Raw genomic sequence first — 117,617 nt, forward strand, 5'->3', positions numbered from 1 at the left:
CCATCAGCGATAACCCCAGCTGGAGCCAGGCACCTTCCCCACCCACTGCCTCTATGGGGCTGGGTCCAAGCTGAGCTTCTGGGAATCAGCTATGGGGGGCAAAGTTTCTAGCTGGGCTTCTTTAGGACTAGAAGTGAATCTGAAGATTTTCAGCTAGTGCCTACAGGAGCAAGAGACTCATAAAAGTCAGCAACTGTATGTCCACCATGATGGGCTTGGCCACAGAGATAGTAATAAGGAAAATTTCAAGGGGAAAAGATGATGCTCAAAGTCTCCTGACAGGTCGTTTGGGTCCTGTCTCTCCTTGCATTACAGGGTCTGGTCTCCTCCGAGAACTGCTGACAACACTGTCGAAGCTCATGTTTGGAAAGGAGAGGTGGGGAAAGAAAAGAAGAACCACCTCATCGTCCTTCATTCAGAGCATCACACAGCTACTCTGGGTTGCCCACTACATCCCTCGTCTAGTTGGGTGCGCAGTGGCCAGGGGCAGTGAGGCAGAGAGGGACCGTTGTGTGTCTTTGCTCCTACTGACCAGGCAGCGATCCCCATGGACACGTAACCCTTCCCAGAGGGCTCTGAAATAAGGGGTGACGGGCGTCTGCAGTGCTCTTCGGGGCAGCGGCGCTCACTGAATCTGCCCTGCTTGCCGGGGTGATGCCAGGGCACAGCAGCGTTTCTTCTCAACCTCAAAATCCTGACCCAGGACCCTAAGCAGAGCAAGGCAAAGCACCGGCAAATCCCAAGGGCAAAACTTGATGCCTGCAAGATGCCAAGAGCACCTTGAGGTCGCAGCCTCCACGTCGCCTGCCTGGGGAGCTCTCTCCTGGCGTGGCCTGGGTGTTTGGCTTCTCTCTCTGTCCTCCTTCTAGCTCCCTCTCAGCAAGGAAGGGGAAATTCCCTGCGCCTCCCGCCCCGACCTGCGCTTTTCCCAATGGTTTGTACTTCACAGCAGCATGGGTGTGTGACAAAGGATATCCTTTCTCAGCTTCATCAAGAGCAAAGAAAATATAATATATATTTATATATATTATATATATATGTATATATATATATATATAATTAAGTTTAAATATTTGCAGAGAGATCACAACTACCTCGACCTTGCTAAAAGAAGCCTGTACAGCAGAGGGGGGTGAATAGTGACAAAATCCAGAGCAAAGACAGACACCCAGACGCCGGACCAGGACAAACGTCCATGGCAGCGCCTGGGCTCTCGGTGTGGAGCCCACCCCAGCGTGTGGCCGAGGCAGTGCCGGACCCCTGGCTGAGCCCCTCGAGCGTGCACCGGGCCCCCGTGTCCCGGCTGGGGCCGGGAGGACGCAGCGATGGGGAGGGGACCGCCACGCGCCTGCCTTCCCGCGCCGCAGCCCGCTGGCTGCTCGGTGGCCTCAACCCGTCCCCTCCGTGCGCAGTCGCCATCCCCCTGCCCGGCTCTTCCTTACGCCTCCTGCCCCCTCGCACCCCGCCGTTCCCCAGCGGCCCCCGTTGCTGCCCCTTCGCTCCTCCGGCGCTCGCCTGACCGAGAGAGGCCCTTCGTGGTGCCGCTACTGGTTCTCCTCGGCCGCCGGGTCGCGGCACGTGCATTCGTCCTGGTCACAGTCAGCAGCAAACGGGATCACCTGGGGGGACCGAAGGGAGATGTAAGCTTCTGCTTTGAGATCCCTGGCTCCTGGCACCCCTATGCCCCTGCAAGCCCTCTCCACCCCAGTACAGACAGACGCTTTGGGCTGCATCCCATCCTGACGATGTTGGCATTGTGGAGACGGCCAGGCTCCACGCTCACTGAGAAACGGGCTCTGATACAAGCTGTCCCCGGCTGAGTTTTATTCTTAGTGTTTTCCTTTTTGTTATCTTGTCTGTCAGATTTGGCAACCAAGGGTCTTGTGCCCCAAATGTCAAACCCTGGGGAGAAGTCTCCCCTGGTGGGTGTGAGACATTTGGACTAGGGCTTGCAGTGTTGAGGCACCTCTAGATTTCAGTTTTACTTTGGCCCCTGTTAGAAAGCCCCTCCTTGTCCATGTCTGAGCCCACGGACCTGTCCTCCAAGCTACTCCTGGCTCTTCCAGGTTCAGCAAAGCATGAAGATAGCGTTATCTTCTGCACCTCCTGGAGGAACTCAGCCAAGCTCCCAGCTGCAAAGGCTGGCCTCCACACTACCTGATATAGGAGCCACGGTAGATGCATACAGTTCTTGTGCATTATGGATTAAGAAAACCCAGGCAGGCTGGAGGCTGTGCGAACAGGAACAGCCTTCAGTGGGGCAGACGGTGCTGCTTTGAGACATCCCATGCAGGTAGAGAGACTCATTGCACATTGCTTTCTCTACAACAACTGTAGGTGGCCGAGCAAACTTATGTCACCTTAGCTGGTGGCAGCAGAGCAAGGTGGGAGGGCACCAGCAGAGCATCTGGCTCCTGGTTGACTGTTGCCCAGTCATGGGCCATGGGAGCTGAGAAAAGAGTTCCCTCCAGAGGTTTTATAACTACCAGGCTCAGAGCCAGGAGTTTTTCTTACTGTGGAAGCACGTTAGATTTTTCACAGCCTGGGCCAGTGAGAGGCTGGAGTGGTTTTTTGGTGTTTAAACCCCGTATTCCTGCATGTGCCTTAACAGAGAAGTGCTGGAGGCTTGTGCCGCAGGAGATCTGGGACCTGTGGGGGATGCGAGCTGGGACTGGGTCTCCCGAAAGCCATGGGACTGAATCCCCCCACCTTCCACTGCGAACTCGTCCTTTATTTTGGCCAGAGATCCAGATGTCTCAGACCTCCTGAGAGCCATGCCTCGCTCCGAGATGTCATGATATCGCTGTGGAGGTTTCACTCATCACTTGGGTGTAAAGCCTTTTCTCTCCTATCTCAACTGGATCTTCCCAGGATTTTATTTTTCCTTTTCTCTGTGTGTGTATGCGTGATGAAAGGAAAAATGATTCAAGCTCCACAACAAAGATGAGAAGATCCAAATTCACATATTTTTGCAGTGAGAAATTATCTCATGCCCTATGATTTGTTTTGCTGTTGGATATGCTTAGGAAGGATGGGCTGTGAGTGCTGGATAGCAAGTTAGGTGGGAGGGGAGGTTGTGACGGGAGACAAAGAAGGGTCTGTGCAACCCCAACGCCAAGTTGCTCCCTCTACGCTATTCCTCCCTCCTTCCCTCTCCAGGAGAATTGGGAGGGAAAGACAACCCATAGCGGACACCAATGGACTGTACCAAAAATCCCCTGAGATCGCTCCGTTATACGACAAGGTGACTTCTGACTCACCACGGCTAGCACTACGTCCTATGGAAGTCATTTCTTTGGGACTCGTTTCCCAAAATGAGAGGGAATCCCGTGAACCTCAGTGGGAGCTGGGCTGAGCTTTCCATCCCGCTGGCCCGAGTCCAAACCCCGCTGTTAACCAGTGGGATGATGTCTATCAGCTTCAGCTGGCTTTGGTTTAAAAACATGGGTTTGTTCTCCGTTCGTGGGAGAATTGCATTGCAGGCTCGGTTCCACAGCCAGCAAAGCCAAAGAACATGGCTAGCAGTCACCACTTAATCCTAAATCCTGGCCAGCACCACAGAAGATGCTCACTTACCTTCCTGGAGGACAGTGTGGAGGAGCAGCAGTCACCCCCGTCATACTGGCAGTACGCCCGGTTGTTGATGGTGTCGCACCAGCCGTCTGCTTGGAAGGGCTAGGCAGAGAAATGAGTCATTGCTGAAAGGGTTATTCAAAAGCATAAGGTTGCCCCCAAAAGCAGAGATACCAGGTCCTCAGCAAGGCACCTCTGATAAGGGCCGAGGCCCAGTTCCACCATACACCACCCCCTCTCCAAAGCCAAAGGGCACCAGAAGGCTGGTATCCTGGCTGGTGTGTATGGGGTAGTGGGCGCTCGGAGGGCAGCAGCTGTAGCTTGAGGATCAGGGAATTGTGTCAGGAAGCAAGAAAGCAAATCCACATCGCTAGAGAGGGCCCCAACCTGAATGGCACGAGTCCCCAGTCCCATCTCGCTCAGTGCTTCTCCACGGAGTCCATTGCCACCCAACTAGGAGTGAGTTCACCACCTCATCTGCTCGTCCACCTCCTCACACCACTCTCACGTGTCTCCGCTGTAATCCAGCTCTCTGCATGTTCGCAGCTGGGGCAGGGCTCTGTAAGAAGCTGACCCGACTCTTCTCTCTAACACCCCTCCTCCCAAAGAGCGTGGCTCTGAAGTTGAGCTTGGTGATCTAGCTTGGGCAGCTAAGTACAGAGAGGCTGTCAGGAGGATCGATAGAGCATCCTGCTAGAGGATCAATCTCAGGAAGGCAGGTGCTTTATCTCCCTTGGACTGCGAGAAAGGTTCAGCAAGGTCAGGAGTCTCCCAGAAGTACTTGCACTCAAGCCAAGCCAAGCATTGGCAAGAGCTGATTGCAAGGACTATGCCTTTTCCAGAATGCTTTTGCTCTGGCTCTGACCCCAAGGAGCACGTCCCCAAATTCCTCTAGACTCTCCACTGGAGGCTCTAGCATGCACAGCACATGGCTCCACCAAACCTTGCCAGGTTGGACTACAAGGCTACTTATCTGGTGGCCAGCTGGAACAAACAGAAGGCATTCTGCTTCATTAAGCACTACCTCCCTGCAGGCAAAATCCAACTTTGGATTGAGCAGAGAGGGCACCAGCCTACTGATGACCAGAAATATTGGCAACGTGGCCACCTTCTAGCTTCAGTCCTGGCCATCTTCTTCCTCATTTCTCCGTGGCCCAAATCTCACCCTCTGTAAGGAAATCATATGGTTGAGGGTGGGGGATTTTGCATTGCCAAAATAATGGTGGCTCCTCTTTGCATGGCACAGCCCGGTGCCCTTTGCTGCACTGTCGGGTCTTCCTGGACAACTGGGGATTTGCAGAGCCCAACTTGCCTTGGTGCAGCTCAGATAAATGCTCTGTCATTAACAAACCGCCTTTACTTTCAGCTCTAACGTGGAAACAGAAAGCTATGGCAGCAGAATAGCTTTCTGTCCAGAAATGTTAAATGGCACAAGCGGCCATTCAGAAATCCATTTTATTGTTGTTTAGTTACATGAGTCATCTGATCAGCGAAGAGAAACAAGCAACTGGGGCTGAGAAGCAGCCAACTAGGGCTGAGAAACAATGCTTGTGCGACTGGTGCAACCCAACAACCTACATGTGAAGCACTTGCAATGAACTGTCAGGAACGATCTGCAGCCGAGGTTTATTTATCACAGATACACTTCAGCACTGCCAAGCAACAACTGAATGTGCTAACAGAACGGAGAGGCCATTCATTAACCGAGTGATTAGTAATGAAATGCTTCTCCCGCTCCAGGCTCTGTGATGGTTGCTACTGGCCCAAGCAACATGGCCAACCTCCAGGAGGACTGCTGTCATCAGAAAGGGCTTTTGGTGGAAACCTGGCCACCCCCTTGCTCATGGAAGCGGCCGACCCTTTTCACTGGATCTGGTGGCCCCAAATGACAAGGGGGCTTCAGAAAATACGCGGACCCAGCCTTTGATAGACACTCGCCCATAGCACCCCTAAACCAAATGAAAGCCAGCTGAAAAATATCACCGCACCGCGATAGCCCTGCATCCACTGCGCCGAAGACAACATGCGGGGCTGGCGATAATGCCAATAATTCACACGAAAAAGCCATGCCAAAAGCAAGGAACCGATGTGGCTTTTTGTCATCATGACTCACAAGGAACAGAAACGGGCTCAACGCAGGCTAATGTCACTTTAGGAAGTAGCAGCAGGGATTATGGCAAACCACCGAGTCTGTGCTATCAGTACCACAGTCCCCAGGCCAAATCCAAGGAGCCACAGAGAGATTGCATTTGCCTGGAAGATCTCGCGAGAAAAGAAGAAGCAGCGCACCTTCCTGCAGCTGGGAAATTGAGGCACAGCCGGGTTAGGTAGCTCATTCAAAAACAAGAAGGGATTTGGCTGTCGCAAACCACGTCCAGAGGAGACCAGGGTGCAATTTCAGTAAGGCAATAGGGTTAACACTCATTTTCCACTGAAAAGCACGAGTGGGTCTTAAATGATGGTGATCAGAGAAGGTCTCTGAGCCACGAAGCAGCTTTGAGCACCCGGAGGGCCAGGGCAGGGATGCTGGGGCTGGCTGGTGCAGGGATGCAGGCAGGGGACCGGCCAGGGCCGCTGGCAGGGAAGGAGCTCTTCTGGGTGTGATTTGCTTTTGCAGCCTTCCACGCGGTGGAGTTTTTCCTTGAGCTTTGCTCCATATGTCATGACTCACTGGCAAAACAACGCTTCGGTAGTTTCCATGCAATTATGGGGGGGTTTGCCCATCCCGGCTGCACAGGTCTGAAATGGTTTCCAGATCTTCTGTGCAAGGTGGGGGGAGGACAGAGGCAGGGACAGGACAAGGAAGGAGAGGCTCTCAGTTTCTCCCTACACCTATTAGGGCTAATTGCCCCCTCCCCTCAAGCCGCCAGAGCCCATACCCCACCCTAAACAAATACAGGCTCCTATGGCAACACTTGTTGGGGAAACTTAACAACTCATGCTCCAAATTACATTGGAAAAACGTATGAGGGGAAAATAAAAAATGACTAATTGGACTCGAGGCTCAAGAGAGCCAGGCGCAGGGTTCGGGGACTGCTGTCCCTGCTCCTCGCCCAGCACCTGGAGAACACAGTGAATCCCGTTGCTTTGCCTTGTCAAGGATTTCCAGCTGGTTTCACCTTTGCAAGCAGAAAGAGCAAAGTAAAGGTGCTGGCGGGTCACCCTTGAGGGCACAGGTGCCCTCCTACTTGCATCGGTCTCATTTTGGTCTTGCAAGAGCCATGGCAAGGGAGGACACGGGCCATGCAATGTACTAAGAGCAGGTGATGAGAGAGAGGAAAACCCGTGCAGACTCTGTTCAGCCTGTGCTTGAGCCGTGTGGCTCTACAGAAAGCGATGCCAGCAGTGGGAGAAGGGAGGTTTGCCCATGTTGGTGACTTGCAGAAAAAATGTTTTAAGATGCTGGCAGGAAAAAAACCCACACCAATGGCCAACCGTGCCATACGAAGGCAATGGATGTGATCTGGGGAAATGGCCACCTGGGTTTCGCCAGAATATGCATCCTCCAGCACAGGGGGAAAAAGGGCTGGTTCAAATGGCTCAGATAAACTGGGAAAAAATGAATAAAGTAATTGCTGCAACCGCTCCGTGCCGTGTTAAGTGATAGGGAGCTGCTCGGCTAGGCAGCGTGCCACCGAGGCAGCTAGCGAGCCGGGCTGTGTCAGCGAATCTCCCCGCTCGCGCCATCCGTCTTCCTTGTTTATTCAGACAGGAGCTTCAGCGGGGCATGTGTTAGCACGTGGAGGTGCAGCATCTGGCACCGCCGGGCCAGAGCCCTGCGCTGCCGGCACAAAAATAGTAACTGCGAATCAAGTGCTTTGGCAATTTAAATAGGCTAAAAAAACCACACGCTCTCAAAGCTGGGAATAGGCACGAATGAAAAGAGAAAAAAGCAACTTTAAAAAAAAAAATAAAGAGGGAAAAATATTGCAGGCAAAGGAGGGATGTGGAGAAAGGACTGGTTAGATCCTGCTGCATCCCGGGCAGAAGCATCTCAGAGGGCTGGGCGGTGCCGTTTCTCTCGAGGCTGCCGGGAGATGCCGTGCAGGGAGCAGCATCTGCACATGGCATTTTTTCACCGTCCCTGCAGAGCCCCTGGGGCCGGGGCCGAGCTGGCTGGCTCCCTTCTCGGAGCTGGCGTCCTGCCCGGCGCAGAGCCCCCAGTGCCATCGGGGAGGCGGGCAGGGTCCAGACACTTTTCTTCAAATCCACCTTATAGGTAGGTTGATTCACGGTGAAAGATCGTGAAAGGGTGCGACAGGGTGAGGGAAAGACGGAGCATGAAGCATAAATCACAGATGCCATCAGTATTGTACATATTTTGCTGCTGCGTCATGGGCACTTGATGAACATTATTTCCCAGGAATGCAGGTTTTGCTCTGGTCGAGCAGACCTGAAGGCCTGGTACCTTGCTTTTGGCAATGACCCGTTCCAGATGCTTCAGAAGAAGGTGGAAAAAAGAAAAAAAAAAATTCAGCGTGCACCTGGCCAACTGTGTAACTGAAGAGCTGAAAGGTTCTTCTGCACTGCTGCTGGGATGGAAAGTGCTGGCGATTTCAATCTGCCTATAGCTAGAGAAAGCCCAGATCCCAGTTTCAGGGGATCAAGTCCAGCCTTAATAAGCAAAATGTTTCCCCCCAGCCTTCCGGAGGCTATGCAGGTCCTGGGCTTTGCAACTGTGCTGATCCCATCCAGGGAGGGTGCATAGTTTGCTTTCATGCTGCTTCTCAGTCAGCATGGATTTTGCTGTCCTTTCATCCTTCTCTTTGGGCATCGACCTTGGACCCTTTGCATGCTGAGTCGACCATGTGCAAACCCGCAGCTGAGGAAGTGCAGCTATCTTTGTCCTTCTCAGCTGTTGCTCTCAAAGCAGCCCCAGAGGAACAGGGGAACCATCGTTTCAGTAGGGGAGACAGGCAGGGACCAGCCCTGGAAGAGCTGTCGTGCTGTCAGACCCATGCCTCGTGCATCAGCTTCACCGCTGTTAACTCTGCTCTTGCGATGGATGAGTCATTAGTGATGGAAAGATCAGTTGGAGGAGGCAGGAGGGAGACGGTGTGGCAGGGAGACGGGGACAAGACTGGGTGATAAACCTCTGCTGGAGAAATGTCTCCCCTCGCTGTGCACATGGTCTTCCAGGAACCACCACCTTGTAGGGTCTTCAAGAGCAAGCCCCCAAAGGCATCAGTGTGTGCTCAGCACCAGAAACGAGAAAGCAGCAGTAGCCAGGGCCAGGCTCTCACCTAGCACAGCTGGAAACCCCTGCCCATTTGGCGGCGGAGGGATGTCAGCCCAAACCAGGACTCACAGAATTGGAGGACGTGTACCTTGAGCTGCCCCAAGGGCTGGAGACCGCTGCAGCTTCAGGGGTCTAAGACATGCAAGAGAAGCCGTGTCCCAGGCAAAAGCCGCTGCATGTGGCAGGGAGGAGCAGGCAGGGGTGCGTGGGGAAAGGAAAGCACGAAGTGGCTGCAGCAGCCCGTGGCCAGGGGTAGGCAGAGGGCAGCTTCTCCCCGCCAGATGCCTTTCCTTCCTTCCTTCCTTCCCACCTCAGCCACTAGCCAAGATATTTCAGAAAGCTCTAGGAGGTCCCTGGGAAGTACCCAAAAGCACTTGGTTCACTTAAAGCTCCTATGCATCCACCACCCCAGCTTGGGTCCCTGGAAATTTCCCTTCCCATCCTTGTCTGCATCCCTCCAAACCACTGTTTCCCTACAGAAAACGGGGGCTGGTGTCAGTCCCTTCAGCCGCAGAAGCGGCAGGAGGTAGTTAAAGCGATGCTGTAGCACAGCGTCCTCGGGACACGTCCCTCTCCTTGCACACACACACGCACGCTCACGCTGGTGAGGCAGAGTGCCCAGCCGTTCTTGGCTCCCCCTGCTTGCCCAGGGAAGTTGACTGGGAATGCAGACTGTGGGAAGAAACGACAATGTTCATTGTTTGGATTAAATATTTTTCTTGGCCCTCTCTCTGTTGCAGTGTGTCTTTTATTTTATTATTTTTTTTCTTCCCCCCCCCCCCGACACCCCAAGCACATTCACTTTCCCTCTCTCCTTCCTGAGGCTCTCCGGCACGCAAGGAGGAAATCAGCTCTAAAAAACACAGAGAGGGACAGAGAGGGAACAGGGCTGGCTTCTGCTCAAAAAGCTTTTTGGGATGCCTCGCTGCCCTGAGCCATTCCGAGCAGCAAGCGAGCGGTACCTGGCCCATCGCAAGGAGGGAGGCAGGGCGAGCACCGCTCAGAGGGAGAGAGCTCTAGAAATTTGGCAAGAGGCACCTGGGACCAAATGGCCTGAAGAAAAGAGAAACAAATTTCTACAAACACAACGCTTCATCCACTATTTTAACATCTAGTTTGTGTCCCCTGAGCTGTACCTGTGCTCCTTTTGAATCATGGCAGCTGGCCCCTGGAGCCACGTCCCTGCAGGATGGCCTGCTAGGAGACATCGTGGACCTGCCCCATCGCCTCAGACACGGCTAGAAAGCAAAATGGAGAAATGCCGGTTGTTTCCCGAGCTTGCTGGTGTCCCTGAGCCGCTCACTCGTCAGCTCAGCGTGCAGCCGGCTTTCATCACATCTCAGGTCTTCAGGAACATCTGCTCCAGCTTCACCATCCTTCTCCCCAGGCCTCACTAAGAAAACAGAGGCTTGTTGCTTGAGAAAGTACTCCACATACTCCAAGGAATGTTTCAGGGAAGGGGTGACAGGCTGGAAGGCGGCATCCTGCTGTCTGGTTTCAGCCTATGTGCCATCACTTGTACTGCCATGCCCAAGGCAAGCAACAGCCCAGCTCCAGCAGTCTTGGTATGCAGCTCTCGGTGTTCTTCAGAACAAAGGGGGTCCCAAACATCTGGGTCCTGTTTGAATCAGTCTGGATTGGGTTTGGACAGGATCAGTGTCTGAAGGGGGATGAAGAGCGCAGAGGTTAGATTCCAGCCTGAATGCTGCTGTAGATGGCCATACTGGGAGAGCAGGTCCTTGCCTTCATGGTGTCTAAAAGTGCTTCTGTGTCCCAGGCCAGGATTTGGTTTGGACACACTTCTGCTGCAGAAGTGAGTCTGTGGCACTTTGGGCTACTGAATGGGGATGTGTTTCTTCTCCCCTGTCCTGCTCTGTGCCCTGTTCCTCAGGGACCCCATGTCTCAGCAGACAGCGATCTGGAAAGGGCTTTGCACAGTCCACGGGGACAAGGTAAAGAAAGGGATGGAAAGCTGGTGTAGATAAACACCACATTACAACAAGTCTTTGCTTCCATAAAAACATCTCTGTCCATGATCTATTCACGGTAGGGTCCTTAGCTTCATCCTTTTTACGCCCTGATCTCAGTGCTAACGGGAGAAGAAAACCAGTAACAGGAAAAAACAAGCAAAGGGGAGCACAGGAAGATATCATGTGTCGATAGTGCTCCTGGCAAGCACGGTGGATCCCGAAGATGGGTCCCCAGCGATGACCATCCCCAGGGCTGCTGCTGTGCAGAGAAGCCAGGACTTCCCATGCCATGAGCACCAGCCTGTGATCCTGCCCTCAGCAGCTCGCCTGCTGCCATGGATTAGATCTCCTGCCAAGCCGTTTGTGCAAAATATGTTGCAGGATAGAACGGGTTATGGAAAACAAGCCCTGAAAACCACAAGGGCCTCCTGACCCACTTGTATCTGGTTTCTGCCAAGTTCTTGTTACAGATCTTAAACAGAAAGAAAAACAATGTACGAGGGATGAAGGAGCTGAAGGGGAATGAATATGCGTGTTGGAAGAGCAGTTGGCTGGGCTACGCTTGGGGATGTTTGTTTATTATCAGAAGCAACTCATTGATTTTTATTTCAGCGGGTGCTTTCAGTGGCTTTCCACTCCCTCTGTCTCTGTCACCAGCTGCACGTCTGTGACCGCGGGGAGAGGGGAAAGTGGGACGCGGACAGGGATGGAGGGATGGGGCCTGAACTGGAGAGGGCAGAGAAGTAGCCGCAGGTTGGGGCATCCCAAGTGCAGGCCAGCCTGCACAGCCATGGGTTGGGGGACCTGAAGCTGATTCCACCTCTCTGGGTCTCCACCACCACCGGTGTGGTGCCTGGGTGCTGTGGTCCTGCCTGTGCCAAAAGACTCCTGTCTTTTGGGGCTCTGTAAGCCTGTCCCTGCAGGCAGGAGAGCTGAGCCATGCTGGTGTGCGATCATTTTGTTTCCTTCTGTTTGCTTTGTCTCTTAAGAAAATGAGGTTTCTACAATCACACTCCCTGTGTGTGCAGGGGACAGAGATCTTCTCACAGTTTAGGAAAAGTATGCCTCAACTGAGATTTTTGGAAGAGGAATACATTTCTTTGGGCTCATCCCCTGAAAGGCTATAACCCACGCTAAGCAGCCCCTGCTGCTCATGCCAAGAGCAGCATGAAAATGTACTCAGCAGGTATGTAGAGAGCTTGCCTTCCACCTCCCCAGCATGAAGGACTTTGCCCTCCCGGGTCAGGGCCCAGCTCTGATCCAGAAGTGACCACTACCTGCAGTCCATGCTCCTTGTACTCCCCCACTATTGACTCTCGCTGCCTTAGGCATGGTGGAAGGTATAGCCCTGCCTGGTCCTTTCAGTATCTGTTTGTGGACCTGATGTCCACTGATTTGTTTAATCCCTTTTTGAACTTAGACCTACTACTCACCCCTGCAGCCTCACTTGGCAGCCAGTTTCAGAGTTCAGTGCTTACTGTGTCCAAAGTACTTTCCTTCACCCGTTTGAAACAACCCCCTTGTTAGTCTCAGTGAGCGCTCCCCAGTTCTGCATTCATCTTATCCAGCACCTTGCCACTTGGCAAACCTCCAGCAGTCTTCTGCTCTCCAAACTGGAGTCCCAGCTCTTTTAGGCTCTCCTTGAAGGGCAGCTGTGGCATCCCCTCAGTCATTTTGATTGCTTTTTCCAGTTCCGCTGCGTCCTCTTGAGATGTGGAGGCCAACATGTCCTGTACTATCCAAAATTTGAATGTACCAGAATTTAGGGCAACTCATCGAGTCCTCTTGGTCACCTGGATCACATGGGCTCGTAGGCTTTGGCAAGACTCCTGAAGGAAGAGCAGTCACACGGTCTGCCTCTTGCCTGCTTACAAGCAGGTCACATCCAGTAGGATCCTCTCCACATTTTCAAAGCCAGACGGCAGACAGAGGAAGAGTGCAGACTGGATAAAGGTGTTGTGAAACGCTCCCATGGGGACAGGAGATGAGGTAATGACGATGTGACCATCACAAGAGGGTGACATTAAATTCTGGCCATGCTGAGATACCTAGTTGCTCTAGACAGTCTCCTTGGAGAAGCTGGAGTGCCTGTAGTCCTCATTGCCTTAAGCCCCAGGAGAGCAGAAGAGGATCTCTTTCCCGGAGCGGAGCATCCCACCAGCATCGTGTTTCTGCCCTCTTTCCTGTGCTGAGCTTTGCCATGGTACAAAATCAGAGCTCCGGGGTCTGGGAGGAGGGACAATCAAGGGGCCCCAGCCCCATCGATGGTGAGGAGCAGAGGCAGCTGCCTGCAGCTGGACCCCGGCTGCAGCGCTTTGCCCAGGGAGCGAGTGGCACCCTGTCCCCTGTCACATTAAAGCACAGCGGGACCCTGATTTTAGATGAGACTTCCCACCGTCCCTATTGCATATGCCTTCAAAGGGGTTAATTGCGGCTGACAAACGCTGGACACAAGCCACAGACGTGCCGAGCGAGGGTTTTGTGCATGCTGGTAGGAAGAGCCAAGGATCCATCGGGGTCCTTGACTACCTGTTGGATCGAGAGACTGGAGAACAATTTGCAACCACAAACACACTTCAATCCCTATCTCATCATTTCCATTGTAATACCTCAGGAAAACCATAAAACAGAGAACGGATTAGTGTTTTACGATCGTGATAACATGCCCAGCAGCACGCGCAAGGGCAGCGAGACCTTGTCCTTATGCGGGGAAGACCCGTGAAATTCCTAGCAGCTCATGCTCACGACAGCTTTCTAGTATGGCCCATCTTCACCCAGGGCATGAAACAGAGACCTCAAGCCAAAGTCTCTGCATGTTCCCACAGCGTGCAGGCAGGGCTGCTCAGAGCAAAGCACAGCAAAGCCAGCCTCAACCAGAGAAGGCACCAAGTCACATCAGGAAGGAATTGCCACCCTACAAGGCAAACCACAGCTGTAGTTGCTCTTGTCCAACTCCTACCATACCAGTATGAAGCTCTGCCTACTGGTGGTCTGTCCAAAGCATGCTGCCTTAAATCCCTTGCAATTAACCCTTTGCTACCTGCACGTAATGATGAAGCAGAGCAAGGTGGGGTTGCACAATGTTGGGAGATAGAGGGGTGCAGAGCTGGTGAGTTGCACGGACTAGGAGATGGTCTATAGCAGCCAATGTCGGCCACACTTATGCACGGACTGTTTTGGACTACAGCAGGAATAGTCCAAGGGAGCAGCCTAGATCATTGTACGTGCTGTCTCCTCCTCTGAAGTCAACAGCCTCACTTGCTCTTGGGCACAGGAGCAGGATAGCTGAGAGCTGGTCACCTCGGGATGGCTGGGGAGAACCTGCCCCAGATGCTGCAAACACCTCCCTCGCAGCAGCCGAGCACACCACCAGGACCACGACCGCTTCCTCCCAGACCACAGCGGGGAAGAGGGGTTTCTCTCCTCCTGCATTCCCCTCTCCACCCAGCCCCAAGCCCCCTCCTCTCCCCACCGGTGCTGCCATCTGTTTTTCTACTGATGGCAGGGGATTAGATGTTCCTCTGGCCCTCGAGAGGCGAAGCACTCTCGGCGCTAACTCTTATTCCTGACGGGCTCCTGGAAGGGTTTGCATCCCTCCCTCCCTCCCTCGCCCGCTGAACTACGTGCCTCCGCGCTCCGGGGATGGGGAACTTGGCAAGGCACAGCGAGAGACCGGGAGGCAGATGGACGACCAGATTAATGGGAAGAGAAGGGAGGTGGGGAGAGGAGTGAGAGGGATGAGCAGGCAGGCTGATCCGCTGCCAGTGTACAATAAAGATGAGCGAGAATCGCTTTAACACCACTGCGTGGTGACATGAACTTTCAAATGTGAGGCAGGGCTCCAGTTGAGGCGGGGGAGGTTGAGGCTTGGCTACTGCTGCTATGCCCCAGCCTGAAGTGACCCCACCAGGGAGAGATGGTACGAGCAGCCAGGTAGCCTGGATTTCTCTTACGTAGGGTTGTTCCCCTCACTGAGGTATCCAGATGAGGAAAGCTTCGTCATTCAACATGCGCTCGGCAGTCAATGGAGAGACAACGGCATCTCCGAGGGATGACTCAGTCCACTGGAACAGCATTTCACTGCCCAGTGGAGAGCAGAGGCTGGGCTCCTAAAGGAGGTGCCTCCAGTGAGGGATTACTGTGAAATGAGGAGAAACCTGGGACTAAGATGTCCCATGGACATGGCAAGTCAAGCTGAACCATGTCAGACCCAGCAGGGACTATGTTCTGCAGGGGCAGAACATTTCTCGTGCAAGTAAATGAAGGGGAGAACAAGAAAAGGACATTGGGGGGGGGGGGCACCATGCAGAAAGGACAGATTACAGGTTATGTTCCATCTCTACCCAACTCTCACTGTCTGATGTCTCCACATCCCGCAAGAGATTGGGTCCCAAGCGAAATGGCCTCCAAGAACTGCAGTGCTTCTGGTCACAAGGATAGAGGCAGGAGAGGAATAGGAATGAGGGCAGAAGCCAGCTCAGATGAGGTGGAAACAACATTCAGGGCATTTTCTGTGGTCAAAGGAGAGGACTGTTAGCACCTCCCTTCTTCCCAGTGCCAAGCAGCAGCTTCCAGAGCAATACTTTGAATGTTATTCTTTATGGCAAGACAATGACTACTATAAAACACGTGTGAAAAAATGTTATCTAGGAAGACTTGGCTTATCAATCCAACCTTAACAACCTGCAGCATCGTAGAAGAAAACCCAATGAAAAGAATAATCAAAGACACCTATGTGAGAAGTGAGGAGGAGGAGAACAGGGAGGAGGTGGCTGTGAGCTGTATCAAAAAGGAGAGCTTCAGGGTAAAAGAAACTATCTGAGGATGAATCTTCATTAGTATTACAGTGAGTGACTGTGACCTTAAAGATAGGCCTGCACTGACGGAATTTCTAAGGAGGAAGAAGGCATTGTTCCACAGAGGAGGATCAGGTTATCTGACAAATAGTTAGATGACCTGAAAGACTAGAAAGAGAAACAGGATGACATTCACTTGTATAAAATTGAAGGGCAAGCTCTTGCACTGATGGTAAAACATCTGCTGTTAGCTTGGAGCTCATCAGTTGGAAACAAAGGAGGTAGAGAAAGATCTGGGTGTACTTGCTGACCCAGGATGTCTCTGAGCTGCCAGACAGATATAACTGCAGAAATAACAGATATAGTCCTGGGTCCTATTAAAAGAGACATTTCCAGCACAAGGAAGCCTTGTGCAGGGCTTTGGTGAGACCTCAGCTGGAAGATATGTACTGCTTGGTCATTCCTGATGAAAGATTAATTGAAAGCAGAAAAGGCATTAAAAACTCTACAAGGGTGATGAAGAGCATAGACTCTCCATCTTCTGGTAGGGCACTGCAAGATTTTGGCTTGCTTAACCTCCTGTATGCTAGGACTGCTGTCTAGGATTGCTTTCTAGGAGTAAAAGGGGATGACAAGCATCCAGGAACAGAAGGAGGTCATGCTGGCCATGAGCAACATGTCTGGGTGGCCAATGAGAAGACAGTAACTTATTGTGAGATGCTGAGACTTCAGGTAGTTGGTCACTATCTCTCCTTCTCACACACACATGAAAATAAGCTGGTATTTTTCATCATCCCCTACAGGACCTCTTGCTGAAGACCCAGACCCAAGGTGAGGTGCAGGAACCATAGAGAAGGAAAGGCTGGGGTTGGTCTTGTGTACCTGAGCCTAAGGGAGCATCCTCACGCCTGTGTCAAGCTTTCTCTCACCTGAGCTGCGCAGAAAGGGAAGAAGGAGCACCTCATGCCCCATCTATTTCTTTTTTGGAAGCACCAACTCCCAGAGAGCACAAGGAGCGGTTCTCCCTTGCTAGCAGGAGAACCACAGATAGCATCACCGCAACCATCTGGACTGCTCTTCCACATAAGCCCATCCTACTTCAAATACATTGCCCCAGAGCTGAGCTAAAATATGTGGTTTAGAAAGACCTGGAGCTCCCAAAATGCCAGAGGATCCATCGCTAAGGTCTGGTACTCAACCATCAAATGCTTCTCTAGCACACAGCACCTCATTCCCCCACGCTTGCAGCCCATGCTTTGCAGTGGAGGCTCACAACACAGCCATCGAGTTTGGGAAATAACTGCTGCACCTTCTGTTGACCATAACATTTCCTTCCCGGGGACATGCCCCCTGCAACATCGCCCTTTCTCCTACGCTTCAGTTGACAAAGAGCTGAGCTAGGCAGAATTGGTGAGCAAAAGCGATCATTTGCATTGAAATGAGCACATAAAAAAAATAATCAGCAAAACCCAAAGCTATTTTTGGTGTGCAAACTTCATTTACATTTTCCTTTTTGGTAAAAATCCCAAGTTTTCAGCATACAACATTCCAAAATATCCCCCCTTTTTCCTTTTATCCTCAATCATAATAACAACTACTGCTTGACAAAGACTGCCTATTTTTAATTTCCTTTACGAACTGACTCCAGGCTGCCTATGATTTTCTCCTGCCTGGTCATTATTCAAAGCAAAATGAGCAGCTAACCAATTTCTGCAAGGAATTCTTTGTCTGCAGATTCTTCAGGAGCGGTTTGTTTTGCATGTACGAGGCTGGAAATCCTCGTTGTTTTGGTTGGATGTGTGAATCACACAGGGCTTTTCTGGATCCGCGTTACTCTAGAACTGCGGTTCTGGTTAAGGAAATATTCAGGCTTGGAGTCAGCACAGGCTTTTTGGGGATACCCCTTGCCAGTGAAATCCTTTTGCTAGAACATTCTTCCCAGGCTGGCCAAGAAGAAGCAGGCAAGGAAGGAAATGGGTTTTTCTGCAGTTCTCATTCCCCAGCATCTCCCTGGCTGCGGGGGACCATACCCAAGGATGCTTGCTCTGGTTTCTCTGCTCAGCCAGCAAGCCCTGGTCCAGCTTGCAGCAAACGTGAAGTCAAAGCCATCCGGCTTTGTGCTGGAGTAAGTCTTCGTTGCCAGGAGCTCTCCTGCAAGGAGCAGGTGGCTCGTGCTGGGGGCAAGGGGGGCTTACCTCGCACGACTGGATGCAGTGAATGACGGAGGGGTCTGGATACCACCGCAGCCTGCCCGTGCACACAATATGCTGAGGGGGGAAGGAGAAAAGAGCTGTTAGGCAAGGCGGCAGAGGGAGGGCGACAGCCACCGATGCTCTCTAGAGGTAGAGGGTCTCCCACAACACTGCATTGCTCATCGTGGTGCAGAACAGCAGTGGGACCCCCAGGACCTTCCCTGCACCTCTGCCCAGTGGGAAACCCTTTGAAGCCCATCAAACCCAAGGCAGCTGCACCCGGTTCACCCACAAACCAGGGTACATCGTTCAGGGCAGAGGACAGACAGACACACGTCTACGTAGTCCATGTATATAGATACACAACAGAGAGGACAAAGGGAGATGGCAGGGACCACCAGAGAAGTGGGTTTGGCTGGCAGTGCCACCTCATGGTGGCTGACTCGGCCACAAGCTGCTGCTGGGAGGAAGCCACCCGGGGCCATGATAGGCTGAGTCTGCCATCACCTCTCTGCACGATGCTGGATTCACCAGCTTCTCACTCGTACGGGATGGGGGGCTCAGCCGGTCATCACTCGGTGCCTGCATCAACTTGCTCATTGACCCTTGCTCAGGCTCCAAGAACCGGGTCCCGGGAGGACTCACCTCCCCAGACCTCGCCTGAAGCAGATAAACCAGACTCACATTCACTCGCGGGGCTGAGGTTATCGCTGGTATTTACGAGGCACGAGGCAGCTGTTGCAGCCAACTGGACACAAGAGCGAGATGTGAAGGGCTGGGTTTCATTGTGCTGGAACGCATTGTCCCTCTCATTCAGCGGGGGTTTGTGGGGAGCACTCATGATTATACAGGGGGAAGAAAAGCCCCACCGCACAGGCAATTTCCTCCTTGTAAAGCTCAGGCAGACTTTGAAATCTGAGGCCCCATAAAACGACGGCTGGCCTGTGAAAGTGTCCTAGGATGCCCTTCACAGCGTGGGAGTCGCACAGAGGGGCACGCATGTTTTCTCCTAGCCTCCCATTTGAAGCGTGCAGCAGCTCCAGCATTCCCAGGAGCAGGGGATGGGGCAGACCTGCTGCAGGTCCTTCTGTCGCATGTTCGGCTGAGACCGTGATGGGGCTGGGGCAGGGTGACGTCCTGGCCATCCTCAGCCAGTGCAGGGAAGGCAGATCTGGAGCGAGCCGCTGTCGGATGGGGCAGAGGCTGGCGATGCTGGCTGAGCTAGCTGATTCCTGCTCAGCCCGGAGGATATTTGCATCCTAACCCTACTGGGGTGTTTCATATGGGGTTGTTGTGCAACTGGAATAGCGTTTTAGCATACTCATATTAGTATATTCATATTCCAGGATGGGAAATAAGGGCAGAGGGACAAACCTGCTCGGCTGCGGGATGCAATGAATCAGAGCTGAAAGCAAAAGAGGACCGTGCCCTCCCCGAGTGGCCTCTGCAGCTCCCTGCGTGGTTCACCCCATCTCATTCCCTCGGGAGCACAGCAGCTCCCGGGAATGGCAAACTCTTGGAGGCTTGGAGGAGCAAAGAGGGGAGCAGAGGCAGGAGCCGGGGCAGAGAGCTCCTGGCAAGGAGGAGCACCACTTCTTAAAATAATGCCTCCCCTCCCTCCTCCTCTCTGCAAAATGCCTCCCTTGCATGAAAGCCCACAGCAGTGGCAAAAGGGAAGCCGAACGCCACCGCCTCGACGGGCCAAGCCATCCGATCCCTCAAAGGCGAGGACTCCTTCCAAGGCTCGTGCTTAACCACCCCACACGCCCCGGGCGTCCTCACCCCCCCGGCAGCAATCCGTCGTGGGTCTGATTCAAGGCGACGTACAGTAGTATCCACAGGCACGATGCTGGGCCTCCTGCGGGTTCCCAGGAGGAGGGGAAAGCATTTGGATGGGAGCACTGGCTCCTGGGAAGATTGTTTGCTTTTCTTTGTTCCACCTCCTTCCTTATGCATCTCGTTTTTATTTTAAGAAATATTACCCCAGCGGAGCTGCTTTTTGGGAAAAGTTGTGCCGTGAGGATCCAAAACTATTTGAGCTATTTGAGCTGTTTTGCCTACAAAATGAGTAAGAGATGGGGAGGGAAAGGCTCCCCCGTTCCAGCAGCAGAGGCAACCGGCCGAACAGCGGGTCCTGGCAGCCAGAGACACCTTTCAGCTGACAGTGCCCTGCCTCCTCCTTGGCAGGGAGATGCCTGCCTGGGGTTGCATCTCTGCTGCCAGGTAATCGGGGACCCAGGCTCACACCGTGCCAGCTTTTGCTCTCCCAGCACACTGGCTGACAATAACAGCAGCTTAACGGGTTTAGGCATGCGGCATGTCCCGAAAAATCAGCGGGATTCCTGCATTTAACTTTATTCGTTGTGGTATCCTGCAAGTCCTTGAAAACTGGCTTGGGAGCTGATAACTTATGCTGAACTTTGGTACGGGAGAGCAGGAGGCTGTGCAGTAGCATCTGCAGGGGAGGGAAGTGGAGGAAGAAGTGGTGGGAGGGAGGAGGACCTCAGCACTGGAACCTGGTTATGGGGAGCAGCAGGTACCTCCAGAGCATGCAGCCTGGGCAGCTCCTTGGAGAGGACCAGCCAGCCCCGAGCTCAGTTATGCTGCTTGTCTTTCCAAGTCTTACCCTTCTTCGCCCAAGGCAAAGAGAATTTTGGTTAAAAAGCACCAGATAGAGAGGAAGGGGGCTTCCCCCTATGCTGCCAACAAACCCCCTACTAGAGGAATCCACCTCCCCGTTTACCTGGACTCTGGTGGGCTGCAGACGGTGATCCATAGTCTCAGCAGTTACGTTTTCGGGCAGTATGACGGGGTCGCTGGGAGGTATGATACACGAAGGTATGCACACAGCACCTGCGGGAGGAGAGAGAGCCTTGAGGACTTCATCAGGAACCAGGCAATGATGTTTTACAGGACGGCACCAGACCCAAATGTGTAGGCTCTTCACGGAGGGTAGAGGCGGACATAGAGGAGAACCCTTTTCCTCCCAACCTGGGATGACAATTCCTTCCCCAAATCCTGAATTATGCAAGAGCCTACAAGACTTGTGGCCAATTCCCTTCTCCCAGATGAGAGGAAATTCGAACATGCCCTAAGAGAGAGATTCAAGCCTTGATGGCAGGACATGGGATCCAGCATGAAAATAAGTCTGGCCTGGATGCTATAGGATGTTTGTTGACATGTTAGGAAGCACCTTTCATAGTTTTTCTACCACACTGAATTCCCACTGCCTTCCTACGACCCGGGAAGAAAAAAAGCTGCAAGAACCACCTTGGAAAACCAGGTGGATCCCAGCCCTCACATCAGGTCTGTCCAAAGCTTAACCTTAGCAGGCCCTGCCCTTAGACTCGCATCAGCCTGCTTTGATCTGACCCGGATGACTGGTGTGTTTGCTTCGGAGTGATATGGGCTTTGCTCAAGCGTCCTGTCCAGCGGGATGCCGGATGAGATGCAACGACTGTGACTAAGCGTTGCAGCTTCTCCTGAAAGCACAAAGCGACCAAGTCCGGAAGAAAGAAACGGATGATGTGGTCCCTCATCTGGTGAAAGTGCCCTGTTACACACAATTGTCACTGCGGCTTTTATCTAGGACCTGCCACATGAACCCTGCAAATGTCAGCACTAGTAACAAGTGGAGAGACCTCGGGGGGGGGGAACGGTACGCTAGAGATTAGGAATATTACTGCAAAGGGCTGGGTTTGCCCTAGAGACGAGTCCCTGCTCCTCTGAAAAGAGAGATGCTTACACAGGAGCCAGCTTTAACTTTGGGCCTTGCCAATGAGTACAACCAGGGCAGGCACAAGGCCAAAGCCACCCTGGCTCTGTGTTTAGAAAGAGGATGGAAGAGAAAATAGGATTTTTTTCATAGATTTAGTGGGGATTGGTACATGAAAAGTTGTCATCGTGGCCTTCAGCTCTCTGGGAGGGCTGACTCAACATAAGATTTGGTTTTCTGTTTAGCTTTCGTCTGCCCTCACCTATGCCGTGCCCCTGCTCGCACTTGTACTCCACAAAATTCAGCTCCGGGGGCGGCGGGCAGGTGCCCCGTAAGCTCTCGCACAGTTTGAACTCCTCTGTCCATAAGCCCTCCTTGGTGCAGACGATGGGAACCTGCAAAGCAGAGGGAGAACAACCAGCATTACTAACGGCAGCGGCTGGGCTCACCCTGCCTGGTCACTGCCCAGCTCCGAGGGGAGCAAAATGCAAGGCCCCCCCCTCCTGCCAGTGAAGTCCAGAGGGAAGTTCTCCGGGACAGCTGGGTTGCAGCCATCTGGTCCAGCCTACACGTGCTTTGCACTACTGACCAGAAAGCAAATTGTTTTCCAACTGCTGCTGGATCCCACCAGAGGGAATCGACCGCATTTCTTTTAACAAGACCCTTCCAGCAGGTTGGATGTGAAACCCGGGTGGAAGAGCCTGGCAGGCAGCAGCATCCATCGCCAGGCAAGCCCTTTGGTTAGCAAGCCTGCCACGGCAAGGTTGCCCATCATCCCAGGCAAATGCATTCGCAGCAGCTCCCAAAACCCACTGGAAACCCTCTACTTTTGCTTTCTGACCCTTTTCACTCAAGACAAGCAGGCTTGCTTAGGACCACTGCTTTTTGGAAGGGTCACCAGGGAGCAGGAGAGCATCCCCAGGCAGTGGTGCATCCTGTGCCATGGCTGGTATCCAGCAAGAAAAGCTTTAGGTTTGCAGGGCAACTCCTGTTCGGTGGTACAAGGGCATTTGGCCCTGGGGATGGCCAAGCTGCTGCGGGGCCCCTCTGCACAGCGGGGCACAGGGAGCCCTGCAGTTTTCAGGTGCTCTGAAGCACAACGCTTGGCCGATCTCTGCCTCCCCCCCCAAGTCACTCACCTGTTGTCCTTGGGGCTCGCAGTTGAGGACGCACTGGCTGTCCAGCTCGAAGCCCTGGGTGCAGTTGTACATGCCCTCGAAGACGGGAGGGGGTGGCTCGCACACCACGGGGACGCAGCGCCCATCTTCCCACTGCCCGCTCTCCAGGCACTGGACCTTCAGGAACTTCCTGAGGAAACACAGACACCAGACTGGGCTGCAGCACCCCAAACAAACCCCACCTTAGCTGTACCAAGCATCCCACAGAGGCAGGAGCAGCCTAGAGACATCTCTTCTGGAGGACAACCAAGCCCCTTACGTGGGGTTTTCCCATGCCATCCCACCCCTCACCACGGGCAGGTCCTTCTGATGGGACAAGCCCACGCTCAACCAAGACTTTTTCTTCCCCTCGCTGGGGGGATCACACTGATTTAGGAGCACTGGATGCTTTTTCCTTGCACTCACCACCCTATTGCTCCCCACCTCTCGTGGTGCCCCTAAACCATTCCTCTCTGCCCCGCAACCCCTGCGGGTCCTGGGCTGCTTTGTCCCACCGCCAGTAGCTACATACTTTGCTGGGTGGAGTGAGACTCCACCAGTAAATCCTGCTGGCTTGCGCCCAGCTACTCCTGAGGCTCCTCTTTGTACTCCAGCCAGATCTGTCAATCCCGCTCTCGCCGAGGGGCTGTCGTACCGCAGCAGACCAATACCATCCCGCTCTGCTAAAACAGCCCAGGCGCCAACTACTTGCCAAAAAAACGATGAAAAAGAAAGGAAGAAAAAGTCCAGGAGCGGAGCCCACCCGCTTTTCAGTCTCCTGTCCTTGGCAGCGATAGAGACACCGCATCTTTTACATAGAGGCATCAAAACCCCACGAGGCATTGGGCTGGCTGGGGACCACTCTCCCAGAAGAGGACACGTCACCATGACCCCAGACTTCGACATACGGGTTTTGACAGCGCTGACAGGCTTTACCTAAGCCAGTGCTGATTGCTCCGTCCTTAATGAGACTTTCCCCCCCACCTCCTGTCCTTCTTTACTGGACAGCCTGCTCCAGCTGCTTGCCCCTGCCCTCTCCCACCACCAGTGCCAGCAGGCAGGGCTCCAGGCGCCGCGTTATGGAGCTTATAGCATGCCGCAGGTACGCGGAGCGGGGTTTAACTGGCTTAGAGAAACCCCTGGGGGGAGGCACTAAATCGCCCCTTGTGCTGAGCGGCAGCAGACGTTGCGTGGGGTCACCCGGCTGCCCCCCAACGCACGGTGCAGGCTCACGAACCCGGAGTGGTGAAGGGACCCCATCTGCACCCCATCGCCAGACCTGGGGCGAGAGCTGGAGGTCATCCCCATCACGTTTCTGCTGGGAACTTCTGGATGGGAAATTTGAGAGCTTCTTGAAACACACTCATCTTTTTAAATATTCGCAGCTCTTAGCGATTCCCCTTCTCCCTTCAGAAATCAGGGATCTGTTTTTTCTAAAGGGGGGACAGGGGATTCCTGCTGGGGTGAATTCAGGCTCCAGCAGGTAACATGGAGGCAGGCAGGGGAGGGGATGGGATGTGGCAGGTCCCCCGGCATAGAGTTCTGCACAAACCTTCCCACCAGACCACGCCGGGAGCGTGGGTGGCCGCGGTGTGAGCACCTGAGCAGCAAGTGGTGCTGAAAAGTCACCCCGAGAGCAGTGGTCTTGAATTGACTGAAGGGAACTGCAGCTACGTACTATTTTGGAAGGGTGGTGAGAAGGAGCAACTCTGGATCCCATTGTGGGCATCTGTGGTTTCAGCCCACCCCTAATTTAACTTTCTTGGATGCTCACCCTTTCCACTGCGATGACGGTCACTGCCTTTCGAAGATGTCCCCATCAGACCTTGCCTCCTCCCATGTCTGTTTGAACGCTTTGCTTTGCCCACCTTTAAAAGCGAGCGAAGGCGCATGCCGAGAGGTACTGATCCATGTTGGATGTCCAGGTCCTCAAGCAGCATTTTCCCCTTCTTGAATCGCCTGGCACGCAGGGTGTGATCCAGCTGTACGACTTGCAAGGGGTAAATCGCCAGGGGTTAAGCTGATGGCATTACGGCGTTAGGAGCAAACCGGTGATGCAAAGCTTCACTGCAACAGCGATGCTTCAGGCACCGAGCAAACTCCTTTACAAACCAGGAGCATCCCAGCCACATGCTACTTCTCACTCCCCCACTGCCCACCGGGGTATAACCGATGCAGCTACTGCACCTCCCTGTTGCTCCTCCGAATCGCGGCAGAGGCCCTTTGCCTGGGAAGACCTGGGGAGAGGGGCCGAGCGTGGGCAGGACACGCTGCGGGAGCTGCCGTTTGCACAGGTGCACGCTGTGGTTCAGAGCCCCATCATCTTCACCGGGGCTCCTCCTTTTGATGTGGTGCTGGAGTGACCCCAGCGGGCACCGGCACCATGCAAGGCCTCTCGCACCTCTCCCTGGACCTGCACCCCCCTAGACCTGGGGGGAGAAACCGCCTTGCTCTGGAAGCTCACCCCACCACCAGCATCCGTGCTGGGGAACTTCAAACAGGGCTAGCCTGGGCTGACCCCAGGTAGAAGGTGGCGTGTGGACCACTGCTGCACATATGAAGTGAGCAGTTTATATTAAGACACAGAGAAGGGAAGGGAGAGGTTTTTTAAAAAAAAAAAAAAAAAAGATAGATAGATATATAAAAAAAACCACAGCCTCATAGCAGCTTGAAATTTCCAGACCCCCCGACTTCTTCTGATCTGGGTTAGCAGCATTTCTCAAGGATTAACAAGGAAGCCAGGAAAATTGGAGTCAAAGCTTCCCCCTCCAACCGGGCAAGCGGATGCCTAACGGGTAGGGGAGGCAGGGGAGACGTCTGAGGCCAGCGAGGGCTGCGTCTGACGTGAAGGCATGAGCGCTCACCCGGCTCTGGGAGCTGAGCACGCAGGAGCCTGGCCGGGATCCAGCCACGTACTGGGGTGGCCAGCTTGGGGGAACTGGGTCTGCTGTACAGGAATGGTAATAAATGATCCTAAAGCCTCATCTCCCATAGCTGGAGACTGACAGCTTCAAAAAGAATAGGGGAGAAGCAGGGAGATTTGCCGGTAAATTGAAAGAAAGCAACATCAGCTTTGTAGGACCTCCGCTGCTGTGCTCCAAACAGCCTGGGCAACCTGGGCTGTAAATCTTCATCAGAGACCTGAGAGGTGGAAGTGACACAGGAGTCCAGTTGACAGCCTATGTTTTCTTTACCGGGCTGCTTGGCTCCCTCAGCTGCGCGGGTGTTTGCCTTTTATCTGGAAGGGACCAGATGTGGGCAGAAGCAGCGAGCACCCCACGCCTTCGCACCCACCACAAATGTCCAGTGGCCCCGTGCCCTGCTAAACTCCGATGCTCCTGGGTTAGGCTGTCCTGCTTTGCCTGCTGCGATCTTTCCGATACGTTTCCAGCCTCCTGTCTGCTCACTCCTTTCAGTCCATTTTCTCTTCCATGTTCTCCCGCCTCCTCTCCCTCTTTCACGGTCTCCATAGTCTTTGAATGGGGAAGAGGAAGCGGAGGGGCTGACATTTCCATGGAAGCTCATCAGGGGGCTGGGCTGTCTCGTGGCTGCCTTGATCTCTGGTCAAAATGCAGGCTGAGACTTTCAAAGCTGCCTGAAAAGACCTGGGTGCCCTGTTCTTCTTTGCTTCATTCCCTCAAGCTAGCAGAAGGGGCCCAACCTCTCACAAAAGTAGCTTTGAGATCCCCAAAATCTCTTCTCTCCAAGGAATCCACCCGCATTGGGTAAGTGAAACAACCATTCCGCAGGGTCTGACCTTTTTTGTCCCCAAACTGAGAGCATCCCCCCAGCATTAGAGTGCTCCTCTAAAGGATGTCCTAGATATTGCTACTGGAGAGATGCTTCAGATGGCACTTTGTGGTGGAAGCAACAGCAGGGACCACTGCGGGGGTGATGCCCATTTTCGCCGAAGTATCTGACCTCTGACTTTCAGGCTGGCTCTTTTCAATGCTGCTGCCCTGGATGATGCCAAACATTGCTCCTTGGCAGTTCATTGCTCTGTGCGATTCAGGCGGGTGGGTTGGTGCTGCTGTTGGACAAATGCTGCCCAAAACCAGAGAATTCCCATCACAAAGCACAAATACACGTGTTAAGTTCCCCTTGTTACCGTCATTTTGGGGTTAGATGCGAAATAGCTTGGCAGCTGGAAACCAGGCTGTTATGTGGGCTCTCCATGCTGAAAACAGATTTCCTTTAGGAAGAGTCAAAGAAGATTTACCCTTCACGTCAGCATCGTCAGTCAGATGATCCTGCCAGCAGAAAGGCAGCAAATCTCTGGCAGGATCTTGATTACAGAACCAACATTTCCTCGAGGATCCCGTGTTGACAAGCAGTGATTTCTGAAGGGCCTTTCCTCACACAGGTTAATAGATAAAAGCGTCTTCTCCAAGACAACAGAATTCTTTATCCCCTTTCTCTTCCACTTATGCTACGGGAAATGAATTTCAACTAAGATTGCAGGAGCCTTCTAAGTAACCTTATGCCCCTGCAGCAAAATTCAACTAAGGAAACAGAAGTGAGGGAATCATACGAGCATCTGTGTCCAAGAGCATCTCATCCTGGACACAAGCAGCTGGATCCCAGCCACGGCTCCGGCCTGCATAAGGTGGGCACCGTAGCCCTATCACGTGAGGAGCAAAGCCCAGGGGCTGGGTACCCAGTCCAGCTGTAGCAGCCACGGTGTTTTACGCGGTGCACAAGAGAGGAATGCACTGCAGAAGGCTGATGAAAAAAGCAGCTAGTCAGGAGGTGACACCCAGCCCTGGCTGGGTTGGGTTCCTGCTTGCTCACATTACAGCTTAACCGTCCCTGTCCATGGGGGATCCAGAGCCATCCCTGAAGGAAGGTGCCTACAAGTAGCCCTTGAAGGAAATGACCAAGCTTCTTACAACAGTGCTGTGAGAAGATGAGCATGTCTTTCACATAGTAGCAGAGTGGGCTGATCCCTTGGGAACCCACAGACACCAAAAGATACCACTACACCGTCCCTGGAGAACAGTCTGAACGCCATAGCTGTTGGTGAGGCCAGCTGGGGGTTACGCTCCTTCCATCGTTCCCCTCTAAAAAGGCACGATTGCTAGAGCTAGGAGAATAATTCGAAGGGAGCCTGGCTATATTTCCAAGGTTGGGCTGGTTAGCTGGCATGGGGAGTCTTCAGTGTCAGCTGTGGATCATGCCTGACTTTTGTCCAATATCTAGCACACATAAAGAGTCTTGCTTTCTTGTGCCCATCAACACCCGTACAACACTAAATCCTTTAGCAAGGCTGGTGTTTGCTGGGTTGATGGGCAACAAGGAGACAATAGATCAAGAACTCAGTTTGCTGAACCCAGAAAGAACCCAGAAAGACTTCAGAAGACCCCAAAACCTGATGTCCAAGTCATCACCTGAGACCCTGCTCCCTCACCAGCGCATCAACAACCCGTACCCCACCAGTCCTGGCCCCTTCCAGAGCTCTCCATCACCTTCTCCAACAACTCACTTTCTCCAAAACTGGCCTGAACAAAGAAAGCAACCTCTCACCCTGGCAGCTCCCACCCTCTGCCTGCCAGGGCTGAAACACCAGAAGGATTTCCAGCAATCCAGCAGTTGACTGGCCCGCTTACTGGCTGGTAGCTGCTACCCGCTACACGTGCCAAGGGGTTTGTACTCATGCTGAGTATACACCCAGAGCTCCAGATGAGACGGTACACCGGCATTTACACTTCCAAGGAAAGGCTTTTGCTTTGCATCAGGCCGCTCACACAGCAGTTCATCTGCATGGTAAGAAAACATTGACGTTTCTGCTTCTGTTAATGTTTTTTTTGCCTACCTAACAGGATCTTACTCTACCATCAAAGGTGTTAGGCGAATTAGTCGTAATGATAATAGCAAATGTGAAAACGCTATGTCAACATGCACGGCTATGAAAACGTAAACCACTTTGCATGATTTTCCTTGACTTGTCTCACAGGCTGTTCAGACCCGTAGGGATGTTACACACACGTCAAGGAGCCTCGGGAACTCCCAGAGGGCATCCTTCTTACCAGCAGTTGCTGCAGCATGACTGAGATGGCCTAACTTTGCAAGCTGCGTTGATCTGATTGCACATCCACTGCCTGAAATGCCACAGGCATGCAAGCCGCTCTGCAGTTTGCAAAGCGGTCCATGTGATTGTAGCCATAATCATAATTTGCTTAGCTCCCCTTGGCCCAAGAAATGCTCCTAACACTGCGAAAAGCTGTTTACAGAAACCACTTCCTTCATTACGAGGCAAGAAATTTGGCAACTGCTTCCCAGTGCACAACAACCCTACCCCAGAGCAAAGCAGAGATGAAGTCTGCATCCAATTAAAACTGGAAGGGGGCATTAAACAATTAGCACATAATTACCCGATTTGGGCTAGCATCAAGACTCTGGGGAGGACCCGGCTAGTGCCAGGGAATCTTTAGTGACCATACCCAACGGGGACTTCAGCTGGAGGCATCACAGACAAAATGCTGCTTTACCCCCCAGCGTCACGACATTGGCTGAGCGCAGGGCTAGTGAGTCACTGGGAATTTTTCCCCTGAAGCATCGGGGAAAAACCTTCTCCAGTTGAAATGCCAATGCTTGAGATTAAATTTAGCCAAGAGGCGCAGGGGGTAAAATGTTAACCCTGACAAAAGGCAGTCATTCATTCTTACAGCCCCAAAGCCTTGATCTAGGTTTTATCGCTTTTAGGAAAGACAGCAGCTCCAAGAATCTTCCAGCATCTTATTACATCTGATTACCTGAGAGTCCACAAACACTTTTGTACATGCTTAATTTTCAGCAACTGGCAAGTACGTTGAGGTGCACAGGAAAATTTGCATGCTTTAGGTTAAGGCACTTAACGTATACACGCATACAAGAGCAGCTTGCATCTTCTTCCCACCTGCCCTCACCTAAACCAGGGGAATGCCTCTCATATCTCAAGAAGTCTGCATGACCAGAGCAAGCTGCTCTGCTTTGTACCTATCAAATCAGCTCTTCCAGACTGCCAGCATGCCATCACCTCTCCTCCTTGCTCACGTTGGGAGAAGAGGAGGAAGGAAATGGTGATAACAGATCCACCACAGACTTACTTCTTAGGCTTGCCCGCTGTGTTCTCGGCCACGTGGTATCCAGGCTTGCACTTGTAGCGACAGATTGAGCCCACGTCGTGGTTCCCCTGCAGGCACCGCGGGACCAGGAGCTTGGCGTTGGCCACCGCGGGAGGCGCGTCACACTCCAGCTTGCAGTAGGCTTCGGGGAGCGACCAGAGACCGTCCTCCAGGCAGGTCAGCCACTGGTTTGTTCCTGACCCCAAAAAAGAAGCAGTGTGTTGGGGTTACAGTTGACTGGGGGATGGAGTCCTGCTGAGGGAAGCTCAGAGCAACCAGCAAAACCCCTCGCGTTAGAGCGGATACCGATGCCAAGGGAGGCAACAAATATGAAGACCATGGACTCCATTGCATGGTTGGTCAGGCTGGGGCAGAAACCAAATTCCTTGAATGCAGACAGAAGCGGGGAAGGGACAACTTCTAGGGAACGGAGAAAGGATCTTGGTTCTGCAAATCTCCCCAAAACTTTCCCTTAAACTTTCCCTCTCTGGTGATGCCTCAGGAGAGCCTTGAGTGGGCTGGGGCCTTTTGTGTATGACAGCTATCTGTCATATTTAGCTCAGCCCATCTCCATTCTCCCCAGGTGCTTTTTGCAGCTTGTCCTTACCTTCCCTTACAAGCTCTCATACCCTGTGCTACACGTGCACCGCAAGTTGCCAGCAGGACGGATGTTGGAGCCTTAACTGGTGTGACTGGGAATTCAAACCACCTATTACTAAAAGCTTGGGTTGAGTATTACAGCCCGACTCTCTGTTGTCCCTCTAGAGAAAAGGGGGTTTGGTAGACCCAGCTAACGGGTGGCCGAAACTGCACAGCTCTGGGTGCTTGCGGTAAGTGTCCAGGACTGCATCACCCACATGGTGTGGGATGGATGGTTCACTGGGAACTGCTGAGCGAGAAGAAAAAGCTGGACTGGAGTGAATGGGACTCTTCCTACTGAGGGGTTTGGATCAGCAGGTTCCTGGTGCAGCAAGACTGCTCCACGCTCCTTCGAGCATCACTTTCTTTTTGTGGGATCGCTGCTCTGCCTACCAGAGCCTACCTACTGCTCTTGGACCAGGGACAAGACCATGCCTCCGCATAGTGCCTGCGTTCCCGGCAGGCCGGCACTGCCGAGGTTCGCCACCCGCCTCTGAGCGCCGTGCAGCCGTGTCATCCTTTCCTTGCCTATTCTTAGCATTTATTAGCCTTGAGAGCCTGCCCGTAAGGATGCGAGCCTTCGGGGAGAACAAGCATCAGGCACGTCCCTGCATCGACAGCTCAGCCGAGTCGGCTGGACCTCTGCGAATTTAGCCGCATGGCTCGGCAGCCTTGGCTGAGCACCACCAGCCGTCGTGTCAGCCGCTGGAAGTCACCCAGGGCGCTCCATCAAGGGGACGCCTTCCCACCAAGGGAGCCCATGGCAAACCTCCAGTTGACTTCAGCGGGAACAAGAGGTGGCTGTGAGTGAAAGATCAGATTAAAACTTTGCCCTCAGCTGACCCACCCAAGGCAATGAGCATCGGTTCGTGCAGAATTTGGGCTGTCGAGTCGTCGTTCGCACGCTACCCTTTGATCAGCTCAACGCTGGGGATCTGCCGGCATGCCCCCTGTCATGAAATGAGACCTTAATTCCCTGCAGTTTTTGCTCCTTAGATTTAACTTTTTTTTTTTTTTTTTAAAAAAAAGTAAATTATTTTCATACGTTTCAGCTATAAATGTCTCCATAAAATAGGGCACCCATTAAAATGATTTGTTGTATGTGATTGTTCAGAGCAAAGGCGTTGGTGGAAACTCGCATAAAGTCCCAATGCTTGAAGCTGTCAAGGCAATTACCCCTGAAATCCCATCCAGCTCAGCCTTGTAGAGACAGGAACAGTAGCGCTCTTTCTCCGACTTGGCTTAAAAACATTCCTGCGGCTATTGATGGAGTCGGCAGAATGAAAGCCAGGCCATGGCATGTCTGGGGGACTGCTGTGTGTTTGGGTGGTGAACATCTCCCAGACTACTCTGCAGCTGTGGGCATCAGTCTCTACGGCTTTATACAGCCCCAGGACTCCTGAACCACACACTTCTCCACAGCCACCAGGCACCGAGCCACTTTTAGCTCTCTGAAGTCCTCTCTGTCTGTCCGCGCTGCCTGCCTGCACGCTTCTTGCCTCCCTCGTCCCTGTAATGCTGGAGGCTGCCAGACCTCATCAGCTATCAGAAGACATCCCTATGCCCTGAGGTGGATGGATAAGGGCTGCCAGTCAGGCGATGGGAGTCAGAGGGAATTATCCCCACACCATGGTGTTCCTGCTCAAGGGGGATGGATGCCCACCATTCAGGAGATCCCACCTGGCTGGGAGACGCCAGAATAACTGGGAAATCTGAAATCGCAATGCTCTGTTTGAACAGCTTGGGACAGGCATGAAAAGGTGGCACCAAACAAGGAGAGTTAAATCCCTCAGCGCTCCAGACCGTACCTTGAAGCTTGGCTGGGTGGATGCAGGAGAAGGAGCATCTCTGCAGGTAGCTGGTCCCCTTGGAGCAGGAGAACTCTGCGTAGTACACGTGGGACTGGTCAGGGACACCACAGTCGACAGGGTCACAAGTCACAGATCTGTCCCACCGCCCCGAGCTGCACGTCAGCACCACCTCCTGCTGCGGAGAAAGCAAGGCTCCATCAGACCCCTGCGAGTGAGCATTAATCTACCGGTTTGCCACCACAGCAGAAAGGGCTGACCTAGGTTTCAAGACAAGGAGAGCTTTTCCCCGTTCTTCCTCCCCCGACGTGCCCTTCCTCCTCACTCTGGACACTGAGTCACGAAGCCCCTACCTGTTCGTGGGGTGATGTTTGGGGTGTGAAAGCAGTGAATGGCCCTTGGGGTAACATGCAAGCCACCTGCACAAGAGACCTTCTAACGCTTCGTCTGTAACTGCTTGCCTCCAGAAAACGCTAGCTGCACGCACACTGAGCGGTGCCAGAGCACATGAAGGGAAAAAAGGAAAATCTCTTTGAGATATCCTACAACTTCCTGAGCTACAAGTTATTCCCAGCTCTGTGCACTGCAATTTTCTCCCCTGCAAAGATCAAGTCTGACTTCAGCCGCTGACGGGCCGCTCTCCTGTTGATTGTTTTTCCCTAAATGCATTCTCTAAATGATTCTCTAAATGATTCTCTCGTGCCTCAGCCCACAGACCCCACTGAAATCAGAGGTTCGTATAATCTCATTCACAAATCCTAATTACACAGCCCCTCTTACGCAGCTGGGGGACTGCATGAGAACCTAACCCCCAGTGGTCCCACCACTAAACATGATCAACGTGTGCCACGGACTTCATCAAAACAGAGTGGTGGATGACAGTGTGCCATGTGCAACCTCGTCTAGTGAAAGATGCCTCTAGCCATGGCAGGGGGGGTTGGACTAGATGATCTTTTAAAGGTCCCTTCCAACCCAAGCTGTTCTATGATTTCCACTCCCAGACCGCTAACCCCAGCCCAGCAGTCCTCAGGCAGGGGCTCCAGACCAAAGAGGTGTCTTTCAAGTGTTCCCAATGTCCCTTCACTGGCTGAGTACAACCACGCTGCCCATATGGTCAAATGCGTGACCTGTCCTCCCAACCAACACATTTTGATTGAACCTGGATGTGGTGGCTCTGAAGGACATCACTAAATTTGTGTCTGGTACTCTTGGGTGCGCAGCAGGATCATGGTGTAGCTGAACCAGGTGGAGAGGATGCTCAGGGAAGAGCTGTACGCATTTTCCCAAAAGACCTCAAGCTGCGTAGGGTCACACAGCCAAACCAGTAACATCACTTGGGGGCTCAGGGCAAGGCACCTGCAAGCTGCCATCAGCTGTGACAGCCGCATGGCGAAGCTCTGTCCAGAAGCTTCCCCATCTTGCTGCCAAATATATGAGAACTGTCACCTGAGGCAGATTTATTTTGTGCGCTTTTGTTCCAGAGGAGAATGGGAACATCTTGTTTTCCCTGGGCATGCCTTGGCCCATGTGGCCATATAATTAATAACCTCCCCGGTGACGAGGGGCCAAAAGGTGCATCCCCAGCTGCCCCATTGCACTGTCCAGTGCTCACCTCTCCTTCGGCTAACACCGACGGCTGCGGCATGGGAAAATTGCCTGCCAGGCATCACGAGCACTTGCAACTCTCCAAGGGGACGAGAGGTCCATCCTGCTGACATGGCCTGGCTCACCTCCATCTGTCTCCACCCCCTGAGAGTTCATGCTCTCGCTCAGGCTGGCACAGGAACCAGCTCAGCCCCAAAGACTCCTCTTTCCCCTCCAGGAACAGCCTAAAGATGGGACACACTGCCCACAACCCTGCCAAGGTGACTGCCCAGACCCAAGACAGCTCAGCTCCCAAGGACACATCAGTTCCAGGTCTCCTCGGCCAACGGCCAAGAGCCATGCTGGCTTATGGCTTTTACGAGGCATCCCCCAGCCCTCTGGAAAGCAGGACAAACTCTTTCATGGTGACCTCTGCGCTGCCCCGCTGGTGCGGGCAGCGTTATTGCAACGCAACACAAAGGAAGAAAAGCTCTCGGCGCTGTTGGTTGCCTCTAAATATAATCGCTCTGCAATGACTTCATCTTTTCCTGAGCCACTAACTTCAGCTTTAAGAGAGAAAATGTCCCAAGGATGTTTAACCCTCCCACCAACACCCATCTGGAGAACAGAAATGGCTACCTCTCCCTCTGGGGGAGCGCGTCACCCTGGCTTGGGACATCCCCTGCAGCGGCTTTTTGCCCGGCAGAGCCGTAGTCTGCAGGCAGCACCGTGGTCTGAAGGCAGCTAGGAGGACTGCAGTGAGGGAAGGAGAGAGGTCCCCAAAGCTGGACCACCAGCACGGAGATCCAGCACCAGAGCCTCTACTGGGCTGAGGTTCATTGGAAGAGCACTGAGGAGGTCAGGGCTGGAGGAAAAAGGTGTCCTGAGGTCCTCCAGCCACCTCAGGGTGGTTAAACCTTTCTTAACTAGCACTCGGTCCAATGGGCTGTGAGATCACCCCCACCCTGAGGTCCACTCACCTGCATGGAACCCAGGCTCTTCCCATTGCCAGAGCGGAGGACGAAGCCCTTTTCACAGGTGACGGTGCACGCCATGTGCCTTGGGCTGTTGGAGGTGCAGTTGAGGATGGCAACGTGAGCAAGAAGTGGCCGCGTGCAGCTTCCTGATCCTGCACAGGCACCGTGGACACAGCTATGGAGGAGAAGAGGGAAGGATCAGCAAGTGGGTCCCAGGGCTTCTGCAGCAAGGAGGGGCTCTCTCTGGATGGTAACTGCGTGGGATGCTTAGCAGGTCACAGATGCCTACAGAGATGCACACTTATCCCTCAGTCATAGAATCATAGAATTATTAAGGTTGGAAAAGACCTCTAAGATCATTGAGTCCAACCATCAACTCAACACCACCATGCCCACTAAACCATGTCCCTAAGCGCCTCATCTACACGTCTTTTAAATACCTCCATTGGAGGTATTTTGAATACCTCCAGGGATGATGGCTCAACCACTTCCCTGGGCAGCCTGAAAAAAAAGAAATTTTTCCTAAAAAATTTCCAGTCCCAGCTTCTTCCAGGCTTGAAGTCTCCTGACGATGATGCCAGGAGGGTACTTTTTCCCAGCTCTGCCTTGGCTGGATCTCAGCCCAACCTCAGCCCACACCTTCCCACAGACCACCACGTCCTTCTAAGCTGATGAAAGGAGGCACGGCCTAACAATGCTCCTTCCAAAATCCGCGCTCTCTGGTGGGGCTACTCCAGCTCGTCTGCCCCAGGGTGCGCAGGCTGCATTGCTCAGAGCCTGCACACCAAAGGGGCTGGTGGTGCTCCACGTAGGTGGACCAAGGGAGCAAGAGGAAGGAGATCGTGGGGAGAGGGCAGGCAGGTGACACATCCAGCATGGCCACAACTCCCGTGGCCAAAGTTTATATCAGATGGTCCTGATATAAAGCAGCACTCCTGAATGCACAAGGAATAAACACTAGTCATTGCAGCACCTTCCTGAGAGTGCTGCAGCTTCTCCGGCAGCAAGGTGGTCTCTACCACATAACAATTTCTCATCTCCAACATGCTCAAGTCATACTGGACACCAGAGAACTTGTGGCAAGAGACCTCCTGAAACTGCTCTGTGGTGCCATAGCGAGTACACCATTAGACTCACACGTGATTGCAGCCACTCGCATGTGTCCTCCCGTACATACTCTGCTCACACATCTCAGACACGAGTGTGTGGGGACAGACAGTGGACAGCAAGAGATCTGCACCTTCCAAAAGCAACAAAGCCCAGACAGTAACATTGGGTGTTTCTCCTTCCTGGTAACTTTTGAATCCACACCTCAATTTCAGCCTTAGCGCAGAATAAGACGAGATTTTCAGCAACAGATGGTCAGGAAAAAAAGCTGAAGAGGCCTTTTTAAAGCCTGTGCTGATAGAAAGGTGACAGGTATGTCAAACCCTGTATTAGACATCAGAGAATCCACAGATGATTCTCCAACTGCAAGGAAAGGTTTAGCTGGAGAAAGAACCTCTGCAGAGGTTCTCATCCATGAGATGTTTTCAAATTACATACAGTCCCCCCCCAGACCTGGCAGCAGAGTTGCCCAAGCTTCGTGTCCACACAGCCTGTGGTGGAAGGGAGAAGCTGAACATGCTGCAGCTGTCTCCTCCACCCCACTCTGGTCACCTTCCCACTCTGCTTTGTTGGTCTTCAGCAGCTCTGCTCTTCCCACAGGCTCACGCAGCATTTCAAGCCTGTGCACGTTGACATCAGGCTCTTTGGGATCAAGATCATCCCAACAGGCACCTGTCCAGCTCTAGAGACTCAGCTGTGGCCACCAAGGTGAGATGCATTAAAAGGAGGAATTACCCTCCCCTTGCACCTCAAGTTACAAGAGGTCCCGGTAAAGCTTGTGTCACCCATCCCTGGGAAATAAACTGCCCCCTCCTCACCGCAGCAGCTTCCCACCAAGGACCAGCCGTTTGGTACTGATTAATTAAGGATCAGAAATAGTCCCACAGTGAAGAGGAGTGTCGGCCAGGGAGCTGCGGTCTCCATCAGTGAAATGCAGCCAGTAGATTAATTACCTGGGATGGAATGGGGCCAGGACACAGGGTTGACACAACACCTCCCGCAAGAAAATGCCCTGGTTATCTGACGGTCAGGCTTTAGCTTTTACTAAGGGGTACCAGTGCAAAAAAAAAACCCCGACAGCAGCCTTCCTAAAGCAGGAGCAGGGGTGCTGCAGCTTCAGGTGACGGCTGCGGACGGAAGGGAGGGAGGTGTACCCAAATGCCTCCCCTCCGCTCCCGGCTTTGCACGGGGCTGCCGACGGTTTTTGTGCACTGCCGAGGCAGAGGCAGCCTTTGCCCGTTGCGTTCGCTCAACCTCTCCAGCAAAGGATGCATGGCTAGAAATCCCAACAAAAGACACACACACACAAAAAAATCAAAAATACAAAAACACCCACACGGTGCCGACATGGACGTTAAGGGAACGCAATGTGCTGTTGACTCTGGACAAGTCCACCGAGCCAAAGACACGGTGGAAACCTGCAGGCCACAGCCCTGAAAGAGCCGGTGGGCACAGGAGGGGACCACAAAGGAGAACAAGAAGAAAGGGGCTGTTTTTTCAATGCAGACCTGTTTATGAAGTGAGAAATGGTTTCAGGGCAGCTGCTGCAAATTCTTTCACTAGCTTATATTTCCATTTGCTTCCTTTTTAAAGAATTTGTTTTATGAGCACAGCGTTTGTCAGGTCATTAGCTTCTGAGGGCATCTGGTACCAATTGTAGCCCTCTCCCCTCCCCTCCTGCAGTCACCTTCTCCGGGCGGTTGCTTTGCTCCCTGCCTGTGCCCCCGGCGCACGCACGCACGCACACACGCTCCCATCCCCGACTCCACCTCCCCACGATGGAGCTGCTGTCCTAAACCTCCTGCACCTATCTGCACACGCATGTGCGAAAGGGGATGAGCTTCTCCTCCTTCCAGCCTTGCTCTTGCCTCCCATCCCCTTCCTCACCAGGCAGGGACACGCGGGGAGCTGCAGCTGGTGCACAGCATCCCTCCTACCACGGTGCTTGGTGCTACATCAACACACCGCAGCAAGAAAGTCCTTACTTTGGGCACATAGAATCATAGAATCATTAAGGTTGGAAAAGATCTCTAAGATCAAGATCATCAAGTCCAACCGTCAACCCAACACTACCATGCCCACTAAACCATGTCCCTAACATTGGGATTATCCAGCCAAGTCACAGCCCACATTTTGGGAAGCAGGGCTTGGAGATGAGTGGTGGGTTCACCAAGTGGTTGTAGGCTACAGGGCAGCTGGGTGGCCCCTCCAGGACCCCAAGACACCCAACTTCATCTGCTCTTGAAGCTGTGTTGAGTTACGGAGCGTGCGCTCATCGCAGCGCTGGTTTGGAGAGGGTGGTGGCACCTCCGGACACATCCAGCCAGGCCAAGTGCTTGGCTGGAGCAGCTCTGCTGGTGCTGGTGGAGCGATGGCACGTTGTCTGGGGCAGCCTCGGCAGGCGGGACAACGCTGTTATTTAATAACAAGTAACAAAGCACTGATCCTTTTCAGCATTTCTGGACACATTTTGGTCTTCCACCAGTTCAGAAACATAACCGGCAATGCTGGTGTAAAGTAGATCAAGAGATCATCAAGTTTCTTACTGTATTATTATGTATGCAAAATGTCCTATAGATTAGTTACACATAAGGGATTGATAATTATAGTTCATAATATCAAAATCTTTCTTTTTATATACACCACACATATACACTCATGCACACATTCTATATGCGCATACAGATATATTTTAGAAGTAATTAGCTTTCTCTTTGCCCCAAAAGATGACTAACTTATCACTGTTTTCTCTGTGACTAACACCACCCCTATCCCACAAATACCCACTAGATTTTATTCTGGAAATGAGCCGAGATCTATAGGCTCAAGTTCTGAGCAGCTGTTCTCATCCTGCATGTAGCTTTGAAGCCTGGTGCTGCTATTCCAGACCCGAAGAGGGGCTCGTGTCACTGGAAGCCATCTGATTTATCAAATATATAAGGAAGCTTAAAAAAATATATATCATCTCTACGTGCAAACTTTGCCTTGATCATTTCCTTTATCATTATCAGCATCATCGTGACTACCACTGCAATACTCTGGGCCAGGACACCCTTGGGCCTGATGCTGTACAAGTGCAGGACAAAAAAAAAAAAAAAAAAGAAAGAAAAAAAAAAAAGAAAAATCCATGTGGCCTGGCCCCATCATGGTCCTTACCAGGGTTTGGGTAACGTGATGGAATAAATCATTGCTCCCAGCCGCTGGAACACCCTAACGAAGGCTGGACAAGGAAATGGTGTAGTTAGCCCAGTTCTGATCTCAGCATGAAGGAGCTCTTTCTCTTTTTGATGATAAATGAAATTCCTGTATCGCAGCTGCAAAGTCCTGACATTTGCCCATTTCTGATTCAGGCCATATAAGATGTAGGACGAGCCAATATTTTTTTTTTTTCCCCCTTCATGAAACATCCAAAAAATTTCCATTTTTATCCCAGCATCTTTTGAAGCTCAAACTAATGATTTGTCAACAACATTTTCACAAAATACCAAGGTTTTTCTCCTAACTTATTCCACATCAGCACCAGCCTGCGTGATTTTCTGGGCTCACCAACTCCCATAACTCATACATCAAAGAAAGTTTCAGATCTGGAAATTTGTGAAATTCTGCCTAGCAATGGCCTTAACTGCTCTGGAAAGATAAGAGCTTTGTTCTGAAATGGGACCAATTCTATAAACCAGAGCAAAACTTTTCCTTTGGGATCCTTTATCTTTCTATAATAAAAGCAGGAGGCAACTGCCAGCAATGGAACCCATTGAGCCAGTGGTGACAATGCTGGTAGGGAGACATCGTTTTGTTGCGACAAAACCCAAATTCCGAAAAGCTGAAATTTCCCATTTTACAGCAATTATTTCACAGAACCCAGAAAATACTGATGGATTTACCCAAGTCAAGCTAAGCCAAGCCAAATACAGTGCAGCTGCCTAAAGTATAATAAATCATCCATAAATTGCTGTAGTATCTACCCAAGCTTTCAACCCAAAGATCGCTGCTAAAACAGCCCTTATCATCAAGCTCCAACTCCAACAGAGGAAAATTATTATAAGAAGTTCATCTCATGGTGCAAATTTTTTGGGGAGAAGGGGTTATAGGGGATGTTGATGGAAAGGTAAAGGCTTCAGCCAAATCTCCCGAAGTTAAAAGTAGTCACTGCATGTACTCTGGTGGAATCTGGATTGTAGCACTGAACATCAGTGAGATAAAAGATGTTTACCCCAATGTGGTCTAGCAAAAGAAAATAGCTAGGAAATGAGAAAAGGTGTTTTGGAAATACTTGGGAATTTCTCCCTTCAGGCATGTTTCTTGTGAAGGGGAAAGGTCTCACTTTTCCAGTAAATCTGATGGCAACCATCCTTGTGGGAGCAGACTACATGTACAGACCCAACGGTGGTGATGCTTCTTGATTACGATCTTCATTGAGGTTGCCACCTCAAGAAAAGATATTTGCTTCTGTACGTGACTCCCAAAGAAACTTGGCAAAAAAATAACATCCCTGTGAGTCATCCACATCCACTGTCATCTACCTCACAGATAGAGAAAAGGGACCAGTAAGATGTCAAATGACCTGTTGGCCCCTCCGTAGCCACAGTGGCAGAAACAGAAGCAAGAGCAGATCGATCTTAACGTATTTCCAGACAGTTCCTTTCCGTGGTTTTTTGTTCCTTGCTACACCAAACCAGATTTATAGAAGCACAGACAGTGAGGCTGAAGGGGATGTCAACTTTGGTCTAGTCAGCTTCCCAACCTGAGGCAGGACAGACCATGCCTTCATCACTCCTGAGAAGAGTTGGCCTGACTCCTTCCTGAAGGCAGATGGCCCACCTGCCCATCGTGAGCAGCACGCAGGTAGGATTTATCTGCCAGTATTCCTCAAGGGTCCATATTCAGTTATCCCAGAGACCACCTTTATCCACATCCGATCCCCACGGCAACATGCTGCACCTTACTTCTGCCACCTCCTCTCTTGTCCAGAGGAATTCACTTCTGATCCACACCCCCCACCAAGAAGGATGTAGAAATAGTGGATGGATTTCAAAAGGGAGCTGCAAGCAGAAGCCACAGCCACTGCAAGACTTAGGCTATGAGATTTAAGAAGGAAAAAAATACATATCGTGACAGAGAGGAGATAGCGAGAGGATCTGATCACTCTACAGACACACACAGGCAGAAGAGAAGTCTGCTGGCAGGAGGCATTTAGACCTTTCTGACAAGGATGGAGCGAAAGCAACAACTTTCATCTTGAGCTCAGAGGCAACTTCTCAGCAGAGAGGGTTACTGCATGTACGAATAGCTCAGCGGGGGAGATGGTGGACTCCTCACCTCCTGCAGCCCGGAATGTGAGATAAGAGAGCCTGCTGAAGGACACGTTTAATCCGGTCCCTGTGAAGAATGCTCGTACCTGTATGTGACATTAGGGAAGGCAGGGCAGAACGGGGACAGGCTGGCTGCAGCAGTACAGCGAGGGCTCTGCAGGCAAACCTCAGGGTCTCCCAGCGCTTGTTCCTTCTTCGCTGGACACAGGAAGGACACGTAATGTCCATACTGGTAAGAGAATAAAGGAGTTGAGATCAAGCTTCAAGGTTTCACCGGGAGCTGTGCCGGGGTCAGGAAGGAAACATGCCTTGCAGCACACAACTGCTCTGTGTTGTAATTCACCTTCCCTCGATGTATCAGGGGTTGGCCATGCTTGCAGCAAGACTGGGTGGCCCTTTCCATGAGGTAACACCAAGCACCCTGTGCGTAAGCTGTTCATCTGCTGTGTTTGACCCAAAATCAAATTGGTGCTGGGAGATTTTTTTTTCTAGGTGAGACTGGCTAGTCTCAGGGATAGGCAGAAGATGCCTTGAGCATCCTAAGAAAAGCCCATATAAAGCAATAAATTGAAGAAGCTGACCAGGCTGCAGAGAGCAAATGGAAGCGGGCAGCCCATGAAAATGGTCCTTGCACCTCCAAGGGTTTCCCTTGCCACCTTGCAGCTGGAGAGTGAAGCCACTGGTTGAAGTGAATGATCAAGTCCTACAGTAGATCCTTGGCCACCGCTGCCCATTAGCCAGTCAGGGACCCACAAGAGAAATGCCACAGGTCAACAGGCTTATGCTGCCAGAGGAGAGGCACCTTGAGAGGTCTCAAGGCCAAAGGCTGAGGTGAGTCCATGCCACAGGAAAGGTGGTGATCAGGATCCTGGGCTTGGTTCTTGAGAAGTTTATTCCTCCAGGCCAAGGAGAGAGGATGTGCATGGTGCAGTATAGACACAACCTGCTCTGATGGGCCTCATGCTGCACCCGGGAGGCTGCGTTTGCCTGGGAGAAGCAGGGAACAGACGTCCAGGCAATACGTACTGTCCTCATGGCAGGCAACTCAATGCCGGCTGTGCTGTACATGCAAGAAGAGCCTGAGCAGACGCTAGCTGGAAGGACAGAGTGGGGATGGAGGTACATCTTGACCTGAGCATGTCTCAGCCCATCAGGGGTGACCTTGGGATCCCAACATAAGTGTCCATCCACTTTGTCCATGGTCCCTGACCATGGGGCACCCTAGGCCAGAGGAAAGGAAAGGAAACACCAGCATCTCTACCCAGGGTCCCCACAAATTTTCACACCAGCACAGACACAGTTCATAAATTGACCCTGTATAAATTTGGCACCTGGAAGAAAGAAAACAAACCAAATAAAACCTGCTTGGGAAATGGCCCTCTTCTCTTCGCTGAATAAAGTTTAGCAATTGAAAATATGTAAACAACCCCCGCCTCCATTTGATTTTCTCTCCCTCACACCTACTTGCCATATAAAAGGAATCCAAACCAGACTGCCCTTGATGCATTTAACCCACTTTTGGGGGAGCAGAGGCGGGCACTCGCACAGGAAATAAAAACACAAGGCAGATTGCATTTGGTAGCACCTTTCCTGTTCACTCGCCAAGGCATTTCCCAGCATATGCTAACATAAAATAAAACACACTAAAAATAAAACCAAGCTAAAAATAAACATAATGGAGGAAATGAACAATGTTCCCCTGGTTCAGTATATAGCCTGTACCAAGGAAAACAGGAGGGACTGTGGCTCAGTTTTAAAATACAAAGAAAACGATGAAAGCTGGAGAGTTTGAGTTTCCTGGGTGGAAACTCGCTAAAAGTCCGACTTCTGCTTGACCTCATAAGGTTGTGATTGGGTGCAGAAAGCAAAGAAGAGCCCTCAGCTGCTGGCAGAGACAGCATCGAGGGGTTCCTGGTGCCGGTAGCAAGGTGCGAGGGAGGGACACCACGCTGCTTTGGTCTGCAAGTGCTCTTCCAACCTTCAGTGCCTCAAGTGGGTCCGAAAGCAGAAGGCAACTCTTTTTTCAAAACAAGGATGTACTTTTCTAGCGACAAACGCCTGCCGCATCCTGACCTGGAGATGGCTGCATTTCATCAGCAAAAACATGATCTCTTTGTTTTCCCCAGCCTGCAAAGCACTCCAAGATCCTTCAAGATGAAAGATGCTACAGAAATACCAAGCTGTCGTATATTTATTATTTTGGCAATGAGCATTTCTAGACTGAAGTCGGGAAACCTCGTTTCTTTGTTGCTTTTGTAACTGTCCCTTTCTTGGGTTATTTTAGGAAAGCGCTCACATGCACGTACTGTGTATATGAAGCTGGGTGTGTGCGAACGGTCAATTTAGTTCTTTACAGGAATAACACAGATCTTCTGTGATCTGTTACAGTTGAATGTCTCTAAACTTCTTAAGATTTTATATTCCTGGATTTTTATAGGGGATTTTTTTCCCCCCAGAGTCCACCTGCCTTATGTGAAATGGATTATTAGCCCTTAAAAATAAAAATATTGCTGTTTTGGAGATGAAATAGATTTTTAAATTATAATAAGGGGGGATTACTTGCACGTTTCCTGACTTAACAGAGGCAGATCCTTTACTATTAACGAGACTACTGGAGACTGTAAGCCTAACCCGCCTCTAAATATTCAAACCTTTTGTCCAGAAAAGCAATACTATAAATAGCATTTCCTACACCGAAAAATCTGGGGATCTGATTTACTCTGAGCGTTTGCTAAGGGCACGTGTGTAACCTGCAATTCAGCAGCTAAGCCGAGGCCACGGGGAGCCCGCAGGACGACAGCGAGAGGAGGACGAGAAGATGTGAGGATCCTGCTGGCTCCTGCCCTGCCTACGCGAAGGGGACAGCATGCAGCTCTGAGCTGGCTTGTGCTTCAGCTATAATGAGACTTTTAAGAGAAAAACATCTACTTTCCTCCTTATTCGTCCCTATGTGAGCTTCTCCCCATCCATGGGCGATGCTCAGCTGCATCCGGTCAGTCTATTCCTCCTTGCAGTCACTTCTGAGGCGGAGGGGGAAGCTCTCAAGCAATGAGAGCGCAAAATTATTTTAAAGGATGAGAAAATGTAATTGAAAAACCACATCAGTTGGCTGGGGTCTTAGAAGTATGTGTGTACATAGCTGTAACGGCTACCAGGAGGAAGCAGACTGCATTTCAGGTGGACGTTGATCCTTTAATGTAAGGCTGAGAATAATATTTATATGCTGACTCACTAAGATTTATGTTTCTGTATAAATCACACATGCACTTAAAAAAAAAAAAAGAAAGTAGAAAGCAACTGCAGAATATTCATGGCTTCCAGAACTCTACATAAATCAATTGTACCATGATCCCACAAGCTTTTAGACAAACACACGCACACCCATTCATTATCGGGGATGTTCTTCCATCCAGGGCCATCAACAGAAGAAAAATGACAGTAGCAGCGACACGATGACCCGAGCCAAAAGCCCTTCACTCTTAACGCCCCCACAGCTCCAGCAAAGCTTGGACCCAAAAATCCGTATTCCCAGTGGTGCAGTTTGAGTAACTGGCTGAACCAGAGCCCTGGATCGGCACACTTGCCACTTCAGGGAGCCTGGGATCCGAAAGCAAAGCCAGACTTGGCACTATCCCTCTCGGACAGAGCTGAGCACCATCCTTTCGTTACTCTGCGGGCCCACGCCTCTCCTCGACACGTTCTTTCTGCCTTGTTTATTTAGCCTGTCTTGGACGACGGTCCTTCCCCGTCCCTTTGCCAGCACGACCCTCTCGGAGAGCAGCGCCCGTTCTGCAAACGCCGCCTCTTGTTTGCTGCGTTACAAAGACAGGCAGACGCCTGCGAGCGCCAGACATCAATAAATTAAAGTGCTGTTGCTACTATTATTGTTATCGCTTCGTTACGACAGGGACGGCGTGAGACTTGGTGAGGAGCCTGGGATGGACAGGGAGCCAGCACGGGGAGGAGATGGAGAGCTGCAACCGGAGAAGATTCATCCCCACCTCCTGCAGTGTAGGGAAGACTGGGATGGATGGAGACTGAGCTTATAAAGCACATGTGGAAAAAGCCTACATTTCAGCTTCAGCAGCAACCCTCAGCAATAACTCCTTAGCAGAGGGAGCTTGGTTTTCCCACCAGGGAACGGTCCTTTAGTACAGTTTTGTGCAGATGCACAGGCCACGCACAAAATCTATTTTCCTGCTTTCCCCTCCCATAGAGAGATAAGCAAATAGAGCCTCATTACACTGGATTTTCCAGCAGCACCTCAAAAGCCACCTGAGAATAGTCACGAAACACTCAGTGAGTAGGCAAAAACTCCAGAACTGAAGCACAAAGCCCCAGGGGAGCAAGGTACTCTGGGTGCCCGTTGGGAAGTGCCCCGAGGAGACCATACCTGTAGCGCTGGTGGCCATGTCCCTCCTCGTGTTGGAGGAGGCAGGTGGTGGGGTCAGAGCCAGGCTGAGCTGATGTCCGCAAGGCCACGGCTGCGATGCCCACGAATGGGGAGGAGAAGTTGAGCAGCACCGAAGCAGTCCAGTGGGATGGGTTCTCCTGGCCATGGGTCATGTTGATGACAAGTGGGTTGCGCTGGCATGACAGCTCGTACATCCCTGCAAGATGGGGCACAGAAAGAAGCCACTAGCTCAGCTCCAAGGATATTTTCTCTGCTTTTGATTTACTACTTCTGCTCCCCTACACATCTCAACAGACCAGCTTGGGAAGCAGAAGATGCTGCAAGGGGGGACAAGGGACACCACCACCCAACTCAGTGAGAGATCGCAGCAATGGTAGGGGCTCCTGGACAGCATGGACCGGTGCCACAGCCCATAGGATGCTCACCCAAAGAGTGGTTCAGCCCATCTACGTCGCTCAGCTGAATGGTCACCCTTGGCTTGCGCTGGTTGCTTGGGACGGTGCCGTCAGAGGCCAGGAAGAGCAGGAGGGAAGTGGGCACGGCGGGTCTCTCAAAGCACACCTGGGCAGGAGGGCAAGAGAGACCCTGAGAGGGCGCATCCCAAATACAGTCTTTCTGATCCCATATATGCAAGAGGAGGAGAAAAAGAGGGAGCACGAGGAGAGAGCGGGAGCAGGGTTAGGGGGTCAGAGGCTGCAGGTATGCATGGCAGCAAACGGGTGGGAAGAGAGAGAGGAGGGAAGGAAGGGTGCGGGAACACAGTCCCTTCCCTTCCCTCCTAATTCCCCTTCTGCATTTTACTAGTCTTCCCCACGTGTATCAGTCCTGCCTTGCCATAAATTTATGGCATCTTCCCAGCTTCCACATTTGCTGCTCTTAAAATTGAGCAACGCCTGACCGAGACCTGGATAACCCCTTTTCTGCCCTCCCTTCCCCAGGCTCCGACTCCCACCCCGCACGGTACCAGTCAGGCACCCAGAGAGCACAGCTACCAGCCCTGCCACCGAAATATTTCCATTAAAAAGAAAAAAAACGCCAAAGAACAGCCCCAGTACCCGGAGTGACTGCAAACTGTCCCTCAGCCAACACGTGGAAAGATTTGTGGGAAGAAGTCCTGCCTGCTAGGAGACCCGACAGCTCCCCACTTGTCTACAGCCCCAAAGGCTACAGGAGGCAGCCGGGAAACTCACGGCATCAATCATGGCAGGGCAGATGTTCTTTGGAAGTAAGAGGATAGAAATGTTTTTCTCCCCCACCCTGGTGCCCCCCACCCAGTGCCGAGATGTGTTTTGATCAAGACCCACCCTATGGAGTGTTTTTATTGAATGCCGGCGTGGAGGGAGCCCAGAAACGCAAGGCGAAGGTGTATTTCGGAGGAGGACAAGTCCTGGCTGGCCAGGCACAGCCTAAGGAGCAGACTGCGGGAGCCGAGGGGACAACCACCCGATGCATGACGGCAGCCCAGCCTCGGGGTGGTTTGTGCCACGCCAGGCATTGCTCACGCACGGGAGCGGGAAGAAACCTTGGGCTTCGTCCCAGGGCTCCCACCCTGCAGGGAGGTGCTCAGCAGCAAACATCCCGTGAGCAAGTCCCCAACGCTGCCTACACGCTCCCTTGGCCAGGGCTTGCTCTCGCGCAGGGCTGGCCCTGCTGCCAGGAGTGGACCAGGAGGCTGAAGCTGCCCTCCTTTTTTTTTTTTGTTTGGTATATCCTCACTGTCTCCCCACCTGAGCTCAGAAGCTGGTGAGAAGAGAAAGCAAGAAGGGAGGAAAGACAAAGGAGAGCCAGCAGTGCTCAGACCCCGCTCCAAGGAGCCCCCCAGGACAGAGCTGCAGCCGGGAACCCCAAGGAGCCAGCCGATTTTAACCCAGCCGCCTGCTGCTCACTCCTTCAAAGTGGTTCCTCAGAGGAGGAGAGATGGTTGGAGAAGTCAGGTGAGGCTTTCCCTGGACTACACAGCTTAAGGTAGAGGGTTTAATCTTCCCCTTCCAAAACCGTATCTACTTGGAGGTGAAGGACACTGGCCCCAAGTAAGACCAACAGCAGCTGGCTTGACTAACATCCCAATTCTTTTTTTTTTTTTTTTATTTAAATACATATTATGTGCCTGGCCACAGCAGGCTATCTTCTTAATTTTTCTCCCTCCCTCTCCCCCTTTCTGTTTAATTTCCTGCATATCCTGCATCCTGACTTGCTTACAAGTGATTTTGATTTCTCTCCTCGTCGGATATGTTAGAAACTAAGAACAAAGCATGGCCGGAGATCTGCAAATCATAACTATTTCCATCTGCAGACAGACCCAAGGTGCGTGGTAGATGCTTTGTTAGGTGGCCCACTCTTGCCGCCAGCCCCAGCCCCCTTACAGCATGACCCAACCTTTCCCTTGCTCATTGGTGCCACCTCTTGAGAAACACCATAGGAAGCAATTCCTACCACCCGATGAGTTTTGTGGTGTGGCTCTAACCCGGGTGACACAGGTGCAACAGCTTTAAAATGGTCATGGGAGTTGGTGGCCACAAAACACCATGCACACGTGGATACGCATGTGCACGAACAGCACCGTTCCTGTCCGGGCAGGCGGGTGTGCTAGGCAAATTGTCAACAAGAAGCTGTCTTTCCTAACCCAATATGTTACCAATCAGGCAAACTCTATTAAAAAAAGAAAAAAAAAAAAAAAAGGAAAAAAAAAAAGAAAAAGGGCATATTTATTACTAGTCCATAAATAATTTTATGGGCGGAAAATAATAGCACTCCTAGAGAGAGCATGGAGAACCAGTAATGAAAGTCTTTAATATAAACTTCCATAGAGGAAGAGAACTGACCACAAGCTCCAATAAAACTGGAACATGCTTTAACCCCTGGTGAGAAGTGGAAAGCAAGCTTTCATCTAGGTAGGGCAGAGGGGGAGACTGCTGCTTTCTCGCTAGCAAAGGAAGAAAGGAGGCACATTTGTCATGGCCAGAGACTGAAGCTGGAAAGTAGGTTGTGAGCACAGAGACAAGGAAGAAAGAAAAAACCACCCAGTTAAAGGAAGTTCTTTGGAGAGACAAAGGTCCTCAGAGGCAATAGCCACGTTTATTGACTCAGGTTTGACGATTCATCAAGTCGCCTGAGCGTCTCGGGAAGACGTCCTCTCTAGACAACCTCGAGCAAAGCAGGGCAAGGTGCCCCTCAAACTGCAGAGGAAGCAGCACGCCAGAACCCAGCTTTCCAGTAACATCAGGCAACAGCCACGAAACCTCTAAACTGCGTCTGTGGTCAGAAAAATCAACGCTGTAAAAATCACATTGGCCTAACCCTCAGCTCTCCTCTGTCCTGCTCCTCTGCCTGCTGGGACAGAGAGGTTTGACTCTCCAGGTGCTCTCCCAAAGGCAGCCCCCGAGCCCCCATTGGGCAGCAGGACCAGCATCTTGGGCACAGAAGTGCCTCCTTTGGTCCAGAGTCACTGGGGCGGGGGAGGGCAGGAGGACCTGCATGCCACAGCTCATTGCTGTGGGCTCAGGGTGCTCAGCAGCAACCTGGAGTGCTCAGGACCCCTCAGGATGGCAGAGTATATCCAGCTACCCTCTGTTGCTCTTCACAGCCGTGGGGAACAAAGGCAACTAGGACTTGAAACGCAGCCTGTGCCCACCCTTTGCGGGTGTAACGGCACAGCTTGACTGCAGCGAATAGTCAGAAGCAAGTTGTTTCTCAGCCTCAACTCATTTCTGTGGGCTTCTGGTTTCAGGCACAGCCCTTCTCCTGGCAATCTGCCCCAGGATGGGTTTGCTGTTCACAGTGGGGACGGGGCAACCACATAAGACCCAGCCACAGGCATTTGGGGTTTGCGAAGAGTTCAGTAGGATATGAAGTCCTATCTGAGAAGTTTTTAAGACTGCTTTAGCTCCTACAGGACAGAAAAGGATGGGTCTTTGTCACCAAAGTGCTGGGGCAAAGACAAGCAAATCCTTCTGTGCCTGACCAAACATCCTCACTTACCTTGAGCCAAACTCCCTCATCGCCCAAGGGCATCCTCTCCTCATCTGGATGCTGAGCATTGTCTTGGCTGGGAGTGCAGGGGAACCAAGCAGCCAGGGAAAGGTCTTTTGGCACATCATGAAGGTGAGATTTACATACCTGAAAGGAGAGATTTATTTTATTCAGAAAGAAGCAAGGAAAGTGAGAGAAAGAAACAGCACCTACAAAAACCTTAAGGAAGACTCAACAAACGTTGAGATGGATCCCAAGTTCCTAGCATGAAGACAATTAGGATGCAGGTTCCTAAGCAGGAGTCACATCTCACCACCCACACACGTGCACAGGAGGCCTTTGCCATTTTGAGGTGCTGTAAATATGCTGTTTGAGCACCCCATGGTGTCTGTGGGGCTGAGTAAGAAATAATTTAAGGCTTTTTCAGCCTCCTGATTTTTGGCTGATGAGATCCGAAGGTGTGATTCGTTTGCCTGAATACCAGTCTTCTGTGCCATTCAATGCTCTGTGGTATCCCAGACATCCCCACAGGCCTGGCAGACAAAACCCGGGACATACATGTGTCGTTCTAGAGAAACAGGCACCTGAGCCCAAGGCATCTCGTTAGACATGCACATCTGGGCAATTTAATCACGCTGTAGGTCTCAAGATTGTTCCTTATATCAGGTCAATAGAAACACATGCATAAAGGGCTAAATATGACCCCTCTACATATTCCTTGCCCTTCTTCAGCTTGCTAGGAAAGAACATACACACACCACGTTAACACCGATCAGGCAAAATCCTGTCCTAGACCTCCAGGCCCTGCTCCAAAGCCCGTATGAAAGATGGGAATTCTCCCATCGATTTTTCCTTGGCTTCAGATCAGAGAGTTTGAGAGCAGCACAGATGCTGATGTATGCGTGATTTTATCCTTTCGGGCCCTGACCTTATAAGGTATTAGACTTACGGGATTTTTTTTTAAACTGACAGTGGGACTACTCATATGCTCAAAGTTGTGCGTTTATCTGGTGGGATGGGGGTGGTCACTGTTTAGCAAATTGCGTGGCTGGGAGAGGGGCTCCCTGCCTTGATGAAACACCCCTCCATGTACTGCAGTTCCTGGGCTTAAGGATACTGAAAGAGGGGTGTGAGAAATGCCCAGGGTCTTCTACTGCCTCCCTGCATAGGAATATAGTAATCAATAAACACTTCCAGAGCTGCTCTGAAGATTTTGGTTTTGCCTCCGTACGCTCTTGCAGCAGTGACTTCCCCAGCTTCACTGCGTGGGCTTTGCTAGAAAAGTCTTTTTTTTCTTTTTTTGGCCATGCCTTCGCTCACCTTCACAACAGGCTCTCCAGTGACCAAGGAAGCAGGGCAGGACTTTGCGTCCTGATGGGAGGCGTAGGCTTTCGCTGCCCACAGATCCACGTATCCATCGGGCGTGTAGGGACCACAGTCCAGGACGCTGCTTGTCTTCTCGAACGGCTCACACACACCATCCCCATCGTGCACGTAGCACAGGCTTGGTTCCCCTGCAAGGAGACCAGGGGTGACCTGTTTACAAACCAGGCTCCAGGCACATACATCTCCTCCTGTTCCAGGAGGCATGCTGGCCATTTAGCCCTGGGATTTCCCACCACAAAGGCCTGACAAGCTCCATGGATCACTCCAACTGCAGATCCATGTTTTGTTGCAATGAGGTGCATCACCCCCGCTCTGAGAAGCGGTGCGAATAACGTACAGTTTTGACTCCTGCCTCAAAAGGATGTCTCAATCCATTTGGACTCACCGACACAGTTGAAGCCTTTTTCCTTTTTACACTTCCTGGAACAGCCATCTCCATCCAGCAAGTCCCCATCATCACATTCCTCCTCCAGGCTCCTAAAAGGACAACAGCCAGATGTGTTAACACCACCCTTGACTCAACACTCCTGTGGTTCTGCCCAATCATGAGTGAGGACCCCATATCTTGGTTCCATTTCCACAGAAGCAGGGAGAAGAGCAAGAACCACATGTGGAGTAAGGTAGAGGAGAGAAAACACCATATCTTGCCAGGGGATAAAAAGAGGTGGAAAACACAGCATATGGGAGAAGGCATGACTGTACTGTGACTTTCTTATAAGACCTGAGGCAAGAACTATGGGAGAAAATGAAGCTATATACAACAGAGGAAGCAGGGAACCAAGCATCAGGAAGACTGGCTGCTGGAGAAAGCAAGTGTTGGAGAGGGCAGGAGGTTCTGAGATGCGGCTGATGTTTCAGTGGGAGTTGAAGAAGGGGAGGCAGGAGAAGGGAGAGAGAGAAGGTTAGCCCAAGAGGAGACAAGAATCAGCCCCCAGCTGACATTCATGGCGTCTCACAAGGAAAAGAAGCCCATGCAGTTTCCTTGAAAAGGTTCTGTCCCCATACTGCAGAAAATAGAGCTGATGTGAAAAGCTGGCAGAAATGCCTTGATTTGTACCTATTCCTTTGTGCACAGTTATGTATCCCAAAACACAAGGAGCAAAAAAACCCTCAGACATACGTCTCGTGATGCTCAGCCAGCTCCACCCTCATCTGACATGAAAGATCCACTGTGTCCCATCTTCCCACCTTTGGCTCACTGTTCCACTTATGGTACAAAGGAAAAAACTTTCACAGACAAAGCTTCCTGCATGGCCTTCCCCACAACAGCTCAAGAACAGGAAAGCCTGCCAAAAATCTCAGCAGCTATCTGCCCATTTCTGCTCTTCTCACTTTTCTATCAAGTTTGACAACAGAGCTAATGTGGTCATTTGCTCTGTCAGGACCAAGTCTTGAGCTAGTATGAATTCATGCTAAAACCACACCAGACTACACCACTTTAGCAGCTAGCCCTGCTATAAGGCTCTTCGCCTTGCTGGGTCTTGTATGATAGCACCATCCCTCCTGCACTTGCTTCAGTTGTCCACTTTCCTCACGCTGTTGAGAGCGCTGTTTTCAAAAGGAAAGTGATTCTGAGTAACCTGGATGTTGAAGTCTGAAAAAGCTGAAATATGGAAATTTGGCATAATTATCCCCAGACAGAGCAGGTGAACCACTGGAGCCTCCCAATGTAGAGGTGGTGCATCCCTCATCATGTGGGGTCTCTAAGCAGAGACCAGACAGCTCTCTAAAGACACTACACCATGCGGGACTGTGCTTGCTGTGGAACCTACTCCTGCAGGGCCACAACCATGTGCCCTGTGCAAAAGGTTATATTGGCCAGTCCCAAAAGGTGGATCCCTTTGGGAGTCAGATGGCATGACAGTTCGCTGAGATGGGCCAGAACCCAACCACTGCAGTCAAACACGGAGGATGTTCAGGTTTGACCCCTCACCCAGATCCTGCTTCTCAAAAAGACTGTCTCCATCTCCTACGCACATGGCATTTTACAAAACACAAGCTCTATAGTCAAGTCTGCTGGAGGGATTCAGTGCAGCATCTTCAGTCAAGTACCCATGGGTGGAGGACCAACCTGGTGCTTCCCTTTGGGGCAGGATGACCCGACAGCTTAAAGAACCTCAGCTGAGAGCTTGAGTTTTTGACTTACGTGGTCACCTTCCCATCCCCACAGTAGGGTGCTCCGTGGACATGGACGAGCAGTGGGGAGGCTTCTCCTGAGGTTGTCCCAGAGACTGCCTGCACCTGGTAGCGGTACACCTGCCCAGGCGTGACTTCCCTGCAGGAACAGAGAGGACTTGAAGAGCAGGAGAGAACAGCCCATACATCTGCAACAGATTTGCTCACCACAGCTATAGAAATCACGTGTGTGTGCGCCCATGGAGTATCACAGTTTGACATACGTCTTCGTACTCTAAACTGCCAGAGGCAGAGACTGCGGGAAGAGGGTCTCTGCCAGGTCGTGCAGAGGGGCCTCCTGCTTATTTTCCTTATTTCCCTAGGGTCTGAGCTGGGGAGAAGTGGCATTAACTCGAACAATCATTTCACTGATTGTGTTGATGAGGAAAGTGTTTCCAGGTTTATTAAGCTTCTTCTAGTTAGCCTGGGCTCATGGGGAAGGGTCATGCTAGCATGGTGGGTCTGCAACAAGCTTCCTCAATGCTGAATAGGGAATCTGCTCGTGGCATTGAACGTGGTAATTCCCGGCGTGGGGGGAAAAACAAAACACAAGCAAAACCATCCAGGGATTCAAATGCAGGACCTGAGGAGGTCATCAAAACTGTCCCAGCCACCCACTCAGCCTGCGACAGCGCAGCCTCGTCACTCACGTGTCGATGAACTGGCGGTGCGCCTGTGCCGGGGCGGCGGGGGATCCGTTTGCAAACGGGGGGTCGCGGAGGACTCGGTACTGGATCAGCTTGCAGGTGGAGCAGAGAGAGCTGTGGGGCATGGAGGTCAGCAGGGCCGTGTCTATCTCCATCCTCTCATCAAAGGTGTAGATTTTGACTCCGAACACCTTTTTAGGGATGTTGAGCTTCACGGTAAAGGGGACATCACAGAAGGTGTCCAGGGGGCCCAGATGGATGGACTCCCCCTGCTCTGTCAGGACTTCAATGTCAGACAGCGCCTTGGGAGAGCCCGTGGAGAGATAGGTGGTCCAGAGGGTGAGGGAATCGGGGTAGACGGGGTGCAGGAAGCGCAGCTCCAGGATGCAGCCGTCCGGCTGGGGGCACGGCACCGTCATGTTCATGTGGTACAGGTGGAGCTCCGGACTCCAGGCTTGCAGGCTGGGCTCACAGGGCTGATCCACGTCCGGAGGCCCTGGGCAGGAGGGAAGAGGAGGTGGCTGATGAGAACCAGGGGACAGCTGACCTTACAGGGGACCCAGAGGGGTGATCGTCCCTGCAGTACCCCATAGGTGCTTATGCATCTCCGTGCTATAGCTGCACACCCATGCGGGTAGTGGTTTTGCACCCACTACAGGCATGTTCCAGAGCTGGTGGCATCTGCCCTAACATCCTAGAAAGTAATAAGCACCACTATTCTCCCAGCTCCTGGGTATGCATACAAGCACGAGGCTTGGCAGATCTGGTGTCTCACAGCCCTCTATAACAGGGACAATGGTATCCACACGGCAGCTGGTCACCAGTGCCAAGCTCTAGAGACAGCCTGGACACAGCTGGGGGACATGAAGCTTGCTCTGTAGTCTCATGGGCACAGAAGGCTTGCCAAGGGCACCTGAACGCCCAGTCCCTGTGGCTCCATGGGTTTGGACACAGGCTAAGTAGAGCAGAGACCAAAGCTTTCCACAGGCACGTGCTGGAACAAGTCACAGGCAGAAAGGGACCAGGTCCAAAGCAAGCCAGGGAAGCAGCTCTGGAAGGCTGTTCTTCCACCAGGACCTCCAGGACGGTGCCCAGGCTGACCTCCCCAGCCTGGTGGTGGATTAGCGCTCAGCAAGAGAGTGGGCTTTCAGTCTCAGAAAGCATCACTGGAATTCATCATCCTGTAGTAGAAATACCCTTGACTTCATCAACATTTCTTAGGGCCCAATACCAATTCAAAGCCTGCATCCATTTAATATCAGTCTTCTAAACACCATAAAACCTGTCTCTTTTTCACCAGAGCAAACATGCACTTGTGATAACTGCAGGTCATGCATAGGAGAAAACAACATCCAATAATTCTAGAAGCAGTTTTAATTTGCCAATGAATCAGACAGGCAGGGGAAACAGGAACCACTGACAATATACATGAGCTAAGCTTTGATTTGTTTGGTATCACTCAATAAGCACAAATTTGATTATTTCTTTAAGTTGATTTTCCCCCCTCCCTCAACTTGCAGTGCTAGCAAGAGATACTTAAAGGGTTTTCAGACACAGAATCTCAGCTACATCCTGACACTCCTGTTCTCAAACCATGGGCCACATCCCAAAGGTGTAATCCTGTCCCAACTGCACTTTCTCTGCAACCACCCTGGCACATTTTCAGTCGACCTCAGTGGCTCAAACGTGCAGATGCACAGAACCAACAGATCCTCTGGCTCCACGTGGTTCAAGAGCAGCATCTGCACTACATACAGCTCACAGGATCATTTCACCCAGCCTCCTGCCTCCTCTGCTTTGCCTTTGGAGAAGTCGAGGCAGTGTGAAAAGCTCCTATAGCAGCTGCATGACCCTGAAAGCCACCACCATGCCCACAAGGTGGGTCTCTAAACCAAGAGAAGTCCCAGCACAAGAGAAGTTGTGACACCCTGCTGTTCACCTTGCCAGTGAGGAATTACATCCAACCCAGATTGCCCAGGATTTGGTACAAGACTCAGTGGGACTGAGCAAGGAGCTCCTCTTGCTCCTTTTGGACAAGGCTGCATCAAAGCCTGTCAATGCCTCTGACATTGGATGAGGTCCCAAGATCTACGTTGTAAGACTTTTATTTCAATGAACTGCCCCTCCCTTTCGACCAGTATCTCTCGTTAACACCTTCCTGGGCAATGATTTGGGTTAATATCGGGATGTCAGTTTGTTTGTCCAAAGCCAGCTGGAAGTTACCAGGTATCTCCTGGGCACCTAGAATTCCTTCCTGCAATAAAGAGCCTCCCCAAAGAGGAGACATCTCACTCTCTAAAAGAAAAACACCTTCTTTTTCTTTCCCAACAAGATCTCATCTCTGTCCGGGAGATTCACAGCCAGGGGAAGAGAGGACATGTTTACCTTCTGCTTCTTCTGGGGTCCAGTAGCCGGAGGAATCGCAGACCCGAGGGGAAGAGGCCTCGTGCACATACTGACGGAAGGTGCCGTCCTCCGCACAGTCATCGCAGAGCGTGTCCTCCTCCCTGCAGACAGAAGACAAAGGCATTGGCATGTCTAATCATGACCGCTTAATTTTCCATCCATGTTTGTCCAGGCAGGATCAGATGGGAAGTTGGAAAAGCAAAGCTAAGCTCTCAGGAAGCCCCTAGGCATATCATTCTGCTTGGAATAAGCTTTGTCAAAGACAGGAGAATAAGAGTGACCGTGGGACAAACGGGGTTTAATCTCTCCTCTTCTACAGGCTCTCTGGGTTATCTCGGATGAGCCATTGAATCCCCTGCTCCCCACCCACAAAGCAGAGCTAACAGACTTCATGCTTCCCGAGGCAATGCCTCTGCAGTTGGGTGGGCGCACTTGGGTCTATCTTCGCTAAGCCCCAGAGTCAGGTTTTTGGCTTTTGTCACTAGTGCAATGCAAGACAGTCACAATAATGTCAATTAAAGAGGGTACCGCTGTGCTCTCCAGGAAAAAAAAAAAGACTTTTCTGTGATAAAGACCACCCTCAGGCCCTTTCCTTGGCAAGTTTGTCACAGGGGATGCAGAATCCCCACCGTGAACCAGCTCCTGAGCGAGAGCAGGGGATGGATCTGAAGACCCAGCACCTACCTCCTAGACCTGTGTTTAACATATGCTTATGGTCCCATAATAAAAGCATAGACCTAAAACCTGGTGGAAGCTGAAATGTTTTGGTAATAGGGGCTGCTGAATAGAGGCATTGGTGGCATATCCAGGTCCTGGTGACTCCCCAGCATTGGGGAGAAGGAAGACAGCCACCCGGCGCTCAGGGCCACGCACTGCTTGCCAGCCAAACAACTCTGGTTCCTCAGTACCGTTTCTCTGGCTTGAAAAGTTTCCTGACTTACCCCCAGTTAGTTACACCACGAGTCCGTGACAGTGCTGGGAACGAAACCCAGCTCTTGCGGTTCGAGCTCCCTGCCTTAACCACAAGGCTGCATTTCCTCCTGGTAAATGGCTATTTTATACAATAAGTGCTAAATGAAGCTCATTTTTCATTCCGTGATTGCACTCCGGGGTTTAAGAATTGGCATTGCCTCCCGACGCTCTTTGGCTTCCCCTCCCGGCACCCTGACAGCAGAAGGCTTGCAGGAGAGCCCACGTGCCAGCGGGGCCATCGCAGCGGCCCTCCTCTTGTGTCTGAGGGCTCTGCTGGAGATGACCAAGGGGGAAAGGGGATGGGCGGGGTCTGCACCAGAGGGTCTCTTGTCCCTTCTAGCAGGCTCCTGTGCAAGCCCAAGACCCTTGCAACAGCAGATCTCTTACCTCTCGTGGATGACACCGCTGATGGGAGGCAGCCAGTAGATGCTGAGGGAGTCCTGTGTCTGCCCCGTGACCATGGGAGGAATCGGGATGGGTGCGGGCTTCTTGCTCTGGCCCCAGCGCTGGTACACCAGGTCCAGGTAGCAATGCATCCGGGCCACTTGGTTGGGGGTGAAGGTGTTGGTGCAGTCATCATCTGGGCAAAGAGAGGCCAGGCTGAGGGTGGCAGGGATCAGCCAGTGGGGCATGGTAATGTGCACCCTTCCTGATCTCCAAACTCTGTTTTGGAGACCTCTAGGGAGACCTGGGAGACACCAGCGTGTGGTGGCTCTCCTGCCAGGACTCTCTGGTGTCGTGTGTCCCCAAAGCCACAAGATGGCACTGCCTCAGCAGCTCCACATCCCCGCACTTGCTCAACACCAGCTCACACCAGGTCTAACGTCTGGGCAGTGCCACCATCCTCATGGGACTCGCGGTGGGTCAGCAAGGGGTGACAGGATTGCTCTTCAGGCTTTGGTCCTCCTGGGCTGACAGGAGGAACACCAGCCCTCCGTGGCATGCCTTTGGAAACCAAGCCAAAAGGGCTCAACTCAAAGGTCCAAAATTATAACAGTAGTAGTAATAATAATAATAAGTAGTAATAGTAAAGTTGCTTCAGGACTGGAGAACAAAGGCACACCACCATACAGAGAAGAACGGCCTTGATGCATGTCCAATGACAAACTGGCAGGGAGGGAGGGATGGAAACAGCCTGCAGCAAGAAAGGGGCTAAGAAGCCACTGCAAGCACAGGCTGCAGCCTGCCACATCCCAACGCACCAGGAGGGACCACATCAGTCAGGGAAGGAGGGAAGGGACTATCGATGGAGGCGGAAGGGAGAGAAACGCAAGCTTCTAGGGAAGGTGACCCCTTACAATTTCTAATGACGAGTACTCGTTACCTGTGTAACTCATGTAGTTGTTGAAGGGCGTCCCTGTGAAATGTGTCTGGCCGCAGGTGTCATTGGTAGGGTCTGGATCCCGACAGAGTTTACTCTTTGGGGTGGGGGCAGTGTCGGCACAGAGGTCTCCCGTCTCCATAGACGGAGTTGTCTCCCTGCAGGGATCGTCACAAGATTCCCGCTCGCTCACTCCCTTAAAGACATGGTACAGCCCCAGGACATGTCCCACTTCATGGATCATGGTGTTCGTGTGGCCGTGCATACCATAATAAGCAGGGTTGAGGACAACTCCACCTAGAATTGCAAGTACAGAGAACATCATCCAGAGAAAGAGACAGCGGGCAGCCGCCGTTACTCACCTGTGCTAGGGAAAACTCCTCCCATTGTGCTTCCAGGTCACAAACGAGGTGCCAGATGGAGATCTGAAGATGGACATATTCACCCTCTTGTAGCAGTTTGCCCTCTTGGAGTGGAATGGGGTGGGTGGTTTTTCTTCCCCTTCTGATCACACCACTCCCCCCAACATCTTCAACCATTTCCCTCTGTGTCTTTTTGCATGTTTATAACTCAGTGACTGCTTTGGTTCACACTTACAACTCCAAACGCGGTTTGGAGGCAGGGCACCAAACCAAGACATGCTGTGAGTTTACAGGGATAATCTTTTGAACCAGGGGACAGAAGACCTTCCCTAGCCCAGACACGTGGCTAAAGCATGACAGCTCCCACGGCAGGGGAGAACAACAAGGTGCCTAGCAAAGTCCTGACGCACTTGGCTGTGCCAACTAGAAGTCACCTTCAGCACAAGTCCATGTGAAGATTCAAATACACTGCCTCTGGCCCCTACTGAGAAAACATCAACGATCTATTGCTTCAATCTCCAAACCAGACCCTAAGGAGTAAACTAAAACTCTCATGAGGTGCTGTTGCAATCCACTAAGCTTCTACTACAAACCTGACCTGAATTCACTGTGTATTTTAGAGTGGGATTTTCCAAAATGCAGCTTCTGAAGATCCCTTCCTCCCCTTCAGAGGGATTTGCATGTGGGCAAGGTGCACCAAGTAAACCAGGCGAGAACCCCCCACCCATCACAGTCCTACTCCTCTTCACTGAGGCACCCCAGCCCCTTGACTCAAGGGGGCACAAAGGGGCAGTTCATCTCCAATCCAGTTTGGTGCAGGTTCAACTCTCAAAGATGCTGGAGCATGGGTACAGACTAAGTCCCCCAGAAACTGCCCAGAGCTTCCACCTCATACTGAGAGCAACAGCATGGAGCTGGAGAGGGACCCATGCTGATCCTTCCCTAAGCTGCCCCTTGGCTGCAGGACAAGGTGCTTGTCCTCTCCTGCCCACCCGCCTGCGATGGGAAGAGCAAGGATCAATGATGCTGAGGAAAGCCAGGTGGAGCAGTGCCTTCCCTTTGCTCACTGCCAGCATCTCCAACCCCTGACCTGGGATGCACACCCTGTACTGACAACTCTGTACCACATCTGTTGAGAAACTGTCCACAGAGGATGCTCAAGAACAAAACATCTCTCTCCTCTCTGGCCTCCTTTTATTTCTTTATTTTGCCCAAATGAAAATCTCTTTGGAAACTCTACTTTTTTTCTCCCTGCTTTGAGGCTTTTCATTGGCCATTTCCTCCCCTTTCCTCTTCTCGTTTCCTTGCTCCAGCCACTATTCCATGCTGCCTTACAATGGAGGAACAAGGGCTGGGGAATATCAGCAAGACGAGGGGGCAAAAAGCAGACCCCCAGCACGTGCCCAGGCTGACTCCAGGCAATGGGAGGCTGTTTTTACCCAACCACTTTTAATCCAGACAGCTTGGATGGCAGTGCAGCGAATAGTTGGCTCCTTCGTAGCTTGCTCCCTCCTTTGCAGGGCCCGGGAGAATTTACTGTGCCAGCTACCTCACAGCAGAGCCTCTGCTACTGCATCTCTGCTGATGATTGCTGCACCTGCCAGCAAAGTTAAAATTGGCAGAGGGCCACCGTGTGATCCTGTCTCCAGCCACAGCATAGACTGCTTGAAATCTGCTCCTGGATCAGCTCCATGTGCTACTGGACTACCTCATGTCCTCAAGAACAGGGTATTCCTTCCAAGAGAGGGCTTTCTTCAGATCACAGTGTCCCTGGCAGGACACCAGCAGGTCTGTGACTCCTATGGTGGAGCCATGCTGGATGAACACTGGGTTGGGGCTGGAAAGGGGCCTTCGGAGATGCTTTGAGCAATTCTCTCGAGCCCAACAGGGTTGCAAGAGGGTGAAGAAATAAGGTGGCATCTTCTATGGAGCATCCTGGGTGCGTGGCTCATGGAATGGGTGAGAGATGCCACTACCCTGTCAAGTGGCACCGTTTCTTAGCTAAAAATTCATGTTTGTTGTTCTTCCGCCCCACAGTGTGGATCTTATGCCCAGGGCAGCTTGGCTTTAGGCAAAGATGGGTCACGAAGTAGCAGCATTCCCTTTCTGCCTAGCTGTAAAACACCAGAGCAGAGGACCTTGCATCCCATCAGTCAGCTCTTGACCCTTTAGTTGACTGGAGATGGGCCACAGGAAGGTAGAGAGGTTGAAGAATCCTTTCGGGACCTTCATGTTGTGTCCTGTCAATCATTAGGTTTTTGCAAGCCATCCCTCTCTCGATTACCAGGCTGGTAAATGCTACAGATAGCAAAGAGCATCCCCCTGATGGAGAACCCAGTGGGCACATAAAAAAAAAAAAAAGCTGCTTCTCATTTTAATCAAAACAGGACACGAGAGAAGAAAGAACAGAAAGAAAAGGCATCTCTGCAGCCAAACCCAAGCCTGAGCAAGGCAGGGGGCTGCCTGCCCAAAGGTCTAAAAGGAGGAATGCACACGCAGAAAGAAAATAGCGTTCATAAACAAATCAGTGAGATGTGAAAGCCCTGCATGCATCCTGCGGCACCAACCACAAGGAACGGCTCTGAGCACCAGGGGCACGGGAGGCCCTGTGACCAAGCAGCCTTCCTCCCAGCAGAAACCCAACACTCTTCCCATGCGGGGGAATAAATGGGATTCCAGTACAGGGAGGGAGAAAACTGTCACAGGGGAGGGATGCCAAGGCTGGGATACCCTGTCCCTCCCCCTCCTCTCTGCTGGATTCCCCTATCCCTTTCCTCCCCCACACTCCACAAGGACGATCATATTTTTAGTACTTTTTTTTTTTTTTTATAGCTAATTAGATGGCAGGATTAGAAACAGCATGAGAACTCTGCCTTCCTTCCAGAACGTCCCTGTCCCTCCATTCCCTGTCCCCACAGCTCCCTGATGAGCTGGGAGAGCTCCCAGCTTCGGACCGGGAAGTTGTATTTCCCCTCCGCAGGGTCCTGGCAGTGAAGGCAAGATGTGGAAATGTTCGTAACATCCCAACAAGACCAGCTTCCCCTCTCCCTCCTCTGCAGATCAGGCTTTCCTTCTCCCCTCTGCCTCCTCCTGCCCTGGAAGATGGGCTAAATTGGACTTTGAGTGAACTCTCCCTCTCATGCCTGAAAACCAGCCCAAGGAGACCCCCAAGGTCAGCATTTACACAGCCAAGCTAAAAACTTCAATGTCATGTCCCTGCGACATCAAGGGGCTCCAGCACTCCAAGGCAGGTGAACCAGAGTTTTCTTTGGACTTGCTCACCCAACGGAGACCAGGGAGCTGGAAAGCTCCAGGTCTGGCCTCACAACATCGTCTCCCTCCAGACCAGACCTACCAGCTACAGAGCTGGTAATATCCCTGTCCTGGTTCCGGCTGGGACAGGGTTAGCTTTCTTCCCAGTAGCTTGGGGGGTGTGCTGTGTTTTGGGTTTGGCGTGAAAGGAGCGTTGATGGCCCATTGATGCTTTGGCTGTTGCTGGGTGATGCTTGCACTGGGAGGGGGGAGCACAGCCGGGGTGGGGGACCCAGCTGGCCAATGGGGTATTCTATACCATGTGACATCATGCTCAGTATAAAAACCAGGTGTGGGGGGGGGGGGCTCGCCCCCGTACATGACACGCGGTCGGCGAGCGGTTGTGTTGCGCATTGCCTGCTTTGTGTGTTCTGTTATTGTTGTTGTTCTCATTGTTATTATTACTGTTCTACTTAGTTTTATTTCAATTATTAAACTGTTTTTATCTCAACCCGGGAGCTTTCCTACTTGTGCCCTCCCGATTCTCTCCCCCGTCCCACCGGGGGGGGGGTGGGGGGAGGTGATCGAGCGGCTGCGTGGAGTTTATTTTTGCTGGCTGGGGTTAAACCACGACAGTCCCCAAGGTCAAGCCTCAACTCTGCTCAAGCAACAAAAGGTGCCCAGTCCATCAGTACGGTGAATGATTAGCACTGGTGTGGACCCGCCACTTCATCTTCACTCACACTTCCCTTGGAAGCTCCCAGTCCCAGGACATTGCCCTGCTTCTAGCCATGATCAACGGCAATACTGAAGGACTCCGATTCAAGCCAGCCCCCAGGAAGCCAACATGTTCCTGGGTCAGGGCTGTCGTAGAGAACGCATGCTCAAGCAAGCACGGGATCTTTAAACAGCAAACCACAAAGCTGAACCTGTATCACAGGGCCAGTCTTCCCCAAACACTGAGTCACGGCAATTAATGGAACAAACGCATGACGGTTAGTCAGACAGGAAGATGGCCATTGCTTAAGGTACCTTTGATGGAACGGCTGGCCCTCCTTCAGGATCCACTGACCTCAGCCAGATATATGAGCTGGCCTCAGCTTATATAACTGCAGAAAGTATTTATAAACATCAAATATTCACAATTCCCTTGCCTTTCGACCATGTTTATGCAAATACAGTTCACATGCAGCTACACATGAAGTTTAAAGCGTCTGCGTTATTACATTGCTAGGGTTTTTGAGGCAAGGCTTTCCACTGCGGAAAGCTAGATTTTTTATAGGACAGGCGTTCTTCGACTCCTTGTGTTTTGTAGTTAAAAAGATTTACTTTTAAGTTCTCAGAAAATTCATTCCAGACTCCAAGCAAGAACTCTGAATTTGAGAGGAACTCACTGTGATTAAGGTGGAAAGACCGAGACAGACAGTATGGTTAGAGGGAGCGGTGCAAACAGACCTGAGATTTTCTACCTCTGCTGCTAGCTGGCTGCAAGTTCTCTCTGCCCAGGAGCTCCACAGCAGCTGAAATACTGCCTACAGAAGTGTCATAGACCAGTTCACCCTCTCCAAGTCAGTAATTATCTCTTATGCTTCAATGAATGTAGTTGCTGTTGGTTGGTATTACTACTGGTCTAAAATGGTAAACCGTCCCTAAACCTTCAGAAAGGCTGCTTGAAATTCAAATTTACTCAGGAAAATAATCTGGATGAGAGCAATAGATCTGTAAATCATCAGCATAGGAATGGTCACTTCATCTCTAGTCGCCCAAGCATAGGTGAAGAGAAGGGGATGAAAAACAAAGCTCACTGAAGACTTCCAGAAGGTGAAGATGGCAACAGGAAGGTGAGGAGGACCCTCTTGAAAGACACAGTCAAAGGTCATGAAAGAATGGTTTCCAGGGAGTTCAAAGTCCAGCTGGCAGATTAAAAAACATCTAGAGAAGAACTGATGGAAAACAGTTTGGAAACAGTATGTTTAGTAAGCTTTAGGATGAGAGGAAGTGTTAAAATAGAAGAAGGGAAGGCAGTTGGAGAGAAAAAGTCTCATGGTACTTCTCTTGAAAACATCTAAGAAAGTCCAGTTCAGAGAGACAAACAGAGCAAAATCTGACCAAGAGTTTCTGGAGCCAAGAGACGGGTTAGCTTCTTGGAGAAGTCAAGCCAAACTCTAGGAACCAATTTGATTCAGGAGGAGAACCAAAGCATGAGGGGGTCTGTACGTGTGTAGGGAAAAAAATCAGCGTGGGATTTTTGCTCCATGGGAGCAGACAGTGGCATGGGGGGAGCAGAGCCTGTGTGCTGATCTTAATATTTTAAGGTCAAGATAGACAGGAGATTGGCAAGATTCAGTGCGAGGAAAGGAGTCTGTCTTCTTGGAGACAGACCCCTCTCTTGTGTAAAGAGACCCGTCTCCACCCCTGGTCATTGTTAGGTCCTTAAAGCTCAGGAATTTTTCTCAAACTACTATTCACTCCTCCCAAGGTTGTCCTTGCTCTTTCCTCACTGCTTTACCTTCACTCAGATTCTCAGTAGCCTGTCATGAGAGGTTTTGTCAAAAGCCATGACCTGCTCAGTCCTAAGTTTCTTCTGTGCTGGACAATAATATACACGGTGCGTGGTACAAAACACTTGATGATGTGGTGGAGCCTACTGTTTACAGAGAACAGAGTCTGCCACCCGTCCTCCCGAGCTCATTAAATCTAAAACCAAGGACAGCCTTGAACCAAAGTCTTCAGTCTGTGCCAGAGCCTCAAAGAAGTTCAGATCCAGCTTCATACTTCACAGCTCTGGCACCGGAGCCAAGACAACACCCCTTTTCCCCTGAACTGCCGCGGTAAAACCCTGATCCAACATTTCCAGATGGTGCCACCTCTTGTGTCCCTGGCTGGACACAAACACCGAGACCGCAGCTAAATGCGAGCTTTTGATGAAACCAGTAACCCTGATTACCCCTCCGTCCAACTCCTTGCAAGCCATTGGGAGGGGTCTGAGGAGAACATGTGCGGCTGAAGCACTTGCTGTAGTAAGATGATTGTCAAGCTGAGCCTTGGAAGTGATTTCTGGAAGCCGAAGGAATAAATTTCATGGAGATTTGCCTTCCTCAACAAGCAACTGTAGCAATACGCTATTGAAAAAACAGTCCTGAAACTCATTGAGGGAGGGAAACTGGCAAAAAAGAACTTTAAAACAGGTCTTTAACAGCAGTGTAAAACTTTTAAGGATTGAACATCACGCACTTGTAAAAGCAGAAGGTCTAGGTCTGCTGTGCAGGTGTCAGGAGTAATTATTTCCAGTTACTTATTGAGAAACACTTTAGATGTTTTGACTGTAAAGTGTAAAGACCTTTGCCAGAAAACTCCGACATTGAAGAGGTGGAGGGAGAGGCAGGAAAGAGACAGCAGAAATAGGAGAAAACACACAATACATTTACATTCTGGTGAAGCAGTTGCCGTTTTGACTCTTTTGTAGCCTGCCAGGGCTGATGACCTTAAAGGCCTGCCTTGAATTCACTGAAGCCAAGGAGAACCTTGCCTCCAGCAGGTAGTAAGCCAAGTTATAAAAATATGGTTTAATTTGATAGTCATCCTCACATTTGGAGCTGGATTCGGAAGTGGCCAGTGCTCACTGCCTGCTCAGCTCTGGAGTTGCTCAGATCTGAAATCACTGTCACTAAGTTCACCGTTTCCTGAATCCTGGAAGGTAGACCTGGAAGTTCCCAGAGAAGCCAAATATGAGTCTAAATCCCTCTTCAGAGGGTGAACCTGCAGCTCTCCCCGAGCTCTTTGTCCTACTGTCTCACTGCCTTGACCATTAAAAATTTCTCATAACAACCTGGAAGTGCCTCGTCAGGGTGTAACCCCACCACCTTATCCACATGGACACGGGGAACAGGCAGCTCCTTTCCTTACAGCAGCAGCTATTGGTACACCCAAAGCCTGTTATCATGACCTTCTTATTAAACAACCTCAATGTTGAGCTGCCTCTGTTTGCCAAGTCAACCAAGACAGAGGAAAACCAACAACCCTGAGACCCCGTGAGTGGGGTAGCTTACTTACCCAGGTGACTAAGAGCCTCTTTATCCCATGGCCAAGTGGCAGCACCAGCCAACTCTTCCCTCACCGAACTGGCAAAGTAAACGTTGAGGAAGTGGGTGCTGTTCAACTGCAGTGCCTCCTTCAGCTCCTTCACGCTCATGTATGCCCTGCGAGGACAAGGGAGAGGAAATAGTCAGCATAGACTTCAACGGAGCAAAGAAGAAAAGCAGGAGCCACCCATAGATATCCTGGAAAGGGGGCAGCAGACCTGGAGGCCCCATCCTCAACTCTCTGAAACCAACAGCGTTTGGTAAAGCGTGGCAAAATTCAGCAAGTTTCAACAGATGTCCCAGGACACTACTAATTCTGCTCTGTAAGGTGCAAGTTCTCGCTAAGTGAAGGGTTTGGGTGGGAGGCAGTCATGCAAATCTGAAGAAGTTTGGCTAATTACAGTAGCTTTGTTGATGAGTTCCACTCTTAGAGAAGGTTTTCCAACAACGGGGACAGAAGAGAGCTCAGAGAATAGGGTAAAAGGAGACAAAATGGGAGGAGAAACAATGAGAGAAGAAAGGAAATGCACAGGTCAGTCCTGCTAGGGAAAAGAGAAGGGGTTTGGCATCAGAAAAGTGGGATTTGAGGGGGGTGAAAAAGTCAGTTTTCCTCAAGGTGTAAGGAGAGAGAAAAGAATCCAGAACTCCAGCTGGTTCCAACAAGGGTTTTCAGGGGTCATCCCTGATGCAGGTCAGGGCAGGAATGGACATCAAACCTTATTCTTGGGAGCAGAGAGGGTTTGCCAGCTGGGGCCAAGAATTCTCTTCTCCTGCTTCCCTAGTCTGTCTGGAGAAGCTCACGACCATGGTCCTCCACTCTATCCTTTTCCCCAGGACAACCAGTATGCCAGAAGTGGCAGTGCATGGTAAGAACAAGGGGTCCCTGCAAGAGCACAGGCACATCAAGAAACATGCTACCTCACCCCCATCCCTGTGTATTGTATAAGAAAGAGCATGAGCAAAAGGTATCTTGGAATTTGCTCCAAGAAATCTCTCTTCCAGCTCTGCTCAAAACGGACCTTGGAGAAGAGGGCTGCCTGGGTCCCCCCAGCACTGAGCCAACAGCAGGGCCCTCTCCACATGAATCCGTCTCATCTGTCTCTCGGCACATGATCTGAATCCTCCCTGAGAGGAGGTCTGGGATATCTGCAGGAGCCAGGGCAGGGAAGCACAGGAGCTCCCAAAATAAGCTTAACGGGGAGAGAAGGACATCTCTGGAGACAGATCCATCGAAGGGCATGTTTAGTGGGGAAAGCCTCCTGACAACACTGCTGGCTGTCTCTCCTCCCATCTCCAGAGCTGGGAATAAAGAGTTGCAGGAGCAGAAAAAATACTGGAATGAGGATATCCAAGTCATCCATTTCTAAAGGGCAGGGAAGGTAATGGGCTGGGAGAGGTGGGTAGGTAATAGGCATTGCAGCAGAGTAGTAACACCCATGGATATGTCTAGGTGTCCACAAAATGATCCTAACCTGTGTCTCTCAGCACTTGGAGAGAAAAAAAAAAAAACAAACACAAAACAAAAAACCCAAAACAAACAAACCCAAAAAAACCCCCACCACAGCAGTAAAGAAATTTAGGTTTCACTCTCCCCTCTGCATGATCGTTTCTGCATAGGTCAGAGGTCTATATTGCATTCACCAATACACCAGGAGTCCAGCATTGATGTTTAAGGAGTTCATGTCCTCAACTGTGTAAAACAATCAGGATCTAACTTAATAATAACAATAATAATTCTAATAATAGCAGCAGTGGGATTGTAGGGCCTTGGACTGTGCTGCAAATACTCTTAAATCAAGCACTACCGTTTCCACCATCAGTGCCACTAACCTCCTGGGCTAAGACAGCATTAGGACAGGTAGCCATAGAAAACAGTGTCTCCAAGTCTCTAAGACTTGTCTCTAAGTCTTCAAAATCTGAGGACCCTGACCCGTAGTTTGTGAAGCCATTAATTTAAGAGATTCTAAGCAGGGAAAAAACTCATGGAAAGGCTTCAAATACATCACTGTGGAATGATGATGGAAATGCACCATTGTGGAAATATGTCATAAGAATGACTAAACCTGCAGCATAAGGCCAACAGCAACATTAAGGTGGTGGAAAGCATTTCACTTATTCCCATGCTTCCAGGAGCAATTGGCATCTTTGAGCTACACGGAGAGATTATGAAGGGAACGCGATCATTTCTTTACACTGGACTAGCCATGAAGGCACACCAGCTATGTTTGAACGAGCAGCTTCTGTAAAAGCGGTGTCCATTAGCGCATTCCTCGCCGCATTCAACTATGGAAGGAAGGACAAAAAGCTGAGCATGGGCTACGGGGAAAAAGGCATGTTCTCATCTGAGACGTGAAGTGAGACGGGAAAACGACGGGAGATGTGCAAATACACTGTTTGAGATGGCAAGATCCCTAGTCAAGTTATTATACCAACAGACTTGTTTAGAAAGAGAGAGGTTGCTACAGCAAATGGAAGAGAAGGAGGAAAAAGTGAAAAAATAGAGGAACAGGATTCCAGAAGTAGACTAGAGCAGGATGGCATGTGGAGCAGAGCTCGGTAAACCCAAGGGTGGCCACTTCCCTGGAGCTGAAATAGCAGAGTTGGGTCAGCCGTTGCTGACTTTGGAGGTGTCAGATAATCAGGATCTCCTGACTACCTCTCCCCTACCAGTCAGCCCTGGGCTGGAGACATCTCGCCCACCTTCCCAGCGACAAAGCAGCTCCAAAAGTTCAGTCACTTTAGAAAATCTTGGCTGGACTATATGGCAGCATTTAATGGTGAGATGAGATGACCAGCTTGTCTTCACCAGGCTCCGAGATCTCCCACCACAAAGCAGCATTCCCAGAACACTTTCCCCAGCCACATCAGCTTGCGGAGAGAAAACTCTCCCAACCGGAAACGGCAAATTAGGAGAACATGATCTCTTCTCTGTGATGTCTCGCCTGAGCATCCCAGACACGCGCCACGCTGACGCCATCCCTTCAACTCAACCAAGACAGGAGCAGGCCGGGAGGAATAGATAGGGAGAAGAATAAATAAACCTGAAGGACATATTTGTGGCATGACTCGGAAGGAAGAGAAGCAAAAATTTCATAGAAATAGAGGGTAAAGGAGGGGGAAGGGGGAGAGAAAGTCTCCTTCATGCACCAGAGCTGCATGGGGGACACAGACTTAAAAATAACGTTGATTCCTGACCTATGATATCTTGGAAAAATAGCCCCAAACCCTTCCAGGCTGTCCAAATTCCGAGAGCTGACGTCAGCCCTATTCAGAGGGATATTCCCGCCGCCCCTCTTCTGGAGACATGATGTTTTTCTGGCTGTCGCCTGCCGTTCCCTTGACACTAGCAACATTTTTTGTGAACCCTTAATTATAAATAACTGTAATTTCCTCCATTGAGAGATTTGGACTGTTCAGGGCTGTGTCAGGGGTAGGGGGAGCCGTTCCAGCACTGAGAGATGATCAGATGGATGGAGAAGGAAAGGAAAGGACCCCAATTTCACCCACTATGGCATGGAAAGCACAAATATCCTCCTGCTGGCGTCCCCAAAGACATGACCAAGACCAAAACAACTCTAGAATGGGCAACCCAGATTCCCCTCAATCCACATTTCCCACTGGCATCCTTAGCTTAGACAAGGAGCATGTAACTGGCGTCTTCGCCTGTCGCTTACTGCCAAGGTCATGCTCTCCCTCTTCTTCAGCGCTTCTGTGATTTTCCCAGGGGGAAGGCAGAGCAGCTTTTGGTCTCCACAAACAGCCTAAATGACAGCCCTCTCCTCTGCTCCCCAAATAACTTCTCAACGCCTACAAGACCAGAGTATTCCAAACTAGATGGTATTTACAGCGGGGTGGGCACTGCAAGCCAACACAAAAACACAAGGAAGGCCAGAAGGACACACGAAGGCACAACTGTCAGCTAAGCAGCACAAAAAACAACCCCAAAGAATAGGGCAGAGGATAGAAAAGAGACAGAGAAGGGCCATCCAGATTCAAAGCAGATTTTTTCCAGGAGCATCCAAAACTCATTGGTGAGCAGCTAGCTGCATGGTAATACCACCTTGACCTGGGAAGTATTCGCAACCCTGGGAGAGTGGAGCTTGCAAGAAGAGTATAGGCAACAGTAGGGATGGACGGGCTCTGGACTGCCATTATGAGACATGAGCGCGGGCATGAACACCATCTGAAATGATGGCATTTGAGGGAACGAGTCCAGATATGAGGGCCTTCCTCATGACGGTGCTGACCCATGATACTGTTGACTTAAAGTTCTGCTGAATGACACTAGCTGACCATCTGACTCTAAGGCAGGCTTAGGTACCACACTGCGTACGGTTTTACTTGTGGGACTCATGGTTGGCAGAAAGCAAGATGGGAAACCTGGACCTTGTATTGTTCTACAGCACTGATGCTTGTGTGGTCCTGGTGCTGGGTCAGGAGCACATGGCTCTGTATGGGACTTAATGATGTGCTGTCATTGTGTGACATTTCAGGCTATCGAAAAAAGGAAAAGAAGATGAAGTGCAGCAGCTTCAGTGACTGTGTCAGCATAGAACAGTGGAGTCAGACTCATAACTGCGGATGGAGAGGACCTCTATGGGTCATTTAGTCCGACTCACTTGTTCAAAACAGGTCTAACTAAATCAGGTTGCTCAAGGCCATGTCTAGCTGAGACCTGAACAGCTCTGAAGACAGAGGTTTCACAATTTCTCTTGGTAACCTATTCCAGTATTTAACCACCCTCATGGTAAAAAAAATTCCTAATGTCTAATCCAAATTTCTCACGTTTTAACTTGTCTCCATTGCTTGCTGTCCTATCGTCACACGTCTCCTCTCAGGGTTCTGCTCCATCTTCTCTGTCACCCCAACACATCAAATGGGAAAGCCATCAAATGACTACAGCTTTGCATGGAAAACTGTTACTGCACTAGACCTTACCACACTAAGGTCTAAAGACCCAAAGCTTCCTTTCTGATCAGTTGAAAAAAAAATCACACTCCACCCATGATCCCAGGCCTCCCTGGAGAACCCTCACATCCCTTTCTCATGCTTTTCCTTGGACAATTTTGTCCTAGGCCATGGGGCAGACAGCATCTTTGTACTCGTGGATATAAGTCAAGCTCTGGGCTGGCTTGGTCAAAGGAGAAGATTTTACATACTCTGGAGAGACAGAGCTGTCGCTGCTTTTCCAGCAGCAATTTCTGGCAGCAACAACAGGACCACTGCTGGTGCGCAGGTGGGAGAGAGGGAAGGATCTGCTCATCTATGGGGCAGTGGAATGGACAATCAAGCTGTAACACAAGCCTGATGTAGTTTAAGGTGGGAGAAGAGGAGCAAGAGTGGCACTTTCTGGTGACAGCCATATCGTAACAGGAAGTCTTGGGGCCACAAAAGTGGCCATTACCACTGAAAGGCAAGAGATGGCACTTCCGAATGAAAAGCAAGGCCAGCACGTACCCCATGCAGTTCCATAAATCAAACTGAATTCTCTGGGTACTGCAAAGGATGCAGTGTGTAATGCCACAGGAATTCCATTGCAATTCAAAAATAGGAGTCTTTTCCCTGTAGACTTTTCAGAGGGGATGTGGGAGTGGGGTTGGGTGGAAGTTTTCCAAGTGCCCTCCATGGACAGCTGGAAAATACTTGAGACCCGGCCAGCTCCAGCTAACCATACAGCCTAATGAAGTCACAGGGGATTCCTGTCTCTGCTTTCATGTCCTTCACCCACCACAAGGAAATTCCTCTTCCTACTCCCCCTGGGCAGGGAGGCTCCCTTTTTCCCCAAACCTCTGCTTGACAAACGAGGAATCCCTCAGACTTCCCAGGAACAAGCACCAGCCTGCCACTAACATTTTTGGTGTGCTGACAACACATTCCTCCAAGGCTGCAAAGGGTTAACGCAACACACAGCAACCTTGCTTCCGAGGCACCAGCCAAAAGCCCAAGAGCCACAACTCAATCCACGAAGACAAGGTGATGAATCAAGTGGCGTGAATATTTTCAGAGAGCAGACACTCCAAACTTTCCATATGATCAGTGAAGAGAGATGCTCCTCCAGACGGTGAGCCAAAGTGAACATCTTCTGATTCACCCCTGCCAAAGGACTCCTCTCCATGGTGACTCTTCAGGGGATCTCTGCTTGCATACATGATCCTCCTTGTCAGAATTTGTGAACCCTCATCCCTGTTCCCAGCACGTGAATTCCCAGCTGATGCTCAGCCTTGCCTCCCTTCTGCCCTGCCACAGGCAGACAAAGGCCACTACCACGACGTAAACAGGACATGGTACCATCTTGGCACAGCACACAAGCTAAGATGGGTTACTCCAGACTAGACTGATGGTGGTTCTCGTAACTGCAGCTGCCACACACTCTGTTTACCTGTCCTGGAATTTCTGGTGTTAATGCAGCTGGGGGGATGCTGTATTTTTAGGCAAAAGCTTAAGTCCTTCCGTACTTGTTAAGACTACTTGCATGCCCATGACCATGGCCTAGGAGCTCTGACTCCAGTCCAGCACTACACCGGTATGCCATAAACATCATTGCCAGCATCATGACAACTTGACAAGGCAGCAACATCCAAATGACTCTCATCTGGACAGGCTTTGGTAACGCAACCAGATACAAACCACATGCAAGAGGTGAAGGGAAGGCTGAGGAGCAGCCAGACATTCCCCTGAGATCACAGCAGGCACAACACTGCTGGAATAATAGTCTTTGTAGTCCTCAGGAGTCTGTCACCAGCTTCACTGGGTGTTGGCCTCCAGCCAAGGATCATTTGGGTACACAAGGGATGAGGGCATCACACACCTCTTGGATGTGCCTGGAAAAACCCACCTCTGAGGCACTGACAGCCTCGGAAGCAGCCACCACTGGCAGCATCGCTTAAGAGGCAGCTTAAAATTTGCATGAGCGGCTGAGTATCAAGATGACAAAGAGGGTGACAGGGCAAAACACTCCTACATGAGGGCCTTGAGGATCAAGTGTTTCCCTTATGCATGAGCAACTCCTGTTGGATTCAGAGGTAACCCTCATGTGGGAGGTGGATTTGGCTTTGGGACTGATAGCGGTAGCAGATGCTGCAGGGTCAGAGTTGCACTGGCAAAGCTGCAGGCAGGATCAAAAAAGACAAGTTGTGGTTCGAGGCTGTGACCCTTCCATATAGATTTACTGGGGAAAGGGACCAAGAAGGCTGCAGATCACTAGCACACAGCCGGCAAGCTCCCAGTTACATCAGATGGTAGTACGCAACTTCCTGAGGTCAGATTTGGGCAAGAAAGACAATAACATTAGTGTTAGACCAGAAAGCCCTGCAGGGCATTTTGCCCTGAGATAGGCTGAAGAATAAGTGCTGCTAACAATGGCATGGCCTAGCTATTCCTGGAAGTGTTTGCTAAAAAGTTATTCACTAAATCATCACTGCACCAGCCAAAGGCAATGCTATTTTAGCCCTAGTTTTGGTAAGCAGTGTAGAAATTATGGAAGAGCTGATGAGAGAAAGAAAACTTGGCCTGAACTAATAATGAGCTGATGCAGATTAACTTAAACGGAGGGATAAAGGCAGGTCTTGAACTAAGAATGGAAAAACAGGACTGACCAGCAGACACCTCTGCATCCGAGATGCCGGGGAGAGTGGGGCACAATGGGAATTCCCTGAAATCAAACCGACTCCACTGAAAACAAAAAATAAAAGGCCCTTCTAGAAATAAGAGGAGCAGCAGAAGGAAGGAACAGATCTGCTAAGCAGGGGAGGTGGAGCTGAAGCTCAGCATAATTGAGATGCATCCCCGGACAAAATGAATGTATGGTCTCCACCTTTATTCGGGATTGTGAGGCAGAATTAGGCTTCCCTTCCAGTGGGGTACAGCAAGATTAAGGGCATGGTTCTGGAGCAGAGCTCAAGATAGAGGGGGAAAAAAAGGTGGCAGCAGTGGATGGGGGCTGAAGTGCCATTCGGGCAGGGTGGGAAGGAAGATGAAACGCTGGGGAGGTGGCAGCGAGTCCCAACTCTGAAAGGGGCAGGATGTAGGGATACAGAACGAGGGGCAAAAAAACAGGAGGGGAAGCGCAGAAATAGAAATATTCATAGATAAACAAAAAAAATCAGTGGATGTAATACATTTGTAGCAGGACCTGGGGAAATGCCACCCAGAATCCAGAAGGACTGACCACAGGGCATATGACTGGAGAACAACTAATATGATACTTGCAGTGATGTCTATGGGCGTAAACAAAGATCATAACGAGACAGGCTGATCTGGTTGTCCTCTCTCTGACAGATCGTAAATCCACCTGCAAATTTCAGCAGATTTTCAGGTATAAAGGTCGCCGTGTTATTACTTTCACCCTCTTTCTCTTGGAGGATGCTAAAGCATCTGCATCATCAGCCCCCAGCCCCTGGGGTTCCTGACCGGCGCTGCAGGAGCAGGGAGTTCCCACCGCTGCTCCTCTGAAGGGACAGATGTTCAGTGGCTCTTCCTTCAGCACAGATGAATCACATGTGCATCAGATGCTTGGATGATTGAAAAACACTGGTTTCATGATGTTTGCACCCTCAGGCCAAGGCTGGCTTACCACCTCACTCAGCTGCTAGATGCCACACACATGATGGGCACCACGGCCTGTCTGAAGGCCTCTTGGGATGGCTCTGCTGGGAATTCCAGCATATCTCCATGTGCCTGTGTGGGTTTCCTGGCTATAACTGAGGTACCACCAGCCCTAGGACATCTTGGGAGGAGGTGAGGTTTTGGAGAAGCACTCATTTGGACCAGCATTTTGTCCAATTTGCATTTCAGTTTCCCCAAAAATCCAGTGGTTGTGGCTACTTGATAGACCAATAGTCTCTCCTAAGCTCCCAGAGGAGCCAATCCTGCAATGCAGAAAGCACCAGGACCAGCCATCAACAATCCCAAAGGGTCAAAGGGTCCCGGTGCCTGACACAGAAGCCATTCCATTATGAACCCAGGAGAAAGTCCCACATTTGCTCTAGGGATAGAGGTCTACACTCTCCCCCAGGGACAGGAACCCACATGTTCCCCTTTGCCTGCCTCAAATTAAATTCCTTTAAGAAGGAGGAGACCAATTCATCACATTGCCTCCTCCATTCCCAGTCCAAATATCATCCAACATCACCACGTTGCTGAATGAGAAGGGGCATCATTCTGCAGTGGCCTCATGGAGGAGGCATCTAGGCCCCCTAGCATCATCCCCCAGCAAGAAAGGGCTCGGAGAGGTGACAAGGCAGCGGGAAGAGGATCAGGCACGCACAGTGGAGAAATCCAGGGCTGCGGTGAAGCTGATTGAAGGAGGCATGAAGGGAGACAAACAAGGGAAGCGTGGCCTCTGGCTCGGCAGGGACTACCTGACCTCTCCTCCAAGAGGGCACGGCAGCCTTCGGCTGACGCCGGCAGCCAGCCTGAGAGTTGTTGCTGTCTGGCAAGGACAGTAAGCACAAAGCCCTAATCGGAAAGGACAGCTGGATCGCAAAGCTCCCTCCTGTGCTTCTCTGCTGAGCCAAGGTGGGGGAGTCAGGGCTGGGACCCCTTTCTTCTGTGCTGCTGTTCCCCCATCCTCAGTGCCTCTCCTGAAAACTGGAGGCTGCCCTCAGAGGGGACAACAGCCACACCGATAGGTCCCAACCCTTTGGGTCACCTCCTGAGATGGACCTTCCAGAGCTATAACCCTCCATCACCAGCGCTCAGCAGGGACATGCAGGGTCTCTCTGCTCCGCAGTATGTTTTAGGACTGGCAGAGCTCTCACCTCCCACCAGCAACGTTGTGGTGGGGACACCCACTTTTCCCACCCCTTCTCCCCCACATTGTGAAGCCCCTGGTCGCCAGCCTTCCATCTCTCAAGCTTCTTCTCACCCAGAGGCAACCTGCAGGGATCCCCTGTGGTCCCACCACATTCACACCCCTTTAGGGTCCACCACAACACCAGCCTGCTTTAGGGATCACCACAACACCAGCAGCTCCAAAGGGCCTCCTTCCCAGGACAGAGAGACAAGGACCTCACCTTTGCAAGGTCATCTTCCCAACAGCTTTCCTCATACCACCTCAGAAGCGCGACACCTCTGTATAATTCAACGTGGAAAACCCTGTGCCGCCAAGAACAGACCCACAAATTCAGCATTTCTTACAGCACTTCAGCCCTAAAGCACCATTTGGTTCTGCCAAACAACCAAAGCCTGCACAGACTTGAAAGATAATACAAAATATGTCGAATGTTTCCCAAAAAGCTCCCACAGGAGGCTGGCTTTGAGCTTGTGTTAGCGCTACCGATTCACCCCATGAACCTTCCTTTTTATCCCCTCAGGGAAGACAAATCCATGCAAGTCCCATAAACTTCCTGGCTTATGTGACAATTCTTGTGTTGCTTAAGCATAATGGGCCATCAACTTTCCCCTGGGATAAATTTGTCCTGGCAATCTGCGTTTTAGTGCTCTACATCTTGGGGGAGTTGATAGCATTTGGGGTTTATTTTAATGGGCGTCAGTAGCCGTGATCAATTGTAGAAGCTCTATTTCCACGGAAATGGGTATTTAATAGATTTTTGAAAATGGTGGTTATTGACCCAATGGGCCTTAATGGCTTAAAAACCATCTGATTGTAATACGTAAGAGTAAATGCGTATGATTTTCAAATGCATACTGGAATAGGTAGTAAAAACCTTTTTAAATTGCAGGGACCTGGTCAATAGGGAGTTTCCATTTGCTTGTTTGGCCTTTCTATTTCTATCCGAGTGAATCATGGCCATCTCTTCCTCAGAGAGGCTTACCATTTCCTCACGGGTGAGATCATCTTAAAACACGCGACCCATCTGAGACCCATCAAGGTACGGGGATGTCTTTCATTAGACCGGGCAGTGATGCAGAGTCAGGCTTTCAGACCGGCTGGGCTCCCAGCTGCCTTTGTGGTGGGAGCAGAGGACACATGGACCATCTCTCATCCTCCGTGGACCACATACCCCCGTTGCTCCCAGGGGAGCCGAAAAGCCACATGTGCCTCAGACTCCTGGGTTTAAAGTCAACCTACAGGCTCCCAGTGGACGATCCTACAGTGAAATTCTTGATTTATCTGGGGTTAACACATACCAAAACATCGATATGAGTGAACGCCAAAGGAATCTACTAATTACTAAGAAGTAATCCTGGAAGCAACGAACAGACTAAACCCTGATATTTATTTCATGGCGTCTGCGAGCACTGACTGAAGCCCCCCTCCCCACAACTAAGGCATGTATTTAGGGTTATCATCCCCACCAGCTCTCCAAGGTCTAGAAAGGCTCAGCACAGGTTGCAGTTTCTCCCCACCTTTGCCCATGACAGGGGCAGCTCCCCTCCCCTGGCTGCCTTTTTTGTGAGCCTGCAGGAAACACAGATGCCCAAGATTTTTTAGCTGTTTAAAACCAGCCTGTGGGTTCAGCCATTGCAAAGGGGAGATCCCAAGCCATGCATGTGCAGGACAGCAAGGCTGGGTACGTGTCATCACCATAGAATAAGCCAGACAAAAACCAAGGACCTGAAAACTCCCAAAGTTCAAAGAGACATCCGTCCTCCTGCTCCCTCTTACCTTCCCCTTCAAAAACCCAACGAAGCTGGAATTGGAGTGTTCAGAGCCACAGCCTGTTGCTTCTCCTCCTCATCAGTGGAATAAGCAAAGGAGACAAATATTGCAGGTCACTGTGGGCTTCCACCCCAGCAAGGTGTCTCCCACTGCCATCCCCAAGTAGGTCCATAACGCAGCGTCCCACCTGCTTGCAGCAACACCTCCACCCCCCGAGCCCCAAGAGCATGCAGGGAAGGAGCAACGCTGCTGGCCAAGTGCAGACTCTGGGTGCAAACCCCAAGGTTTGTGCATGCCTGGGTGATAGGACCCTGCTGGGTTGGGCTTTCCATCTGCACCCGGCGCTGACCCCTCACTCTCGGCAGCCCTGAAGGAGGCTCAGACCATCACGGTGGCCTCTGAGAACACATCATCATCCCCCCAGAGCATGTGCCTGGCCACCTGCGAGAGCACGGACCTAACAGCGTGCCTAGCAAGTCAAGAAGCTACTGCGCATCTACGGGGGCTGTAAGAAGGAGAGGGGAGCTGTCACCGTGAGGCATCATCCCCGAAAACAGGGAAACAGCAGCGGCTGGGGGGAGCCGATTGGAAGAATTCCAAAGAGAGTTAAAGATCCAGTTTTGAACTCTTTAGGGGAAGGAAGGGAACCCTGCCAGGGATAAAAGGCAGCGAAGCAGCAGCTTGGGGAAGGAGGGGAGCCCACATTGCCCGGGGTGGCCGGGCTCCAGCACAGGCAGCATCCCGGCTCCAGCACACACCAACATGCTTTGGAAAGGCTCGTTCTCCACCGCGCCGGGTAAGCGCTCGCCTTCTTTTTGACAATGTTGATGCTGGCTGGCGAGACGCTGGCGTTATACAGAACATGTGTGAGAGAGGGCGAGCGAGAAGAGCCGGGGGAAATGGAGAAATATGTTTGCAGCCCCTTGCGGTTTCACGAGGCAGAACTCAACAGTGGCAAGTTATTCTAGAGCAGGCTCCAAGCTAAACAAAGCCAGGTATGGTTTACTTTCTGCCTGGGTTGTTTGTTTCAAAGCAAAATAAAAAACATCCCAGGCCAGGACCAAGCCTTACAGCACTTTTTGCCTGTCTAAGGTTGCACAGATAAGCCCTGTCCCACCTAACCCACAAGAGCAGATCTGTAAATCAGCTTTCTCTTACTTTTTGCCTGCAGCAAAAATACGAAGCAACATTCCAGGTTTAGGGAGGTCTTAAGGTCTCTGCAAACAAGTCAATGTTCGCAGGAGCCTGACTTTCACTGCTAATTTTTATAGCGCCGTTCATGATCTGCTGAGGAAAGGCAGAGGGGTGGGTGCAACGTTGCTGGTCTCCCCCAACATTGCGTGGGCTTCATGTGGCTGATCAGAGTCTCAGGGCCAGGGAGCTCAGCAAAGCACTCCAGACAAAGGGGGACTGCATAAATGAGAGCATCATTTTTTGTCTTGCATTTAGCCAGGACCGAGCAGCTACATCTCCTTTCATCAAATGGCTCTCTGCCCCATCCAGGGACTAGGAGGCAGGAGGTCAGAGCCTCAGCATCAGTGGCAGCACCTCATTGCTGCATGACTGGAGGGCAAGATGTCTAAGACTTCTGTGCCTCGGTTTCCCCAGCTGAAGAGCTGGGATTACCCTTGCCCACACCACAGGCAGGTGTTTGCAGACATCTTAGAAGACATGATCTTTGCTGTACAGGGTTTTCAAAGGAGCTTAGAGAAGTTAGACACCCCCAACCCACTGCTGTTCGATGGAAAACAAATGTCCAGCTTTTTACCAGGTGCCTCCTCCTTTCCCACCCATCTCCCACAGCATCCTAGATCTCAGAGAGCTGGTGGGAAAGAGGGAGAGCTGTGGACTGGATGAACATGGTGAAGATGACCCTACAGCACGTGTGCCAGCAAGGATGTGCCACACTACTGCCTAAAGCCTGTCTCCAGCCAAAAAGCTGGGACTGATGCACATCACCACCAGCACCATCTTCAGGTCTCAGGAGACAGAGTGCGCGTGGAGATCTGTGCTAGGACCAGTCAAAGCTGGAGAGAAAAATGGACTAACACATAGCAGGAGGCAGCTCGGTCCTCTCCTGAAAGAAGGCACAGCCAGACCACAAACTGGTTTCTGCATAGATGGGGGAGGCAGAGCCCCTAGCTTGAGGTCATCTCCAAAAACTGTTCTGGTGACCACCAGATGACAAGCAAAAGTCAGTCTCTCTTCTTCATCCAGCCTCCCTGACTAGTAGGGCAGCAGCAAAGGAAACACAGACACTGTAAGGCTGGGGAAGGATTTTTGATGATGCTCAGATGAGCCCACAGCAGGCTGCAGTGTACATGCCCACCCATCAGTGGGGCAGTATGAAGTCAATGAAAGGGTGGCAGAAAACCAGGGTGCCACCCTTGCAGCCTCTGGCCTGCCTCATCTGTTCAGACTGAAAGCTCCTGGGCATTGGTAGAAGAAGGACCCTTTAACAGGGCTGACAATAGCAGACAAATTTGCTGAGCAGGGATGAGGCTCCCAGAGGCATTAAGCGAACAGCTCCTAGTTCCTTCGCAAGGGGAACCACACAGCCCTGTGGTCAGTAAAACCCCTCAGGCAACTCTTCACCAGGGTGGTAACGTCCAGTCCTGCTAAAAGAGCCCAAACTTTGCTACATTCACCCTAAACTTCTCACCGAAGGGCAAAGACTTGCAGCCTTGATACTGGTCAGGAAAGGGATCAAGACAGAGAAAAAGAGGAAAAGAAATCTATTCAAGCCAAACATCTCCCTCCTGCTTTTTATATATTTTTTATTATTATTATTTTAAAAAAGGGAAAAACCAAGTCCCAAGCCTCCAACTTATTTTTAGGTCCAGGCGATTGGGTGTCCCAGCCGGAGCACGGCGCGCGCAAGCCAGCATTCTAAAAATGCTTTCCTCGCGGATATAAAAAGGACACGAGATAATTTATTGGGGAAGTTTTGTAATGTAACGATCGTACGTTAACCACAAACAAAAAAAAAAAAAAAATCCGAGGCTACCTCTGGTCCCCAGCACAGCCCTTGGCAGGCGACAGTCGCAAAGGCTCAGCATCCTCGCCCTCCCCAAAGCCTCCCAGCAAAGTCCTCTGCCTCGTGCCATCTCGGTGGGTTTGGGCTTGGCTGGACCCGTTCCCTCTCGCCCCATCACCCTCTGCAAAGGGGCAATTTGATTTCCTAAATAACGGTGGCGGCTGGGCCAAGGAAAACTAAAAGCAGTATGTTCACTTAATGACTCCAATGGCCGCGGCTCAGCCTGCCAACCCAAACGCGGATTAAATCATCCCAGAGACCCCGTCAACACCGAGCTGACCGTGTCCTACCGGACAGCTGCCGAGCTCCTCGCCGCCCTGCCGATTCGGTTCCTGGGGTCTCGCTAGCCTGGCCAAGGTCTTGGCTGGCATCCTCCGCCCGTGGGCAAGGGTACAGTTGGACGAGGAGGAGCCCTGGGGAGGGCTGAACATCAGGACAAAGAGTGACCCCCTCCCAGCCATCAGACACATGCTGTTCCTTCACAATTGCCATCCCGATACAATCGGCCCCCCTTAAGTGAGCCCCTGGGACAGTGGTGTTCGCGAGAACAATAGCTCACATCTGGGACAGCTGTTTTCCCCGAAAGCACCCAGGCTGCCTACAGCCGCTGGGCAGGGGTACTCTCCCCTCGCTCACACGCGGATCGTGTTCTCCCTCTCCCGCGGAGACGCGGTCACCCCTGGGGGGACCTGGCAGGTTCCTTGAGGAACACGCTGCCTGGCAGCTCCGCACCCGCAGGAAGGCTTGTGGGAGTGAGCGAGACTTGTCCTCCAGCAGAGGCTTATTGGAAATTAACCCCGAGCCTTCTACCTTGGGAAGAAAAAGAGTGCATTACTGTAGATTTTATTTCCTGCTTTTAGCACCCCAAAACACAGGGAAGAAGATTTGGGCGCATCAGCAGAGTGCTGCAGCTTGCTATACAGAACAAGCTGCTTTCGCTAGCGCCAAAGCCAGGGGCTGGGAACCAGCCCTTGGACCTGGACACCTCTACACCCTCAGGCTCCTCTTCCAGCCCCACTCCTCTGCTCCTTGGGGTAACACAACAAAGGTCCCACCAGGAGCCACTGTGATATGCAGCCCTCTGCTCTTGACCAGTGTCACCAAGACCTTCCACGGTCCCTTGGACAGCTGCAGCTTGGTGCCACCTCCCTCCTGGAAAGAAGTCACCCCCACAGTCCCACTAGCCATGTTGGAGGTGCCAAGTCAGACTCTGGTCTTGCCACATGTGCCTTAGAGAGCGTGCCTCCATGCTGGAGTCCCCATCACTACCTCCTCTGCCACTCCTGACCTTCTCCTCATGGACCTCTGATCATTTGAGGTTACAGCCCACAGCTACCCTTTCCTTTTATCGATCAGCCCATGCTGGAGAGGTTATTATCGCCCTCTCTCACATCTCTGTGAGAGCAAAAGCCCCGAAAAGGCCTTTGGGGTGCCCAACTCATAGCCTCATTTATGATAAAGTTTGGGAGATACAAAAGACACAAGGACAGACAAGTACATCACATGGAAGGAAAGGAGCAGCCTTCACAGCAAACAAGGAACCGAAAAGAAGAAATAGGAAGATTAAGCAAACAAAATATATCTCACAGGGACAGCAAAGGCAGCAGCCAGAGGCTGAGGTGTGCAGTTTCCCACTGGCATAAATGTAAACGCACTGCAGAGCCCACTAAGTCACACCAACCAAGCCCACGGCGCGTGCATTATCTCACCACCCTGAGTCCTCCCTCTTGGGAGCAAAATCCCACTATGGGGTTCACCTTTGGCACAACGCACCAGACACTTATTAAGGGGTTTTAACATGCCAAATACTCTCCAATGTACTTCGAGAAGGTCAAAAGCAAATCTGGGGTCTTGACTCCCAAGCTAGGGCTCTGGGTGAGCTGAGTCACCCAGAGGCACGTTCACATGGTTATAGCTTCCAAGTCCCATCACGAGCAAGCAGCTTGATAAACATCCTGCCTACCTGATGTAATGGGCTCTACCAAGGACAAGCCCTTCTATCTTTGCCAAGTTTTGAAATCAGCAGTCAATGGGAAAGCTCAGAGGGAGCGGGCTTTCCTACAAGGAAAGAGTAAGTTTTTCGATGAGCTCAAATCCCACCACTCTCATGAAACTTTAAAGCATCCACCAAGAACCCACCAGGCTCCAGCAAAAAACCCTGTTTATTACTGCACCTCCCCAGTCCCAGCAGGTCTACTAGAGAGGAGAAGCAACAAGCTCAGAAGCCAGTGAACCCATCGCTGCTACTTTTGGTGTCCCCAAAGCACCCATCTCCTCACCACCACACTTACAAGCCCTGAAACCTGAGTCCAGCACTTGAGGCTTGGTCCTTTGGGAACACCAGGCCAATATTTGGGTACGGGCCAGTGGGTCTCCAAGAGGTGCCAGAGGGAACTAAAAAGCAGCCAGAGCTCAGGTCCTGAGCAGGAGTACCTCCTAACCATGCTTTCCTCATGGGAGCATCAGGCAAGCAAATAGTCTCTTCCACTCCACAATTACAGGCAGCGAGTTCAAGAGTTTACAGATAATACACCCTCTCCATCCATCCTTCAAGTGACCGACCACCACAAGCAGCAAACGAAGGTGTCTGCAGACACCTACCATCTCCAGTTGCATCTATACTCTGCAACAGTGTTGGTGACCTCAGGTTGTTCCCAAGGCTTATAATTTTGAAATACATTGCACATACCTGCCCTCTTTCACTGTGAGAAAGATCTGCTAAGGTTTCCTGTAGCAAAGGAAGGTGGAGGGGAAGTGAGCAGCTAATTTGAATGTTTGTCTTACCATCTGGTTGGAATTAAGGTCTGGGCAGGTCAGCTGTTGCCCCAAGATGCCATCCTTGCCTCACCTGCTCTCAATTTTATACCTTTTATGCTATCAGTTCAACTACATTCAGCTGAACATCTCCTGACAATGGGCTGCTCAAGTGCCAGCGAATAGCTCAGAGTGACTCGTTCATCCTCGGGGGTTGTCCACAAGAGACATTCAGTGAGGTTAATCTGGATCAGCTTTTGAAGACACTGCTTAAACAGCGGGAGGCTCCCAAGCAGCCTTAACCCAATTAAGCATCCTTCCCTTAGGACGGGAGGCCAGCTAAGCTTGCATTAAAGCCCATCAAGCGTCCTGTTAATCAGGTAGACTTTAATATCACAGCTGTGGTCATCCCAGTGGAGGCCACCAAGGGGCTGGAGACACCTCGTCATTTTTTACCTCTTTTTGCCACTTCGGTTATTTCTGCCGTTGCTTTGGGTAGCGAGATGAAAGGCCCAGCAGCTCTGCCTTTATCCACTTTGCTCTCCGGACTCCCCTCCAGTTTTTCTTTTCACATTAACTGTGTCACACACCAGACTCTCATTGACTAACTGCCCGAGGGGGACCCTCGCTGAGTGTTAATTGCTGTTAATGAGCTGTTGCTGCTTTCCTTCCAAGAGCACCAATTACAACAGCATTCAGGCACTGCAAGAAGATGTGCGTCTGCAGCGAATCAAGGCAAATTTTACTCCAGACCCTGACATTGCACTGCCAGCAACTCCTGGAAAATGCTTTAAATCAGGATGAGACTGGGTGAAGGATGACAGCAGGCAGCTCTCCCGCCACTGCCTGTCCCCTTGTTCTTCATATGGTGGGTCAGAGTGAATGAGAAGTCCCTGACTTGCTCCCTATGGCTCCTGTTTGGTGCCTTGCAGGGATGTCTACACTCAGCTGTTCACTTGAGCTCTTACTCAAGTCTCCCTCCAGCCATAACCACACAGTCTGACCGGTGGGTTTAACACACGGGTGGTGGCCCAGCTGGCTCAGAGCACAACGGGACTTGTCTTGTCCCACATGATACTAGAGGAGGTGCAGGAAGGAGTCGGCAAGACGGCTTGATGGCCTGTGGCGTTGTGCACAGCAACACTGCCATCATTTCAGCATCATCCCCTACCCCAGAGCTGGGGGCAGCTCCTACCTCGGCTACAGAAGGGTCCATCCCCACCAGAGCTTTATGATCCTTCTTTCCAAACCTCATTTCCCTCCCCTGCTAAGCATGGGTGAGGGTATATGCTAGCACCAAGTGTGGCCCTGGAAGTATACTGAGATGTCCACCAGCTAAGAAGCACTAGAGCTACTGCTGTTCCTAAGGCTTCTCCCTCTGATTTGCCTTTCTCAAAGCTGCAGCCCAAGGAAAGGAGATTTGAAATGAGGGATATGTTAAGATGGTAAAAGCTTTTGCATGAGTGCTTAAGGTCATGCAAGTCAAAACAAAGTATTGAGACCCTTCACCAAAATAGACTGAATCTGTCTACAATGCTAGTAAGAAATTGCTGTGTCTCACTGACTTTCTCATCTGGATTATTTTTGGCTGTACTAAGAAACATTCACATCCAAACCACTCTTTTTGAGAGCCTTGAAATGAAATACAGCAGAGCTGATTTACTCCATGAAAAAAGATCCCAACATTTTTGTCTTGCCACCTTGATCTGAAAGGAGATTTAGAGAGCAGCGCCTGCAGCAGGGTTTCCCTCTGCCCCAGCTCTCCCGAAGCCGCAGCTCCCTCCTGGGCTCTGGCACGTGGTTCTCCAGCAGGTATGAAAAAGCACAGGCGTCTCAGCGGAGCAGCAGCCAGCTCGCTTGCTCTCCTCCAGTTACAGACCGAGAGCTGTTGTCCACATCGAAGCACCTGGTTCCTACTGGGCCGCCTTTCCGCAGTTTGTTAAATTTTATTTTTCGTTATTTCTTCCGTTTATGGCTTCCAACCTAAAAATCCTTCTCTAAGTTCCCTAGCTGCCCCGCTCCTCATAAATGTTCATTTAGGTATAATACCTTACGAGCCAACCCAGAGGTACTCGCTCAGCGGGAGCTCTGCCTGAGCAAAACCCCTCGGGCTAAGGTCGCCTGCTCGTGTACCTTGGGATTCATCCACCAACTTTGGGGGAAAAACACCGACCTGGCCGTGCCCTCGGGTGAGCTCAAGCTCACCTTGGTTTTTCCCAAACCCGTGCTACCAATTTCCCAGTGGTTTTCCCACAAACATATATATTCTTCCCCAGGAGCCAGGGTACCCTCAGCAGGGATGAGCCCAGGGAGGGTGGGTGTCCACCAGCATCTCCGAAGAAGTCGGCAAAAGGCAGCTGAGAAGAGCTCAGCAGCAGCAGGATTCAACTCATGCCCCCACATTTCCCAAATGCCGGGCACACCGGATTTCGTTTTTCAGAGCTTAGCCTACAAAGAATCAATCTTGTCTTCTGCGCAGGCCAATGAGGTCTGCGGAAAGAAAATTGCAAAAGATTTGTTATTTCCCTAGTGTTCCCATTTTCCCATTCCTTTCCCACAGAAGCAAGGTTTTTGTTTTGTTTTGTTTTGTGTTTTTTTCTTTCCCAACTTTCAGGGGAAAATCCTGACAAATGGAAGCCCTGATTCATACCAGCAAAAATTTGGCCTTTTTTAATTTAAGGTGGAGCCCTTCTTGTCTGAGGATGAAAACATTTCTCTAACTGCACACAGAGGGCAAGGACCGAGCCTTTGCCCTGCTGAAGCAAAGGCGTTGGATGCTCATGGCCACCACGCGCGGAGAGCCGTCGTGCAGGCAGGAGAGGCATCACGCAGGCAGGAGAGCCGTTGTGCGGGCAGGAGAGCCGTTGTGCGGGCAGGAGAGCCGCTCACCTCCCCCACGCTCAGGAGAGCACTGCCCGTGTGCTCGCTCACAGGGATGGGAAACGAGGGGACAGGCAGGCACAGGGTGGCGATGGTGGCCATCACCAAAGAGACTTCCAGGGGTGGGAAAACATCTTCTGGGGGGGGGGTGCTCAGGCAGAGGCCAGGGTGTGCGGCTCCGCGGCCGGAGGGATGCATTGGAAGAAAGGCTCCCCATCCTCCTCCCGTGTTTTCTCAGACGACTGAAGGACGTGTGGGAAGGCTCAGGAAGGGAGGAAGGGAAGCGCTGCTCCTCTCCCATCGCCACCGCCCAAGCAGAGGCGCCTGCTTCCCTCCTCCCTCCGTATCCCACCTGGGAAGCAGCAGAGAGAAGAAGCAGGCTTGGGAAAAAAGGATTTATGGCCACAGCCTACCTGCTCCCACAGCCCAGGGGAAAAAAAAAATGAAGGAGAAAGAAGATCAAAGGAGCAACGTGTCCCTAAAACCCTCCCTTGCAGCTTTTCTCCCCAGATGCTGCCATCTGCACTGCTCCGCTCCCGCTCCGGTGGGCACCTCTGCCCATCGCCGGGAGCTGGCAGCAGGGAATGAGCAATTTTCTCTGACACCGAGACAGAAACAGCTTAAAAAAAAAAACAAAAAAAAAAAACCAAAAAGGAAAAGCCATGACTTTTTTTTCCCTTCCCTGTCTCCAGCCAGAAAGCACATTTGGCAGAGCCCCGAGCGCTGGAAGCCATCAGCGGGGCTGCCGGCACTTCAGAGGCTCCGGGGAGGAGGGCAGGCGTGCGCAAGCCACCGACCGCGCCAAGGACACTGTCCCCGCCACCCTGGGGTCCCCCCATCACGCCGGGGGGGTCCCCCTCTCCATCCCGTCCCAGCTGCTGCCTCCAAAGGGCCACAGGGAGAGCAGGGGTCCCCTAACGCCGCGCATTGATGCTCCACAGAGCAACGTGGGTTTTGCAGGGCATTTTGCACCTGCGGCACACGTCCTCCTCCGGCACCGAGCAGCCACCCTGTGCCTTTGCCTGAAGACGGGGATTTGCTCCCCGACCACCATTTGGCTTTGAGGTGCAGGGTTTGATCAGCCCCTGCCCGTGCCCAGCATCCCGGTGGGCATCGCTCCCCGGGGTGAGATTCCGGGAGGCTCACACATGCCAACCCACACCTTTCCAAATCCTGCCGCTCACACCTAGCAGCGTTGCCTCCTTCTCCCCACCCCAGCGCTCAGGCAAAGGCATTTTGAATACAAAATAAGAAATCAGGCTTTTAGACATTTCCAGGGAAGGTGGGGAAAGGGCAGCAATCCCCCCACTGCATCCCATGCCAGGGGGTCAGGGGATGCCACACCCTTTGCACGGGGCTGCTCTGCCCACCCCGGGGTGCCCGCGGTCCCGCTGGCGTGTCACCGGAGACCGGCAGCTCTGCACTGGGAATACCCCTGGAGGGGGAGTTCTCCAACCTCCCACTCATTTTGGGGGGGAAAACCACTTAATGGCAGGGCATCACAGACGGTGCCATCCTGCGCCGTGGGATTTATTTGCTCTCAATGGCACAGCGCACCCGTTTCCGCGGGAAAACACCCCTCCGCCTTCCCACGCTGGAAAACAGCCGGTCAGAAGCAACACCCAGGTGCACCCCATTCCTTGACATGCCCCCCTCCCCAAAAGTCCCACACCTACCGCTGGGGTGAGTCGGGGTCAAAGCAGGTCCTGGCCACGTCGGTGGCCCGTGGGTCGCAGCAGTCACCGTCATCGAAGTCATCCAACATGTTGTTGCACTCCATGTGGCAGATACCATCGCGGCGCTTCCAGGAGAAGCAGCGGCCGGGCCGGCGGCAGTCCCCGCCGTCGTAGCCGGTCAGGGGATGCTCGCACTCGGGGTCGCAGCGCTCGTTGCCCACCTTGCTGGGCTCACAGCCCAGGAGGACGGCGCGGCGGCGCAGCGAGGAGTTGCGTACCTCCAGCAAGCTGAGCTGCCAGGAGATGTTGTAGGGTCGGAAAGCTTCGCTCAGCGCCCGGTGTTGCCGCCAAACCTGTTCCCAGCTGACCGTCGGCCGCCCGCCGCCGTCCTCTGCCAGGTTCACCACCCGGTACCGCACCACCTTCCCGCTCCGCAGCGGCCAGTGCCGGTTGTAGTGGGAGACCAGCTCCACGTTATCGCAGGCGGTCTGCCCACAGGCAGGGGGGCCCAGCGGCCGCAGGACAGGGGACGGCGGGGACGGCAGCACCCGCTGCTGGGGGAAGGCGCCCTCCCGAAAAGGCGCCCAGTGCTTCTCTGGAGCGGTGAAGCCAGCGGCCAGAGCCAGCCCTGTCACCCCCCCGGCCACACCCTCTAGGAAGGGACGCTGGAGATGGGGTTGGGACAGGGTGACCCGCCACAGGGCCAGCCCAGCCAAGTGTCCCCGGAAAGCGTGCGCGGTCCCCCAGGCGTCCCCCCCCAACAGCAGCGTGCGGCAGGAGGCCATGAAGGCGCTGTGCAGGGGTCCCCCCTGCCCGCCGGCGCGGCCCACCCGCACCCCGTCCACGTAGAGGGCCATCCACCGCCCGTCGTAGCTGGCGGCCAGGTGGGTCCACGCCTCGGGGCGGTAGCGGTGGTAGGCGGTCACCTCGGTGGCAGTGGCCGCCCGGTCCGTGCGGAGGGAGAAGAAGAAGCGGGCGTCTTTCTTGCCGCCGAGCTGCAGGGCGCGGATGCCCAGCGCCCAGCCCTTATCGCTGGCCGTGTGCGAGCAGTTGTCGAAGACGCCTGCAGCGGGGACGGGGACGGGGATGGAGAGAGAGGAGAGCTGGTGAGGACCGGAGAGCATCACCGCTCCTCCCCAGAGCACGAGCCGGGTCCTCGGCGGCGGGACAGCTCTCGGCAGGGCTGCGGGGGGGCTCCCGCTGCCACGGGTGAATGAAGGTGGCCAGAGGCTGGGCAATGGGTGCTGCACGAGGAGGAACACCCCAGCCCCCATCCAAAATCATTTGGATGAGCAGGTGGAGTAGCCAGGCAGAGCTGGAAAGGCGGGATGGAGAGGGGAGGAAGAGCATGGATGGGAGGAGAGGCCGAAGAGCGAGGTGTTTCTGAGCTGCTCTCCGTTAGGAGCGCTCCTGCGAGACGGGATCAGAGGCTAAGCTTTTTATCTGCGGGCCAAAGCTTTTAAGAATTAGAGCACAGCAACGCAAAGCAAAACAGCCTCCTCCGGGGACTGCTTCCCCAACAGCTTCCAGGCAGATTTACAGCTCGCCTTTACGCTCCAGTTTTCCTCCCAGTCATGCATCCAGCGCGGGCGGGTGAGGGAAACAGAGGGACGCGGTGCCTCCAGCCCGGCGGGTGCACACCTCAGCCCTCAAGGCTCTCCCAAGCAGAAATCCATCCCCAGGAATAGCTTTGGGCTCAGCTTCTCTCCCTGTGCGCCCAAGCGTGTTGCAAACCTGTGTTTTAGGCTGGGCAAGACCTGGAGCTTTGCTGACTTTCCCCGAAACTCAGGCTGCTGAGCACCCACGGTCGAGAACCAGAGGCTTGCAGGCACTGAATGCCCTTGGGAATCAATGGCCATAAGGCACTTAAATACTGGCAAGGGAAAATGGACCCGCTGTTTGAAATAAATGCTTCTGGGCTCCTAAATCACCACGCAGGTCATTGGCAGGGGCGAGGGAGCTCGAAGGTATGCTTTGAGCCCGACCAGTGGCATCTTCTGGGAGCTCTCTGCTCTCCCGTTCACCGCCCCAACAAATCGCTTCCAGATGCAACGGTGCCCCGATGCTGCCGAAACCTGCTGCCGTGCCCAGAGTCCCTTTTTATATTCCTGCTGTGGTATTTCTTAGGCTCCAGCCCGCTTTTCCCTGCTGCATGGGTTCTCCTGCCCCTCGCCATGCCATTCCCATGGCATGCACTGCCTGCCCATCTCCGTGGCGTCAGGGCATCATGGGCCAAAACAAGGCATTCCTGCCCTGTCCCACTGCCTCGCCTGTCCTTGGGGATGCTCAGCGTGACACTCTGGGGACACTGTACCTACTGCCGGGATTGCAAAAAGGCCAGTGGAGAGAGGCAGAGGTGCAGAGGAGTAGGAGCTCCAGGAGGAGCAGGACCTCCTGGCTTTCATCCAGGGGATGTGACTGAAGCCAGGTTACCATGACCCCACATCTCCCTCGCCAGCCCTCGTAAACACGCTGTCTGCGCGGCCGGCAAAGGTCACGGTCAAGCCCCGCTGCACCCCAGGAAGATGCACCCCTCCCTCCATCCATCCCTTTCACCGAGGGCGAGATGGGTGGTGGCCTCTTGGCCGTCCTACGGTCGTCACCACCCCGGGCACGGATCCCTCTCACCGCTCACTACAAAGGCAGCCACGCACAAAGGCTCCATGGGCGGATGGGCTTTGGCCAACTCTTGTTTTCTGGTGGATTGTGAAAGGGAAGCAGAAAGACCAGGGAAAGCTGAGACGGGGAGAAGCCAAAAAGCAGGAGGCAGGCAAAGGAGACTTGCAGGCATGAGAAGGCAAAGCTGGAGAGTACTTTCGGGCTGGGTGCTGGCTGAAAGGTGCTTAGACCTGCACACTTCAAAGGCACCTCTAGTATTTGGTCCTCACTGGGGTCAAGGAGACAGGGTTTGGTACCTCCTCTCTTAGGAAAACTCAGGCATTTCACCTTGTAATGATTTAGAGCACCCCAAATTCAATTAAACACTAAGGCAAAACTGGGGCAAACAGCATGAGGGGTGGACCAACTTTTTGGGGTGAGTGTGAGCCAGCGTCCTCGCAAATCCACGCTGGAGCCAAGCCTGGAAGTGCCTGACAAATTCAAAACTGGCCAAAAGAACCTTAAGAGAACCTAAAACTAGGTCTGGAGACTTCATCAAAGGGATGCAAGTAAGGCCAAGGTCAGGTCTACAAGGCGGGCTGGATACCCACTAAGGCAGCAGCTGGTGCCTCCTAGACATGGCCAGGGATCCATCTCCGGTGCAGCCACAGAGGACTCAGGCAGAGCAGCACATCCCGCAGCCGGGAGCTGCAGCACAGCAAAGCAGAGCCATCCAGCACCAGCTCCCGACATCTCCAGAGGGCTTCCACAAGAAATCATCAAGGGACCAGTTTCTGGACCCTTGGAATTTGCCAAGGAACTTGGTATTTTGTCCTGGAGTGACCCACCAGAAAGGGAAAGAGCTGTTTGCAGAGGAGGTACAAGCCGATCGCCTCGGCACCCGTAAGCGCAACTCTGCCTCTAATCCATCAGGTGGGAAAGGGCAGCTCTTCACCCGGTTTGTGGTGTTCATCAGTGCTTAGGGTGATAGCTTTGGAGTTTAAAACAAGAGTTGTTGGCAATAGTGCAAAAAAAATGAAGAGAAAGGTGTCTGCCAGGAGAAAAAGCCTCCGAAGAGATGAAGTGTGCCACTGTGTAAGGACCACACTCAAAGCAGCATCTTCTCCTGCTGGGGCCAGGAGCTTTGCAGCACAAGGAATAGTTCAGTCACGCTTTGAGATTCAGGTATGGGGGGGAAATGAGCTGCTAAAGCTCTGGAGGGTCTGACACAGGCCAGGAGCCCCTAGCAATGCCGTGAAAGCAGCCGGTCCGAGAGGGTGGTCATCCCTCGGGGCATGCAGCGGGGAGGAGCTCAGGGACCCGAGGAGGACACCCAGGCTTAGACACAGCAGAAGTTTGGGACTGCCTCTGATGAGGGATCTTCTGACCCAACAAAACCATCTTTGATCTGAGTAAAAACAAACCTCAGCCCGGCACAAGGGGAAATCCCCTTGGGGTTTACCAGAAGCAGAGCAGGCGTGGATGGAGGGGAGACAAAAAAGGCAGAAAAAGAAATTACATCACATGGAAGGACTCTCATCTGCTGCCCAAAGTGAGAAGGACCACTCTCCTTCCCCAGCAGCGGCCGTAGCAGGGCACTAGTATTATACCCCAGAAGAAATCCCCCCACGCAAGAGGGGCTAAGAGGGATGAACAGCCCCATCCAGGGTGGCCCTAGGGCAAAATGTGACATCTACAGGAACAAAGCCCCAACTCCTGAGCCTTCAATCCAGTCAGCAGGACACTCGCTTTGCCCAGACAGAACTGCTCAGCCTGGCCTTATTGCCCAGGCAATGACGCTGGGAGATGCTCAACTCTGCCCTGCTTTCCTCCCCGCCTTCCCTCGCACACGGACACCTGGAGCATCTCCAGCTCCTCCACAGCTTTGGGCCACCCCAGGGCTCGGTCCCCTCTCTACCGACAGGGCAGGAGTGGCAGGTCGGAAGCAGACTCGGCACCTGCCGAAGGGCTGGCAGCTGCCTGCGTCACCTGCTCGCACGAAACGCCAGCGGCGCTGCCCTGTCCCCCTTTGCCACCCGCACCCGGGCCCCGCGGTCCCAGCTGCAGGGAGAGGGTGGGAAGCGGACAGTGACTCAGACAGCCGGAGGTGCCTGGGACTGACTCAAATCCTGGAGCAGGGAGGCCGGGGGATATTACCCGAGTGAATGCCAGCGCTCACGGGCGGCGTTTTCAGCGCTAGCAACCGTCCCACCCTCCGCAAGGAAATTAAAAAAGAAAGAAAAATAAAAAACAAAACAAAAAACCCCGCTGGCTAGCTGGGAAAAGTAAAACCCAACACCTGCAGGCCAGACCTCCAGATGCAAACAGCTGTGCCGCCGATGCGCTGGCTGAGAAGTGTGCTCCGTGCATCCCGAGCCGTTGCCTGCCGGAGGGGAGGCAGCAGGGACCCCGGTGGGAAGGCGGACAGCGAGGTGAACGCGAGGTAGTTTCCTTGTACACGGCTGCTTTTTCCCTCTGCCACCCAGTCTCTAGCCCGTCCCTCCTACCTCTTCTGCAGCAAAGATGCGGCTATCGCCCCGATCAGCCAGGGAAATAAATTAATGAAAGGGGCCAGGCAGTGAGCGAAGCGGAAGGGGGTTTAGTGGAGCGATGGCAAGTGGAAGGAGAGTTAGGATAGAGAGAGGGTTTCCCCAAGCAGTCAGCTTGGCTGGGGCAGCACAGAAACACAGCAGCCCCCGCGCTCTCCCGAGAGGGACCCCAGACATCCCATGGGAGCGGTACATCTTGGCGCTGCCACCCGTTCCCAGCCCTGCTCGGCATCACCGCGCTGCCTTGCCATGCTTGAACCCTGCCACAAAACCCCGTCCTGGCATTGCCGCGTGAAGCACCGCTGCTGGAGGTGACATGTGCCCCGCTCGGTGCCCGCGTGCCAGTCCCCTCTCTCTGCCCAGGCTCTCCATCACCTGCCTGTTTCTGAGCTTGGTGGGGCGAAGGGGTAATTCCCAGTAGCAGAATCACCTGGGGCCGCCCTCTGCAGAGCCCTCGGGGCCGGGACCCCGGCGGGGCGGGCGCGGGGGGGATGCCGGGGCCGGGGCCGTGCGTGCGGCGCGGCTGCCACCGTGCGGCCGCCCGCCCCGGGGACCCGCCGGGAGCCCGGCGGGGAGCCCCGAAAAGCCCCCGGCGTGCCCGCGGCCCCGGGGAAGGAGGAATGGGGGGAGTTAAGTCGGGCGGAGCGTGTCCCCCAAAGGGACCTGCCAGCTCCCGGCGGGGAGGAGTGGGAGAAACTAGCTAGGAGCTGGGGGGCCGGGCTGGAAGGACGGGGCGGGGGGGCAAAGAGAGGGGAGGGGATGTTTTAGGGTTTGGTCTCGAGGGAAGGAGGAATATTTCACGCCTGGGGTGCTGAGGACACGGGTGGGGGCTCGGGGTGTCACCTGCCACAGCGGAGAAGGCAGGAGAGCCCCCCCCCACCCAGGGGTTTTGGGGGGGGGGGGTGTCGGGTCCCCATCCCTCCCTGCCTGCCCGCCCGCCGGCGGGACGGGGTTTACCTGCGATGATGGCCGGGTTGCTCTGTCCTCCCTCCGCTTTCACCCACACCTCCAGGGTGAACTCCTCCCGCGGGATGTCGGGCAGCGCCTCCGGCCGCGCCGCCAGCTGCTCCCGGCCGCCGGAGAAGTACAGGGCGGGCAGCGGCCGCTCCCGGGGGGGGCTCGGCACCTGCGGCTCCCGGCCCCGCAGCCTCTCCCTTCGGACCTGACCGTCCGTCTCGTCCCCAGGTTCCTCTCCGCCTCCCCCGGCTCCCCGCGGTCTCCGGCCCCGCGGTTTCCCAGAGCCCGGCGGCGCTGCAGCGCCGAGCACCCCGTGCGCGCCGGGACCTTGCGGGTACAGCCCGTAGGGGTGATGCGGGGGGGCTGAACGGCGGCTCGGTGCTTCCATCCCGCAACCGGAGACCGGCGGGGGGTCGGGGGGCCGGGGGTCCCCGCGGGCCAGGCTGAGCGCTGCCAGCAGCAGCGCGGCCAGGGGGACCCCGCCGCGCAGCATCCTCCTTGGGGACGAAGGAGGGAGGGGGGGGCGGCCCCGGGGGAGGGGGGAGCTCAGGGGGGCGGCGGGCGGCAGCGCCGGGGCATCCTCCCCCGGCCCCCGCCGCAGCCGCTGCCCCCAACTTTTCCCCGGCACCGTTCTCCTCCCCTCTGCTCCTGCGGGAGGAGGAGGAAGAGGAGGAGGAGGAGAAGAAGGGCGAGAGCACCGCGGCGGGGACCCCCCCCCCCTTTTCTGCCTGCAGCCGGGGGTTCCCTGTTCGGCTCCCTGCGCTGCCCGGCTCTGCCTGCGGGAGCCGGGGATGCGTTAGACGCCCTTATCTAGAAAGCCCCGAGGCGCTCAGCTCCCCCCACCCCCCCCCCAAGGAGGGGTGTGGAGGGGGGGGCTGCCTTATTTAAAGATGATTATGTCCAATCTAATAAATCCCGAGCGGAGCATCGCCCTCCCTTCCCTCCTCCCTCCGCCCAGGATGCTGGCGGGGAGGGGATGCGGAGGGGACCCAACGCCCGGAGGGCTTTTGGGACAGCACCGGCAGCACCTGCCCTGTCCTGGGCTGCTCTTGGCTTGGCCCATCAGCCTTCCCCACAGCCCCTCTCACTGCCTCTCTCATTCCTCCGCTTGGCAATCCGGCACTTGGTTTCTTTTCCTTTCTTTCTTTCTTTTTTTTTTTAATTGTTTTTTTTTATTTATTGTTGTTGTTGTTTTTTCTTTCAAAAAAACGTGCCTGTGGTTTTTTTCTTGTTGTAGCTCAGGGTGTGATATCTGCCTCCCCACCTCACCTCCATCCTCTGTCTCCATCACCTAGGAGGGAGGAAAGGAAGGCGAAAGGAGGGGACATCCCCCCTCAGTCCTTCCCCAGTCAGGGGAGAGGTGGTCTTAGGCTCAACATGTGCAGAGAGACCCAGGGTCCCCCCTCAGCCAGAGATTTTGCTGCTTTTTCTCTCTTTTTTCTTTTTCCCTTCTCCGAACAACAATCCCATCTGTTTGACACGTGCAGAAAGGTGGGCTGAAGGCACCTTATCTGGGCGAGAGAGAAAGAGCCACATCCAAAAGCCAAAAAATCTCCCATCGATGCACCAAGGGAGCAGGCAGTGGTAGGAGACACACCTTCACCCACCACCCTGCCAGAGGGTACGGCACCAGCGCTGCCAGGGGAGAGCTGCTCAAAGCATACGGGTGAGAAAACAAGCCCCCAAAGTTTCCTCTTGGTTCCTGAGATGCCGTTGCACCAGCACGCGGCGCGGGAGACTAGGAAAACTTCAGCCCGGAGAGATTTTTTTTTCTTTTTTTCTTCTTTTCATTATTATTATATTATATATAATTTTTTTTTTTCACTCCCGAACACTATCTGTGGCGGTCAGTCTGAAGCAGGGTTGCCAGCGAAAGCTGGGAGGCCCCTTCCAGGGTACAGGCTTTCAAACCAACGAGGCAGGAGGGAAGGGATTTAAGAACAAACAGCAGGAGCTGGCTGCGTGGGGTTGAGGTTTTTTTGTCTTGTGAAGGTGGGAGGGCGTTGGGGGGGTGGGGGGGCTGGTGCTCTAGTGGCGGGAGATAGGAAAAAATAATGCTGGAAAAACTTGAGGGTTAGGAGGGGTGAGCACAGTGCTTCGCCGACCCCCCGGGAAGGAGGAAGGTAGATATAAGCACACCGAGGTAAGGGCATGGCGAGGCTGGGCTGGAGGTGCCTGGAGAGGCAGGGAGGACACGCAGAGGGTGAGCAAGGCCAGGCAGAGCGTGGATGGCTCATGCAAGGGAGCTTGAGCAGCTCCCGAGGACCTTTGGGGCGTGAACCACATCCAAGCACAACACGAACACCCATCGCTCACGGGGAGGTGGGAAGAAGAAGTCTGCAGCTCTCCTGCCTGCACTAACCTGCCTGCGCTAACTGACCGGTGCCCGTCCGCCGGCGGTGGGGATATGGAGATAACCCAGCTCGGCGCTTGGCACTGGTGAGGTGGCCCAGCAAGAGTGTTGTCCTGGGGCCAACGCCAGCAAGCGTTGCTTATAGTGCGTATTCATTCAGGAATGAACCGAGCTCCTGATAGCCCTGTCTACCAGGGCCCGATAAGAGAGGATCCCACGGGACGGCTTATTTTGAATGGTGGTGACTTTATTAAGCGGTTATTAATCATCTCGCCACACAACACCCTGCCCTACCCGGTATTCCAAAGAAGCAAGACCACGAGACCCTCAGCAGCGCGTGCTGCCATCCGAGAGGTTCGGCAGCTCTGTCTCCTTGGGGACAGCCTGGTTGGGATGAATCCAGCATCGGAGCAATAAAACCCTCCAAAAATGCACCCAAGCAAGGCCTCTATATATAGGCTCTGGCCCGGGCTAAGCCGCTCGCTTGACAAAATGACACCCGCAAACAAATAGTTCTGCTGTCTGTTGGGCTGGTGTGGAGCAGGAGCTGCAAAGGAGGAGTGAAAACCCACCAAGGAGCCCCCTTTTTTGGAGGAGAGATGGGTGAGAGCAGAGGAAGGTTCCCCCCTGCCTTGCCTGCCCGTGCCCGAGCCTGGCTGGATTTAAGGAACCGCCGGAGCAGGCAGCCGAGCGTATGAATCATTACCCGGCGCTGGCTCCAGCACGCTCTGCATCCACACGCAGGCAGGTTCCCCTCGCAGCCGCTGCCAAGGTGGGGCCCGCAGGAGGCTGGTGAGGATGAGGAGGGCAGGACCATCGGGGCTGGGTCAGTGTCTGGGGAGCAGAGATGCTGGGATGTTGTTCCCATCCCAGCGCCGCTGCCAGCTACCGAGTAAATCCCTGTATTTTGGGTAGTTTTTCTTTGTTTTCCCAAAAAAGGGGTAATTAGCTTGTCCAATGGGATGATTTCACTGCATGTAAGGCAAAGACTGGCCCCGGGGGTAAGGCAAGGGACTCGAAGATGTCAGAGTGGTGGCAATGCGCCCTTGGCACATTTTCTGTCTTTCTGGAAAACGGGGCGGGCATCTGTTCGAGGTGCCAGCTCAGAGCCAGGCTGCCTTGGCCGAGGAATGCAACGGCCCTGCATCTCCCAGGGATCCCTGCATGCAGCATCTGGATGGAGATGCTCGTCCCAGGCAGGGTCCAGCTGCAGTTCAAGTCTGCTAGTGCTCAGGAGTAAGAGAGAGAGAGGATGCTGGATGGGAGGCAGGAGGAGGACCAAGAGGTGGCAGAGGGTAGGTTTGGCTGGATAGTCCTTGTCCCTTCCCCGCGGGTTGTCCTTCCTGGCATGTCCCCGCTCTTTGGACCCTCTGGGCTGCAGGTCTCTGCAGTCAGGGTTATTTTGGGGGGGTGACTGAATCAGGCAGCTGCCGGCCCTGGGCAGGAGAAGGGGGACCACGTCGAGCCCCCTGGCCAGGAGCCTCTGGAAGGAGGCAGGGGGAAGGGGGGAGCCCCATCAAAGTGAGATGCTGAGTCGGGGCCATGGGGTGACCCCAACACAGGATCGGAGTTCCCAGTGCAGGCTTAGCCCGCGCCGGGGGAAGGTGGAGAGTAGCATTTTAGTTGGAGCAGAGGCCGAGCCGTGCTTTTCCCCATGCCTGTCAAAAGTCATCAACAAAAGCCTTCCTCTCCTCCTACTCCTCCTCGGGAAACCACCAGCGATCTCGACGTGGGAATAAAGGCTCCGGGAGAATCCAGCTTTTTTGTTTGTGGCCAGGCAGCCAAATCCCAGGAGCCCGAGACAGCAAGCCTCAGCAATCAAAGCCGTGAGCGACAGCGACCCCGCACAGGGCACAGCCCCAGCCCTCCCTCCTCTCCCTCCCGAGTTCGCCTGCTTTTCCCAAGCAGATTAGGAGCCTGTTCAAACGCGCAGGACCCCCGGAGGTCAGCGACGCTGGCCTCCCGCACTAGAGGTTTGCTTGGGAACTCGCTGAGTTTCCTGCTTCTGGTAGGTCTGGAGATAAGCCCTGGTGTGCGGCCGCCGCCGGTGCCAGCGCCGGCAGGAGTCCACAGTCACACACCGAAAATCCAGCAGCGAAACCTCCGGAGCCCCGTCTCTCGTGTGTTTGTGCCCTGCAGTTGGGCACATCTCATCAGGGACAACGGGGGAGCCCTCCCACGGGATCTCTCACCTGGATTCTCCAAGGTCTGATAGGAAGGCTGGGCTCCCCCCCTTCCCCGTGATGGCTAGCAGGGTTTCCCTACGCTGTTCGGTCCCCTCAGTTTGGCAACAACAGCTTCTCCAAGCCCCTCTGCTGAATTCAGCTATACCCGCCTCAAAAATTCAACGAGCCATGTACACAACCTCGACTCCTCTGGCAACGGAGCCAAGGAATGAACTTTACATAACAGCGAAGAACAACCAGCCAAGGATGTGTCTGCTCCATCACCCTCACACCTCACATCTGCCTCCCCACCTTTGCTCTGAACCACGCAGCCTGCAGACAGCGGGTGGCACCCGACGGCGGCAGCGATGGTAGGAGCCCGTGGAGGAAGCCAACTAGCCAGGCGCGCATCCCTGCGTTAACTAAGGCGCTTTGAAGCTGGTTTGGTGTACCACCATCAGGTGCAGCTATTTCAGAGCAGCTTTGGATGTCACGCCGGAACCCCGAGCTGCAGCAGAGCTGGGCTCCGGAGGGTTCTTGCAAGCTTCCAGTAAAAACCATTTAGTTCCAGTTGGGAGGCGAGCAGGATGCAGATAGTTATAGGGAAGATGTTCCCTACACAATAGCCTTCAGGGGTCTTTCTGCACCCTGGAGTTTTGCACTTCCCCAAGAACTTGCAGGTGCTAAATTAAGACCATCCAGAGAACAGAGCATGACCTTGGCCAGATGGGGTGTCTCAGATATTGAAAATTATTCCAACTGCTCACAAAAGGCAGGAACTTATCTGCCTTTACATAATGTAGCTCTTCCAGCAGCCACGGAGGAAAAGCACACATGAAAAAGCAGGGGGAAAAAGGGAATCAGCCTTTCCGTTCCATTCTACCACTGTCGTTGGGGAGTTTCAGCCCCATTAGGTCAGGATTGTTCAAGTGCATCTCCGTACCCCAGCTGGGTGGGGAGCGTCTGCCAGAGAGAAGAGAGTCACGATGCCGCACGGCTCCCGTGCCAGCGGCAGAGGCAGGATCCCGGAGGAGGACGTGAGCTCCGCAGGCACCCACGGGAGGAGCGTATTGGTACAAACACAGCAGGGCTCAAGCTTCCAAAATCCCACCCCAGCAGAGCCAAGGTCTGCTGGCAGGAGCTCCAGGAGAGCACCACACTCGCGGCGGTAAATCCAGGTGGAATAATTACATGACCTTGCTGCGTTTTCACCATCCCCGTGCCCACGCCAACATCTGCTTGTTAGTCCCCTTCGGATGTGCCGCTCACACGATAGCATCTCTTCCCTGGTTGAGCACGACTTTCCTTGCAGGAGTGTCAGAGCAATTACTTGTACAAACAAGCCTCGCCATCTCCAGATAGCCTTCGCTCTGCCTCTTGCATTTATATACGCTTTCCACGTGTTGACCAGGCAGAAAAGCCCTTTGCTAGAGCCGGTCGATAAGACACAGAGTGAATATTTAATCTGGCACAGGTATCTGAAGGACGAGGGGAGGGGGAAAGCACGGTGGCTTTGCAGATGCAAAGCTCAGCAGCTCCTCAAACTCTCGTTTTAACGTCTCTCCATCTGAGCCGAGCCAGGGAACAGCTGCTGCAAGAAGAAATGGAGCAGGAGCAAATGAGCCCGTTGGCTGGGGTGGAGGCAAAGGGGCTGTATTTAACTTTGCTGCCTCTGTCCTCAAAGTAAAGCAGGATTTTTGGCACTGGTCGGCACTGTGAATTAGAGGTGCCTCCTGTTTGCTGGTCCAAAGCACAGTCATTGTGACATCCTCTACCCTGCTCCCGAGCCAGCGGGGAGAACCTGCTTCGTAATTTGGCAGCGAGCAATAAAAAGAAGCGTGAAAGAGTCAGACTCAGCTCTTAAAAGCTGGCTAAGCAGGGTTTTAAGTATTTGGGGTTTGGACAAGTTCATCACAACAAGGAAACACCTCTGCCCTCCCCGCTCATTTTTAGAAGAGACAAATAAAAATAGACTTGCCAGGAGAGCCACAGGCAGGGGAGCGAGGGGGGGGAAGCCACGTGCCAGCTGCCGAGGCAGCTCGCGGCCTCCAGCTCGCGTCTGTGCCGCGGACCTGCACCACCCGGTTGGTTTGTGTCCCACCTCGGGGCAGGTTGGAGCCCTGGTGAAAAGGTGGAAGAAAGGATGAGCGCATACACATGCTCTTCTCAAGCAAGAGGGACAAGCGGTTATCCCAAGCTGGGCAAAAGACACCTCCTGGTTTTCACTGGGCCAGGAAGGAGACCCAGAGACGAACTCTGGGAAGTGCTGTCTCGCACCACCCATTATCCAGCAAGTTTCCAGTTGCTTCTCAGTTTGGTTGCTGGACTGGTTGCGTGACTCTGTGACCAGTTTGGGTTTGCCCCTGCGTTGTTGGGGGTGACGGCAGCCCCGGGTGTGCACCCCCGGGTGTACGGATGCTCATGCCAGTGGCATCCTGGTACCTGTGAGTCTACACAAGTAGTGGGAGCTGGGGGCACCAAGGGCATCGGTTCCCCCAGCCTTTGCAACCAGAGCGGGTACCTCCTTTTCCTGGAGGACTGGCACTGGGACATACCCTGCCATATTGTGCTTTCTCTGTCAGTTAGTTGAAGCTCACATAAGCCCTTGAATCTTTGGTTTCATGCTCCTGAGCCCTCAGCCTTCGTGGTGCAATGGTGCTGTGGTCATGGCCCACCTCTCTGGCTCACCTCAAAGCACAGAGACATCTTCTGAGGATGTTTGGCACCTTTGCTCCTGAGACGTTTGTGGCATTTTCCACCTTATCCCAACCCTGGTGCCACCTCAAGACCATTTCAATCCAGAGTCCTCACGCTCACCACAGCTGTTGAGCAGAGGAGAGCAAGGCATGGGCATGAAAGCCTTGGTCAGGACCCCTTCCAAATCATTGCCTTCCTGGGTGCTAAAACCCATCACGTCTTTGTAGGCTCCTCTTATAGCCTTTATCTCAGCTCAGCTAGACCTAATTAGCTCTTCTAAGCTTCATCCCTAGGTCAGGTTTTCCCCTCAACCATTTCTGTGGCTTCTTTCAGAGCGGCAGATGCACGGGTGATCCCTGGTGGGCCAGGAGTTACTCAGAGCCATCTCTGAGCTCACTCCTGCGCTGCCATCAGAGCCGGCCAGCAGCACTTCCAGCTTCTGCCAGCCTTGCTGTGCTGGCAAGAGGCACAGGAGAAGGGTGGGAGTCCCAGTCCAGGGTGAGCCAGCAAAATCAGTAAGATCACTTTGGATGGGTACGGACCCACCAGGCAAGGTCATTCTGGTTAAGCATGGGGATGAGAGGGTGTCTGCTGGCAAGTCCTTCCCATGCAAGCCTCCAGCTCTTGAACCCGCTGCTCGAAAGTCCCTTGCAGCTCGACATGCCCACCCAGCAGAGACCCCCTTGTCATCTCCTTCCTGCAGCCCACATCCGCAGCTCCACCGGTGTCACCCAGAGTGGTCCTTTCCCTCCTTGCCTTCACACCAGCCCTGGAGACCCTGGAAACACACCATGTCCCACACTGCTCCCCACCATAGGACTGGGGGCACTGGGCCAAGCTGGAGGAGCTCCAAGGATGCAGCAGTCCCTTGAGCATCACCCATTGCCCAGCAGACTCACCGGAGGGGTCGGTGGTTGGGTGCTGCCCCTAGCCGGAGCATGGCTCTCCAGCATCACTGCAGGGGTCTGCGGAGGAATGTGCTGCTCCGCAGACTAAAGGCAGCTGGGATGAAGGAGGATAAAGCTAAAGCTTCATCTTGCTGGGGTATCGGCGTGCTGGCACTCATGTGACCCTCTTAGTTCAAGCTGGTTAACGGTGCAGAAAACCTCAGGCCAGACACATCCAGCAAAATCCCTTAGTGTAGATAGAGTTGTCCCCGTAAGGGGCCATTTGGCAGCATCGCTGTCCCATGCCAGTTTGAGGGATTAAAACAAAAAGACCCTTTTGCTGGTACAGAAGGTCCCCTGCGTCGGCTGCCTCCTTCCTGGGGAAGGGGGTTAAACCGTGCTGGGGAAAATGTGTTTTTCCACCTGCTGCTGCCCAGGGGCTGAGACGGGGTCCTGGCTAGGTGGGTTTTGGGGTTAACCCTCTGCCCTTGCAGCACTGATTTCTCCTGCCAGGCTGCCAAAGCACCACCAGCAACTTGGAGGCTGAGACGTGTCCCCACCCCACCACGAGGCCACCGTGGGAGCCGGTGAAACGCCGCAGCGAGGGAAATCCTCGGGTACCTACGTCCCAGGCGGGCAGCGGTCCAGGCACATCGCGCGCACCCAAGCGTACCAGCGCGGCGGGGACCCCGGCACCCACCCAATGCCCGGCGAAGGCGCTGCGGTTCTTGGTCTCCCCCCAGTGACCAGACCACATATAACAAAGCGGCAGGTCTGGCTCACGCACGGGACTTTTCCAGCCCCACGAGCAGAGCTCCTGGGTCCCAGAACGGGCCTATTATTACCAAGTAATTATACTAATAATTATTTCCCCGAATCCTCCCCAGGAGCGAAGCCCTCTCGCCGGTGCAGCGGCTTCCTTTTGCATTTTTGGAAGCAAGACCCTATTTCCCTCCATACCCCAGCACTTCAAATGTATATATTCATTCATTAAGGAGCACCGACACCGCTGCGGCAAATGACCTGTCAACAGATTTACAGCAGGAAGTAAGTCACTGCCTCCGAGCCTGCGCTCTTAATGTAATTAAAGTCCTCTGTTTGGAATTCGTTGCTAATTAATATTCATGCTCTGTTCCCCATCTGCCATTCCCACGTTGCTGGTTCCTTCTGAGATTGATCAGAGGGTTATTAAGGCAACGAGCAGACAGAGAAGAAGGGGGGCGGCTGGCGGGAAGGGGTTGGATCAGCTTTTGGTAGGGGAGCGGAATTGCATCCAGGATATCGGCTGCTCTGGGAGGGGATGGCCAAAGCATCATCCTGGCTTTCTCCATCTCTGGGGGGAAATTGAAGGGCTGGTGGGAGTGATGGGTCAAGAGATAGACACCATTGGTTGGCTCCCGGAATCTTTCAGGGCTTGCTTCAGCCCTCGGAGGAAGGCGAGAAGCATCTCTGGAGCTGGGTTGCTGAGGACAAGCTGGCAGCTGGTGGTGTGAGCGAAGCCTAATTGAGATAGAGCCTAATTGCCGGCTTTTGTGGTTTGGCGTGGGGGAGCAGCCATGGCAGCCCAGCACCGTGAACCAGACCCATCAGAGGGAGTTTCTGACGAAGCCATGCTCACCTGGGCATATGCAGGGAGGCCACTGATGTGTGGGGTGTTCGTGGGCACCAAGAACTTGTGCGGGGCATGGGAGAACATCTGCGGGGACACCCTGGCCAGCTGCTTTGGGTGGGCACAGCCCTCGCGGTGACAACACACCGGGTACTCCTGTTAAAGCTCCTTGCCCAGGGTGGCTGCCCCTTGCCCTGGGTGGGCAATGAGAGCTTGCCCCATCCATGCACAGGCTGGAGGTCTTGTTCTCCTCTCTGATCTGCAGCTGCTGTGGCATTTCCACGCACCCTCAGCATGCATCCTGAGAGGATCAGACACCCACGGGAAGAGCCACAGCTCCTGTGCCAAAAACGCTTTCAGCTGAAACCAGGCATACACTGTCCACCACTTTGGGTGAGAAAGATGTCCCTGTGACACAGGCTGAGAGCCTGGTGGGTGCCATCCCGCTGAGCACACAGGCTGCCGTGAGTAAATGCAGTGCTCTGCAGCATGAGGAGGCCAGGCTGGAGATGTGTCCCCAATGGTGGCCCTTTATCACCCCATCGACCCATCTCCAGATGCTGGAGGTGCCAGAGCTGAGCATCCTTTGAAATTAAGGGCACTGCACGCACTGGAAAGCCTCTTGAAGACCCTTCCTGCTCCCAGAATGCAACCCAGGATAACTGGTGGTCTGTGGTCGGTGCAGACAGGCAGGCAGCTGGAGGGCAGGTCTTGCAGCCATGCTGCCTCGGCAGGAGGACACTGCCCCTCTCCCTTTCTTGGGCACCTCTTCTTCCCCAGGAAAGGTGGCACGGGGATGTGGCATCTCAGGATGGAAGTTCCCAAGGGACCAGAGGGACTGGGGCTCTCAGCCAAGCCCCGAGTGCTGAGCGACCCTGGCTCTGTCGGAGGAGCACTATGAGTGGGGTTTCCTCAATTAACGAAGCCCATTTCAAACGGCTTTTAGATCCTTAAACAGAATCGTAGGGCTCAAATTGGAGGCACCCCACTTTGAAAGCCAATTCCCGCTGGCATCTCCTGTTTATATATGAACAATCAAAGTGATTTATTCATCTGCCTAAAGCACGGTTGCTCTTTGACCGTCCATCCATTATCCTTATCTATCTGTCCTAGTCAGCAGCCGAGCAATCCATCTTACCCAACCTAATGTACGCCAAACGACTCCGCAAGCCGCCGCGCTCCGAGCGGGCTCTGCCAGAGCAGACGACACGGGCCTGGTTTTCAGCACCGCTAACGTAATTGCATTGACGTCAACCGGAGCCGCCCATCGTCACCCTCCTAGAAAATTAAAGCCTAGGATGGGCAGACCCGAGGCAGGCACTGAGAGAATCTGCGGTGGTAATCGGGCCCGGATCTGCCAGCGGGCTCGCCGTGCAACGCGCGGACCCTGTGCCATCAGCGTGCAAAGGGCCTGTTTAACCCAGAGAACTTCTTGTTTCTCCTGATTAAATTGCAAAAGGGGAGAAGCGGTGCCGTCCTGGGGCAGCAGCTTCTCATTCGTGATGAAAAGACCATGCTGCTCCTGTGCCACGTGAGCATGCAACAGGGGCAGCTGCGCCCAGGGTCTCTGGCTGTCCCCCCCAGAGGGGCAGCACCTTCTGCAATCAGACCTCAGGGGGTGTCGCAGGCGATAGCGGGCTGCAGACCTCCTGTATCCCGGGGAAGAGAGGTTCTCCACCTTGTAGAAAAGGAGTAAGTGAAGCACCATGTGGATGCCCCCTCCCTGGAAGTGTTGAAGGCCAGGTTGGATGGGTTCCACCTGCTCTAGTGGAAGGTATCCCTACCCATGGCAGAGGGGTTGGGACTAGATGATCTTTAAGGTCTCTTCCAACCCAAACCGTTCTCTGATCAATGATCTATGACCATGAGAAATTAGCTCAGAAAATGCATTGCCACCTCTCATCTCATCTTTCATCAGGGACAAGCAGTTGTGACAGGCTGAAGGTGCCTGCAAGCCCCTTGTCTGCAGCAGGCGGGTGCCCAGCAAGGAGAAATGGGGTCCCTGCTCCCTGTCCCACTGTCTGTCCCCTCTATGGGGACTGTTCAATCCCACAGCCATGGATGGGAGAGTGCTGAGGCTCAGTCATGCAGGAGACATGGAAGGTCTCCACCCCACAGGACAGGCAGCTTGGGGAGGACAGCACCAGAGTTGCCCACCACGCACACCACCGTGCTCCAGCACGGTGCTGCCTGCACCTCTGATCAGCAGGTCAAGCAACCGCTGCTGAAACTTTAGCTAAGAAAAACAAGTCTACAAGCTTAAATAAGCTGCAATGGGCATCGTGCTCCTCCAAGGAAACCGGGAGGGGTTTGCAGCTGAAAAAGGTTGAGAGCATGGTCCCATCAAGAGAGACCTCCCTCACCAAATTTCACAGCTTTCCAAAGGAGGTTTGGGAAGGGCGTTTGGCCACAGGCAAGCCAAATGCCTTTCCTCTGGGTTTTCTCTTGGAAAAAGCTGACCCAGTTTGGCTGAAATTTTCCAGAGAAGTTCATGTTGAGGCAAATCCCCGGCAGACCATTCCTGCCTAAATGTTCACGTTTTGGCGTTGTTCTAAGCAATGGGAAACATAGCCCTACAATGGGAAGTGTTGGGTGACCTCAGTAACAAGTTATCTACCCTGTCTACAATAAAATTCTCATTAATTTGCCCTCTTTGCCTTTGAAGAGGATTTCCAGGCTGGGAAAAAAAGAGGGGAAGAAAGCAATGGAATTAGCCAGCCCCCTCTGGACTCGAATCACTCCAGATCTGTGCGATGGGATCTGGCAGAGCAAGGAGAGGTGTTAAGTGCTGTGGTTAGGAGACCTCTGAGCTCAACTAATAAACAGAAGAAGGTTCTCGCCACTGCCGTCTCTGAGCAGGACCTTCGATGGTTGGGTAATATCAGAGGAAGCTCCTGGGTCATGGAGGAAAAGCAGGGGGTGGTAGGAGTAGGGCACCAGCACTTCCAAAATACACAGTCCTGGAGAGGGAAAAGCAGGTATTTTCATGGTATTTGAGACACCTTTTTCATCTGTGCAGAGTGGGCAAGCAACGCTCTTGCATCAGGATTCCCCGTAGCATTGGTGAGTGGGATTTACAGCCTGTCTGAAAGCAGGAGGCACCAAATTTTTGTGAAAGAGCCTGTTTTTGAAAGATTTCCAGCCTGAGCAATTAATGAGGTTTGGATTATCCAGAGAAGCTCCAGGTAAGCATCTAAAATTTGGGGAACCAAGCAGACCCAGACCCTCAAGGCCAGTGCCCATAACTGGGTACCAGGATGCACGGTTGGCATCCCCAGTTCTGCAGCCAACTTGGTAGGTCAAAGTGAGGCGAGATGACCTCCCCAACCACCTTCTCCGCTGTTGCCCTGGTTGGACAGAGACACAGGTACTACGCATCACTGCTGCCGACACCACTGCAGCGCTCATGCAGTCCAACCCAGCGAGCCACCAACACGTTTTGAGCGGTGAACGGTTGTCTTCTGGAAATTCCTGGCCGGGTCATGCCAAAAGATCACCTAGATTTGACAAATTTAGCTTGCTGTAATGTCGGATGACTCTATCTGCCAGCCAGGGTGACTTCATAGCTGGTGTGAGCGTGGGGACAATCACCACGTGCTTGGAGAGAAGTCCACAAGCCAAAGAGGTGCTTTTGTGCAGTGAAACAATTTTCACCGAGCTTAAGTCAAGCAATGAAATATTCATAGGACACTAAAGCAGTGGGCTCACTGGCTGCCTTCTTATGGGAATTCAATAATGCTGGAGACAGCCTTAATTCAATATTCAAAAAGCCTCTTTCTCTTTCCCTCTCTCTCCATCTCCCCGCTGTCTCTTTGGGTTCAGAGATCTTTTCGGAAACCTCACTTTTATGCGCTGGATGCATTAGTGGAGAGAGAACGGCGGAGAGGAGAAACGGGGGGAGAAGGAGCGGGAGCGCAAGGATGGGGACCGCACGCAGGACAGCTGGGGGTTTCTGGTCGCCAAGCTGCCCGGTGATGCTTGGGCTGGATGATCTGAACCAGCTCTTCCTAAAGGCACGTCTGCATGGGTTTTTTGGGGCCGGACCCACGCTTGTGCTCAGTCATGGCTGGTTAGGAGTCAGCTCTGGTCCAAGAGCTGTGTAACCATGGTTGGTGGTCCTCTGCTCCCACCGATAGACCCACTGAGAAACAGGCTGCCTGGCTCAGCCGTGGTGTGATGCTAGCGGGACTGAGGCCATTTTTGGCTCGGCATCTATCCTGTGAAGAAAAGTGGAGATGGAGCCTTTGTCCACCGGAGTGGTCTGGAAATAGGGAGATTTGGGCCTAGATGCTCATGAGGGGTAAAGCCCTGTGGCTCCAATGACATGGGTGCTGTTCACGTGGACATTCATCTTCACCCGGGGTGAGGACACAGACGCTGGCAGGGCTCTGATGAGCCATTTTGGTGCTCCCGGCTTGCCCTGCTGTGGCTACAACTCTCGATCCCTGTCCTGAGCATCTTCCTCCCTGTTTCAAAGAGCAAGGACCAACCTGTGAACTTCTTCTGAGGGGTCATGTTTTGGGTGGAATTGCACTGAGCTAAACCCCAGAAACCAATACTGACACACAGCTACCCCATGCCAGGAGATGGACACGGCTTCGTGCTGCAGCCGGGTGGGAGGGAGCTGTAGCTTTGCTGGTAGGACCTTTCTCCCCCCATTGTGGGGAGGGCCAATACTCAAGGATGTGACCAAAGCTCCTCCAGCCATTGAGGGGCCAGGGGACTGCTTGTTGCCCCTCCAAATACAAAAATGGGGGGGCACCAAAGGATACGAGCAGCAGGAGGTGGCTTTCCATACCATCCATGGACACCACAGGATGCTGTGGGTGCTGAAGCTTCACACGGTTCAGACAAATTCGGGGGAGAAAGTCCCCCGCAGCGATCCACTTGTCATCGCTACCTTTGGACGGCAATGCTCTATATGCGTTGCAGCAAAGGGGAGATTTAGAAGAGCAACAGCTTTCCAAGCACTTAGCAGGGTTTTTCCCCCCCCCCGTAAGATCCTTTCCCGGAGAGTATTTAAAATCAAATGATTTACTCCACAATGCACTGGTTATTTGGTTTCTTCTGGCATCTCCCCGTCACGAATGCCCTCGAGCAGATCAGTTTCAACCTTCAGAAAACCTCTCTATTAGCATTTGATCTTGTCAAGCTCTTTTTATAGCCACCCTTAAAGCTAAGTGGAAGCCGCTCGATGACTATCTGCCATGCTGGGGCGTGCGGGCAGATACCAGCTAGCAGGGGCAGAGCACGGTCCCCATGCAGGAGCCTCCAAAGCACCAACTATGGTACAAACAACGCACAAAAATTGGGTCCACGTTCACGCACTGGGGTGAGGATGGAGAGCTCTGAACTGCTCTGAGCTGCTCCCCATCTCCAAGGCCAGGTGGGAGCCCTTTGGGGAAAAGCAAGATGCTCCATCCCGTTGCAGGGAGGGTGGCTGGGTGCTTGGTGGGTGCCAGCGCCCTGGCTTAGGGACTGTGCTGGTGCATCCTGCAGAAGGAGAGCGCGAGCAGGATGACTGCAAGTCCTTTCACACCTTCTGCAAGAGCCTGGCATTAGCGAGGCCCCGGCCAAACTCCAGCAGGGACCTGACATGCTACCTCCCTTTCCTGCACTTTCCATGGCAAAAAAGAGATTTCTTTCTTCCTTCCTTATTCTAGCATCTCCAGGCCTGATGCTGATAACGCAAATGCAGTGAAGATACTCTTTCTCCCTGTTAATCCTTTATAGATTCTGGTTCCAGCTGTATTTGGAATTATTTTATTTTTTTAAGACTTTCTGGCAGATCACCAGTCCCACAGATGACTGTTCTGGAGCAGATTTTCCTGTGCGTTTGGAGCTGGTGCAGGTCTCCTGATGGGGTCTCAGGAAGCTCTCCCTCACCTCTCTGCTGGTGCTCCAGGTGCATCCCAGCCACGTCACCCCATAACACTCACTTCCTACCCCATCTGCCGATGGCTTGGGGCCTCCCTCTCCCCTTTGTGTCTTCAAGCCAGGTGGAACATTTGGACCACATCTCCCAAGGGGTACAGGGCCCTCCTGCTTCTGGGGCACCTAGCACTGCCTGCAGTCACCTGGTCCACAATGATGAGCGGAGGTACGGTGCACCCAAAGGAAGCTCCCAAAAGGCACTGCTGATTCACTGTCAAAGAGGAATTTGATGGTGTCGGGCTCAAACTTTTCCCTGTCTGATGTAATATCTCAGATACAGCATGGGAAACCACGACCCTACCATAGATACAGCTATAGCGTTATAGCATCGGTGCGTGTCACCTGCCGGAGAGGCGAGGCAGGTATTTTATCCCATGGCAACGTGGCACTGGAGGTAGGTATTTAGCTACTGGAAAACTAGTTGTTTTGTGATAAACAGAGATTACGAAGCTTGGTTTTCTCCAGATTTTGAGTCTTATACTTTAACTCAGTTTTAGAGCTCCAAGCTAGGCTTTTTCTGTATTTGTGGTGTTGACTGTGAACACCAGAATATAGATGATGGATCTCACAGACCATGTTGGGAGCCGAAAGCAGAGACGTGCACTGATGTTTCAGGTGGTAAAGTAGGTTATAAAGCAGATCCAAACAAGGTTACACAGGAGGTGTGTGGCAGCGCAAGGACGGGATATGGTGTCTACAGCAATGCCCCCCACACCTTGCCTTGATCACTTTCTTCTCAAGGACAGCTTGAAAAACCTGAAAGTCCCCCTTTGCCCAAAGCACCTATTGAACCATGGCTCTTGGGCTGCTGGTGGGTGAAGGACCAGCTCTGCCCCCATGCAGCAACACACGTTGGGATGTCCCTGTGATCCTGGCTGCTCCCAGCTTCTCCCTCGATGAACCCCCCCAGGTAGAGCCACCCACAGACCCATAAGCCTCCCAAGAAGACCTCTGCGAGGAATAACATCACTGATCGATGTTGCCTGTCTGCGTGAATCGTCTGCCAGTAGGTCACGAATTACTCAGATGTGTCTGTTATCCCAAATTATTCCCTGATTCACACAGCAGCTTACGCAGGAACTCCTTGATTAGATTCCTCAATATCGAACGCCCCGGCTCATTGGCCTGACCTTCTCGTCCACGTAAGCCTCCAGGCTATAAACCATTCTTATCCAAAATCTTGACCTCATGTTTAATTTTATCTCCGTTGACGTTAACAGAGGTTAGTTAGGCTTGAGCACGCGCTGGAAGTTAAGCTTTCCTGTACCAGGGCCTCTGTGCGTTTCCCTACGCTGACTGATGACCCGAATTCAAGGATGCCTCTTCCCTGGCTTCGACAGGCTTCAGCTTGGCACACGCATAATTCCTGGAATCGGTTCTCCACCACCGACGATGATGAATCAATCATTTGCTTTCTGAACGTGTTCCACAGAATTCCCTCAGCCTTCAACACGCTGGCAGGCTTTTCCACCAGAAAATTAGTTGGCTCAACAGCTCTTGGGATAGCGAGCACCCTGAGTACAGTTTCTGCCTGGGAACAAATGGATCTAAATGTTTGAAGTGAACTTTTGTGGGATGACCTTTTTCAGCAGTTCCTCAGTCTTGGTGAGAATCGGACTCAACAAAAATGGGTTTGTGGGCAGAGGGTGGTTGAGGAGAAGGAAGTGTGCATGAGGGTTGTGTATGGACATTGGTCAGCCTAGGGCAGTCTAGAGAGGGTTTTTACAAGTTCAGCAGACCCCGGGTACCTGACCTCGCCTGGGCAGTTCCATGGAAAACCCCTGTAACGCTCAGGTTGAATTCATCTCACCTCACATCAGATATCTGTAAGGTCGGTTGGTTTGCTTGGTTGTCTAAAGCAAGCAAATCATCCAGGCTCCCTCTCTGGCAAGTGAAGACATGAGCAAGAGTTCAGTCCAGAGGTTGATTTATCCCAGGTATCTGGGGCAACTGGCTTAGACGGAATGAATTGCTCTCAGACAGTTGTTCGTTCAGTCTTTTGGCCATCGAGGGATCTTGGACAGCTTTTGCTGCAACAACTAGCTTTTGGATGGCTGAAGCTAGCTAAAGTGAATCCTGCCCCTCGGTGCCCACCTGTACCTTTGCAAGTCTCCCCTGCTTTCCAAACATCCCCCTCTCCAGGATCCACTTCCACACCTTATCCTTCACAGTTGCATGAGGAAGGACAAAGGACCTTCAACGAAGTGGCAGGAGAGGAACCGGCATCCCAGTTCATGGGGCAAACCTCATTCGGTATTTCCCCGGTAGCTGCTTCAGCAGCAAGATTGGATCCTCCTGCCAGCAAAGGGGACTCCCCACAACAATATCTCCTACTGCTTCACTTTTTCCTGGCAGAAAGGCGTTTCCTCAGGTCTTCCCAATTCTTTTGCTGCAGTTTAAACCAATTACTCCTTGCCTTTTCCTCAAGGGATAGTTTAGTCCTTCTCTGGCAGTTCTGGGTGTATTTGGAGCCTGTTTCTGTACCCTTCCCCCAGTTGTCTTTGCTTTTGGTAAAACTGCCCCGGTCCCTGGTCTCCCCATGCTGGCTGGTTTTTCCATACTCGCACAATAAGTTTTGAGTGTTTCTGAGGCAGCTGAAAACATTACGTTTCTTCCAACTCCACAAACAGATTGTCAGCATCCAAACCAGGAGCCCAAACTCAGATGAACCAGTTGAGAGCAGCCCTGCAGAGAAGACCTTGGGGATACTGGTGGGGACATGAGCCAGCAACGCACGCTCGCAGCCCAGAAAGGCAATCGTGTCCTGAATGCGTGGCCAGAAAGTGATGGTCCCCCTCTACTCTGCCCTCATGAGACCCCACCTGGAGCACTGCGTCCAGCTCTGGGGTCCCCAGCACAAGACAGACACAGACCTGTTAGAGGGTCACCAAAACAACCCAAGGGCTGGAACACCTCTCCTCTGAAGAAAGGCTGAGAGAGTTGGGGTTGTTCAGCCTGGAAAAGAGAAGGCTTCAGGGAGACCTTTTTGCGGCCTTTCAATATCTAAGAAAAATGAAGACTTTTTACCAGGGCCTGTAGTGATAGGACAAGGGGTAACAGCTTTGAACTAAAAGAGGGTAGATATAAGGAAAAAATTTCTTACAAAGAGGGTGATGAGACAGTGGAAGAGGTTGCCCAGAGAAGTTGTGGATGCCCCGTCCCCGAAAGTGTTCAAGGCCAGGTTGGACGGGGCTTTGAGCAACCTGGTCTAGTGAAAGATGTCCCTGCCCATGGCAGGGGGGTTGGACTAGGTAATCTTTAAAGGTCTCTTCCCACCCAAACCATTCTATGATCCTCAGACCATGATTTAGACTTTAGATAGTAGATGCCTCTGCTTTCCCAAAGGTGCCCAGCTCCAAAGCCTGGTAGGGAAGCGCAGTGGGGCAGGGGATCCCCAGCACCTCTGGCAATCACATCACACCAGCTTGAGTGCCAAAATGGGCACTGGGGGAAGCTGAAGTCTCAACATTGGGCCAGGTGTGGGTGTTTATGTATTGGCATAATGTAAAGCATGTTTGCAAAGAGGAATGAATAATTTTTGCCTATCAGTTTAATTGTTGAACGCTGCCTCTCTCTGCAAACTGTTCATGAATAGATGACAACTTTCTCTAATTTAGTCATTAGTCCTAATTATTCACTCCGTCTCTCCTATTAATAACATGCAGTCAGCAGATTGACAGTAAACAGTTCCATGCAATTATTTTGCCCAGTGAAGTTTGAAACATGAGCTGTGCCAGGTATTTCTGATTGGGCACAGATTGCCCGGCGCATCTCTGTCTACCCACCGCGTGGCTATGAAATCCTAGAACCGCATTTCTGGTGTGAATGCCCCTGTTTGCAAAATGAACACGTGCCAAAAAGCTGCTGGTTCCCAGACTCAAAGGCATTTGTTTGAATATCTGTGAAAAGTGAATACAAAGAAGGACCGAAGCAAATATCTTAAATAGCTCAATAAGTCACCCGTCTCAACTTCACAAGAGCCAGCTTTCCTTAGGCTCACCGTGCATCCACATATTAAGTGACAGTGTGAGAATTTGCCACCTGAAACTAAGAGTGATTTATTGCAAGGGTACATGAGGAGTACCCAATATTTAATTAGCATGATGTTAATTAGCTACATCACATCATGATCTAAGCAGATTCAGGCTCCTGACCAGTGTGTGAAACCCTCTGCCTTTCTTTCCCTGTGTTACCTGGACAAGGATTCTGGACATCACCAAACCATCAGCAAGTTACTTACGGCTTAACAGTTTTAAGGCCATTTGAGGTTGTATTCCTAAATTTCACCCTTAGCAGGGAATAGAAAGAGGAATCTCCTTTATGCACACGGAAATCTAAATTTAAAGCCCCATATCGGGCACAAATCGACAGCTCACAAGCGTGCCCTCATCCCCTGGAAGAGGCAGCTGCAGCATTAACTCCAGACAAAAATCCCTGCTAGGGAAAAAACTTATCGACCTCTGGTGAGGAGAGCTCCTGTCTCGGTTTTAAATTCACTTGAGATACAGAGTTTATTCAATTATCGGCCATCTAGAGAATGAAATGTGGCTTCACTCCAAATATCAACTGGGCAGGGGAGAAGATGACAAACCAGGTTAACCCTTCGTTTACCCTGCAGCTAGACAGAGGGTGGGCAGCAGGATGGCACCGAGCGATCCTACATACATGCATCACGCATCTCCAAGGTTAAAGCTATTGGCTCAGCCCCCTGCACGCAGAAAGGGCTTTTACAGTGGCTATGCCTAGGAGGGCAGGTGGAAAAAAAAAAATCATCATTTTGATGTGGTACCCAATGGGAGGATGCTCTGTTCACAAGCCCCCTTTTGTAAGGGGACCCCATGGAGTACAAAGGGCTCTCTGTCCTCAGGGGAGACCCACGGCTGTAAAAACAAAGAGAGACACCGGGAAAGCGTCTGGTTCATTATTCCCCTCTGAAAAGCTCTCCAGCGTCAGGCTTTTTAAAGGAAGACTCTGGGCAACGACGGGGGTGTGGATTAAGACTGAGATTCATTGGAAGAGGCAAAGGGGGGAGCTGGCAAGACGTAAATCCTCACCAAATGCCCTGGGAAGCACGGAGGGTCTTGGGCTGGCAGCAGGGACCACATGCCAGCACACGGGCCTCCTGGGAGAGGTCAGAGCTGCAGTAGCATAAAGCAGTTTTCTTTACTCTTCTAGGATGCATCTGAAGCACTTGAGGGGCACCAGTCCCTAGAGGTTACCTTAATACCACTGGTTTTGCTGGGGCTGTGCAGCCCCGCTCACCAGTGGCCCTGGAGAGCAGCAAGATGCTGGATAGAAAGCAAGCACCAGGCAGCACAACTTCTCCACGTGCTGCTCGAAGTCTGTTCTCAGCCATAAATACAATTTCTGCTGGAGGAGGAGAGGCTGGGGAAGGTTATATTGTATTTAGGATGCTAAAGCACAAACCTGCTGCTTTCTGGGAATCTCTTCTGTATTAAACTGATCTGACAGGGAGCTGACAGCATCATCCTTGCCACTCGCTGCAGGCTGGAGCGTTCCTGCCAAGGGAGATTTGCTTTCAGGGGAACTGGGGAGCAGAGCCCTTCCTGGCAGCAAGCAGAGGTGGGAAGCTGGATCTGTCCCCTGCGAGAGGGACAGTAAATGGCCTCCCTTCCCTTTGTCATTACCTGGCAGCAGCAGCCCTGGTAGAGATGGGTCTGGGAAGCAGCAGGCTGCAGTAACCGGCTATGGAGCATCTTCGCCTGGGCTGAGCTTGCCCTCTGATGGTAAGCACTGGTAGTGAGAAGAAGCAGGTGTCTCCCAAACCCATCCTCTCCCCTGGAGCCTGGGGGGGTTTCCCCCATGCCCAACTAAGGCCCCTGATGCTAATAAAGCATTTCAAAGTGCTGCTGCCATGAAGGCATCCTCAGCTCCTGGGCTGAAGGTTGTCCCAACGAGGGCAGCTTCTCCTTGGCCATGACAGCTTAAGTCATGCCCTGCCCCAAACAAGGCTGGGGGGACAGGGGCTGGCAGAGGGCAAGCAAGGCAGTGCAGGGATGCTGCAGCAGGGGGGGGGCAACAAGGCCACAGAATACATGTTTAAGCCCTAGTTTAAAAAAGGAACATGAAGGAAAACAAACAGCTTCTGCCAGCTTACCCAAATGCAGCAGCTGACTCTTTTGGGGGGGCCCTTGCAGCACTAACCCCTGTGTCCTACCATCCACCCAGCTTAGCAAAGAGAAGGCAGGCAGGGGGAGCAGCCAGGGCACAGCCATATCTGCAGTTGCTAACATCAGGGAGCAGAGGGCTGGACAAGCCAGGAGCCAAGGGTGAGCCCAGCACAGCAGGACACTCACCAACAAGGGTGCAGCCCCATGGGAACTGAGCACAGCAGGCAGGGCTGGGTGCTGGTAACAGGGTCCATCAACACCCCCAGACACAGCAAAGGAGTCTGGGTCCATCCCGAAGCAACAGAAGGTGGTGTCAGAGGCAGGACTGGAAACCAGCTACCTGCAGCACAAGCACCAGGTCCAGCCAGAAGACAGGACCAGCAATAGTAGAACTAGTGATAAACACCATTGCACTACATCCCAAGCAAGAGGAGAAGCCCAGGCCTGACCTTAAATACAGCTCCTGGGCCAATGGCCAGAGGGTGCGTGGGTGGAGGTCCCAGATGAGGCTGCTCAAGGCAATCAAGGCTTTTTGGTGCCCTCGGGGTCCTAGCAGCTGACATGATGCTGCATGCAGGGGCAGAGCTTAATCCCCCCCTTTTTTCCTGCCTCTCCCCTATTTCTCTGCTGAAGGTCAGACCCCAGGGCTCACCTCCACCATGACAGAGCTGTTGGCTCCTTGCTCTTCACGGGAATCTGCTTCCAAAGCAGGCACTAAGTAAGGACCTTGTTCGCCTCCACATTCATATGGGCGGAGACGTAGAGGATTTGACAGCTGCCAATCTTTCTCCCCTGTTTCAGATTGAAGGAGAAGAAGAGCAGCCATACCAGCACAGAGGTTGCACAGGCAGGGACGTCTCGGGACTCACACATGTCTCGGAACGCCAGGGTTAGACCTGGGGAAGAAGAAATGTATAGGGGATAGTAAAAATGAAAGGGAGACCTGTCTGGGTTGGGATGTCGGGAGTGTAGATTGGTGGGTGGTGAGGACGTTAGGTGCTGAAGTTTGTGCATAGTCCCTTGCATCCAGCCTGGGCATCGCACTGCATTTCCCTGTCCACGTGTGCAGGGAGGGATGAGAGCAGGCACAACTTTATGTCTTTTTTAATCATGGAAGATCCATCTGGGTTGGACCTGGCTGGTGAGCAACACCGGGTGGTCCTGGGCTGCAGGTGGCAGAGGTGATGCTGAAGAGCAGAGCCCACCCTAGCCAGGCAAAGCAGCAAGCAGAGGGCAGGAGTGGTATGTACCTGGCAGGGAGAGCAGCTCGAACACAGGCAGATGTTATGGATCTTTGGGTTGGTTCAGACAGCAACAGGGATCCCAAGATGGGATCCCAAACTTTTAATTGCCAACTCCAAAAGCCTTAGGATAATTTTTTCTCACCAGATAACCAGCAGAGACAGCATTTTACTTCCTACTTGAAGGAGGAGACGCACCAGACATTTCCTTGTGCCCAGCACGGGTTTGATTTGGGCAATGAAAAACAGCACACGGGCTAGATGGAAAAGCTCACTTGTGCAGGCAGAGTTCGTGTCTGGCAGAGGCAACAGGGCAGCGTGCAATTTCCCAGGTTGGAAATCATCAGTAGGTCAGTGGATCACGCCCTGAAATGCCCTCGTTGGTAGCTGCCTTCCGTAGAAGGGTAAATTTTTCAAAATCCATTGGCCTG

General features: G+C 52.6%; 1 protein-coding gene across 1 annotated transcript; it reads right to left on the minus strand.

The window, feature by feature from the left end:
• Nucleotides 1–1,544: 1,544 nt before the first annotated feature.
• Nucleotides 1,545–94,662, minus strand: PAPPA2 (pappalysin 2). The gene is made up of 22 exons (XM_075156875.1): nucleotides 94,170–94,662; nucleotides 88,066–89,128; nucleotides 66,127–66,272; nucleotides 58,463–58,756; nucleotides 57,526–57,718; nucleotides 56,146–56,267; nucleotides 53,764–54,256; nucleotides 53,085–53,213; nucleotides 51,324–51,415; nucleotides 50,873–51,066; nucleotides 49,562–49,699; nucleotides 46,009–46,144; nucleotides 45,563–45,779; nucleotides 34,757–34,928; nucleotides 32,193–32,370; nucleotides 29,728–29,941; nucleotides 22,625–22,793; nucleotides 21,748–21,880; nucleotides 20,514–20,623; nucleotides 17,774–17,845; nucleotides 3,577–3,675; nucleotides 1,545–1,619 (listed from the first exon to the last, which is right to left on the minus strand). The coding sequence occupies exons 1-22, from the start codon at nucleotides 94,660–94,662 to the stop codon at nucleotides 1,545–1,547; spliced, it is 4,932 nt and encodes a 1,643-aa protein (XP_075012976.1).
• Nucleotides 94,663–117,617: the final 22,955 nt, after the last annotated feature.

Source organism: Calonectris borealis, chromosome 8 (genome assembly GCF_964195595.1).
Source record: "Calonectris borealis chromosome 8, bCalBor7.hap1.2, whole genome shotgun sequence".
In the NCBI taxonomy this organism is placed as follows: domain Eukaryota; kingdom Metazoa; phylum Chordata; class Aves; order Procellariiformes; family Procellariidae; genus Calonectris; species Calonectris borealis.

What these genes read in the sequence shown, in the direction of transcription:
- PAPPA2 (XM_075156875.1), bottom strand. Translation starts at nt 94,662, where the DNA reads ATGCTGCGCGGCGGGGTCCCCCTGGCCGCGCTGCTGCTGGCAGCGCTC. An exon ending in AAAAGGCTTCAACTGTGTCG is followed by an intron (nt 51,067 to 51,323) that starts GTGAGTCCAAAT and finishes GTCTCCTTGCAG; the next exon opens with GGGAACCAAGCCTGTGCTAC. An exon ending in CGAGCAGGGGCACGGCATAG is followed by an intron (nt 20,624 to 21,747) that starts GTGAGGGCAGAC and finishes CTCCTCCCGCAG; the next exon opens with GTGCTGTGTGCATACCTTCG.